The sequence below is a fragment of the Balaenoptera borealis genome (genome assembly GCF_965194805.1).
Source record: "Balaenoptera borealis genome assembly, chromosome: X".
Taxonomy (NCBI): domain Eukaryota; kingdom Metazoa; phylum Chordata; class Mammalia; order Artiodactyla; family Balaenopteridae; genus Balaenoptera; species Balaenoptera borealis.
In genome coordinates this window covers 43,065,910-43,168,722 of record NC_138881.1, presented here as the reverse complement: position 1 = coordinate 43,168,722, position 102,813 = coordinate 43,065,910, and the positions used below count along the sequence as shown (strand labels likewise).

The 102,813-nt window shown below is 50.6% G+C and overlaps 7 protein-coding genes and 1 long non-coding RNA gene across 23 annotated transcripts; 6 read left to right on the top strand and 2 right to left on the bottom strand.

The window, feature by feature from the left end:
- The first annotated feature begins 2,748 nt into the window (after positions 1-2,748).
- Positions 2,749-23,938, top strand: GRIPAP1 (GRIP1 associated protein 1). 7 transcript variants are annotated; one of them, XM_082376304.1, is made up of 27 exons: positions 2,749-2,834; positions 4,894-4,960; positions 5,102-5,163; positions 6,149-6,175; positions 7,066-7,173; positions 9,383-9,469; positions 9,765-9,915; positions 10,747-10,931; positions 11,128-11,178; positions 11,883-11,914; positions 12,018-12,065; positions 12,205-12,304; positions 13,611-13,688; positions 13,900-13,992; positions 14,726-14,860; positions 15,266-15,361; positions 15,592-15,804; positions 15,936-16,049; positions 16,845-16,922; positions 17,007-17,102; positions 17,232-17,288; positions 17,395-17,494; positions 19,725-19,855; positions 20,988-21,110; positions 21,268-21,361; positions 22,197-22,351; positions 23,391-23,938. In XM_082376304.1, the coding sequence occupies exons 1-27, from the start codon at positions 2,793-2,795 to the stop codon at positions 23,481-23,483; spliced, it is 2,616 nt and encodes an 871-aa protein (XP_082232430.1). In that variant the 5' UTR covers positions 2,749-2,792; the 3' UTR covers positions 23,484-23,938. The 7 variants fall into 7 exon arrangements, with proteins under 7 accessions (XP_082232430.1, XP_082232429.1, XP_082232428.1 ...); XM_082376303.1 differs by having other exon boundaries at positions 9,383-9,490; positions 11,131-11,178; XM_082376302.1 differs by having other exon boundaries at positions 9,383-9,490.
- A 1,635-nt stretch (positions 23,939-25,573) lies between these two features.
- KCND1 (potassium voltage-gated channel subfamily D member 1) lies at positions 25,574-33,623 on the top strand. The gene is made up of 7 exons (XM_082376320.1): positions 25,574-25,794; positions 27,145-28,390; positions 30,106-30,268; positions 30,371-30,454; positions 30,543-30,641; positions 30,913-31,163; positions 32,248-33,623. The coding sequence occupies exons 2-7, from the start codon at positions 27,270-27,272 to the stop codon at positions 32,474-32,476; spliced, it is 1,947 nt and encodes a 648-aa protein (XP_082232446.1). The 5' UTR covers positions 25,574-25,794; positions 27,145-27,269; the 3' UTR covers positions 32,477-33,623.
- A 2,607-nt stretch (positions 33,624-36,230) lies between these two features.
- Positions 36,231-65,089, top strand: OTUD5 (OTU deubiquitinase 5). 3 transcript variants are annotated; one of them, XM_082376319.1, is made up of 9 exons: positions 36,231-37,568; positions 47,765-47,855; positions 56,174-56,238; positions 56,326-56,482; positions 56,579-56,727; positions 60,321-60,524; positions 62,007-62,208; positions 62,297-62,410; positions 62,722-65,089. In XM_082376319.1, the coding sequence occupies exons 1-9, from the start codon at positions 36,969-36,971 to the stop codon at positions 62,844-62,846; spliced, it is 1,707 nt and encodes a 568-aa protein (XP_082232445.1). In that variant the 5' UTR covers positions 36,231-36,968; the 3' UTR covers positions 62,847-65,089. The 3 variants fall into 3 exon arrangements, with proteins under 3 accessions (XP_082232445.1, XP_082232443.1, XP_082232444.1); XM_082376317.1 differs by having other exon boundaries at positions 36,232-37,568; positions 47,762-47,855; XM_082376318.1 differs by having other exon boundaries at positions 36,234-37,568; positions 47,762-47,855; positions 62,725-65,089.
- Positions 65,090-66,863: 1,774 nt separating this feature from the next.
- Positions 66,864-72,127, top strand: PIM2 (Pim-2 proto-oncogene, serine/threonine kinase). Its single transcript, XM_082376349.1, has 6 exons — positions 66,864-67,060; positions 67,196-67,305; positions 68,010-68,060; positions 69,955-70,327; positions 70,765-70,941; positions 71,039-72,127. The coding sequence occupies exons 1-6, from the start codon at positions 67,000-67,002 to the stop codon at positions 71,200-71,202; spliced, it is 936 nt and encodes a 311-aa protein (XP_082232475.1). The 5' UTR covers positions 66,864-66,999; the 3' UTR covers positions 71,203-72,127.
- Positions 72,128-72,227: 100 nt separating this feature from the next.
- On the top strand, positions 72,228-81,646 carry SLC35A2 (solute carrier family 35 member A2). 5 transcript variants are annotated; one of them, XM_082376347.1, is made up of 5 exons: positions 72,228-73,960; positions 75,475-75,657; positions 78,208-78,359; positions 79,872-80,018; positions 81,345-81,646. In XM_082376347.1, exons 1-5 carry the CDS (start codon positions 73,870-73,872, stop codon positions 81,612-81,614), a joined length of 843 nt encoding a protein of 280 aa, XP_082232473.1. In that variant the 5' UTR covers positions 72,228-73,869; the 3' UTR covers positions 81,615-81,646. The 5 variants fall into 5 exon arrangements, with proteins under 5 accessions (XP_082232473.1, XP_082232470.1, XP_082232469.1 ...); XM_082376344.1 differs by having other exon boundaries at positions 79,282-80,018; XM_082376343.1 differs by lacking the exon at positions 81,345-81,646 and adding an exon at positions 81,118-81,193 and having other exon boundaries at positions 79,282-80,018.
- Positions 81,647-81,705: 59 nt separating this feature from the next.
- Positions 81,706-85,394, bottom strand: PQBP1 (polyglutamine binding protein 1). 3 transcript variants are annotated; one of them, XM_082376350.1, is made up of 7 exons: positions 85,247-85,394; positions 84,752-84,836; positions 83,116-83,227; positions 82,809-82,921; positions 82,343-82,627; positions 82,087-82,150; positions 81,706-81,920 (listed from the first exon to the last, which is right to left on the bottom strand). In XM_082376350.1, the coding sequence occupies exons 2-7, from the start codon at positions 84,816-84,818 to the stop codon at positions 81,764-81,766; spliced, it is 798 nt and encodes a 265-aa protein (XP_082232476.1). In that variant the 5' UTR covers positions 84,819-84,836; positions 85,247-85,394; the 3' UTR covers positions 81,706-81,763. The 3 variants fall into 3 exon arrangements, with proteins under 3 accessions (XP_082232476.1, XP_082232477.1, XP_082232478.1); XM_082376351.1 differs by having other exon boundaries at positions 85,253-85,376; XM_082376352.1 differs by lacking the exon at positions 85,247-85,394 and adding an exon at positions 85,023-85,042.
- Positions 85,395-85,441: 47 nt separating this feature from the next.
- TIMM17B (translocase of inner mitochondrial membrane 17B) lies at positions 85,442-89,323 on the top strand. Its single transcript, XM_082376360.1, has 6 exons — positions 85,442-85,610; positions 86,407-86,506; positions 87,552-87,615; positions 88,535-88,663; positions 88,750-88,860; positions 88,951-89,323. Exons 1-6 carry the CDS (start codon positions 85,585-85,587, stop codon positions 89,037-89,039), a joined length of 519 nt encoding a protein of 172 aa, XP_082232486.1. The 5' UTR covers positions 85,442-85,584; the 3' UTR covers positions 89,040-89,323.
- Positions 89,324-93,015: 3,692 nt separating this feature from the next.
- LOC309620257 lies at positions 93,016-95,994 on the bottom strand. 2 transcript variants are annotated; one of them, XR_014239490.1, is made up of 2 exons: positions 95,026-95,994; positions 93,016-94,995 (listed from the first exon to the last, which is right to left on the bottom strand). It is a non-coding gene; the product is annotated as an uncharacterized lncRNA (long non-coding RNA). The 2 variants fall into 2 exon arrangements; XR_014239491.1 differs by having other exon boundaries at positions 95,030-95,994.
- Between the last annotated feature and the right edge of the window lie 6,819 nt (positions 95,995-102,813).

Genomic DNA, 102,813 nt, shown 5'->3' with positions numbered 1-102,813 from the left:
GAATGGAATAGGGGCTTCAAAGGGGTTTCAGATTGGAGGGGGGCAATTCACAGGATGATAAGAAGAGCAGATGTTTGGTAGTCAAATGTTTGCCCTGCCATGTGGGTAAGTCTTTCAGATAAAAAGTTATCTCTGATATAGCTCTCTTTCTGGGCCAGACCCCTATCTAAATTCTTCTAAGCAGTTAAAAGAGAGGTAAAAGTTTTTCTTGAGTGTGCTGGGTCTTGATTGTTTTCAGCTTAAAATAAGCCACACGCCAAAGTGGAACATTTTGTAGACATTTCTCCAAAGAAGACATACAGATGGCCAACAGGTACATGAAAAGATGCTCAATATAGCTAATTATTAGAGAAATGCAAATCAAAGTGGCACGTTTTGGGGTGGCATTTCTGCCCCCCTTCATATGTGTTCATTTGTGTGAAAAGAAACAGAAAAGATAAACCAGAATTAAATAGATTAGTTACCTCAACAAGGGGGTGGAGGGGAGGGCAAAATAGGAATTCAAACGAAAACAAAGGAACCTAACAATATTTCAAATGAATCGTGCAGCCTCATGGGGGGGGGGGGCGGTGGGAAGAGGGAGAACTAACCCAAGTAATTTTTAAAAATTAATTAATTAATTAATTATATTTATTTTTGGCTGCGTTGGGTCTTCGTTGCTGCGCACGGGCTTTCTCTTGTTGCGGCGAGCAGGGCCTACTCTTCGTTGCGGTGCGCGGGCTTCTCATTGCAGTGGCTTCTCTTGTTGCGGAGCACGGGCTCTAGGCATGCGGGCTTCAGTAGCTGTGGCACTCAAGCTCAGTAGTTGTGGCTCTCGGGGTCTAGAGCTCAGGCTCAGTAGTTGTGGCGCACGGGCTTAGTTGCTCCATGGCATGTGGGATCTTCCCAGAGCAGGGGTCGAACCCATGTCCCCTGCATTGGCAGGCGGATTCTTAACCACTGCGACACCAGGGAAGTTCCCCAAGTAATTTCTGAACACAGTATTCTGACTACCATCAGATTAAAAACAAAAAGGAACTGCATCAAATATTGAAGCTACAATAGGCTTGTTAAACACAGTATTTTGACTACAGACTACCAGGAACCTGAAGACAAAAGAAGCTGTAAAAAAGTATTGACCTGTAGTTGGTAGATTTGTTTTTCACAGTCTTATGGGTTAGCAATTCTGGAGTTAATGTGTATTATATGATTACACAAATAAGTAAATTTATTGTGGATATTGGGAGCTAGGTTTCTTTCTTTTGGAGAAGGGATTTACAAACATGAAAAGTGAGGAAACTAGAATGAATCTTGTGCTGTTGTGTTGAAATGGAAGGTATTAGTAGTGTACTTATGTTTTTAAAGTATATATACCTATAGCAAAATATATAAATATAGATGTGTGTTTACATGGATTAGACTATATACATGTATTTTCTAGCTCTGTACACTGAGAGGGCCTAGAAACAATTACACCCTAGTAGAAATGAATACTTTCTCAACTGGGGCTGAAAAGGAATAATGTTGAGTCTGGAGCATCTTGTAATGCCAGAAAGGAAGTGCGTTAAGAAAAATGATGGGGGCATGTCAAAGGGACACAAAAGTCAACTTGAAGGAGCTCCCACTTGCCAAATCTGGGACAATTTGAGCATCAAAGGAAATAATGATAGTGATTGATTGAAATTTATTGAATAAAATAAGAACACGAGTCTGTACAGATATAAACACATAAATGGGGAAGAAGAGAAAGCTCTTCCTTACAGTAGAAGAGTAACTAACAAGTATCAAAGGAATGTTGGTGTTAGAAAATAATCGATGGATGCTGAAGCCAATGGTTCAAAATTTTTATATTTAGAGACAGAGAGAGAGAATGATAAAGCAAAGGTGGCAAAATGTGAACAATTGATGAATCTGGCAAAAGGGTACAGGGAATTTCCTTGTACCGTTCTTGTTTTTCTGTACGTTGAAAATGGCATCAAAATTAAGTTTCTCCCCCCTCCCCCCCCCCCCGAAAATAAAGAAAATAGGGCGTATCCTAGTACAGATATGTTGCTGTTAAACATGCTTTCTAGTTTTTTTCTTTCCCACATAAAAACTACTGTTTGGGTGGCAAGGTTTGCAGAGGTGGCCAGTAAGCACAAGAGAGGCTTATAATGCATTTTAATACTTATTTGAATGTTCCCGGTGTTTTGTCATCCTATTTTTGTTTTTTAAATGCAGCTTTCCCGTTTGAGTCACTGCCATTGTTTCCTCACAGGTATTTTACATTTATTGGTGGCTAGGCCCTTTACCTAACAACAGCATCATGTTAAGAAAATCAGCGTCAAATCTTTAAAAACAAAACAAAACAAAAAAACGCCAACGGCTTCACCAGAGGCGGAATTCCCTTTTGGGGTCACCCGGAGGAGGGCGGGAACAAGACGTGCGCAAAGCTTCCGCTTTCTTTTCTATGGTAAAGCCAACCATTCTCCTTAAAGGAGTACCACGGAAGCGTGATTTTCGGTCGGCAAACGCATGCCTAGAGACGAGTCCACCCATGACACAGGGATGCCATAGTGTCGCATCACAATGAGTAGTCTATGAGAGCTCAAAAGCCAGAACAAGTGACCTTGATTCTGGTAAAAATATTACATTGCGATTCACCTAACCTGTCAGTTTCCTTCTCCTCTCTCGTTTTCCAAAATGCTGAACTTCCGGAGTAGACTCCTCCCCTTCTATTCCTGCCCAGTGGTTTGGTCCGACCTTAATACTACTGACAGGAGGGACAAACTGCGTCTGCGCAGAAAGCTCTTGGGGGGGTGGGGGGGAGGAACATGGCGCAAGCTCTGTCTGAGGAGGAGTTTCAGCGGATGCAGGTGCCGCTCGCCGGGGAAAAGACCACCGGGCTAGGCGACGGGGGCGCGGGGAAGAGAAAGATCGTGCCACCGGCTTTGAGCAGGGGTTGGTTGGGATGGACCTTGAGCCTAAGGGGTTGGTCTGGAGAAGGGAAACTGAGGCTCCGAGTGGTGAGACTACTGGATTCCGAGATACTGTAGGGTTCTGAGGGGATGGATTCTGTTAGCCTTGTGGGCGGAAGAGAGAGTCCTAGCGTGGGCGATACCTTACGCAGACCTGGAGGGGACGAGACCTTTGGGCCCGTGTGGGGGACACCTTGGGTGGGCGACGGTAATGCTGGGCTTTGAGAGGAGGAGATCCTGAGAGGGCGAAACCATTTTGCCTGGAGAGGAAGGAAGCGGGCCTTGGGCTGTTTGCTTCATGGTGGGGGGAGCCCTGGAGAGGGCAATACCATTACCGGTGGGAGGTGGATGTTTTTATGGGAGATACCACTATGTCAGGGGACTGGGGAAAGACCCCACATGTCATTGTTCCTGGGAGGTGGAGCTCCTGTACGAGGGGTGGTAGCGGATCCCAAGAGAGGGCAGTACCATTGGATGATTACGGGTGATCCCATTAGACATGGGGTGAAGAAGGCCCTGAATGGGTAATACGATTAATCCTTGTTGGAGAGAGGACCTGAGGAGGTGAAAGAGTGATACCTTGGACCGCGTGGAGGGGAAATCACCGGTCTGTGGAGAGGTACCCTGACTGAGTACTGTGACCACTTGATTCTTTTTGGAGGCACTCTGAGATGGATGAAAGGCCAGAGTGAGCCCTTGTTGAGAGAATTCCTTACTGGGGAAGACCATTGGATTTTGTGTGGAGACTCTGAAAGGGGGAAACCCAGCGTAGGGTCCTGTGGGAGGACAGGAGGAACTCCGAGTGAGGGCAGGTAATCCATTCATCCTTGAATGAAGGAAACCAGTTGTTGCTATGTGAGGGACCCTGAGGGTGGAAGAGTGAGATAATTGGACCAAAAAAGGGGAAGGCCCCTGTAACTTGTGCAAAGTATTCCATGCGAGTAAGAGTAATCCAACTGGCCCACCCAAGGCCTTGTGGGGGAAAAACCCTGAAGGGCATAGCGTCATCCCATTGGATTATGACTGGGGAGATCTTGAGGGGTATAGGGGATCCTTGAATGAGGAAGATTGATTCTGTTGGTCATGAGTGAAGGGAAAACCATTGGGCTCTGATGGATAGGGACTCTAAGTGGGTGCCAGGGGTGTTCCAACTGGATCAGGACTGGGGGAGACAGATCACTGGGTCTGGGAGAGGACAGGGGCAGGCAAGATTCTATAGAGGCCAAGCCCTCTCACATTTAGCAGACCACCCAGGGATGGAGGCTGGTGCCATGGGAGAGAGGGAAAGGTCCTGGTGGGGTAAGGGATGGTGGTCTGGGAAGAATTGGCCTCAGCACCCTACAGGGCTGGTAGGTAGGGATATGCTGTTTGGAATGGCCCATACTTCACTTTCCCTCAGTTCTTGAAAGGGGTCTGGACATATTTTGAGAGCTTTGGGGGTGGGGACCCTGGGAAGCCCCCTTTTACTCAGTGAAATTGGTCATAATACCAGGCCCTCTTCCCTTGGGAAAGAGGGAGGAAGGCAATCCCCTGCCCCCTACTCTGGCCAAGAGGATAGACAACACCTCTGACAGAAGACAGAACAGTGCTTAGCGTGTGACGAGCCCAGTCCAGATGAAGAGGCAGACTTTATCCTTTGGGCATGGAACACACATGAGCAAGAGACTGACTGGGTCAGCACTCTGTCATGGCCTGAGGGCATAGTTGGATTGGAAGGGGAGAGGTGGAGGCAGCAGGGAGACAGGTGAGGCTGGCTATGTTTATATAAGTAGAACTAGAGAAGGTGGGACAGGCTGAGCGGCTGGACTCATTTGGGATGCAGCAGGCACGGGTCTTAGGAGTGACTAAAGAGGCGCATGGAGGGCAACAGGGTCTGTAGGGCTCAGAGGATTGGTTCTCTCATGAGGGTAGGGGGCACATTCCTGCCAAGTCATTTCCTTCCCTGCTTCCCCCTAAGGCTCAGCTCCTAGAACTCCGGACAAACAACTACCAGCTTTCAGATGAACTACGCAAGAATGGTGTTGGTGAGCCGAGAGGGTCTCATTAGATGGGGGTGGCTTTTGAGGACGGAGGCCAAGGGGAAAAAATCTCAGAGGCCTGGCAGGAGGACCTTTCAGCTCCTTACCACTGACTGAGGCTGAGACTCCCTGCTTTCCCCACACCAGAACTTACCAGTCTTCGACAGAAGGTCGCCTACCTGGATAAGGAGTTCAACAAAGCTCAGAAGGTACCTCCTTCCACCTACTCACCCACCCATGTGTTCCCTGTAGCCATCTGACTCATTCATCTGTCCAGTGAGCACCTACAGTGAACCAGACCTAATGTTACATGCTGTCACTAGTCATTCAAAAATTTCTCATGGAAGTCTCCTTTGATTGGTAATTTTATCTAGGTCTGCTTAATTTATTAATTAATTTTCATTTACTCTTAATTCATTTTTAATTTCAATTACTCATTCTCATTCACTGATTTCTAACTAAATAATGAAATCTCTCAGTAAATCTGCCTTGAATCTGCCTCCTGTCCTCCACTCATACTCCTGCCTTGTGCTCCTGCTCCCCACCCCTGTCCTGGTCCTGTTGCTAAAGTGAGACTAAACCTACCTCTCAAATCCTTTGAAGATGAGATGGCATATAACCTATCATGGCCCCTCAAGGCATTCAAGGCCCTCCTTTGTCTCTTTCTTCACTGCTCTGTCCTCATGCATAGTACAATGTTATACGCAGTATGTTCTCCATATATATTTGTTAGATGAAGGAATACAGAATGCAGAAAGTCTGGCAGTCAGAAAGCTAGGCTTCTCTTTGGTAGGGTGCTGATTTCCCAACCTGGCAATGCCCTCAGCTGCCCAGCAGGGGAACAGCAGTTTCCACGGTGCATGGGAGGGATCCACATAGATGTGTTTGGACAGATGGAACAGTGAAGCCATAATTTCTGAGCCTGGAGATCCAGCCTAGGAAGGGTTAAATACTAAGACCCATGAAAAGCCTGAAGAGCTTAGAGGAGAGGATGTAAGCCGGGTGCTCCTCACTCACCCACTCACTCACTCCATCATTCCTGTGGGCTACAAATTGTTGTGGTTAAAGACACCCCCATCCCTCACCCCCTGTTATCATTGTCCCCCCTTGACACTTGCCACAGTATCTCCATACCCTAGTGAGGGAGTCCATCTCTGGTCACCTTATCTCTCTTCTCACCTCCCTCACCTTTAGGCACTGAGCAAGAGCAAGAAAGCTCAGGTAAGGGGACCCCTGGCGGGTAACTGTGTCTGGGAGACTGTCTTAGAGGGGATATTTCTGTATGCCTGGATCTCCTGGTACTGGCCTTTCTTTCTCTGTGTGTGTGCTTGCATCTGTGACTACCTCCCTGCCATGTGTTTTTGTGTCTATCTTTGTTCTCCTGTTTTGTCTCTCACTCTGCACCTCTCTCTGTATGTCTTTCCTTCTCCCTTTCTTTCTCTGTGTCCTCCTCTCTGAGTCTCTGTCTCTGTCTTTCTGTTCCTCTCGGATTCTTGTTTCTCTCCCCAACCTTCTCTTTTTCTTTCCCCCACCTGTTCCTATCTCTGCCATCGTTTCTCTCTTTTCTTCTTTCCCTTTCTTTCTCTCTCTTGACTCCTTGTTTCTCTCTTCCCTGTTTCTCTCTCCCCGTTCCTCTCTCTCCTGTTCCTTTTTCTCTTCCTGATTCATTTCTTTCCCTGACCTCCTCTCTCTGTTCTTCGTCTGTTGATCTCTCTGTTCCTGTCTCTCTGTCGTCCTACCTTTTCTTTTTTTCTCTCTCCCCCATCCCATCCCTCTCTCCTTCCCTATCTAACCCCCTTTCCCCATCTTTCTCTGCTTCCTTTCTTCCCTATTTCTATATACCCCTCTCTTTCCTCCCACTGTCTCCCCTCATGCCTTTCTCCTTCCGCATCTTCCCTTCTCTCTACCCCATGTCTCTCTCTCCCTCCTTATCTCCTCTTTTATCCCTCCTATGTCTGTCTTTCCCCCTGTATCTCCTGATTTCACCCATCTCATTCTCTGTACCCTATGTTCTCCCCCCAATGTCATTTTCTCCCTCTCTCTGTTTCTTTGCCCTACTGCCCCATCCTTTCTACCCCTGTTGGAGACCTGGCCCACATCTGCCACTGCAGGAAGTCGAGGGGCTGCTGAGTGAAAATGAGATGCTGCAGGCAAAGCTGCACAGCCAGGAGGAGGACTTCCGTTTGCAGAACAGCACGCTTATGGCCGAGTTCAGCAAGGTGCTGGTGCCCTGGATAGTTGAGGGGGGTCCAAGGGGTAGGGGCCACCTGGGCTGAAGCCGGAGGGCAGCTGAGGGTGGTTGGACAGAGGCTGGCCCTGGGTCACTGTCCATGGTGCTGAAACAGGGCCTCGATCTCTGTTGGGGGGCAGTGATTTGACAGATGGGACCACCCACTGTGCTGGGATTAGAAGGCTGCAAGCCATGAGGTCAGCTGGTTCCTGACCAAGTCACTCCTTTCCTTCGAGCTTCAAGTCTCCTTGTGTATATTTTGGGGCTGATGCTATGGAGCCCCAGGTTGTTGGGAGGTCTTAGGTAAAATTCTTATGCTTAGTATGGGATGGAAAGATGTTCGAGCCGCTTCCCTTTTCTAAGTTTTTCATGTGTTTTAAGGGAAAAAGTCTCACAGCAACAAAAAAGGTATTTCCAAGGCTCTACCTGAGAATGTAGGGCTCAAAACCTTAAAAAAGAAAACAAACCAAAAACACAACCTTTGTGTAGGTACAATACCAGAGGCAATTTAGTAAGTAGTAGTTAAGAGCCAGAGGCCTAGATTAAACTCTTGGCTCTGCCTTTTACTAACTGTAACCTCGAGCAAGTCACTTAAGCTTCCTGTTTCTTGGTTCCCAAATATTTAAAATGGAAAAGATGATAATGACAGTACCTGCCTGGCAGGGCTTTTGTGAGGATTGAATGGGTTAATGTCTATAAACCATTTAGACCAGAGCCTTGCACACAGTATCAGCTATGTAGGTGTTAGCTACTGATAGTATCCTTTTATTAATTCATTTTCCCTCTAAAATATTTCTTGACTATTTAAAAGTTTTATATCCATCCTATGACCTTGCCCTGCCTCAGCCCTTACCACCTCTATTCCCACAGTCTCCTCGCTGGTCTCCTCACTTCTAGCTTCTTTTACCAGACCAAGCCATAACGGTTGTCCTGACCCGCAGGTCTTACCACATTGCTTCTTTAGACAACACCTCCCAGTGGGTCCTCGTCCCCGAAATTTCAGAACCCCTGGTGCTCACATAACAGCTGACCTCATCGCCTCACTTCTCACTGCTTCCTGCCTCTGGCCTCAGTGGTATCATGGTTCTTGCCGGGCGAGGCAGGGGCAGTTATTCCTCTATAAACCCAGCTTGTGTTTCTCAGCACCTGCCCTGGGCTAGGCACTGAGCCAGGTATAGAACCTCCTTTGCACTACCCCTCCTCCTCCTGGAAGCTAGAAATGCTCACAGGGAGACCTGAGTTCCAGGCCCGCCTCCACCACTTATTTGCCAAGATATTTCAGCTCAATTGTTCCTTCAACAAATAGTTATTGAGCCCCCACTCTGTGCTCTGTGTTCTGGAAATAGTCGTGAGCTGTACAAAATAGTCCTCCCTCTTGGGTAGCTTATGTTCTGGGGGTGGGATGGGGAAAAAGATGATAACATAGTAAACAAATAATAATAATAACACTGATAGCTGACAGTTACATAGTGTTTACTGTGTGCCAGGTCCTGTTTGATGTGCTTTACATTATTCACTCATTTAATTCTCACAGCAAACCGATGAGATATCATTACTATCCCTATTCAACAGATGGGGAAAACTGAGCCCCCTAGAGATGAAGTAATTTGTGCCAAGGTGAAATGGCAGAGTAGAAATTCACATCCAAGCAGTCTGGCTTCCGAATCTATGCTTGTGACCTATGTTACAAAATAAAATTTAATTGTGAATCACAATTCATGATCCAAACATTTTCAGAGATTTAAGAAACTAAGAGAACATATTAGGTAAATTTAATTGCGATTCATGCTAGGTAAGAAAGAAGCAAACAGAATGCTGTGCTAGAGAGTATTGGAATTTCTGTGTTGGGGGATACTACTTGAAAGGTAACATTTGAGCAGAGCGCTGAAGGATGCAAAAAAGTCAGTAATGTGAAGAACTGGATGAAAGGAATGGTGTTCTGGGTAGAAAATATCCCAGGCAATAAAATAAAAATTCTCTGTGGGCCTCAGTCTTCTCATCTGAAAATGGGGACAAAGGATCTTGTCAGGTCTGCTGTGTGAACTGTGTTTTCTCCAGGAGTTGAGCAGGGGGCTGGCTTAGTTTTATTTGTGTTGTACTCCTCTCCACGGGCTCTCCAAGGGCTAACGAGAGGGAGCCATGGGCAGTGCTAACCCTGGAAATGCTCTGAAAGCTGTCTGTGGTGCCTCGGCTCCCAGACGCAGACCCCTCCACAGAAGAAGGCTGGCAGTGGGACTATCCATGATGCTGACATCTTGGACCAGCAACTTCCAGAGGAGCCTGAGGTCTTGGATTGCGACTGTGAGGTTGAAAGCGGGCAAGCGGAAAATTGTTCTCAGTATTCTCCATTTTCCATGTCTCTGTCACTTAACAGGTGTTTGAGTTTGAGGTTGTTTAACATCTGTGCCTCAGTGTCCTTATCTGTGAAGTGGGGATAATGAGTAATGAGAGCCTCTACATCACAGGGGCGTTATGGGAATTAAATGAATTGTAAAGTACATGGGCCAAATGCTATGTATATTTCAGCAAATGTTGTTCTGATTCTTTGCTTTTCTGCTACCTCACTTGTCCCCTGCTCAGCTCTGTAGCCAGATGGAACAGCTGGAGCGGGAGAACCAGCAACTGAAGGATGGGGCTGCCAGGGCAGGGGCTGCCCAAGCCGGGAGCCTTGTGGATGGGGAGCTGCTGAGGCTGCAGGCAGAGAACACAGCCTTGCAGAAGAACGTGGCAGGTGCATGGAGACCCTCCTGGGGATGTGGGGACCTTGGGGATTGAGTAAGGTGTTGTCTTCCCTGGGGGAAGAAAAAGGCTTCAGAATCAGGCTTGGCCCTGCCATGAACCAGTGTATGATTTTGGACAAGCCATTTCACCTCTCTGAGCCAAAGCTTCATCATCTACGAAGTGCATGTAGTGATGTCCACCACCTGGAAAATTGTAGTAGAGATAAGAGGTGATATATTTCTGAGTTTAGTTCAGGACCTGGTACCTAGCAAATGTTACTGATAAGCAGATTGAACATCAGAAAGGAGGTGTTTGCTAAATGGAGGAAGTGAATGAAGGAGTGTTAGGAAGATTCTGAGCCCAAGTTGTCAGTGGGGTCTGGGATGAAAGGTGAAAGAAAGCTTGATAAAGTGTGGGAGTGAGTGTCCTGATGTGTGGACTTGTGGAGAGCAGCTGGGCTTGTGGGGTGGTGGGTGGTAGTTTGGTGATCAGGAAGGAGACTTCGTAGAATGTGGCTGGGGATTAGAGGTTATAGGAGGATTCAGTTGTGAATGGAGGATGGTGGGCATCACCTTGGAGGGCTGTGGGTGGGGCTTGGGGATAGGGGTGGGGCTTGAGAAATTATCTTGGGCTGATTTGATGGTAGACAGGATTTCCGTGGTTGGTGGGGCTTAAAAGATTTGTGAGAGGTGGGGGTGAACCTTTTTTTGTAGGCTTATGGCCACTGAGGCAGGGTTTCTGCTACCTAAGGGGTTGAAGGCCAGTTCTCCTTCTATTTGAGGTGTGTCAGGGGTCTTCTGAGACTACCTCATCCATCATATGTCTCTGTTCTACCCACCAGCCCTGCAGGAGCGCTACGGGAAAGAGGCTGGGAGGTCCCCAGCTGCCAGTGAGGATCAAGGGGATCCCCTGGGGGGCCCAGCTTCCCCTGTCCTGGCCCCCATGCCATTGGCAGAAGTGGAGCTGAAATGGGAGATGGAGAAGGAGGAAAAGAGACTGCTCTGGAAGCAACTGCAAGGCTTGGAGGTGAATCTGGGTCTGTTGGGGCTGGGGTGCCAGGAGGCAGGCAGATGCCCTAGCTCTGCCTGTGGTCCCATGGAGATAGATATCTGTGACATCACCATCTTGTGGGCTGATGGATTAGGAAGGCAGGAGGGCAGGGAAAGGCACAGGCCTTACCTCCCCCCTTGCTGATAACAACTCCCTCCCTCATCCTTCCCAGCAGACCTTGAAGCAGGCTGAAACATCCAGGCTGCAGGAAGAACTTGCTAAGGTGGGGCTGCCGAGCTTTCCCTGGACTTTGCCCCACCCACTCCCCACCTGCCATGCTTCCCCTGGTAGGGTAGAGGGGCAGAGTATCTCCTCAAAGCCTCAGTTTTGTCATCTGTGAAATGGAGAGACTCACATTTATGTCTCAGATTTGCTTTCAATATGAAATGGGCTAATATGGTCCTTCTATGTCTTGTGCATGGCAGGCCCCATCCCATCCTTTTGGGTCCTCCGATCTCTGCTTTTTCATTCATCTGTCCATCCATCCATCCGTCCATCCATCCAAGTGTTTATAGACAGCTGGCTCTTACCTTAGGAACTTGAGACCCAGTGGTGAGGCAGCCAATCATGATCCTGTTTTCCAGGCCTCCCAGCCTAGCTATTCTGTGACATGGCCATCGGTCGATAGGTCGGAGGCATAAATGTTGGGCTTTGGAGCCTGAGGAGCTGGGTAGAGGTCATGTTTTTGCTGCCGACCAGCTGCGCAACCAAATTATTTAACCCTTCTGAGACTCAGTTTCCCATTTGTAAAGCCAGTGGTGCTCACTTCTCAGGACTGTTTTGAGGATTCCACGAGGTAACAAAAGTAAATTCCAGTTTCTATAAAGGACTTAGTAGGAAGTGTCTGTAAACATGAAGTTAATTTTTGTCTTTATTAATATTATTCTCATTCTTATCACTTGTCTGTACCCTCCTCCCCCACCCCAGCTCGCCGAGAAACTGAAAAAGAAACAAGAAAGGTAAATTTCTTTCTTCCAGAGCTGGGGGGAAGGGGTTTGGGGGGACTAGGGAGGGGATTGACTTGTGGAACGGACCCATGTATGTCTGTCTTTCTGTGCCCAGTTTTTGCCGTCTGCAGACAGAAAAGGAGACGCTATTCAATGACAGCCGGTAACTACCAGGGTTGGGGATATTGGTGGACAATGGGGCAGTGCCCAGCAGGATTAACCGAAGATCACAGGGGCAGAGCTGGGAGACTGAGCCTCAGTCTGTGGTCAATGTGCCCCTCCCTCCCACCAATCACCCCCAGGAACAAGATTGAGGAGTTACAACAGCGAAAGGAAGCTGATCTCAAAGCCCAGTTGGCTCGAACTCAGAAGCTGCAGCAGGAACTCGAGGCTGCCAATCAGGTGAGGGGTTGGGTTCTGAGATCGCTGGGATAGGGACAGGGCTGGGAGTCCGGGGAGCTGTAAGATCTACGGAGGCTAGTTGGGGAGTCTGATATTTCCTGTGTTGGAAATATAGGGACTGGATGGGTCCTGGGCCCCCTAGGAGCTAGGAAAATGGGAATTAGGGAACCCCGAGAGCCCTAGGAGTTGGGCTAGGAATCTGCATGAATCAAAGATCTCAGCGGGGCTGAGGACTAGGGGCGTATGTGCCACACGTTTGGATGAATCTGAAACTCCAGGGGATTAGAGACAGGAATCTGGAGAAATCTGTGGTCACTGGTTTGGGACCAGGAGTTTGGAGTGAGTCTGAACTCCCTGGAGGTTGGGTAACTTTGAGACCTATGGGGGCTGGGTGGATATAAGACTTTCAAGGGTAAGACATTTGGGCCTGGAAGCTGAGTGCATTTGAGACCCTCAGAGCTTGGGGGCTGGTTTGGGTCTTAAGACACCTAGGAAGTTGGATCATGTGAGTTGGTGGTCCCTGGGGGCTGTGAATAAAAAACTGGTGAGTCTGAGACATCCAGCGACTGGAGCAAAAGTCTAGGTAGGTCTGAGGCTCCTAAGGGTTGGCGGCTGGGTGACTTTAAAGCCTCCAGCCTTCCCCTTAGAGTGAGTGAGTCTCAGGTCCCTTGGATTGGGGGATATGATGGCTTGTGGGTCTAACTAAAGCCCCTAGGAGCTGGGGACAGAAGTCTGGGTAAAGCTGGGTGTGAAGATCCCCAGAGACTGGGGACAGGAGCGGCAGGTGAGGTATCAGTCTGAGACCTCACCAGGAGCTGGAAACTACACAATTGTATCAGTTTGAAACCTATAGGATCTGGGGTGGTGAGTTTGGGTGGGTCTGAGACTCTTGGGAACTAGAGACATGGGGGTTGCCTGTGTCTAAAACCCCTGGGGGTTGGGGTCAGGAATCTGGGTGAAGCTGTAGTCCCTGGGGGTTGAGTGTGTCTGAGAATCCTGGGGCCTCTGAGCTGGAATCTGGGTGAGTGTGAGACCATCTTATGGATGGGGGCTGAGTGAATTTGAAATCCCCAGGAACCTAGGTGGTTTCTGAGGTGCTTAGAACTGGGATACAGGGGTGTGTGAGGCCCCTGGGGATAATGACCAAGAGTCTGGGTGAGCCTGAGATCTCTGATGGCTGGGTAGTCCAAGACCCTCAAGTACTGGCAGCATGCTGCCAGGTGGTCAAAGAGGGAGTCTGTGTGGTCATATGTACCCCAGGGGAGGCTGAGGTCTGGAATGGGCTCCCCTGACGTGGTCCCCACAGAGCTTGGCAGAGCTGAGAGATCAGCGGCAGGGGGAGCTCCTGGAGCATGCAGCAGCTCTGCGAGCCCTACAAGATCAGGTACATTGTACTGAGCGGGCTCAGGGAGGTGGGGGTGAGGGTGGGGGCAGCCTCAGTGGGTATTATACAGGCAGGCAAGACCCCAGGGTCCTGCTTCCCCTGGTCGTCGTTCTCGTGGGTGTGTGTATGTGTGTCCTTTCTTTCTTGGCTGCGGGTAGGTCCTGTCCTCCTGTTCTGGACCCACTCTCACTCGTTGTGGGGGTGGGGCCAGGTGTCCATCCAGAGTGCGGATGCGCAGGAACAAGTGGAAGGACTTTTGGCTGAGAACAATGCCTTGAGGACTAGCCTGGCTGCCCTGGAGCAGGTACAGGACACGTGGGAGCCTGCGCCGATCCCTCCCCAGCTCCCCAGCTCCCTCTGCTTTTGATCCACATTGGGGCAACTGTTGTCTGGACCTCATGCTGTTCTCCTGCCTCTGTTTCTGTTTCATTCTCAGCTTCTCCTTTCTGTTCGCTTCCACCCCTCTTCTCTCTGGTCATCCATCCCTGCTTTTTTTGCATTCTAGTTTCTCTCCAGTAAAGTGCAAGAAGTGTACTAATCTTAAGTGTACACTCGGTGAATTATCCCTGTCTGTATGTTTATCTGTCTCCATGTAGCCACCACCCAGATGAAGATATAGAGCATTTTCAGCACCCCAGAAGGTCCCTTTTACCCCTTCTCAATCAATACTTCCCCAGAAGTAACCACTCCTCTGACCTTTAGCAACATAGATTAGTTTTGCTTGCTCTTCAACTTCATGTAAATGGAATCAGACACCCAATCTATGTCTGGCTTCTTTCCTGAAGCGTTATATCTGTGAGGTTTATCCATATGTAGCACTGATCTATTCTACTTTCTCTGTGTACTATTTCATTGTATGAATATACCACACTTACCAATCCCCTGTTGATCTCTTTCTCTCACTGCTTTTCTCTTTGAAATACTCTCTCTCTACTCCTGGCTCTCCTTTCACCTCTCTCCCTGTCTCCCTGGAACACCCCGTGACTGGCCCCTGGGGCCCCTTTCACTCCACTTTCCATCACCACCACTCTCTCCAGATCCAAACAGCAAAGACCCAAGAACTGAATATGCTCCGGGAACAGACTGCTGGGCTGACAGCTGAGTTGCAGCAGCGGCAGACTGAGTATGAGGACCTCATGGGACAGAAAGATGACCTCAACTCCCAGCTCCAGGTGACACCTCTGGCTTTGACCTGTCTCCTCCTAGTTCCCTAGTCCTGGCTCAGTGGAGTTTCCCATGAGGTGCTGTGGGAAGACCATGGAGTCAGGTGGGCCTGGGTTCCAGTCTGACTCCCGAACTTATTAGCACCTGTGTGTCCTAGACCAAGTCATTTCACTTGAGACTGAGCCTCTTCAGTTAGTTAGGATAGCCATTCTGATTCCACAGTAAAAGCCGGAATAATAGCGGGAGAATGAATGCTGGGGAGCAGCTAGCAGCCTCTGCCATGTTTCTCATCTAGAAACAGAACATCACCCACTTTACCAGGGTTAAGGGAGATGTTCCACCAGAAATGTCCTGGGTGAGCAGCACCTCCTGGGGGCTCTTTATCAAACTCACCCTTTTTGTCCCCACATTAGGAGTCATTGCGAGCCAATAGTCGGCTGCTGGAACAACTTCAGGAACTCGGGCAGGAGAAGGAGCAATTGACCCAGGAACTACAGGAGGCTCGTAAGGTGGGCAGCACCACAGGGGGAGGCCCAGTCTGCAGGGGGACAGGTGATGTGGGCAAGCCCACGGGAATGGGAGGGGACAGAAAGTGACCAGTTCCATGAGGATGGGTGAGTGACTTAGCCCTTCAATCGGGATGGGGAGGAGGTGGACTTTGGCTTGTTCCTTGGGCCGTGTTTGGTGTTGGGGGAGGAGGTTGACTGACATCCTCCTGCCCTCCTCTCCTGGGTGCCAGAGTGCTGAGAAGCGGAAGGCCATGCTGGATGAGCTAGCCATGGAGACGCTGCAGGAGAAGTCCCAGCACAAGGAGGAGCTGGGAGCAGTCCGACTACGGCACGAGAAGGAGGTGCTGGGGGTGCGCGCCCGCTATGAGCGTGAGCTCCGTGAGCTACATGAAGACAAGAAGCGGCAGGAGGAGGAGCTGCGTGGGCAGATCCGCGAGGAGAAGGTGGGTGGGAAGATGATGACGCCTTTCTGCCTCTAAAACCTGGGGAGCGTAGCATTGCTGATGGGCCAGGGGATGGCGTGGGTGAGGCGCCCGCTCCTCCACCTGGCCCTTGCTGGTCTGCCCTCTTGCAGGCCCGAACGCGGGAGCTGGAGACTCTCCAGCAGACGGTGGAAGAACTTCAAGCTCAGGTACACTCCATGGATGGGGCCAAGGGCTGGTTTGAACGGCGCTTGAAGGAGGCTGAGGTGAGTTGGTGCAGAGGCTGGTTGGGGGGTACGCATGTCAAAGCAGGGGACTGGAAGTGGTCAGGCCCTGGAACTTTCTGAGGCTCTGGACTTGGGCATCCCCACAGCGCCCCCTGGCTCAACAGCAGCCCTCTGGAGGGGATCAGGCCATGGCCATCAATCAGTAGGGCAGAATGTCAGATGTGCAAATTTGAAAAGGCACTTCTTCCTTCTGAAATTGTACTTCTGTCGGAAAATTATTATAATATAATAATTCTAATTTTGATGCAACCAGAACTTTTACTACCATTTTCTGGAAAACTCATGGTAATACACAAGAGGCAGTGTCACGTAGCAGTGAAGAGCACACATGCTGGAGCCAGTTGTTTGCCTGGGTTTGAATCCTGTCTGGGCTGCTTTCTAGCCCAGACAGGACAAGTAAATAACTTGCCTTGGGCAAGTTACTTGCTTCTCTGTGGCCCGTTTTCGACATCCGTAAAAAAAGGGATAACAATAATACCGGCTGTCTAGGTGTTATGGGAGGGTTATATAAAGTGAGTTAATATATATAAAATCCCTACAACATTCCTGGTGTGCAGTAAGTGCTACGTTATGTTTTATTAAATAAAGTAAGATGTAAATGCAGATGTTGGTCTTCGATGTGAATGGCGCAGCCCTCGACGTGACACTCTGTTTCTTCTCTGCATACGCAGGGGCCCTGCTGCAATCCCTCACACCACTCACTGGGTGTGATGTCCTCTGGGGGGTGTGACGTCCTCTGGGGGGCCGTGGCCAGACCTGGGACTTGTCTTGTAGGAATCTCTGCAGCAGCAGCAGCAGGAACAAGAGGAAGCCCTCAAGCAGTGTCGGGAGCAGCACGCGGGCGAGCTGAAGGTGCCCATTGCATGATGGCATTCCTCTCTGGTGGGAGGACTGAGGTTTCCCAAGCTGCGGCCTGAGCTGCCCTCTGCTTTGCAGAGCAAGGAAGAGGAGCTGCAGGGTGTGCGGGATCAGCTCCAACAGGCCCAGGAGGAGCGGGACTGCCACCTGAAGACCATCAGCAACCTGAAGCAGGTCACCCACTGGTCCCTCCTGGTCCCTCGACACACCCCGGGCCTCAGCATGCGGTAATGGGGCAGGGAGGGAGCACACTGCATGCAGCCAGCCATTCTGGCACCCACCAGCTGTGCTTTAATCCCACAGGAGGTGAAGGACACGGTGGATGGGCAGCGAATCCTGGAGAAGAAGGGCAGTGCTGCGGTACGAGGGGGAGAGGTGTCCAAGCAAGGCCCACTCCTGCCCTGCAGCCACCCCCACCTGTGGACCCACCGGGCCTCAGCCCCTGTCTTTCCCCCGTTCTCCACAGCTCAAGGACCTCAAACGGCAGCTGCACCTGGAGCGGAAACGGGCGGATAAACTGCAGGAGCGGTTGCAGGACATCCTCACCAATAGCAAGAGCCGCTCAGGTGAGGGGCCCAGACGGCAGGGGAGGCTGAGGGGTGGGGAGGCAGAGCTTGGGTCTGAAGGCTGGGGCTGCTTCCTGTACTTCACTCTGCAGGGCTCTCCTGTGTCTTCACTTTGTCTTTTACCCTTTCTCTGCGTCTGTCCCACCTCTGTTTCTTTCTTTCTTTCTTTTTTTTAATATATTTATTTATTTATTTATTTTTGGCTGCATTGGGTCTTCGTTGCTGCGCGTGGGCTTTCTCTAGTTGTGGCGAGCAGCGGCTACTCTTTGTTGTGGTCCATGGGCTTCTCATTGCAGTGGCTTCTCTTGTTGCGGAGCATGGGCTCTAGGCACGTGGGCTTCAGTAGTTGTGGCACGTGGGCTCAGTAGTTGTGGCACACGGGCTTAGTTGCTCTGCGGCATGTGGAATCTTCCCGGACCAGGGCTTGAACCCGTGTCCCCTGCGTTGGCAGGCAGATTCCTTTTTTTTTTTTTTTACTTTTGGGTTTGTTTGTTTGTTTGTTTGTTTGTTTGTTTATTTATTTATTTATTTATTTATGGCTGTGTTGGGTCTTCGTTTCTGTGCGAGGGCTTTCTCTAGTTGCGGCAAGTGGGGGCCACTCTTCGTCGCGGTGCGCGGGCCTCTCATTATCGCGGCCTCTCGCTGCGGAGCACGGGCTCCAGACGCGCAGGCTCAGTAATTGTGGCTCACGGGCCTAGTTGCTCCACGGCATGTGGGATCTTCCCAGACCAGGGCTCGAACCCGTGTCCCCTGCATTGGCAGGCAGATTCTCAAGCACTGCGCCACCAGGGAAGCCCAGCAGGCAGATTCTTAACCACTGCGCCACCAGGGAAGTCCCTCCTTCTTCTGTCTCTCTCTGCATTATCTCTCTGTGTGTCTCTCTCTCCTTTTTGCTGTGTCTCTTCTCTGTTTCTGTCTCTCTCTGCCTCCTCATGTCATCTCTGTATCTGCCTTTCTCGCCCAGCTTTCTCTTTCTAGTTCTCTCCTTTTCTCCTCCTGCCTTTTTCTTCTCTCTGTTCCTTTATCTCTGTCTCTCTTCTCTCTCTCTCTCTCGTCTGTGTCTCTGTTTGTCTCCCCACTATCCCTCATACACTCCCACACCTCACCCAGAGTCTCTGTCTCTTGTATCCATCCTCTCATTCTATAAATACGGACTGAGCCTTCACGCTCACATCCAGGGTCCCTGGTAGGAGGTCCCCCCACCAAGTCTCAGTCCCTTAGGAGCTCCCTGTTGAGCTAGGGAGACAGACTTACAATCAGGCAACAACACTACCGTGTGATCATTATGCAGCTAAAATCCATGTTATTTTTGCCACTTAAGGCAGAAGACACAACAGAAAAATTTGAGTTGCCTTGGACTTTTTTTAGAAAGAAATGGCCTATAAATATGTTTAAATAAATAAGATGCAGTGATGGCTCTGGTGGATCTCCCATATCACAAGCGAGAGAAAACGTGCTCCCTGTCCCTCCACAGCCGTCCTGCTCTTGCTGGAGATCCTTGGCTTGTGGTGTCAGCCCCCATCCCTGACACCCAGAAGCAGCTGCAAGAACAGAGACACAAGCTTAGTGGCTGTGTTTCAAGTGACATGGCAAAAACAGGTGTATCTCTCACCAAATCAATGTCTCGCTGAGGCACTCAGTCTCCTGAAGTTACCTCTCTTTATAAGGGAGGACTTTTATTTCTGTTCTGTTACAGATTGGTGTACAGATCAACAAACAGATTCAAATTGTGTGCCGTACATTCTATCCGTCCATTAGGTGAAATTCAGATTTAGGTGCATGGCTACGAGTCTGCCGCCATCTTTTCTCTCTGCCTCTGCTCTGACTAGTGTCCTTAGCCAGGGTCTCTGTTTGCCTCTATCATCAGCTCTGGCTTGCTGTCTCTCTGGGGTCTTCTCTCTGCACATAGGGGTGCCCCTCTGCCCTCTCCAGCTGTCTTTACCCTGAGTCTGAGTGCATTCGCCACTTTATGCCCATGTGTGTCCACATCATCATCTTTCTCCCCATCTTCACCTTTGTTTCACTTCTGGTGTGTGTTTGCCTAGAGAGGCAGCTCCTTTTTCTATTTCTGCCTTTCCCTACCCTACTGTCTGCTTCCACTGTTACCCATGCCTGAGTGTCTCTTCGCCTCTCTCCATCTCTGTCAAATCTATTTCTGCCTCTTCTTGCCAGTCGGTACCCTGGGACCCTGGGGGATTGGGGCTCAGATTTCTCTTCCCTCTCTGCCCAGGGCTTGAGGAGCTGGTTCTATCAGAGATGAATTCACCAAGCCGGACCCAGACTGGGGACAGCAGTAGCATCTCCTCCTTCAGCTACCGCGAGATCTTGCGGGAGAAGGAGAGCTCGACCGTTCCAGCCAGGGTAAGGGGCAGGGAAGAGCCCACAGCCCCAGCTTCTACCCAAATTCTGCGCCCTCCTTTTTCCCTCCCCTGCAGCCATCTCCTACTCTGGGCCCAGCACACACATTTCCTTGTCAACTTTTCCTCAAGCTCACCAACTTGGATTCAGATTGCTAAATGGGGGATGGACAAATTATTCTCTCTGACCCTCTGTTTCATCATCTGTGGGCTAATTCCACCTTTCCTGGTGCTATAAAATATGTGGCTCATAGTAGGTGCATTATCCATGAGGGAGATCCTTTTTTCCAACTCATAATTATCACTTATTATTATTGTTGTCTGTGTCAGCTTCCGTGCCAGACACTTTTATTTGGAAATAACCTTCTTATCATTCTGTAAGTAGTATGTATACATTGTAGAAAAGTTTAAAAAACACAAGCAAAGATTTTTTTAAAAAATCCAAAGCAATCACATCTTCACCATCCAGAGATCACCACTATAAATCCTTAGTTCATACCCTTCTAGACCTCTCTCTCTCTTTTTTTTAAACCTAAATAAGATTATAAGTAACCTATTGATCTCTACCCTCCCAATTTGGTAAATTTTCATCTTTTTGAATACTTTGACCTTAGTCAGATTTCTCTAGTTGGTCCCAAAATGTGCTTTATTGCTGGTTTTATGAAAACCAGCATTCAATTTCAGAGCACATTTGCAGCATCTGGTTGCTTTATGTCCCTTAAGTCTCTTGAATATAGTGTGATCCCTTTTTTTCATGACATCAACCTGTAGAAGAGACCAGCCCAGTTGACCTGAAGAAAGTGTCCCACCTTTGGGATTTTCCTGCTGGCTTCCTAGTGGTATCATTCAGCTCGTTTCTCTCTCCCCTAGTTTTCCTGTCAGCTGGAAGTGAGAGCTCATTTGTTATAGGCTCTCCCTTCATGGTCTCAATAAGGCTATGGTGTGGTGGTTCCTGTCTCCCCCTTTAAAAGGCAAAGGGAGATCCAGAGTCTCTGAGGGTGCCGAGACTTGTCTGCAGTTTGTCTGCAGCCCCAGTTGCAAAGCCCACCCCGGCTTGGTTCTCCTTCTCAGCCCCTGATCCTATCTGGGGTGTTGGCACTGAGCCTGGGCTGGCCTCTCTCCCTTCTTCCCCGCAGTCCTTATCCAGCAGCCCTCAGGCCCAGCCCCCGCGGCCAGCAGAGCTGTCAGATGAGGAAGTGGCTGAGCTCTTTCAGCGCCTGGCAGAGACGCAGCAGGAGAAATGGATGCTGGAGGAGAAGGTGCTGTCTGCCTGCTCGTCCCCTCTTGGCCTGCCCTTGGAGAGGAGGCCGGGGTGGCAGGAGTGGGGGGTGGGGGTGGGGCGATATCTGGCCAGGCCCCTCCTCATGGGTGAACATGCGCAGTTGAGGGCCTGAGGTGGGCTGGGCCACCCTGCAGGTGAAGCACCTGGAGGTGAGCAGCGCGTCCATGGCAGAGGATCTCTGCCGGAAGAGCGCCATCATCGAGACCTATGTCATGGACAGCCGGATTGGTCAGTGCCCCCTCCCCAGCCCTCACCCCTCATCCAGCCCCTCACCTACCCCCTTCTTCCCCACTGTCCAGAGCTGCGGCTTCTCTCCTCTCCTTATGGAACTCACCAAATTTACTGCCGAGACCACAGGTGCCAGAGGGAAGAGCCAGGCAGGCCAGGATCTGTGTGTCTTCCTCTGTATTCCATCTCTTGTCTCGGCTCCTCCCTCCTGTCTGAGCCTCTGTCGTCTCTCCACTCTCCTTTCTCTAGTGTCTCTCTGTCATTCCCATTGTCCTTTCTCCTCCCTGTGTCTCTTCCTCTGCTTTCTCTCCCTTCTCTTCTTTCTGCCCCATCCCCCCTTCATCTTGTCTCACTGTTCCTACTGCCTGTCTAAATGGTTCCACCTCTGGAAATTTTCATTCTCTGGATGCATATCCCTTTTAGGGTCCTTCTCTCCGCTCTTCCTCCCCTCTCCTCCTTTCTCCTCTTCCTTCCTCCATCCCCCCATTTTTATTTCTTTTGTTCCCTTCTTTCAAATCTTCTCCTCTCCCTGTTTTTTCCTTATTAATCAGAATAATACCAGTTGACGCATGCTGAGAGCTGACTGTGTGCTCTGTGCTTTGCATACAGTCATATGTGTTTTTCCAGCTCCATGAGTTAGTTCCTAACCCCATTTCTCAGGGCCGCACAGCTAGTAAGTGAAGCCAGGTCTCACATGGCAAAGCCTCTGCTCCCTCCATTAGATGGCTTCTCCCCCCATTTTTCTCCCCCACTCTCTGTTTCCCTCTTTCCTGCTCTGTCTCTGTCTCTCCTTCGGCTCGACCAAGGGGGTGATTCTCAGCCTGGGCCCTTGCAGATGTGTCTGTGGCAGCAGGCCACACAGACCGTAGCGGGCTGGGCAGCGTCCTGAGAGACCTAGTGAAGCCAGGCGACGAGAACCTTCGGGAGATGAACAAGAAGTTACAGAACATGCTGGAGGAACAGCTCACCAAGAATATGCACTTGCACAAGGCAAGTGTAGCCTACCAGCCTACCCCTTTGTCTCTCCAGCCACATAGCCCCTGGGTCATCTGTCAGTCCCCTCTCCACACACCCCATTCACCAAGCACTCCTTCCCCCTCATCTGCCCATCCTCCAGTCAACCTACTCATTATCAGTTTAGTCTTTCACTCTTCCCTCTGTCCTTGCACCCACCCACTCATCCATTCATACACACATTCAGCCACTCTCCCATCAACCCACCTACTATTTGCCCATCTGCCCTGCTACCCGTCTAATCATCTGCCCATGCCTTTGCGCCCATCTCCTTTTTTTTTTTTTTTTTTAATATTTGGCTGCGCCAGGTCTTTGCGGCACGTGGGATCTTTAGTTGCAGTATGCAGGATCTAGTTCCCTGACCAGGGATCGAACCCGGGCCCCATGCATTGGGAGCGTGGAGTCTTAACCACTGGACCACCAGGGAAGTCCCCTGCACCCATTTCCTGATGTATCACTCTCTCTTACCTACTCATCAGTCACCCCTTGTCTTACCTTTAACCCACCCGCCCAGCGACCTGCTTGCCTACCTGTTGTCCTCCATCTGTCCTCTGAACAGTTCATTATTCCACCGATTTGCCTACCATGGATCTCCCATGCATCCACCCACGTGTCCACTCACCTATCCTGCCACCCAAGTATTTCCCCATCTCTGGGGGAAGTCAGAAAGGATGCAAGTCCGGCCCCTGCCTCTGAGAAGCAAGCTCACCATCTAGAGACAAGAAGGTGGCAGGGGTAGGGGTCATGTCCTCCAGCCTAACCACACAGGGCAGATGATCCACTCCCATGTCCATATCCCTAGCTCCAGGCACTCCTCACCCCCTCACACACACCACACACACCTTTTCCGAGCCCAGCCCACTGCTGGGAGCTCTGGGAGCTGCTCCAGATACCTTCCTGTCTCAGGCTAGACATAGCTGGGCATTGATGGGATGAGAAGGATGACACCCAGGCTTGCTGTGGGTGCCATCGCCTGCCACCTTCTCTGACTCCTGATGGCTCATTTGTTTCTTAGGACATGGAAGTTCTGTCCCAGGAGATTGTGCGGCTCAGCAAGGAGTGCGTGGGGTCCCCCGACCCAGACCTAGAACCGGGAGAAGCCAGCTAAAGACCTGCAGGCTGCACCCACTCCCTCCCTTCCCCACCCCCCATTCCCTTGGGCTGTGGTGGGAAAATGGGGGCCAGCGCCAAAATCAGATAGGTTGGGAGACTGGACATTAAAGGGGTTGGAGGCCTGATGGTTGGTGTTAGTGACCCTGTCTTAGGGCCGAGGCCCCTGGGGAGTGGGGAATCCTGAGGGGAGGGGCAGGGATTCTCCTCCTTCTTGGCCCTGGCTCCCAGGGGCCTTTGCCTTCATCTCTGCATGAGCTCTCCCTCCCAGAGACCAACTCTTTTTTTATTTTATTTTATTTTTTAATTTATGTCTGGAAGCCTGGCTACTCTGCATTTGGGATTGGGGATGCTGGGTGGGGCACGGTCCATGTTCAGCATTCTAGCAACATGTGTGTGTGTGTGTAAAAGCTGTGCAGCCAAAATACCATCTGGCCAGACTGGCCCACCCACTGACTGTCTGCTCTGATTCTTTCCAACCATGAGGGGTGTGCTGGGGGTGGGGAGGTTATACCATTGGAACGGGGAGGGTGGTCTCTGGCTGCAACTTTACTCTCGTCCCCCACCCTCACCCAGCCTGTCTCCAGTTACTGTTGACCAGCCTCTCAAACTGAATGGAGCAGAAATATCTGCAGATATGTATGTGGGTGGATGTGTGTGGGGTGTGGGTATGGATGAGTAGATAGATGGGAGGATGGATAAGTGGTTGGATGGACTGATGGATAAATAAGTAGAAGGTTGCATGGATTGATGATGGATAGGTTGGGAAATAAATGGATGGATAGGTGATTGGATGAATAAATGGACAAATGGATTGCTAGGTGGATAGGTAGAGGATGGATAGGTGGGGGTATAAATGGACAGATGAATGGCTAGGGGAATGTGTGGATGGATGAGTGGGCAGATAGATGGATGAGCTAATGGGAAGAGTAAAGAGTAGGTGAATAGATGATAGAACAATGGATAGATGGACAGATAGTTGGGTGGTGGGGGATCCATATGGGTAGGGGTAGATGGGGTGAATATACAAATGGATGAGTGAATAGGTAGGTGGATTAATGACTAAATGGACAGATGGGTGGGTAGAGGGAAGGACAGAGTAATTGGCTGTGTGAGGGGGAGAATGGATGGATAAGTGGGTGGTGGGTGGGAGGAGGGATGGACAAATGGACAAATCAGGAGTGTGATGAGCAATTGGGGGATTACATGGATGGATAAATCCATTGAAAGGCAAAAATTGGCCCTGCATTACTGCTCCCCCATTTCCACACACCTTTAACTGCTAAAGGTAAGGCATCCTCTGTGTGCCCTGCCCCTTTCACATCACTCCACTTACTGCTCCCAACGACACTATCAAGCTGGGCTAACTCTGCATCCGACAAAGAAAAAAACAATGCAAGTCACTTGCTCAAGGACATAAGTCAGTGGCACAGCTGGGGCTTGAACCCACCCGTGCCTGAGGCACTTGGTACCCAGTGCTCTTGCTACCCAGGAGCAGAGCCCTCTAGCGGAGGAGGCATGATTTGAGGCTCCTGGATGTGGACAGATGACGGAGACTGCACCTCAGAGTGGGGCCTGCCTGGGGGAGAACCTGCTGTGGAGGTGGGACCTGGCTTGTCCCCATCTGTACTCCCCTTACCCACCCCCGCCCCCTGACGTTTCACATCCGCAAACAGGACAGTGCTCCAGTCCCACGGCAGCAATCTTGGTTAGAGCAGAACTCTAACCCCTCTAGCACCACTGGGGAGCAGCTTTGGGGGCCTGGCCTCTAGAGAAACACCCCCCACCAGTTTTCCCGCACCCCCCCTTCTCCAGCCTAGGGGGCAGGGAGGGGACACAGCGCTGCATCATTCCCCGTGGCACTCCCCGCTCTGGGGCCATTAACAGACGCCTCCCCATCGATCGGATCTGCTAAGTGCTGCTGATTCAGACGGGTGGGGGTGGGGGCCCCTGGGGGCAGAGGGGGTAGGATCTGGGCAGGAAGAGGGGGGAGTCCAGGAAGGAGGTGGGGAGAATTGGCAAAGCTCCCTGCCACCCCCATTTTCCAGATGACGCGACTGAGGCCCAACCAGCTTTGTAGGAGGCGGAGTCTCCCCAGGGTCCCTCTCAGGCAGTCCTAGGGGAGGGGGCTCTGGGAGCCACGAGGCCCCTCCCTGCCTCTCTCTCCATCTCCCGGCAAGCTCAGAGGGGCGGGGAGAGAGAGCCAGAGGAGGTGGAGAACTTGGGCAGCTCTGCAGAGTGGGGCAGGAGCTCCGGTGTTTGGTACCCTCAGCCCCACCGCTGTTGCCGCTGCTGCAGCGGGGACACAGGTGAGGACGGCCCTATGGGGAGGGGGAGGGGGCCACCAACAGTGCTGTCCTTGTCCTTCCCTGGTCCAGCCCCCAGGCCCTAGCCCATCCTGGGACAGTCCCCACGCGTCCTACTGGACCTTGTCCTTCCAGAGCCTCCTTCCAGGGACCCAGCCCCCTCCTCCTGCCTGTGCTGCCTTCTCCTCTCCCAGGCCTGGCTGTGGCTGCTTCTCCTCTTCCTCCTCTCGTCCTGCTGCCGCTGCTGCTTCTGCCGCTGCCCAGCACATACCACCAGCCCCTCGGGGTGTGGTTTCCCCAGACCAGCCCCCAACGGTGGGACGCAGCCTGATCCCGGCCTTCCTGGGCTCCTGTAAGGCCCAGGAGCCCCCCCTCCCTGCAGACACACCCTTTCAACACCCCACCCTGCTCTCCAACCCATTTTGAGGGGGACCCCATCTTCCTCTTATCTTAGTCTTTTTTGATTCTCTGGCTGCTCTGGGGCTGTGCCCAACTTCCTTCCAGTTGAGTCCCAGCCCTGAGGGGTTCTCCAGGTCCCTTCCCTACCCCCTGAACTCTTGAGAGGGTGGACCAGGCTTTCTCAGCCCCCCTGGATACCCTTCTCTACCAGACACCTCTCAGCCTCTGAAAAATAACCTGGCCCCATATCTAACCCTTTAGATACCCCACCCCCTTCTCCAGCCCCGCTAGGGGGCCCCACCTCTCCTTCCTTCCCCAGAACTCCGGTAGAGTGTGGACACCCCACCCCCAGGCTATTCTTGGCAGCTCTAGGCACTCCCAAGACACCTCTCAGCCTCTTTACAAACTCCTGGCTCTGTAGCCACCCCTTAGATGCACCAACCCCTTTCCTAGATCGACAAAGGGGCTCCAACCCCCTTATCTTCTCCCCAGAAGTCTTGAGAGTTTGGACAACCCTCCTCACCTCTCTCAGTTCCTTCAGAATCCCCCTCCAGACACTCTCAGCCTCTTGCAAACACCTCTGGTTCCACTTCTACCCCCTCCGGATGCCCCGATCCCCTCTCCAACCCCACTAAGCAGTTCCAGTCCCTTCTTCCTTCCCTCAGAACTCTTGAGAGTGTGGACAACTTCCCAGTGTTTCTTGCTTCATCCTAGACACCCCCAGATACCTCTCAGGCAGTGCTGACCCCTCTGGAATCATCTCAGTCTCTCTAAACACTCCCTCAGATCCTTTTTGGCACCTCTAGACGCCCCTCTTCTGCTCCTCTCCATGTCCCCTAGCCCCTTCTCACTCCCTCAAGACATCGCCCTGGTCCCTCTAAGACCCTCTACATGTCCCCCAAGCCCTTGCCCATCTCTCTAGTTCCTCCTCCTGGTTCCTCTTGGCCTCTCTAGACACCCCCAGTTTCCTTGTGCGAGTGGCCCAGGGCCTCTCCAAGCCTCCACCATCCTGGAGACAGCCACATTCTCCTAAAGGCCACCCCCGCCCCCAAGTCTCCGTGGGCCTGGGGCGCGGCAGGATGGCAGCAGGCGTGGCCACATGGCTGCCTTTTGCACGGGCGGCCGCGGTGGGCTGGCTGCCCCTGGCCCAGCAGCCCCTGCCCCCTGCGCCGGGGGTGAAGGCATCTCGAGGGGATGAGGTTCTGGTGGTGAACGTGAGCGGACGGCGCTTTGAGACCTGGAAGAACACGCTGGACCGCTACCCAGACACTCTGCTGGGCAGTTCTGAAAAGGAATTCTTCTATGACGCCGACTCAGGCGAGTACTTCTTTGATCGCGACCCAGACATGTTCCGGCACGTGCTCAACTTCTACCGCACGGGCCGACTGCACTGCCCACGGCAGGAGTGCATCCAGGCCTTTGACGAAGAGCTGGCCTTCTATGGCCTGGTGCCTGAGCTCGTGGGCGACTGCTGCCTCGAAGAGTACCGGGACCGCAAGAAGGAGAACGCTGAGCGCCTGGCGGAGGACGAGGAGGCCGAGCAGGCCGGGGACGGCCCATCCCTGCCGGCTGGCAGCTCCCTGCGGCAGCGGCTCTGGCGGGCCTTCGAGAACCCACACACGAGCACCGCGGCCCTCGTTTTCTACTACGTTACCGGCTTTTTCATCGCCGTGTCGGTCATCGCCAACGTGGTTGAGACCATTCCGTGCCGCGGCCCTGCACGGCGGCCCCCGAGGGAGCAGCCCTGCGGCGAGCGCTTCCCGCTGGCCTTTTTCTGCATGGACACGGCCTGTGTACTCATATTCACAGGTGAATACCTTCTGCGGCTGTTCGCGGCCCCTAGCCGTTGCCGCTTCCTGCGGAGTGTAATGAGCCTCATCGACGTGGTGGCCATCCTGCCCTACTACATCGGGCTCCTTGTGCCCAAGAATGAGGATGTCTCGGGCGCCTTTGTCACCCTGCGGGTGTTCCGGGTATTCCGTATCTTCAAGTTCTCCAGGCACTCACAGGGCTTGCGGATTCTGGGCTACACACTCAAGAGCTGTGCCTCTGAGCTGGGCTTTCTCCTCTTTTCCCTTACCATGGCCATCATCATCTTCGCCACTGTTATGTTTTATGCCGAGAAGGGCACAAACAAGACCAACTTTACTAGCATCCCCGCGGCCTTCTGGTATACCATTGTCACCATGACCACACTTGGGTGAGTGCAGACCCTGTGTAGGGAGCTGCCCGATCAGTCAATTACACTCACCTTTTCTGTAAAATTAAAAAGGTTAGATAAATGATCTCTCTCTCTCTATTTGAACTTCAATTTGGTCATCTGTAAAAAGTGAGGGAGTTGGATTAATCTCCAAGTCCCTCCCAGCTCTGACAATGCCTTAATTTTCAGGTCAGGAGACTTGGGTTCAACGATGGTCTTAGCTGCACTCTTTCTGTTGACCTTGTTTTCTCTGGGCTAGTTTTCCCCTCTGCAAAATGAGAAATGATGATCCCTTCAACATCCAGAGGGGATTCAGTGACATCATGGTTATGAAAGTTATCTGAATGTTTCTGGTACAGGATAAATAGATATTCGCTTTCTATCACCCCTTTTTCCATCTTGAGGACCCATGTCTCTCAACCCTTTAGATTCATCTGCTGTGTGGGGCACTACCTCTGTGGCTCGGTGATTCCTTGATGTTTCCCCAGAACAAGATATTTTCAGCATCATTTTTTTTTTTTTTACTGCCAGTCCTTGAGAGGAAATGGGATAAATGCATCAAATGAAATCACCAAACTCATGTTGTTCTTAAAGACATTGTCTAGGGCAGATACTGTGGTCCTTTTCTAAATTCCTATCACTGGGATTAGGTATGCAGTTGCTGCTCAGTATCTGTTGAACGGATACATTGGGATTACTCAGTACCTCAGTAGTAGAACAGAAAAATTGATTTAAGTTTTCTAAGAAGTAGAAATTAACTCTGGTTGGAGTTTCAGGATTGTATTGACAAATACTGAGCACTGAGAACAGGTTGGAACTGGGTATTTTGATGTCTTTTTATCCTATTCAGTCCTCACAACAACCCTGGGAGGATGTCTCATAGTTGAGGACACAGTCAGAGATGACACATCACAGAGCCAGAAATGGCCAAGTTGGAGAGACTTTCAAATGAGTCAAAGTAAAGAAATAAGGAAGAGGCATCCTGGGGGAGGGGGTTGGGGGCAAAGGCCTAGAGGCTGAAGACTGCAGAGGCTGCGTTTCTGTGGAGGGGATCTGATTGGTCCTGTGGTTAGAACAAGAGTATGCTGTGTGATTTTGAGCAAATCAGTTATGGAACCTTGCTGAGCTTCACTCCCCCCACCCCCAACCAAACAAGTTGGTAAGATTGGCTCTGCTCCATCTCCATGGGAGGGGGAGTGGTATGGAGAAAGGGAGGGAGGAGTTTCAAGGCTCCCCCCCTATTTTTTAATATGAGGACAGTTTCAAGGCTTCCCCTGGGGGAATAAGACGGGGTGCTACCTAGAGAAGGTAAGACAGACACAAGCAAAACCAACAGAGCACTGCTCCCAGGACTCAGAGCCCCTTAGCTGGCTTGTGGTGGTGGGACTCTCTCTCCGGGAGGCTATATTTACTGCCTGTGACTTCCTCCTTCCCCCCTATGCTTGGTATTAATAGATTTCCAGCTGACTCAGATGCCCGGTGCACGGCTTGGATGGGGGCAGCAGACAGTAGGGGCTGAGGGCCCATTCCTCATTTGACCCCCACTGGTGGCCAGAGAGGTCATTCCCCAATTTTTGCAGAGCAAGAAACTGAGACCAGAGAGTTTGAGTGCCTGGCCAGGGTTGCAGAGTGAGTCAAGTTGGATGGGATGCAGTGGGGGACTGAGGGGTGGGTGGGTATTTTTCTTGACCTTGGCTTACCTCCCCCGGCCCCAGCTACGGAGACATGGTGCCCAGCACCATTGCTGGCAAGATTTTCGGATCCATCTGCTCACTCAGTGGCGTCTTGGTCATTGCTCTGCCTGTGCCAGTCATTGTGTCCAACTTTAGCCGCATCTACCACCAGAACCAGCGTGCTGACAAGCGCCGAGCACAGCAGGTAACTGCACCTTCCATCTGAGTACCTCCTATTCCCCACACCCCAAGCCGGTCTACTCTTATGTTTGCCCACCTGACCTTCTATCTCCTCCTCTCTCTGCAGAAGGTGCGCTTGGCAAGGATCCGGTTGGCAAAGAGTGGTACCACCAACGCCTTCCTGCAGTACAAGCAGAACGGGGGTCTTGAGGTGGCTAGGGGCCTGGATTGGGGTGGGAGGTGAGCAGTGATGGGAGGAGGAAGGTGCTGACCTCATCCCTCTGCTCTATCCGCTCCAGGACAGCAGCAGTGGGGAAGAACAGGCGCTGTGTGTCAGGAACCGTTCTGCCTTTGAGCAGCAACATCACCACTTGCTGCATTGTCTAGAGAAGACAACGGTGAGGCCTAATGAGAGGTGGTGTGGCAGAATGAAGGGGGTCCCTTTGCCACCAAGCCAGCTCCCTCCTGGGATGGGAGGCTCACTACTAATTGTGGAAATCACACAGGGCTTCCTGGAAGAGGCCCCAGTAGAGCTGAGCCTTGAAGGGTGGGCAAGGGAAGGGAAGAGAGAGCGACTTACAGAAAGGAAGGAATGGCCTAAGCAAAGGCCTGGGGGTGAGGTCAGCTTCCTTGTGGTGCCCTGTGACCATGCCTCCCTTCTGCCCACAGTGCCATGAGTTCACGGATGAGCTAACCTTCAGTGAGGCCCTGGGTGCTGTCTCGCTGGGTGGCCGCACCAGCCGCAGCACCTCCGTGTCCTCCCAGCCAGTGGGGCCTGGCAGCCTGCTATCCTCTTGCTGCCCCCGCAGAGCCAAGCGCCGTGCCATCCGCCTTGCCAACTCCACTGCCTCGGTCAGCCGTGGCAGCATGCAGGAGCTGGACACGCTGGCAGGGCTGCGGAGGAGCCCTGCCCCTCAGAGGTAAGCACGCTGACCTGCTGTGCAACCCCTCTCCCGGGGAAGCTCAGAGCTTGGACCAAGGGGTCTGAGATTTCATGACTCCAGGCCTCCTAGCAAGTCAAGCTCAAACCCAAACTCCTCCATGCTGGAAGCTTGGGCTTATCTTGTCTGGAACTCCTCATTTTTCATTTGTACTTTCAATAAACATTTATTGAGCATCTACTGTATGCTAGGCACAATTTGGGGCATTTTGGAATTCACTTTAGTTTAGGAGTTTAGTTCAATTTTGGCAGTGAATAGAACAGACAGAAATCCTGAGCTTATGGAACTTCTATTCTAGTGAGATGAGACAGTTAAAAAACAAATACACAGATGATGCAGTGTGTTAAGTGCCAAGGAGAAAAAATAAATCAGGGATGGGGGATAGAGAGTGTAGAACAGGGTGTGATGCAGTTTTAACAGTGTGGTCAGGGAAGGTCTTGCTGAGGTGACATCTGAGCTGAGATCTGACGGAGGAGAGGGAATGAGCCATGTGGATACCTAGAGGGAGAGCTTTCCAGGCAGAGCAAACAGCCTGTGCAAAGGCCCTGAGGCAGGAATGGGTCTGCATGTTAGAGACACAGCCAGGAAGCTTCTGTGAGTAGAGTGGAGTGAGTGAGAGGGAGAGTGGTAGGAGGTAAAATCAGAAAGGAACAGGGACCAGATTGTGTAGATCTTACAGTAGACTGTTGTGAGGACTCTGGCACTGCGAGGAGTAACCACAATAGATAACACTTTTATGTGTGTGCTCATTATGTTGCAGACACTACTCTGAGCACTTTGTATCATTTATTATCTTATTTAATCTCCACAACATCTCTGTGAGGTAGAAAACATTGTTATTCCCATGCTACAGATGAGAGAACAGAGGTTTAGCGTGGTTGAAGTGGGATCAGGACTATTTGACTCCAGAGCCCTCACTCTGCACCACCATAATTGAGGGTGCAGGGGAAGCATTTAGCACAGTGCCAGGGACCCAGTAGGCACTCAATAAATGTCATGATTGTCGTGGCAAGTATTAAGATGACTTTTTAAGAACCTTCCATCTTCCCACCCTTATCCACAGCCGCTCAAGCCTCAATGCCAAGCCCCATGACAGCCTTGACTTGAACTGCGACAGCCGGGACTTCGTGGCTGCCATCATCAGTATCCCCACCCCTCCTGCCAACACCCCAGATGAGAGCCAACCTTCCTCCCCTGGCGGTGGTGGCAGTGGGGCCAGCAGCACCCTCAGGAACTCCAGCCTGGGTACCCCTTGCCTCCTTCCCGAGACTGTCAAGATCTCTTCCCTCTGAGGGACGGGCCTGCCCATCCAGAGCGCTCTCCCAATTCTTGGAGGCTCCCTTCCAAAGCCATATTTTGGGGATGCAGAGAAGGGCAGCCTGGAGACCCCTTCTGCCCCCCACTGAGAACTATGCAATGGAGTTCCATGGAATGGCCCACCTGGTGGGGAAATAGCCAGGGAAAGGGAAACTTCCCCTACCCCAGACAGTTTTCCTTGTGGGAGCTGAAGCACTGGACTTCCTCAGGCCCCCAGCCTCCTTGCCCCAGCACACTGGGACTGGCCCCTCTACCCAAGCGGGCCTCCTGCATGCTCCTCCCCTCAGGAGTTCTGGCCCAAGAAGAAGAGGTGAAACTTCCTCTTCTCTCTGGCTGAGCTGTGGACGTTTGGGGGTTCAGAGAAGAGAACCCTCACTTCTGATCTGGCCTCTAGAAGAAGTCCCCACCCTCCACCGGGCCCAACAACTCTCAAATTCCAAAGCTTGGAATGCAACCACAGGCTTCATGGGCTGTGGCCTCAGCAGTGACCTTGGTTCAGGGGTCAGGCTGCCTTTCCCAACACACACAGATAGCACAAACACCACCCCCCTTCCCTGGCTGCTGGAAACGGGTCCCCGCAACCCCGTCCTCCACTGGGCCCCCAGCAAACTCTAGCAATAGCAGCTGCTGCCGTGACATTATGCAAAGCCTCTGCCCAGTTTGCTGCAGTATTTACATCTGCCCTAATCATAGGGGCCACCTCTAACTACTCCTCCTTCTCTCTTCTCTGGCTTGCTTCCTTCCTGGGTTGGGCTGGAGTCTGGACTGGCTGAGATAAAAGCCTGGCAGCTGGCAAGAGCTGGGCTGTGTTTGGAGATCATGGGCTGATTCCATGTTCTTGGGCAGGAGTCCAGAAGTGGCAGGGGCTGAAGCCTGGGTTGTTCCTGAGCTCTGGGAGTTGTAGGAGGTAGGAGGAACTTCTTGATCTCCTCCTCCTCCCCGACAATGCCTGTTCACATATCCCTCTCTCTTCTCCCTCTTCGGTCACCTTCCAGAACTCTCTGTCTGCTCTCAGGCTGAAATCTGGTATCATCTCAGGTTCCCTGTCCCCAGCACTGTCCCTGTGGAGCTGGTGGCTGACAAAGATGTAGTTTCCATCAGTCAATAAAACCTGAGAGGAGAGATGAGGATGAGCACCTCCTGGCTCTGTGGGTTTGGGGCTGGGTTGGGCTGGAGGGGTTGAAAATACTCCAATTTCAATTCCTTTTAACTAGTAGAAGGGCTGTTATGGGAAAAGGTATGGGAGGTCGATGGTTGCTGGTGTGTTGTGGAAGATGGGGATCTAGGAGAAATGAAAGAGGGTGCTCGAAGAGGTGAATCTGCAGCCAGTGAGGTAGGCTAGGAGGTCCTGAGACGTGCCCCATGGACATAATCTGCTCTAGCCCCCTCACTCACAGATGGGGAAACTGAGACCCAAAGCAGCACACACTTGGTTAGAGGAGACTTGAACCCAGGCTTCCTGACAGCAAACGGCTCTGAACTGAACCCTGATGAAAAGCATCTCTCAGTTTGGCGAATTCCCCTTCCTTGTGGATGTCCCCTACCTGTATTCTCTCTTCTGGACTACTGGATATACTAGACTAGTGTAACTGAGCTCTGTGGAGCACAGAGAAGACAGACCTTGGATTCAGGTTGACCTGGATTCCAGTCCCTGGGTAAGAGAATCACTTATCTTCTCTTGCCTCAATTTGCTAATCTGTGAAATAATCATTCATTCATTCACCAAATATTTATTAACTGCATATCATGTGCTAGCCCTAGGGGTACAAAAATGGGCAAAGTAGACATCATCTCTGACCTACAGAGGTGAGCATGGAAGGCAATTAAGCAATTATAATATAGTGTAGTAGAACCAAGATTAGTGGATTACAGAAGCATATAGATGGCAAGAGAACCTAACCTGGCCGAACAATGAGTCAAAGTTAGCCAGGCAAAAGACAAAAGAGTGAAAATGTTTTAGGCAGAGGGAACAGCATGTGCAATGACCTGGAGGTTAGAGCGCCAGCTCAGGGCCTTGGGAAACTGAAGTGGTTCCGCACAGCTGATGAGGAGAGTGTGAGACTGTGATGAGGGTGAGGATGTAGAGGTAGGCCAAATCACAAAAGGCCTTTGAAGCTATGATACACATGTGGACTTCATCCTAAGGATGATGGATGGGGACCTCTGAAGGCTTATAAACAGGAAAGTCATCACGAGTTTTGTGTTTCAGAAGGATTATTCTGGCTGTGGGGAGTGGGTTATAGAGAACCAGTCCTGGAGGGAGGAAGAACAGTGAGGAGGCTTTTGCAGTTGCCGAGTTGGCAGGTGACAGTGGCTTAGACGGGATCGTGGCAGTAAGAGTTGGAAAGTCAAGAGATTTCAGAGATAGGATTGGCAAGATTTAGGATTGACAGGTACGTGGGAGTTGAGGAAGAGGGAGCAGTCAGGGTTGACTCCCAGGTTTCTGCCTTGGGCAAAGGCTGTAGGGGGTGCCATTCATTCACTGTCAAAGGGAACATCAAAGCTGTTGAGCACACAGTGACAGGCACATAGTAAGTACTTGGTGAAGGTTAACTACAATTATTATCATAAGTTCAGTTTTAGGTGTGTAGTGCTGGACAAATATTGAGTAGGGAGTGGGATACATGTATCAAGTAAGATGGTCCTGAGAAGATTCAATGTGATAATGTGCACAGGCATTTGGCACAGTGTCCTAAACACAATAAGCCCAGTAAACGTGAGTCTTCTCCTCCCATTAAGTCTCATGAGCAGAAAACACCACCATAGTCTGTTTATTACTAACACCCTACAGGGAAGAACTTCAGCTAGGGTTGGCATCTGAAGGGAGAAGGTTAGGTGGCACTCAGAAGAGCTTTCTGATGGCCTGTATATGGCTTGGCTTCTAAGACTGGCAGGGAGCCCTCACCTCTCACAACAACTTCTTGGTTCATGAGCTCATCTCAACTCCATAACTACTCCCTGAGGTAGGCTGGGCAGGCATTATCCCGTTTTACACATGGGTAACCTCAAATTTGAGACACAGTGACCTCCTCAAGGTCATACAGTTGGTAATGGTCCACCGTGCCTGGGACTGAGGTCTTCCTGACTCCAAAGCCTGGGATTCTTTCCACTGCACTGCAGTGCAGACTAATTTACTGAGCACTTACTAGATGCCAGGCACAGCACCAGACCCTTTGCAAGCATTAACCTCTGATCCTTAAATTGGGATTATCATTGCCATTTTACAGAGAAGTAGAAATTGAGGATGGGGTGGCTGTTAAATGACTTGCCAGAGATCACTCAGGAGGGGCACAGGTAGGATTAGCTTATAGCTCTCCATCCGTTCAGTAGCAGAAATTTTACCAACCTTATTGCGAGACGCTGGTTGCTGACAGAGCTGGTTTATAAACTTTGCTCGATTCAGGTAAACACAGTTGGGGGGAGTTGTTGGGGGGGGGAAAGGCTGTGCCGCGCCTGCGCGCTAGCCACAGGGGCGGGGAGGTCAACGCGAGGGCAATAGTGCGCCGGTGCCAGAGTGGGCGTGTCTGCTTCCCAAACACCCACTGTCCCAATGGTGCACGTCTGTCCCAAGGTTGGCCCGTTCGACTTGAGTGGTGGCGTGTCTTAACCAATCACCGCAGAACCCGGCCTGTTGCCAGGGTGAAGCCGTGCCCGCCTCTCTACTGGATGCGGATTTCTGGTGGGTGGAAACGGAAGTGACGCTTCAGGGGCTAGCTAAGCTCTGGGAGTGTTGATATTTTCCAGTCAGTCCGGCTGACTGGGGCCAAGTTGGAAGCCCGGAAGGGAGGCGATTTAAAAACTGTCGTGCGCGGGGCAGGCCACGCTGTCCTGTTGCAGTGCCCTCGCCTGCGAGTCAGAGCTTCGGGGAGACAACAGCACAACGGGACCGAGAGGAAAGGCAAGGAACAAGGGTGCCGACTTTGACTGAAATCTGAGACAGAGGGCAGGGGAGGGCGATCGTTCGCTTCTGATTGGCTCGTGGGCATCATCGAGGACCCACGCAACCGCTTCGATTGGTTGGTGCCCTCAATTATTGTGGCGGCGGCGAAGATTTTGCCCACGTACTTCCGAGCGAGAGGCGGGGCTGTGCCCCGGCGCGCCTGCGCAACGCCCCGGGCCCCACCCGGTAGTTCAAGAACCTGCGAGGGGGCGGGGCGAAGAGGTGCTTGTTTTGGTTCTGTTTCCTTTGAAGCCGAAGGCCGGAACGAGCGTAGCAATAAACTTGCTGGACTTGGAAAGAAGGCTACGACAAGCTCGCCGCGGTGCCTTCATCTTGGACTTCACATCCAGGTTCACCGGCCGCGTGACCCGCGCGCCGCCGACGGTTCGAGAACCAGTGCCTCGATCTCTTTATCCGGGTCCCGGCGATCCCGTCGTGCTTCGCGCACCACTGTAGCCCCCCTTATCCGGGTCCTCTCCCGGCGTGCCCCGCGCCGAGTTTGGTGGGGGGTACTCGGCGGTGCCGCCATGACTATTCTCCCCAAAAAGAAACCGCCGCCTCCCGACGCCGACCCCACCAACGAGCCGCCGCCGCCCGGGCCGCTGCCCCCGGCGCCTCGCCGCGGCGGGGGTGTAGGCGTGGGCGGCGGCGGCACGGGTGTGGGCGGCGGCGATCGCGACCGTGACTCGGGCGTCGTTGGCGCCCGTCCTCGAGCCTCGCCACCGCCTCAGGGCCCGCTCCCGGGGCCACCGGGTGCCCTCCATCGCTGGGCGCTGGCCGTGCCGCCTGGCGCCGTGGCAGGCCCCCGGCCACAGCAGGCCTCTCCTCCTCCTTGCGGGGGCCCCGGCGGTCCCGGCGGCGGTCCCGGTGACGCGTTGGGTGCCACGGCAACGGGCGTGGGCGTGGGCGCGGCGGGCGTGGTGGTGGGCGTGGGCAGTGCCGTGGGCGTGGGCGGCTGCTGCTCTGGGCCGGGTCACAGCAAGCGGCGGCGTCAAGCCCCTGGGGTTGGCGCGGTTGGCGGGGCAAGTCCTGAGCGTGAGGAAGTCGGCGCAGGTTACAACAGTGAGGATGAGTATGAAGCGGCTGCAGCGCGCATCGAGGCCATGGACCCCGCCACCGTCGAGCAGGTATGGGGGGGGAGTGACGGGTGACTGGGTGTGGTGGACGGGATGCCCAGACTGGGTAGGGACCCAAGGAAGGCTATTTGAGATCGCTCCAAGGGGCCTTTGTCTTCTCTCTGAGCCTGGCACTCTTTTCTCTGGTAGTGGGGGTGTGAGAGATCCTCTTTCCCCCGCCAAGGACTTGGGGTTAGAGGCCCCAGATAAGATGGAGGACTTAAAAGCGGGGTCTGTGGTGTCTTCTAGCGCCCGTAGTTGTCATTCTGGGCCCAGGGACCTCATCGTGTGGGGCCAATAGGTAGGGACTCCCCAGGAGAGACAGGCAAGATGGAATGCCTCCTGAGAGGGGAGTCTCATGACTCTCCAAAGGACCTTGGTCTGTGTTCAGTGACTTGAGATTTCTTTTTCTCTGGGATAAGAGTCTAAGACTTCTTCTCCAGGGAATACAAGTAAGGTGGAGATCTCAGAGATATGAGTGTCCCCAAGATACCAAAACCGTTTCAGGGGTCTGAGACGCTCTATATAGGACAACCCCCTTCTTTTTCTCAGGGGGATACAGCACAGGACCATGCAGCAGTGGGGTCTGAGACTCCCTCTTCTGGAAGTCAAGGGCCTGACACACACACATACATACCCCCCTAAGATCCCCTTCCCTATGGGAACAAGGATCAAAACCAACACCCTGGGACCAGAAAGTCTCCTAGGGTACATGAGATTCATCCCCTTCTAAGTGACAAGGGTCTGTGCTTTTTCTAAGAGATCTGAAACCTCTTTGGAGGCAAGAGTCTGAATTTCTCTCTAGGAGCTTAAGCTTTTTTTAAGGTCTAGACACTCCCGCCCCCCAGCACCAGGCCTGAACCTTTCTTCAAGAAAATGGGACTCACTGTTTCGGATACTGGAACCTAGGATTCCCCCTGCTTATGGACTGGGGCTTTCAGAGACTGGATCTGAAGCCTCTTCAGGAAACTGATACCCCTCCACAGAGGTCTTTAGGGGACTTTTCTCCTCAGGGAGTGGTCTGAGTATTCTCTTTGGCCATCTGAGACTCACTGTGCCAAGGACTCTTGAGCTTTCCCTCAAGGACAAGAGATGCATACATACCTCAGTGACCAGTGTGTCTCTAGAGGTGAGGTCCAAGCTTCCCCCTCAAGCAACTTAAGGTACTTCTCAGGAACAGGAGGTCTCCCCTGCAGATTTGAGCCCTGAGACCCTTCCCGTGGGGCATGGGTAGAGTCCCTGGGGAACAGGGTTCCGCATCTCCCCTCATGAGTTTGAACTTTCTCTCAGCATACGTGTACCCCAGTCTTAGAGGCCTTTTGGGGGCATAAGATTTCATGCCTTGGGGACTTGAGCCTAAGCCCCCCTTCCACTTTGAACTAAGTCCTGCGGGCTGCTCATTGCTCTTGGGGACATGGGTAAGGTGGGATTCTGGGGGAAAGAGTCTGAGCCTCCTCGCAGGGGCCTGAGCTTCCCCTCTGGGACAAGAGATCCTTCACCTTAGGGAGGGGCTTGAGCTCCCCCCTTGGGTATGAGCCTCCTCCTCCCCTCCCTTCCCCCCCAACCAGGCAATCCTTTCTCACCAGGGAGAGGGATGGGAAGTCCTCCCCAATGTGGCCTGAGGCCTCCCCCATTGGACAGAAGGACCTGGATGCTTTTCACAGTCATAAGAACTCCCTACCTGAGCCTGCTCAGGCTAGGAAGTTCTCCTTACTTTCTGTGAGAAAGTTGTCAGGTACTGGGGATGTGAGGACTGAGGCCTACCCTCAAGAACTAGGAGATGTGTTGAGTCTCTCCCTGACCCAGCTATGCTTCTAATTTCCTGGATCAGGGAAATATTCTGAGCTTTCTGAATTGGTTTCAATAAGCTTTTTTCTTCCCAGAGACAGGGAAGGGGTTTGGGACATCCCCACTGCAGGAAATTCTCCACCCACATTCCTCTCCCTCTTGGTTCAGGTAAATCTTTTTGTACTTCATGGGGGCCAGGGCCTGGTTTTGAGCCCCCGTCCTTGTTCCCTTTCCATGCATTACTACTTCTCCAGGCAGGATAAATCATCTGCCAGGGTGAGGACCAGGAGTTGTTTCTTCTCCCTGGTTGCAGTAAAGTGTGCCTTTCCTTCTCCACAGAAATGAGGAGTCCCAGGAACAGAGAGAAAGTCATGTGCTGCCATGGTGACTAGAAAGACACCTCCTTACATCCCCTTTGCATCTCCTGGGCTAGGGGTCCCTCCCTTGTAATTGTTCCCATAAGAACATGGAAGTAAAGCTCTGTGGTTGCATGATACTTTCCCTTCCCAATGACGGAGGAGAGGCTTCCTGTCCTCCCACTTCTTGGGACAAAGGGAGGAAGAAGATGCTTCTTTTTGCTTCACCTGGTTGAACTTGGGGATGAAAAGAGGGGAGATTCTTCCTGCTGCCCTAGGCTTGGTCCTGAACCGTCACTGGGGGCATTTGTAACCCAGAGGCCAGTTAGATCCTTGGGAAAGAGGGGAGTTGTTGAGAGGGAGCCCAGATGGTGAATCCGGTCCTTGTGACTACTCAGACTTCTTGTCTGTCCTGATGCTGTTACTGTATCTACTGCTTTTAGGAGCCCTTTTGACACCCTGGGGGTCCCAGTGCTAGGAAGGTGGTGTCGTCAGGGGTTTCCTTTCCCAGGTATGGCTGCCTTGCCGAGAGTCTCCCCTATGAAAAGAATGGCTTGAGAGCATCCTGAGCTTGAGGACCCCACAGGGCATTTTGTGAAGGGGGCCCGTGTGCTGAAGTGGTGGGAGAAGGTGGACCTGGCACTGAAGCCAGGATGCCTGGGTTCCCACCCTGGCTCTGATGAGGCTTTTCTGGATGAACCAGAATAGTTCTGCCTGTGCTCTCTGGGCCACAGTTTTCTCTTTGGTCAGGTAAGGAGCTGGTTAGGTATTGTTTAGCTTTGGGATTTTAGGGAGCTCACACCAAAGCCCTTTGGGCCTGGAGGTGACAGGGAACGGTAGGTGTCTTTCGAGGCAGAACTGGGTTCCTCTCCTGTCTCCCCTGCCCCTGTGTTCCCTCTCAACCATGCAAGCTTGGTGGTCAGGACAAGTGGCCTGGTCAGTGTGAGGCTCAGGGTTGGCAGACAGTGATTTTTGTGGCCAGCTCTGCTGTGGTGAATAAACTCGGGGGTTGCCTGTTGGGAGACCTCTTGGATGGTTTGGAGGTAGGGTTGTGTGTAGAAAAAGTTTAAGCTTTGGAGCTGGCAGGCCTGAGTTCAAATCCCAGGATCTCCTGCTTAGCTGCCAAAAGTCCACCCATGCCCAAGGTTACTGAGTGTCTGAATACCTGACCTGGCCCACCTTGGACCTTGGCTGATTCTTCTCTTGAAGTTTCCCCAGGATCATCTGGGTTCTTCCTAGGAGCCTTTGCAACAACTGATCTTTGTTGGCAAAGACCCTTCATTTGGCTTCTAGGAACCTGCTGATTCCTCTGGTGAGGAGGCATAGTGGTATAGCAGGAAGTGGTCTCTGCCTGGGTGGTCTGGGTGGTCTGGGTTTGAGTCCTGTATCTTCTGGCAGTTCCTTTTTCTGGGCCTCAGTTTCTCCATCCATAAAATGGGTAGTGGTGAGGAGGGAGGTTGTACTCATTGCTCTGAAGCTAGTTGTAATCTCTTTAATTCTCTGCTCCCTACTCCCCCCATCCATTGTGAAAGTTTTGAGTGGGGCCCCTTAGCTTTTGGGAGTATGCTATGAAGTTTCAAGCAGTTACCAGCTTCCCTCTCCCCAGCCAGTGCTGTAGGCCTTTGTGTGTGTGTTTTTTGTTTTCTTTTGTTGTTGTTGTTTTTACTTTTTGGCTTCACCGCTCGGGATATGGGATCTTAGTTCCCTGACCAGGGGTTGAACCTGCACCCCCTGCAGTGTAAGCGTGGAGTCTTAACCACTGGACCGCCAGGGAAGTCCCTGTGTGTGTGTTTTTTTTTTTTAATTTTATTTATTTATTTATTTATTTTTGGCTGCGTTGGGTCTTTGTTGCTGCGTGCGGGCTTTCTCTAGTTGCAGTGAGCGGGAGTACTCTTCGTTGCGGTGCACGGGCTTCTCATTGCAGTGGCTTCTCTTGTTGCGGAGCACGGGCTCTAGGCATGCAGGCTTCAGTAGTTGTGGCACGCAGGCTCAGTAGTTGTGGCTCGCGGGCTCTAGAGCGCAGGCTCAGTAGTTGTGGCGCGTGGGCTTAGTTGCTCCGCGGCATGTGGGATCTTCCCGGACCAGGGCTCGAACCTGTGTCCCCTGCGTTGGCAGGCAGATTCTTAACCACTGCGCCACCAGGGAAGCCCCCTGTGTGTGTGTTTTTAACAGCTTTCTTGAGATATAATTCACACATCATGCAGTTCACCAGTTCAAAGTGTACAATTCAGTGACTTTTAGTGTATTCACAGAGTTGTAAATCCATCACCACAATCAGTCAATTTTAGAACATTTTTTTCACCTCAGAAAGAAACCCTGCATCATCATCATCCCCCATCCCCTCATCCCCTCTTGGCCTCTGACAACCACTAATCTACTTTTTTTTTTTTTAAGGAATTCCTTTATTTTTTATTTTATTTATTTATTTATTTATTTATTTTTGGCTGTGTTGGGTCTTCGTTTCTGTGCAAGGGCTTTCTCTAGTTGTGGCAAGCGGGGGCCACCCTTCATCGCGGTGCGCAGGCCTCTCACTATCGCGGCCTCTCCTGTTGCGGAGCACAAGCTCCAGATGCGCAGGCTCAGTAGTTGTGGCTCACGGGCCTAGTTGCTCCGTGGCATGTGAGATCTTCCCAGACCAGGGCTCGAACCCGTGTCCCCTGCATTAGCAGGCAGATTCTCAACCACTGCACCACCAGGGAAGCCCTAATCTACTTTTTGTCTTGATTGATTTGTCTTTTCTGGATATTTCATATAAATGAAATCATACAACATGCAGTCCTTTGTGACTTCGTTCTTTCACTTAGCATAATGTTTTCAAGCTTCATCCATGTTGTAGCATGCATCAGGACTTTTCTTTTTGTTGCAGAATAATAGAATCTTCGTTTTTTATTCTTTCTTTTTGTTGCAGAATAATAGAATCTTCGTTTTTTAATCCCCCCCCACCCCCCACCCCAGTGGCCTGGCAGTAGGTTTGGAGCCTTTTGCTCTTTTCCGATTCCTCTGCCCTGGAGAGCTTGTGTTAGTCCTTAGCAGTGTGTCTGTCTGTTTCTCATTGGATGGGTTGCCTATGTTTAGCCCGTGGAGCAGAGCCAGTGTTCCTGGGTATTTTGGGGGAGAGAGGGGTGGTCTTGGCACCAGGCTTGCTGGGACAGAGCTGTGTAGCCCAGAATACTAAAAGCCTCTTGGCCGTGGGTTCTGGGAAGACATCTGTCCATGAGCTGCCACTGCTGCTGCCATCTCCCCCTGCCTCCTCCCCGTTTCAGTGGCAACTCATTCATCAATAGACAGAGTCAGCAGCTTCCCAGGCTGGGAGGGGGGATTCCAGGCCCCTGCAGCCTTAATTCTAACCCTTTCCCTGGGGGGATGCAAACAGGGTGGATCCTGTGGGATGTGAGCATTGCCACGTTGCCTCACAGCTCACACAAGGGAGTGCTACAAGGAGGTTGTATTTGTTTCCTGTGGTTGCTGTGACAAATTACCACAAACTGGGTGGTTTAAAACAACAGAAATTTATTCTCTCACAGCTCTGGAGGCCAGAAGTCCGAAATCAGTTTCACTGGGCCCAAATCAAGGTGTTGGCAGGGCCACACTCACTCCACAGGCTCTATGGGAGAATCCAGTCCTCTTCCAGCTTCTGGTGGCTGCTCCCATTCCTTGGTTTTTGACCACATCACTCTGATCTCTGCCTGCTTCTCCTCTGTGTATGGGTGGTCTCCTCTTCTGTCCGTATTAGGTCTTCCTCTGCTGTTCTAAGGACACTCGTGATTGCATTTAGGTCCTACCCTGATACTCCAAGATAATCTCCCCATCGCAAGATTCTTAACCACATTTGCAAAGATCCTCTTCCTGTAACATTTACAGGTTCCAGGGATTAGGGCCTGATGTCTTTGGGTGGTCATTATTCAGCCTACTACAGGGGTGTTCTTGTTTCCCTTCCAGGGCAAGGAAGGGAGCTCATTAAGTGCTCTCATACTGGGCGAAGTCCTATAATATTTGAGTCTTCCCAGTATCCCTATTATTGGGAGGCTTGTTATCCCATTTCACAGATTGGAAAACTGTGGCTCAGAGCAGTTCATCACATGGCTAATAATTAGTGGAGTTGGATTGAAACCTAAGTCAGTTGGGTCCCACAGCCTGCTTCAACTTCTGTTGTGCCTTTGGACCAGTAGGTTGCAGTCTTGCACCTTGGATCCCCTGATGTCAGAGAGCTTTGCCCAGCCCCTTTGTGGAGGCTCAGAGATGTGGAGGGAGTCACCCACAGGTTCAGCAGTGGGCTTGGAAGATTCAGGGTCTGGACTTTTTGTATTTTTATTTTATTTTATTTATTTATTTTTTATTTAATGTTTTGACTGTGCTGCATGGCATGTGGGATCTTACTTCCCCAACCAGGGATCGAACCCTGCAGTGGAAGCACAGAATCTTAATCACTGGACCGCCAGGGAAGTCCCAGGGTCTGGATTTGACTTTCTTAGGCCTGGACATTGATGTAGCTTATGGCTGGGCCAGCTCCCACCTTTCACTCCCGCCATCCCTTCCTTCCTGGGCCATTTTCCTAAACGACTCTCAAGTTGGCGCCTTCCTTGGAGGCTCCTGTCCAGCTGGGGAGAGGAAAAGACTGTGCTCTGAGCTCTTGGGACTCTAAGCTCTTTTTGGAGCCCAGGACCATGACCTCCCTGTTTTCTCCCCGCAGAGGGAGAGAGAGAAGGGGTTTCAGCCAGAGCCTGCTTTAAAGGCTGCTGGTGCCAAAGGCAGTGGGTGGCTAGTGGTCTGGCCTCCAGATCCAGGCCCAGATGCCAGTCTGGCTGCCCCAGTACCGAAGCCTTGCTTGTGCAAGGGGAATGCTCAGGCGTTCTTAATCTTTAAGGACAAATCAGGATTTTCCCAAATGGGCTGCCAGGTACATCTCCATGCTGTGACTCATGAGGCTTCTCTTGTTGCGTTTACACTAGGCTTTGCTGGTGCCCAAACCCCAGTTCCTTTCTGCCTTTGTAAAATGAAGATAATGCTTCCTGCCACCTGAGCTGTGGTAAGGACAGTTAAATGAGGTCACCTTTTGCATCTGGCACCTGGCATGGGCAGGCATTCGGCTAATATGAATTCATCTTTTTTCTTGGCCCTGCCCTGCTTACTTGCCTAGTCCTATCCAGGACTTTAGCTCTGCTGAACTCATTGCTGGGCCTCTGGCATCCCTGGAGTGACAGAAGTGATCTCTTATCCAATTAACAAGCGTTTCTGGAGGTCTTGGTGTTTTACTCCTTTACTCAGGTGGCACCTCCTCTCAAGTGCCAGCCTTAATGACTGGCCAGGTCCCTTCCTCTGTTTCACAGCACCCCTGTGTTCACCTCTTTCAAAGCCCTTGCTCACACTTCAGTGTGGACATTGCCTGTTTCCCCACCCCTCTAGCAGTTTATGAATTTATCGAGGTTGAGACCAAATTTGATTCATTTTTCTGTCCTCATTGCCAGCCCAGGGTCTGACTTAGTAGCTGCCTGGTGAACCTTTGTTGGATGAATAAGTAGGAGCCACTCTCGTCCTCTTTGATCCCCTGTCCCCTCTCGATCTCTTTTCCCCCCATACTTGAGGGCAGGAGGTTGCTGTGTGCCCTGCTTTTTTAGAACTACTTCTGTCCAGTCTGGGGTTGTAGTCATAGTTGCAGCTTCCCTGCTGAAGACTCCTGGCTAGGGCAGGCGCCATGGTGCTGGGAGATGGCTGACCCTGCAGGTCAGGGATAGGGGAACTGGCTGGAGTAGGCCAGTCCAGTGTGACAGCCTCAGGGCAGGAGGGACACCTGGACTGCTGGAATGTTGTACACAAACAAGAGTTTGTGCTGTGGAAGCCCATTAAGAGCTTCCAGGTGCCTTTGTCATCTCTGGAAAGCCAGCCACACCTTCCTGGTGTGTGGGCCCTGATGGTGGGGCTACTGGCTGTTCCCTTGTCACCCTCTCTTCATCCCCTGCTGTGTAGCCACTCACCTGGGACTTTCTGAGGGCCTCTCAGTTGTACGTCATCTCTGTCTGTGCTAGTCTTGCCCCTTCTTTTGTTACTGATGACCACCTCACCAGTGCATGGTTTGTTGTTTAGAAAGCCTTTTCAAGTCCTGAAGCTCCTCTGAACCTCTTGACAGCTGTCGGGCAGATCACATATCCCCCGTTTGATAGGCTGAGGCTTGGAGAGTTCAGGTAGCTTACCTGAACTCATGCAACAAGTGAGTGACAGAGCTGGGGTTGGAACCCAGAGCTTTTTAGCCTCTAAACCTTGTGCTTCCTACTTTGCCAAGAATTTCTCTCACCTGAGCTGGCTAAAAATGGCCTGCAGAGAGGTGACCTTCTCTGTCTGATTGGCATTAGCCCAGATCCTGTAAATCCCTAGGCTGGGTCGTGTCCCCAAGGAGCAGCCTTGGGATTTCTGGTCCCTAGGCCTGATGCGGGCTCAGGCTGGCTTCTTCTGGTGGCCAGCAGATGGCGCGAGGAGGCTGGGAAAGATCTCCTGCTTCTGGTTTGTTTTGTTTTGAGATGGAAAACATGTTTTAAGTGACACTTGGACATTATTTTTTAATAGATTTATTTTTTAGAGCAGTTTTAGGTTCACAGCAAAATTGAGCAGGGGGTACAGGGAGTTCCCATACACCCCTTGCCCCCCCACACATTCAGGGCCTCCCCCATAATCAGTGTCCCCCACCAAAGTGGTACATTTGTTACAATCATTGGACCTACATGGACACATCATAATCACCCAAAGCCCATAGTTTACATTAGGGTTTGCTCTTAGTGTTGTACACTCTATGGGTTTGGATAAATGTATAATGATGTAACCACCGTTACAGTATGTAGCATAGTTTCACTGCCCTAAACATCCTATATGTTCCGCCTGTTCATCTCTCCTTTATTTATTTATTTATTCATTCATTCATTCATTCATTCATTCATTCGTATTTGGCCACGCCAGGCGGCATGCGGGATCTTAGTTCCCTGACCAGGGATTGAACCCATGCCCCCTGCAGTGGAAGCGTGGAATCTCAACTGCTGGATCACCAGGGAAGTCCCTCTCCATTATTTTTTTTAAAAACATCTGAAAATACACACTTGCACAGATTCACTTAACCCCACACCTTTAGGGCCAGCTGTACTTTGGAATTCAGAAAAATTTCAGAACTTAGGAAAGTCACCTGGTATGTGTACTGTGTATTATGTAACACCTCCCGTGGGGTCTATAGCTGCACCTCATAGTCAAACACCTGAATGTTTCTGCATAGAAATGTTTGAATATTCGCCTCTAAGTGGAATAAATGGGTTCTTGTCAACTCAGGTCAGATTGTGATGCTAAATGAGTTAGATAAAGACTTGGTTTTAAAAGCTTTTAGAAGTTTGGAATTTTGGGTAAGGTGTTGTATACCTCTTATAAAGGAGGTGGTGAAGTAAAATCACCTGTAATACCAACATTTAGGGATAATATTTTGTTGTGTAAAGTCTTCCCAACTTTGTGTGCATGTGTGTTTGTATACATATGCATATATATATGTTAAATGTGTTCTATCACAAGTGAGGTCATACTTTGCATATGTTTTGCCTTATACAGTATATCTTGGAATTCCCTAGCTGTATGTGGAGCTCAGGAACTGGACTCCCGCCAGTCACTCCCTCCTAAACATCTCCCCTACCCTAAGTGACTAGAGGGTCCCCAGGTGAAACTCCTTGAGGTAGAGCCAGGTTCTCCCCCCAGGCACTTGCTGGGTCTGGGCCTCTGGCTGCCTAGGGGAAGGCCCAGCACTGGATTCCCAGCGTGGTCAGCAGTGGTCAGAATACAGATGGGGCTTCTGCTCTCAGGACAGCTGAGACCCCTCTGGGAGCAAGTCTTCCGCTCACACAGTGACTGATTCCCTGAAAGAAAGGGTCTCCTCCTGCTTCACATGCACATGCACAGAGTTGTCAAGCAGGGCAGAGAACTGGACCCTGCCCATTGTCCTCTCAGCCAATCATCTGGGCCCCTTGCGAGCTCAGGGGCAGGGCCCTGGGGCGAGGGTACAGGCCTTTCCTGTTGCTGACCCCCACCTCTTCCCTCCAGCAGGAGCACTGGTTTGAAAAGGCCCTGCGAGACAAGAAGGGCTTCATCATCAAGCAGATGAAGGAGGACGGCGCCTGTCTCTTCCGGGCTGTAGGTGAGTCTCTGCCTCAGCCTTCACGGGCCTAGGGCTGCCCCTGAGCTGTGTCCCAGTTGTCAGGAGTAACCTGTGTGACAGGGTTGGGGGCAGAGTTAGCTGGTCTTTTAGGGACTCCAGGCCCCAGCCTCAAGTTAGTATCTGGCCTCTAGCCCTCAGTCATGAGGCAGTATGGTGGTATGAGAGTAATAACAGCAATAATAGTGATAAAGAAAATAACATTACTTAGGGACAGATTGCTCTGTCAGACACTACAGGAAACCCTTTTAATTCTCCTCCAAGCTAGGTAAGTGTAGGACTATTGCTTCCAGTTGTTAGATGAGAAAAGTATCTCAGAAATAGGGAATGACTTACCTAGGGTCAGAGAGTACATAGAACAGTCGGGAGTCGGAGTCTGGGGTAGGTTAGTCTGAGGCCTCTTAACTGCAGCACACAGCTGTCACCCTGGAATCATAGAACTTTTTTTAAACTTACACGAAAGAAGAATAGTGAACCCTCATGTACCCATCATTCATCTTCAAAATAATCGTTAACATATTGCCAGCCTTGTTTCATCACTACCCCACCCACTCTTTTTTACTCTTCTGAAACGAGTATTTTTAAAGCAAAACCCCATCATGGATCATCTCATTCGTAAATATTTCTGTATGTTTCTCTGACAGATAAGGGCCCTCTTTTTCTCTTTCAGCATAACAAAAATGCCATTATCATACGTAACAAAATAATTCCTTAATACCATCTACTATCCAGTCTGAGCTAGATCTTTGAAGCTTCTCTGGCTCTGAATCTCTGACTCAACGAGCAATTGTGAGGTCCTGTGCTGGTGTCCAAGGGAAGCTGGGAGTGTGATCTGATCCTCCCTTTGGAGCTCTGATATCTCCCAAGGAAAAGTGCCCTCCAATAGGGGCTTTGAGCTGGGAGTCAGAAGCCCTTTCTTCTAGCTCTCCCCCTGACTCATAACTTCCATTTTCCCATCTGTGAATGGTGTTGATTCTGAAGGGCTCATTGAATCCCTTCTGGGTCTGCTATTCTCTTAATCTGTGCAGACCCTTCATGTCTGTTGGTGGGCTGGACTGACTCAGGCTCCACTTCTGACTCTACCCCTGATTGGTGGTGTGCCCCTGGGCAAGCACCTCTTTTTTTCCCTGAGCCTGTTTTCTGTATCTCAGGTACCTGTGTACCATGAGGCTAAAAGATGTCGTGTTATAATGGTTAAATGAGATTGCTTTAGTAAATCCCTTTAGTGCCTGACTTGGTAGACTCTCATGGAACAATAGCATTGATAAAGCTTGAATGCTATTATTAGTGGTGCCTCAGAGCCACAAATGTTTGAGTGGGTGAAAGAAAGTTAGGTGGGGTGAGTGGTTGCCTCCCTATTCTACCAAGCAGAAGAGGTTCAGGCAATGGAATCTGCTGGGCTGGGAAAACTCCAACCTTCCTATCCCTGTGGCTCAAGTCCATGTTTTCCCTGGGATGTTTCCTAGAGAAAGAGCTAGGTTTGGGGGCATCTTGGACCAAAGGAAGGCAAAGAAAGAAGAGGTGGGGGCCCATTAGGTGTTAGGCCTGTGCCGAGACCTTAGGTTGAATGTGGGGTAAGCAAGGCTGCTGGTGGAGTGAGGGTCAGAGAATGCAGCTGGGCATCTGGGTTTTGGGTGGTCTTTGAGGCAGACCTTGGGCCTGGTGAGGACCTGGCTTGGCAGTAACCCATGTCAAGAACAAAATTTAAGTGTGTGTCCATCTAGCTGTTCCCCCCAAACACCTTCTGACCCTTCCCCCTCATTGGGGCCTTCCAGTAAGGGGCCTAAGCTTACAGGAAGAGCTGACCATGACAGGTTGAAGGCCTTTCCCTATCAGCACTATGGCTACACATTTCCTCTGACTGGGCTGCCCTTGGGTTTTCTTCGTAAAACCTCAGAAGCCCCACGGCCTCTCCCTGAGAAGTACATGACCCCCGGGCCTCTAGGCCTGACCTGGAGGTTTCCCTGGGGCAGAGTGCACAGGACATGTGCCTGGGAAGGGGACTTTATCTTCAAGCTTTCTGCTGCTGCCCCTCTGCTTCCAGCCTAGCTTGGGACAGGGACAGGTGGTAGTTACCCTAGACTCTGGTGAGAAGGGCTACAGGCCGCCACATATTGAATAGTAGAAGGACCACGTAACTGAGGGCTGGAGTTGGAGGGGGGACCAAAATAGAGACCACTCTGTCGTTCCTTGACCCCGACTGATTGCTAGGCATTCCTCAGGGTGCTTCAGGTTCACCTGCAAAATTGCGATCGTTATCCCATGAGACAGGTGAGAAGATTGAGGCTCAGGAAAGGGAAGTGACATGCTCAGGGTCATTAGTGGCAGAACTGCATGGGAACCGAGAGGTGTCCAAAGGACACATTCTTTCTATGACCTTAGGGAAGCCCTAGCTTCTTAGCTTAGCTGTCAACTGGCTGGGTGACCTTGGCTTTTTTCCTTGACCTCTCTGGGTCTTACTTCTTCCAACTAGGATCCTGTGGTCCTCTACTCTTAGGAATCCTGAGGCAGGTGGGTTTCTACCCTCTGTTTTACCTCTGAGGTCTGGGTGTCCCCAGTGTGAACCAATATCCACTGCTTGTGCCCAGTTCTCTTTTCCACCACCACCTGTTGGGAACTGGTGAGCATTGGCACAGGCTTGGGTGGAGTGGAATTGGCAGCCTGGGTCCCAGAGGTATCCTGTGGTCCACCCTGCCCCTGCTGTGCTCAGATAACCTCCTCCTGGAAACGTGAGTCTGCATCTCTCTTCCCTCCCTCTCTCTGTATGGCTTTGACTCAGCAAAAACCTCTGGCCCTGGCCCTGGTCTTGGCCTTGGCCTCGGCCTCTATGGGCAGAGTGGCAGCCACATGTGCGTGTGTCTGCGTGGGCCATGGGGATATAGCTGGGACTGTGCATGTTACAGTGATGGGGCCCAGAAACATTAGCGAGGCCCACTGCTCTGGACCTTTTGGCCTTGGAACATGGACTATCAGCATTGGAGGAATGGATCTTAGATCAATTTTGACTCTTCTATAAAAGGGAAATAGGCCTTAAGAGATAGTCAGGGCCTTATTTTCTAGGTCACACAGCCAGTATCAGAACATTGGTGTTTGAGGTTGAACCAAGCCAAGAGGAGAAGAATCCCATGGGCCACCATGTACACCAGCTTCTGTTGACCTCTCTCTGCCCTGCCTCCTTCAGTGTTCCCATCTTTGCAATGGGCATTTTATTTATCTATCTATCTGTCTATTTATTTATGGCTGCGTCGGGTCTTAGTTGCAGCGCACGGGATCTTTCGTTGCGGCGCGCAGGCTCTCTAGTTGTGGCATGCAGGCTGCCCTGCGGCATGTGGGATCTTAGTTCCCCGACCAGGGATCGAACCCACATCCCTTGCATTGGAAGGCGGATTCTTAACCACTGGACCACCAGGGAAGTCCTGCAGTGGGCATTCTTGAGTAGAGGAGCAGGCATCTCAGAGACCAGGCTATTGAGAGGGCTGAGTTCTGCTGTCTCCCCCGCTGAGGGTGTGCCAGTTGGGGTAGCTGGGGCCACAGGCCAGGTATGCACCACAGCTGCTTGACAGGCAGGTGAGGCCTTTTTTTGGGTTCATCTCCTCAGTGGGGCCAGGGTTCCCACTGGGCCAGGAGAGAAGCAGGGAATAAAGCAGGTCCTGTTTCCCCCTACTGCTTTGTACACACATTTGTGTGGTTTGTTTTTAGATTTCCCTGCACACACCAAGCTTCCTTTTCTGTCCTCAGTGGAGCTCGCTGTGGCTCTTCCAGCAGGCAGGTAGGCAGGCAGGCAGGCAGCAGCCTGGTAGGGAGGTAATCCCCAGGTGCCTCTAAAACAAATTGTAGGGCCTTGTACTTAAACTCTTTATTTATTTTTAAAAAATTTTTGTTACTATTTTTTTTGCCTGCACCATGCAGTATGTGGGATCTTAGTTCCCCGACCAGGGATTGAACCCATACCCCCTGCAGTGGCAGCATGGAGTCTTACCATTGGACCTCCAAGGAAGTTCTCCTTAAGCTCTTTAGAGAGTCCAGGCTCTCCTGTCTTGCTCTTCCACATAATTCCTCAACAAATAGTGACTACATTTTGGGGGACCTTCCCCCAGGCAGCAGGGGAGGGAGGTTGAGACAAGTCTGTTAGAGCCATTGGCTATTCCCCCCTCCCATCAGGCCCCCTGGCAAAGGTTAGGAAGGAGGTGTGGAGGGGTCCTCAGTTTGTACAGCCTCGTATCTTGTCCAGCCTTCAGTCTTTCCTGGTTGGTGGCAAGGGCATCTACTTGTTGGATGCGATAGTTCTCTGCAGTTGTGAGGCTTGTTGTGTGGGTATTTGGCCTCAGGGAACATCTTTGGCAGGATCTGCTGGCTGTGTGCATGCACATATGCATTTCTATGCTGGTGTCTCTGTATGCTCAGAGAAAGGACAGAAGTAAGGTGTGGGGGGGGGGGAAGTTCATGCTGACCTCTGTGGCCCTAGTGAGGGGTACAGCCCCTGATATCTGTAATCTCTGCCCACTCTAAGGCCTTTCCTGCGTTCCAGCTGATTCCTGCTTGTGCTGGTGGGGAAACTGAGGCAGTCAGGATCAGACCTGGCCTAGGGAGTCAGGTGGCTAAGGTGATAGCTGGATTGGGAGTGGTGGTAATGTCACCTGGGGCATCAGTGCTTGAAGTTACCAGTTACTCCTTGAAAGCCTGGCCTCTCCTTCAACCTCCCAAATGTGTGACCTTGGGCCAACTATGCCACATTTCTGTACCTCAGTATCTGTCCTGTGTAAAGTAGGGTTTTTTGGGGTAAGAATGGAATGAGTTAGAATGTGAAAAGGCCTTGGTGGAACCAACTGTAGTATTGTACTGAGGATTTCTGAGCCCTATTTAGGTTGGGGACAGAGGTGAGGTAGTGGGGACCCCCTTCCAGCTGGACTCTGGGAGGGGAGAGCAGGTGCAGATTGCCCACAAGTGCAGTGTCAGCAAGAGGAGGAGTTTCGGTTTCTATCAAAACAAGTGCTGTGAATTCCCCTACCTCTGCAGGACCATTGGGCCCTTTCCCTCCACCTTGGACCCCACAGGGAAATCCAACTCAGCCCCTGGTTCCATGTGCCACCTTCTCGGGAGGAGGCGGGCTTTCTGCAGGACAGAGGTAGGGCTGGCAAAATCAGACAAGCGTCTCCTGAGTGAGGATTTCTGTGTTCTTAGCCCTGCACTGGGTGTTTTTCCTGCCTTATGTCATTCAAAAGATCCTTCTACTCTCCCTCATTGTCAAGGTACTGTTGCTCTGTTTCCTTGGTTCAGAGATGCACATTTTCTTCCACGTTGATGATCCCCAAACTAGGGTACATCTTATAACCAGTGAGGTGGGTTCCCCCCCTCCCAAAAGCTGTGATTAAATACACGTACCGTAGAGAAGGTGATATTTTACATTTTATAGATAAGTAGAGAAGGTCATACTTTGCCCATACGTAAGGAACCCATTTTGTGAGGCCTATTTGGTTGCTAAAGAAGATTTGAACTACAGGCACAGAATGTAGGCTTGTGGACCTCTGGATTCAGCAAAGGTAGAGAACCAGTTCTGCCTTCATGAGAAGGGACAACCTAGACTTCGAGTTTGGGGCTTTCCTCTGGCTGATGAAGTGCAACAGAAATGAGGAAGGGCTTAATAAGTGGTTCCGGTGACATTCTAGCTGACTTGTGGGCGGCTAGCTATCTGAAGGAGTCATCGTCCTCCTTATGACAAACGGAGCCCTGTCTCTTGAACACCTAGTATGCTTTAGGTGTTCGCAAGACCATCCCCTGTAGTCTTAACAACGCCCCATGAGAGGAAGAGGAGTTACTCTCCCCCACTTTATGGATAAGGACATTGCAGCCCAGAGTGGTTAAAGGCCTTTTCCAGTGCCACATAGCTAGGAGGCAGAAGAGCCTTTCTGTCAGGCAAAGGAGTCAGTGACAGGGCAATGGGGGGACCCTCGTGGGAAGGTTCTCCCCCAGCTCCCTTCCCTGTCCACAGCCTCCCCTCTTTCCCGCAACGTCTTGCATCTGGCATCTAGGTCGGGTAGATCTACCTCCCAGGCCTGGAAACGCCTGTTGACCCTTCCCTAGGAACATCTCAGCCACCTCCCTGAGCCTGACAGACCAACCCCTATTTTTTAACCCCTTCATTCCTATCTCAGTTCCTGTTTACTGCAGCTGCTGACAGCACTGCCTCTTTGGCACCCCAAGTTTATTCTACAGAAATAGCTCCACGGGCAGCTCCGGCAGCCACAGTGGGTTCTGTGGTCCTGGCTTCTAAGAAAGGCAGCGGCAGGGGGCCCCCAGCCTGTGCACAGGGCATGTGACTTGCTGGAAGTGCCGCTGGGGGGTGGGGCGGGGGAGAGTGTGGCCGCAGAACCCACATCCTTGTTTACATCGGTGAAGGGGCTACCCCTTCCCGCCTTCACAGCCCCCACTCCCCATCCCTCTCAGGTCTCTGCACCTCCAGGAGGACGTGAGACAGGCATGGGTCCCGTTTTCTATCTCAGAGTGGCCTTTTTCTCCGTATCTCACATAACCCTCCAGGGAAGGAAGGGGAGGGCAGCGAAGGCGTTCTTCTGGCGATTCTTCACAGAGGTAGACTGGCTGTCATGGAAGAACTCTGCAGTGTTCCCTGCGGGACCTGCCCCTGCCCCTGCCCCAGTGCCCCAGGGAGATCCCGTCAGAGCAACGGTCCTCCGGGGAGACAAAGGGAAATTCCCTCTTCGTCTTAGCCAGTGGACATAAGGCGTGCCTCATCGTCAAGCCCACTTTAATTTCTCAGGGAGAAGGCTCCCCGGCTCCCCCAGCCTTCCCATCCACTCAGCAAACTGTTGCCAACTTCTTGCACTGCATCAGGCTCTGAGCTGGGGGTGGACTTGGATGTGAACTGCCCTCTGCCCTCAGTGGGAACCCAGTGTGATCAGGCAGATGAAGTCTGTACGCACCTTTTTTTTTTTTTTTTTTTTTTAAATTTTATTTATTTATTTATTGGCTGTGTTGGGTCTTTGTCTCTGTGAGAGGGCTTTCTCTAGTTGTGGCAAGCGGGGGCCACTCTTCATCGCGATGCGCGGGCCTCTCACTATCGCGGCCTCTCTTGTTGCGGAGCACAGGCTCCAGACGCGCAGGCTCAGTAATTGTGGCTCACGGGCCCAGTTGCTCCGCGGCATGTGGGATCTTCCCAGACCAGGGCTCGAACCCGTGTCCCCTGCATTGGCAGGCAGATTCTCAACCACTGCGCCACCAGGGAAGCCCTGTACGCACCTTTGATAAATCTGGTGATAGAGGTGCTCTGGAGGGTGGGGACCTGTTTTAAGAATACATTGCTGTTTGACAAGTAGGCAGACAAGGAGGATGGAAATGATGTCTTAAAAAGGGAACAGCATGTGTGAACATCCTTAAGTGAGGCAGAGGGAGCCTAGTTCTTATTGTGACCAAAACCCTATAATGCCTGGACCATTTGGGCCACAGGCTGCCTTTTCTGAATTAAGCTTAAGTTAGGTGCATATGTGTCTTATCTCTCTTATAGACTACATGCTTCTTGCAGATAGGGGCAGGATTTTACGCACCTCTATCACCTTCACAGTACTGCACGTTCAGGCCCCACTACAGGAAAGGGGGCTCTGAGTGACTGCTCTGTCCCAAACCCAGTGCTAGTCACTTCACACCTATTATCTCATTAATCCCACGAGAGGCCTGCCGGGAAGTCATCCAGCTCCATCCCATTTTACACGTGAGGCATATGAAGGTCAGAACACTTGGGTCATTTGCCTCTGGTCATTTTGCTCACTAGTACCTAGCAGAATTGGGCTTAGAGCCCAGTTGTTTTTCTTTTCCTTTCCTTTCCTTTTTTTTTTTTTTTTAACCTTATAAAGGCCATACTGACTCCTGAGAGTCAGGAAACTGAATTCTAGAATTGAATCTGTCACAGACTTGACTTCTATGTGACCTTGGTCAAGCCACAAACTCCCCGAGCCTCCGTTTCCTCATGTGAAAAGTGAAGGGGGTGTATGTGGAATTGATGGTACTTAAGGCCACTTAGGGATTTAAAATGTTTGTTGACAAAGTCATCTGCCCAAGAGGCCTGTGGTTGTGTCCCTCTTACCTGTACTCTTGTTCTTAAAGACTGTCCCTGCCTGCCTCTTTTTTCATGACCCTATTCCAGCCCGCAAGGCCAAGAACTCTCCATGCCTTAGGGTAGGAAAGGGCATTTCCCTGGCCCCCAGCCCTCCACCTGCAAGGATGTTCTGTGACTCAGAACTCTTCTTTGGTGGCAGCTCTGACCCCAGCCTCTCCTTCTGTCCCCACAGCTGACCAGGTGTATGGAGACCAGGACATGCATGAGGTTGTGCGAAAGCACTGCATGGACTATCTGGTGAGACCTTGCAGAGACCTTGGGGCGGGGGCAGAGTGGGAGGATCTCTTCTCCACATAGAGCTTGCTCCTCTGATCTGTTCTGCAGATGAAGAATGCCGACTACTTCTCTAACTATGTCACAGAGGACTTTACCACCTACATCAACCGGAAGCGGAAAAACAACTGCCATGGCAACCACATTGAGATGCAGGCCATGGCAGAGATGTACAACCGGCCCGTGGAGGTGTACCAATACAGCACAGGTACTTCTGTGGTGTTGGTGAGCGACTGATCACGCCTGGTCCGAGCCTGCCCCACCCAGCCCTTTGTGGATGCTCCCTCCTTCTCTTTCTCTGCAGAACCCATCAACACATTCCACGGGATCCATCAAAATGAGGATGAACCCATCCGTGTCAGCTACCATCGGAATATCCACTACAATTCAGTGGTGAATCCTAACAAGGCCACCATTGGCGTGGGACTGGGCCTGCCATCATTCAAACCGGGGGTAAGCAGGTCCCCGTGCCCAGAATGGATGCTGGATATAGAGACCAGAAATCTCTGTTGGAGTTTCAGTTTTGCCCCTAGCCCACAAAAATATCCTGTCCCCTCTCTGAGTCGCCCGTAAGGTCTCACCTCTACCCAAGGTGATCTCTCAGGGCTCATTCTGTGGTCTTGGTTTGCCTGTCTGAGCTGGCTTACCCATCTTTTGTGCCTGTTAAGGGTTGGCATTTTGGGATATGGAGTCACACTTGGGAACTGTGAGCCAGGGCTTGGTCTGGGTGTCTTGGCACCCACATGGATCCTCCTCCGAACCTCAGCAGGTACAGACAGCTATGGTCACAGAGACTTGGAGTGTAGGCCTGGCCCCACCACTTACTGGCTTGGGACCTAAGGCAGATTGTACAAGTAATTTGACTGGCAGCTTGGCCGATACAGAAAGTGCCTAACACTGGGCCTGGTGCCTAGTAGGTGCTCAGAAGGTGGCAGTACATTTTCTCAGCACACACTGACAGATTCTGATTCTCTGTCTCATAAACAGTTGTCTGCTGGGGATTTTGGTATCTTCTATTCAGGTTTCACTTCCTACAAATAAAAAGTGCTCCTGCCTCATTTTAGGAAACACACCCTAACAGCAGCACACCCTCTAACATAAAGGTTTTTTGGTTTTGTTTTTTAAATTTTTAATCTCAGAACAGTTTTAGATTTATGTAATTATTGTGATTATAGAATTCCCATATACCCCCTATGATTAACGTATTAGCATAGTGTATTTGTCACACTTAATGAACCAATATTGATATATTAACTAAAGACCATATTTCTGTGACAGTTTCTCTGAATTTCCTTGTTTTTGATCTGTTTACAGACTCTATAGTTTTGCCTTTTCTAGAATGTCATATAATTGGAATCATACAGTATGTAGTTTTTTCAATGGCTTCTTTCAAGTAACACTGTACACTTAAGATTCATCCGTGACTTTCTGTGGTTTGATCACGTGTATCTTTTCTTTTTCCTTTTGTTAAAAATGTGAGTGCCCTAAGTTTTTTTTTTAGTAGACTTGCTTAGAATAGTTTTAGATTTACAGAAAAATTGAGAAGATAGTACAGAGTTCCCATATACCCTCCTCCCCCTTGCGCACATTTTTGCTATTATTCACATATCAGATGACTGTGATACATTTGTTACAATATATGAACCAATATTCACACATCATTATTAACTAAAGTCGTAATATCTCCTTAGGCTCCCTTGTCTGTGATGGTTTCTCACACTTTCATGTTTTTGGTGACCTTGACAGTTTTGAGGAGTACTGGTCAGCTATATTGTAGGATGTTTCTCTTTTGGAATTTGTCTGATGTTTTTCTCATGATTAGACTGGGGCTGTGGGTTTCAGGGAGGAGGATCACAGTGGTAAAGTGCCGTTCTCATCACATCATATCAACAGTGTATACTGTGAACGTGATTTATAACTGTTGATGTCGACCTTGATCATCTGGCAGAAGTAATGTTTATCAAGTTTTCTCCACTGTGAAAATTACTCTTCCCCCACACCACCCCCTTTTCCATGCTGTACTGTTTGGAAGGAAGTCATTTACAGCCCACACTTAAGAAGTGGGGTTAGGGAATTTCCTGGCAGTCCATTGGTTAGGACTCTGTGCTTTAACTGCCGAGGGCCCGGCTTCAATCCCTCGTTGGGGAACTAAGATCCCACAAGCCGCACAGCACAGCCCAAAAAAAAAGGGGGGGGGATTATACTCCATCCCCTTGAGAGCAGAGTATCTACATAAATTATTTGGAATTCTTCTGCAAGGGAGATTTGTCTCTTATCCTCCATTGCTAATTTATTCAGTCATTTATATCATTGTGGACTGATGGGTATATCTTTAATACTTTTACATTTTGGGTTATAATCCAATACTATTTTTATTTTGATGCTCAAATTGTTCCAATTTTGGCTATTGGGAGCTCTTTTTGTTGGTTCCTGCGTCTCTGACATAACCCCATCATTGTGGTGGTGTGTTTTGGGAGCGGGGGGTGTTTCTTGGTTTGTTCGTTTTTGTTTTATTTATTTATTTATTTAAAATTTATTTATTTTTGGCTGTGTTGGGTCTTCGTTGCTGTGCGTGGGCTTTCTCTAGTTGTGGCGAGCGGGGGCTCCTCTTCGTTGCAGTGCACGGGCTTCTCATTGCAGTGGCTTCTCTTGTTGTGGAGCACGGGCTCTAGGTACACGGGCTTCAGTAGTTGTGGCACGCGAGCTCAGTAGTTGTGGCTCACAGGCTCAGTAGTTGTGGCGCACGGGCTTAGTTGCTCAGCGGCATGTGGGATCTTCCCAGACCAGGGCTTGAACCCGTGTCCCCTGCATTGGCAGGCGATTCTTAACCACTGCGCCACCAGGGAAGTCCCTGTTTTATTTTGTTTTGAATACTTACTTTCTGGCACTACAAGGTGCTCCAGGCTCACCTTGTATATTTCCTGCCCCATTCCTAGAACCAGCCATTTCTCCAAGGAGTCCTAGTTCCTTTTATTGGAGAATGTTATTAGAAACCAGCATCTGGGTGCTGAGTTTGCTCCTTGCTATTGGGGTATCCTTGTTTCTAGGCCCTTTCAGCTGACAAAGCAAGGAAGTGTATGTGTATATACTAACCTGTGTGTATACACATATCTAGAAATATTTCTACATGTAACCAACTGTATCTACATGAAGCTGTAGTTCTTACTGATATCTTTAACTGATGGGTACCTTGTCATTTTTAATTTGCAGTTCCTAATGACAAATGGTGTTGAGCATCTTTTCACGTGCTTATTTGCCATCTGTATATCTTCTTCGTAGTTGTGTGTTTAGATTTTTTTGCCCATTTTTTAATTGGCTTATTCTAACAGAGTTTTACCTTCTTTTTGGACTGTTATCCATGGGTAAAAAATTACATTTTACATCATTACTTAGCGCACGCACACATTGGTGTGTGGTGTGTATATGTGCATTAAAATAAGTTTCACTGAACGATACTTCACATTTATTCCCTGGGATATGCACTGATACTTTTCATTATTCCGTTTTTAAAGATCTGTTATGTCTCACAGCCTGACAAAGAACACTCTCACACAGTGTTCCACAACTCACAGCACCCCACACCATGCTGACACTGTTGTCTTGTCCAGTTAAATGCCCCAGTACTCCCTCTACCCTGTGTACACAGAGCTCGCTTCTCGGGTGATCTTTTCTCCTTGTCCCATCTGGGCATAGGTGAGGGGGGCCTCAACAATGGAGTCGTCACTGGGTAAGGCTTCTTTAGATTCTAGCCCTGGCTGGAGAGCACCCGACTGCCCCAGACTTAGTACTTCAGTTGAGGTGTCTTAGGGTTGGGAGCAGAGCTTCTGAGTATAGGAGTTTGGAATGACATGTCCCACAACCCAAGCCTGCCTTCCCCCAGTCCCTGGTGAATAGGCAGCCTGCCCAGGGGGTTGCTTAGTAAGAGTACCTGCCTTTGTGCCTCCTCTCTTCTGGGCCTGTGGGCCCACCTCCCTGAGCCAGTTCTGGCTCTTGGCCAGAGTTCAGAGTGTCAGCCCACATCACTGTTCCTCCCCCACTCCTTGCAGTTTGCAGAGCAGTCCCTGATGAAGAATGCCATAAAAACATCGGAGGAGTCGTGGATTGAACAGCAGATGCTGGAAGACAAGAAGCGGGCCACAGACTGGGAGGCCACAAATGAGGCCATTGAGGAGCAGGTGGCTCGGGAGTCCTACCTGCAGTGGCTGAGGGATCAGGAGAAACAGGCTCGCCAAGTCCGTGGCCCCAGCCAGGTGGGTCCTGGGGTCTGTCACTATCCTGGCTAAGAACCTGTTAATTCCCACATTCTGCCCACAAACAGGCAGAAAAAAACTAAGCAATTTTGGCATCTGGGAGAGAAGGAAGCTCCCAGCCCCGTCTGTACCTCATCTTGGCCTTAGTCTTGGCATTGTGCCTTAGAACTCTCAACGCCTGTGCAGAACTAGCTCTTTTAAGGAGTGAGGGAGGGCAGCCACTGGTGGTGACATGCAGGGTTCATGGATAGTTTCAGAGGGACAGGCTTTTGCTGATGTTCTTGTGTGGCAGGCTCTGTGCTGAGGATGTAAAATCAGGTCTGGCCCGCTCCACCCTCAGTGATTCTGTCTGTTAAGGGAAACACATGCATCAGTGGGACCCTTGACCCTGGCTGGGAGACCAGTGAAGGTGAGGGCTCTGGTCAGTCTCCACACAGAAAGGTTGAACTTCTAGGGCAGGGAGTGGGGCATGACAGTGGAGCCAGGCATCTGAGGAATCACAAGGAGTTTAGAGTGATTAATAGACATTGGCAAGAGCTGAGTAATTCGTTGAAGAAATATTTATTGCAGGTCTATGCCAGGCACTGTTCTCAGTGTATAGGGGTACATTGGTGAGCCGGGCAGTCCCAGATCCCTGTCCTTGTGGTACTTACATTTATGCAGAGTGGAACAAAATAAACATAATGAATAAATTAATTGAGAGGTGGTGTGGATGAAAGATGTAGAGCAGGATAAAGGGGATGAGTAGGACTGAGTGGGGCTGGGAGTTCACAGTATTAAATAACATGGTCGGGGTTGGCCTCAGAGCAGGTGAGATTTGAGCAAAAGCTTGCAGAGGTGAGGGGATTAAGTGCCTATGCCAGGGAAGGCAGAGGGCCAGCTAGAGCAAAGGCCCTGAAGTAAGTGCACACCTGGTGTGATTCAGAAGCAGCCTGGAGGCCATTGTAGCAGAACAGAATGTAGTAGTAGATGGAGTCAGAAGGCGGTGGGGCCAGATCGGAAGGGGCTTGTGGGCTGTGGTGAGAACTTTGGCTTTTTTTCTGAACGAGGCAGAAGCCATGAGAGGGTTGTGAGCAGAGAAGGAGTGGGATCTGACTTAGGATTTAACAGGATCCTCCTGACTGCTGAGTGTAGAACGGAGTCTAGGGGGCAAGGGTGACCAACAAGGAGAAGGCTACTATAGCAGTTCTGGTGACTGACGACAGTGCTGGCAAGGGAGGGGGTGAGAAGGGGATAGATTCTGGATCTATTTTGAAGGTGGAGGTAACAGGTTTCCTGTCAGATTGGCTATAAGGGTGTGAGAGGGGCTTTAAAAGAGCTTACCTTCATCCTGTGGTCCATTGTGTGACCAGGAATGGTGGTGGCCTATGTAGAAGCTATATCATAGCCAGGATCCTGGGAGGGAGCGAGCCCTTTGGGGATGGGGCAGAGGAGGGTTGCGACTGGTATTGGTCCTTACCTCCTCCTCCTTCCTCACTGCAGCCCCGGAAAGCCAGCGCCACGTGCAGCTCTGCCACAGCAGCAGCCTCCAGTGGTCTGGAGGAGTGGACCAGCCGGTCCCCAAGGCAGCGGAGTTCAGCCTCGTCACCCGAGCACCCTGAGCTGCATGCCGAGCTGGGCATCAAGCCCCCTTCCCCAGGCACTGTCTTAGCTCTTGCCAAACCTCCTTCACCCTGTGCACCAGGTCAGTGACTTGCTGATAGGGAGCATGCAGGGGTCAGGAGGTCCTGCCTAGGTCCTGAGCCCTGCCTCTGACTGTCCATCTGCCCCAGGTACAAGCAGCCAGTTCTCAACAGGGGCCGACCGGGCTACTTCTCCCCTCGTGTCCCTCTACCCTGCTCTGGAATGCCGGGCCCTCATTCAGCAGATGTCCCCCTCTGCCTTTGGTAAGCCTCCTCTGTCTAGGGTCCAGGGGCCAGCTGGGAGTTGGGGAGAGATGGAAGAACCAGCTAGTCCTGCAAAGGGGGCTTCTTGGGCCTCTGGCCATCTCCCCAGGAAAAGAGAATTTTTCAGGTCCAAGGGTCTGTCCCAGAGGCAGATCTGAGTGGAGTTTTGTAGGCCCAGAGGAGTCTTCTCCTTAGAGAAAAGAATGATGGGGGCCTGAATGGGATCTCTCCAGAGCCAGGGATCAGCAAAGGGCAAGGAGAAGGCAGGCTTTAAAGTGCTCTGTCATCCTTTTTCCCTTCCTCTTGCCCAGCAGGCCTGAACGACTGGGATGATGATGAGATCCTAGCGTCGGTGCTGGCAGTGTCCCAACAGGAATACCTAGACAGTATGAAGAAAAACAAAGTGCACAGAGACCCACCCCCAGACAAGAGTTGATGGAGACCCAGAGACTGGAGACCATCTCCCAACCCCCACACTCCTGCCCTCTGGTGCCACCCCACCTTCTTTGGCTTTCTTCCCTCTTGCCTTCTTCCTTCTTCCCTCTCTCCCCTACTTTCACTCCTCCCCACTTCCCTCTGGCTAGCCCACCCCTGCGCGCCCTCTCATCGCTGCCACCACCATCATCACCTGTCTCTTCGCCAGCCGACGTGCCCTGTTGCCCCCTGCACAGCACCATCCCTGCATTCCACAGGGGACTCGGGCAAGGGTGCTGAAGGTAGGCGAGAGGCACACAGAGACAAACCAACTGGCAGCCAGGCAGCCCCTGAGGAGAGACATTCAGACAGAGGAAAGTCTCCCTGTCCCCGATTCCTTCCAAGATCAGAAACTTGTCACCCCACCACAAATGATGCCGGGGAGGTGGGAGGAAGAAGTGGGAAAATCCCCTTCCCAGTACCCCAAGAATGTCTGAGCCTTCAATGTCGAACTTTTTCTTTATTAAAATGTACTTTTATCTTATAAAATCAACCAATCAAAAAGTGATGTAGACAACAGCACTGGCTCTATGAAAGTGGCATCTCTCTGGTTTCGGGGCAGGCAGGCCACGGGGCACGAAGATGTGATTGATGTCCCTGGCCTCCAGCTCTGTGGAGGTGGGCAGGGTCTAGTGTGAGCCAGGGTTGGGTGGGAGGGCAGGGGGGGCAGGTGTCAAGGGGGCTTTGGACAATGAGACTCTGACCTTGCTGCATTCCTTATGCTTCCACCACCACCACCAGTCTTTTTGGAATCTTGGGGTGGGGGGCACCTTTGAGGATCATGGCCGCCGCCCAGGATTTGAGTGTGGGGGGTGGGAGCAGCCTTGGCAGATGGGGCACCCATGCCCTGCAGGTGTCAGCAAGATCCGCCATCTGTAATGTCCTTGGCACAATAAAACCAAATGTCAGTTTCCCCTGAGCGCCTCTGTTCTGTGTGGGACAGGGGGTGGGTGAGCCTCTCATCAGAGGCGGTGATGGCCCAGACCTTGGCTTGACCTCTAAGGGCTGTATGCTCTCCATTGGGGTCTTTGTGGGGGCCCAGAGTTTGTTCGTATTTGATTCACTGGTTACTAAACCAGCTTTTGGACCTGTTACCACCAAGAAAGCTCTGTCTTTGCCCATCGCCCTTGCCTCAGTATTGGCACAGGATGTAGCCTGCCCACTCTATTTCCTGGGGTGTGATGGGAGCAGAGAACTGTGAGCTTAAAGGCAGGGACTGAACTTCCAACTTCTCTGCCTGCCTCTCGCCCCAATATGTTTGCTCTTTCCTTGTGATTGTTTGATTAGGAAATGCTTTGGTCAGCCACAACGGTTGCTTCATAGCAACATGAGTTTAGTGGAAGTGACCAGAGGGGACCCCCCCACACTTGGTTTTAGAAACCGAGGAATAGCTAAACCTTTTTTTGTTCATATTCCCCAGTTCTCTTGACACTTCTGTCCTTGCCCTTCCTAGACTAGGTAAAGCCAAGGCAGAGAAGGATGGCTGGCCCTCAGGTTTTGTCAGTTGTCTTTGATGTCCCTCAATAATGGGGCCCTTGTGGAAGGATGTGTGTCCAGTTCTGCAGGTGAGGGTGTGGCTGTCTGCAGGGTGTCTCTGTGGAATCCACTGGTTAAGCACATGTGTTGGAGAGTTGGTTTGAAACCTCGGCTTTTTCTAACTATGTGGCCTTGGTCAAATCACAGGCTCTCTGAGTTTCAAGTGTCCCATGTGTAGGACAGGGGTGATTAATGTCTACTACCTCATGCTCTCTCTGGTTGTGAGCATTGAGAGAGGAGTGTATATGGTCAACATAATGTATGACGGCGCAGTGCCTGCCACATTCTGAGAGCTCAAATGTTAGCAGGTATTATTTATTATCCTAATGTTGAAGTTTCTGCACCATTTGGCCCCTGCCTACTTCATCTTGCCGCTCTGTCCAGTTTTCCTTGGCCTCTGCCTGGAATTTGCCCTTCCTCTGTCCCAAGCCTCCAACCTTGTCTTTCAAGATGGGTAGAGGGTCTCCTGAGAAGTCCTGTGTGACCCCGTCCACATTCTCACCTCTATCTACAAATATGTCTTTATTCCTTTCCCAGTAACTGTACTATCAACTTCCTGGGCAAGGGCTATGATGCCTGACTTATCTGTGTATCTCTTAATATCTGCACCCCCTCTAGGGCCTTGCAGGCTTACAGTAGACCCCTAATAAATGTTGGATGAATAAGGGAGAGTACATGTGTGTATTTGCTTTATGGGTGTTTGTGTGTGTGTGTGTGTGAGACTGTGGTGAGTCCAAGTCTCTATGTGCATCTCACAGTGTCTTTCTCTAGTTGTGTGTGTGACAAGGGCTTGTTTCCAGGTGTGTCAGATGGTGACTGAGTGTGGGACTCTATCTCTGACAGTTTGTGTCTGTTTCTGAGACAAGTGCATGTCTGTGTGGGTCTGTCTGTGACAGTGCCTCTGTGGTTTCTTTCTGATAGAGTGGATGTCCGTTTGTATTCCTGTGACAGATTCTGGGTAGCTATTTCTGGACAGTTTCAGTGACAACACTACATGTCTGCTGGTGTGTGTGTGTGTGTGTGTCTGTGACTGGGTCAATCCATGTCTGTTTTTGTGACACTGCCTATCTGTGGCTCTATCACATAAGTGTATGTCTGCCTTTGGAGCAGTGCATGTGTGTCTTGAGCATCTGTGTGTCTTCCTGTGACAGACTCTGGGTCTCATTTCTGGGACAGTACAAGTCTTTCTGTGACACTGCATGTCTGATGGTGCCAGTATCTTTGTGACAAGTTCTGGCGGTATGTCTGACAGGACATTTCTGTGTCCTTGTCACATGGCAGTGTAGGTCTGTGTGAATCTATCTGGAGTGCCTTTCTGTAACAGTGCATCTCTGGTGTCATTCTGGGACATAATTTTCTGGCAGCATGCCTGCCTGACAGTAGATTTCAGCCTGTGTGTGACAGTACAGATGTACATGTGTGTCTAGGACAAGTTCATGTGAATGTGTCTGGCCGTATGTGTTTGTGTATTTCTCACATGGTGCTTCTGTGTGTGTGTCTTTGGAGTGCATGTCTGTCTGCTTGCAGCATGAGGCCTATTTTTCCCAAATTTGTGACTGAGGGTATTTTACCACCTCCCCGAGCCCTCGTAGCCCCTGTCTCTCTCATCCAGAAGCACACCCCAAGCCACCACCACTCTGGCTTGCTCCCACCCCCAAGAACCCCCCCCCCCGCCATTCCAGATTCTAGACCTGCTGACTGGGTTCATGGCTGGGTCTAGCCAGGTCTGTCTACGTTAAGGGTTCCACAAACACCCCACAGGCCGTGGCCTCCGGGCGTGGGAACTGTGCCTTGGACCAGCGCTTCCCCTGAGGTGCTTGTCAGGGAGGTTAGCCCTCCCTGACGGCTGAACAGGTTCTTCCAGGATCCCCGGCTTCAGTTTTCGGGCGGAGGCCGCCGGGCGCCTAGAGGGCTCTGGTCCTGGTTTGAGGAGCACCCTTCCGGAGACAGGGTCCTGGATAACCACAGGCCAGGATTCTTAGAACCCTTAGAAGGCCTGGCGTTATCTCCGCGCTAATCTCGAGGCAGCGGCGGCCAACCAACTTCCTGGGAAAGGAGGCGGTGCAGTTTTTTTTTAAGTTTATATATACACATACAGACACATATATAAAAACAACTCCGCGCAACAACCAAAACAAACGCGCTTGCTGCAAAAGGGATTCCCAAAACCAGTTTCCTCTTCGCACGCGCCCCCTCATTTGCATGCAGACCCCGCCCCCGCGGAAGATCCGGGCATGTATTTGCATAAGGGGGTACTTGAAACGTTGAGGGTGGCATGCATATAAGAGCTGGCTCCGATTGGCTGGGGTACAGCAGGTGCTGCGTCCGGATTGATCAAAGCCAAGTGGGCGGGGCCGTCGCCCGGGGCGACTCTCTCGGGAGGCTCGTGCCCTGTCTCAGTAGCGTCGGGGCTGGCGCGCGCGGCTAATCTTAACGTTGCGCTGTTTGCCGGCTCTTCTGGGCCACCAGTTTCCTTACCTTCCACCCTGGCGCCCCCCAGTCCTGGTTCCCCGGCCTCGCTGCCCCGGGCGTCCACGCCTTGCGGGCTCAGCGGGCTCAATCTGCGCAGCTCCTCCTCCATGTTGACTAAGCCTCTGCAGGGGCTCCCGGTGGCCCCCATGACCCCCACGCCGCCGCCAGGTGAGAGAGGCTCCCCTACCGCGCTACCAGGCCGGGCGGGCTGAAGTGGTTGAGGGCGGCGCGGGGGGAGGGGGAGAGGGTCGCGGCCGGCCTCAGCACGCCGCCACCCTGACTTCCTCGCCTCCGCCTGCGTAGGAGGCAAGGATCGGGAAGCGTTCGAGGCCGAGTACCGACTCGGCCCCCTCCTGGGTAAGGGGGGTTTTGGCACCGTCTTCGCAGGACATCGCGTCACAGACCGACTCCAGGTACCCACCACGAGGGTCTTGGGAGGGCCAGGTGTGTGTGTGGCGGCGGCGGGAGCCCTGGGGCTGGGATGCTAATTGAGCAGGGAATGAGCCTACAGTGTGCGAGTGGTAGGGTCATGAGGGCCGGGATCCGGGTTGCTGAGGGTGTCTGAGTGCGCGCGCGTGCGTGTGTGTGTGTGTGTGTGGCGGTCCAGGTGGGTATGTGGGGGAAGGGGGGGTTTCAGGGCAAGGATTCTGGAAGTCCAGGGAGTGAGACTGGGGAGTGGGGGGTCGTGAGGACTCTAGACCTTGCGATCCAGGAGAGGTGGTATATATGTGGGAAGGTGGGGACCTAGAGTTGAGATTTTTGGGATTTTGGAGGCAGGTGTCCAGGGTGGAGCCGTGAGGACCAGGACCCCCCCCTACAGGGTTGGGGTGTCCTGGGGCTGGATGGGAAGATCGAGGGCTTGGGGTGTTAGGAAATTCAGAACTCGTCACGTGGAGTGAGGGGTCCTGAAGCCTTGAGAAGGAAGAGCCCAGGGCCAAAGATGGTGGGAGAGATGTACTTGGTTTTGGAGACTTGGAGGGCAGGGGAGAAGCTCCAGCTCATTTGGGGTTGTGGTGTGGAGTGGTTGGTTGGGACCAGAAAGACTAGGGTGAGGGTCCAGACTGGGAGAGGTCTGAGGGTCATCTGCTGGTCCCCTCACCTCAGCCCGCTTCTTCAGGTGGCCATCAAAGTGATCCCCCGGAATCGCGTGCTGGGCTGGTCCCCCTGGGTGAGTATCCTTGGAGTCCTTTTTGACCTGGCGACGCCATCTCTGATGATGGATTTCGCCTTTCTATGGTTTGTATGACTCCTTGGGCCCTGTAACGGTGAGAAGAACACTCCTACCAGCCCATGTTTACTCCCCTGTGGTGATATCCACACCTCCATACAGTTCTGACTCACCCCAGTTCCCCTAGAGCCCTGGATTCTCCCCTCCCACCCTCCTTTCTCGCCTCCAAACATTGCCTCAGGGGCTGCCCGCAGGGCATGCTGGTGAGGAAAGAGGGGCAGAGGTCATTGGTTGCCATGGTGACGGTGGCTGCTTCTCTTCTGCCGTTAGAGCGCTAACGGACAACAGGGCGGGTCTGGGCAAGTTGTAGGGGCGGGAGCGCCCCCTGGCGGGCTCTGGGGAAACTGCGCCTGAGCAGGCTGTGGGTCCCAGAGGGAGAAGGTGCGCCTGCGCAGTAGCGGAATTTTCATCACCGTGAGAAAACCTGTCTGCGGCTGTGCAAGTCAGCGCACTGGCCGGCAGAGGGCCCCAGCTCAGGCAGGAAGGCTGCTTCTGGCAATCCGTGTGCCCGCGCAGGGCTTCGAGAGTGGGGCGGGTTTTGTGACCAGTAACATGTGTGCCTTTTATTGAGCACCGACTGTATGCCTCAGACTTTGCTTCATCATAAAAGCTTGCTGTGTTCCAAGTTCCACTAAGTACTTTCATTCAACACGGTTCTAGATGCTTGGTGACAGTGACAAAATATCACATAATGACACTATTGAGTTCTCACTTTGTGCCAGTTCCTTTGCAGTTAATCACTTTTAGCTATTTAACAACTGTATATTAGCACCTAGAACGTGCCAGGTACAATTCTAGGCACTTGGCAAAATACTACATTTATTGAGAGCTCTTTTTGTGCTAGTCCTTTTCTACTAATTGCTTTCACCTATTTAACAACTATGTATTGAGCTCTGCTCTGTTACCAAGCGTTGTTCTAGTGTTTGAGCTATGGCAGTGAACAAAGCAGACAAACCATCACACAATAATAGTATTTATTGAGTGCTAACTGTGTCAGATTCTATGCTATAAAGTGCTTTTATCTATTTAACAAACATTTATCAAGCAACACTGTGTGTAAGGTACTATTCTAGTCTCTTTACAGATGTCAGTGGACAAAACAGATAAATTACTACATAATAGTGTTTATCAGTTGCTTCTGTTGAAGGCCTTTTGTTAAGAACCACCTTCATTTATTCCTCAAACATTTCCTGAGGGAATTCCCTGGTGGTCCAGTGGTTGAGATTCGGCACTTTCGCTGCTGTGGCCCAGGTTCAGTCCCTGGTTGGGGAAATAGGATCCTGCAAGCGGCACAGCCAAAAAACAAAAAACAAAAAAAATGAACTGAGCTCCTATTACATGCCAGACGTGCAAAGGCTTTGGCTTTTTTTAAATTAATTTTTATTGGAATATAGTTGATTCACAATGTTGTGTTAGTTTCTGCTGTACAGCAAAGTGAATCAGTTATAAATATACATATATACACTTTTACTTTTTTTAGATTCTTTCCCAATATAGGTCATTACAGAGTATTGGGTAGAGTTCCATGTGCTATACAGTAGGTCCTTATTAGTTATCTATTTTATATATAGTAGTGTTAACATGTCAATCCCAATCTCCCAATTTATCCCTCCCCACCCCATAGCCTTAAGCTTGAATCACCTTCCCAATGGCTATGTGAGTTTAAGCCCTTAAGATGAGAGAACTGAGGCCCAGGGAAGGAAGTGGGTTGCTCAAGGCCACACAGTCAGGAGGCTGAGGAGCTATGATTTAAGTTCAGGCGAGAAGTCAGCCTCAAAGCTGCTAGCCTGACGTCTGTATTCTCTTTTCTCTCCCTGCTTCCCCCCCACCCCAGTCAGACTCAGTCACATGCCCACTGGAAGTGGCGCTGCTATGGAAGGTGGGTGCAGGTGGTGGACACCCTGGTGTGATCCGCCTGCTTGACTGGTTCGAGACACCAGAGGGCTTCATGCTGGTCCTTGAGCGGCCTCTGCCTGCCCAGGATCTCTTTGACTACATCACAGAGCAGGGCCCGTTGGGTGAAGGCCGAAGCCGCTGTCTCTTTGCCCAGGTAGTGGCAGCTGTTCGGCACTGCCATGCCCGTGGAGTTGTCCATCGTGACATCAAGGATGAGAACATCCTGATGGACCTCCGCCGGGGCTGTGCCAAACTCATTGATTTTGGTTCTGGCGCCCTGCTTCATGATGAACCCTACACTGACTTTGATGGTAAGGCTTCCCTAAATCTCTGTGGGGGGAGTTTTCACCTTTTATCTTTTTGGCCTCTTGACATTTGATCTCCAGTGCTGGGGTATCCTATAACCCTTGATCTATAGTACACCTTTATAAGGTTCTTGAATTTTAATATTAGGGGCTTTCAAGCCTTGCCCTCTAATAAGTCCATCTTCTGACAGTGCCCTGATCTTGTTCTGGGCTCTTATTCTGATGAGGGGATCCTGCTATTATCCTGAGTCTTCTTTTTCTGGTAAGGAGGTCCTACTGTACCTTTTAAGTGCTTTTATTCCATTGAGCTTCTATTCTGGTGAGGGGACCCTGCTCATACAGTGAATTCTCTTAATTCTAGTGAAGCAACCATACTTCCTGGGCGGGGTGGGATGGGAGAAGGGCATTATCAGAGAATGGTCTAACCTGTGGCTTGTGTGCAGGGACAAGGGTGTACAGCCCCCCAGAGTGGATCTCTCGTCACCAGTACCACGCACTCCCAGCCACTGTCTGGTCACTGGGTATCCTCCTCTATGACATGGTATGTGGGGACATTCCCTTTGAGAGAGACCAGGAGATTCTGGAGGCTGAGCTCCACTTCCCTGCCCACGTCTCCCCAGGTGAGGCCCCACCCGCCCTAGCCCACCAAACTTCATCCCTCCTAGGGATTGGTGCCCCCAACTCACTGCTAATCTCCTGTGTGCTTCTGATCTGCAGACTGTTGTGCCCTAATCCGCCGGTGCCTGGCCCCCAAACCCTCTGCCCGACCCACACTGGAGGAGATCCTGCTGGACCCCTGGATGCAGACACCAGCCGAGGATGCATCCCTCAACACTCCCAAAGGGAGTTCCACCCCTTTGGCCTGGTCCCTACTGCCCTAGTCCTGGCCAGGGCCCCCATTAGTTGGAATAGCCATCCCATGGCCACACCACAGGGATAGATGGACATCTGTTGATCTGGTTTTACAGGTCATTAAAAATCCAGTGTTACTAGGGTCAGAGATTGGGGATCAGGGGTCAGAAGACATAAGCCAAGTTTACCTAGTCCCCATCCCAATCCTGCTAAGGAGCCTTCCTCCCAGAACGTACGCTCTCTTATTCTGGAGGGGGTCCTTCTTTGCTTCTTGTTTTGCTAAGGGTGTTTATTTGGTTGAAATTACTTACATTCTGAGCCTGCAGGGCTCTTATTCTGATGAGCAGTAACCCCTACACTGGCACCTCCTGCTACCACCACACAAACTTAGTTTAAATGCTCTGACTTGGGCAAGGGTGCTTTCCTTCCAAATACCCCAGCGGCTCTTATTTTAGCAAAGGGATCCTTTCCCCTAGCCTAGGGTCCCATATTCAGTCAAGCTGCTTGCCTACCTCAGCCCAGGGTTCTTTATTCTGGGGGAGGTAAGCCCTATTGTTGTCCCAGGGCTTTTGTGTGTGTGTGTGAGGGGACCCTACTCTGTTATCCCAAGTGCTCTTATTCTGGTGAGGAGAAACCCCACTTTCATGATTTGGGAGGGGATGGGAGATGGACACTACTAGAGTCCACTAGAATGGGGGGGATGGTTTTTGGGGGGATGGGGTGGGGGAAATAAGTCTTGTTGTTTGTTCTCCTAGAGCCCCACCCTCCACCTTTTTTGGATTCTTGCTGCCTCCTTCTGAGCCAGGGTTGTCCAGTTGCTGAAATGTAAATACTTATGTATTGGGGAAGGAGAGCTCCAACTGTATCTTCCTCTTCCTTCTCCCCCGCCTGGATTATTTAAAAAGCCATGTGTGGAAACCCACTATTTAATAAACGTAATAGAATCAGAAGCGACTGGCCATTTGTAGATGTGGTGAGGCATTCGTGGAGCATCTACTGAATGCTGAGCCAAGAGGGAGATGGATTGGACCTCTCTGTCCACGGGAAGCCTCAGTCTTGTGGTGCCATCCTGAAGATCTTTTATGGGTTCATTTAAGGTGAAAGAAAAACTTGATTTTCCCCTCAGCTCTTATGTAGCACCCCGTATGTGCAGAAAGGCTGCTTTGGAGATACCGTAGACATTGAAGATGTCTGGGACACACTCCCAAATCAAAGATGGCCAGCTCAGAGGCAGAAAAAACTCCTTTCCCCCAACCCCAGGGGAGGAAATACCTTCCCCATGGGAGAAGAAAAGCCCTTTCTGGGGCTTGGTGAGGGCAGGGTGGGGGTTGAGCGTTGACAGGAATCTTCCTAGCCCTTCCTTGTTTTCTAATAACGTCCAAGGTGGAGTCACCTGTTTCGCCCCTACCTTTTCACCTCTTCCTTGTCTTCTTACCTGTTCATCCCGCTCACTTCAACTTCCTCAACTCTTGACTTACCTGCCCTGCCCTAGTCTATCATAGTTTCACTTGTCCCGACCTCAGCTGTACCTTCTCTTGCCCTGCTTTCAACAGCTAACCTAGGGAATTTCCTGGCGGTCCAGTGGTTAGGACTAGGCGGTTTCACTGCGGTGGCCCGGGTTCAGTCCCTGGTCGGGGAGCCAAGATCATGCAAGCCAGGCAGCGTGGCAAAAAACAAAAACAAAAAACTAACCTGTAAACCTCTCACCTGCTGGCTTACCTACCCCCTTCTCACTTTTCCATTCATTTTTTTTTAAACTAGCCAAGGTATTTTTTTAAAATTTATTTTTATTTATTTATTTTTGGCTGTGTTGGGTCTTCGCCTCTGTGCGAGGGCTCTCTCCAGCCGCGGCAAGCGGGGGCCACTCTTCATCGCGGTGCGCGGGCCTCTCACTATCGTGGCCTCTCCCGCTGCGGAGCACAGGCTCCAGACGCGCAGGCTCAGTAGTTGTGGCTCACGGGCCCAGTTGCTCCGCGGCATGTGGGATCCTCCCAGACCAGGGCTCGAACCCGCGTCCCCCGCACCAGCAGGCGGACTCTCAACCACTGCGCCACCAGGGAAGCCCCATCACTTTTCCATTCTTAATGGTGACTCACTTGTCCTCCCTTCTCAGTCTAAACTCTCCTGTGCCATTTCATTAGTATATCCTCAACTGCCCTGCCTTTATCTGCTCGCTTACCTGCCTGACCCTCACCTGCCCTGCTCCCTCAAAGTCTCACTTCCCTCCCAGATGCCCGCTGTCTCTCCAGGGGGCGGGGGTTGGCCTCGCCGACAGAAGGGAAAAGAACTTCAGTCCAACCCGGAAGGACCCAGGAGTTTTGATGCAGAAAGGGCGGTGCCATCAGAAGGTGGCAATTAGGAGACGGACAGCGGAACCAAAGAGACGAGGAGACAGGATGGGCGGGCGATATGGAAAGCGAGATCAAAGGGCGGGTTTAGTAACGGGAGTGGGCTAAAGAGGCTCTGTGAAGACGGCGGGAGACTGAGCCGGCTGCGTGCCCGGTCTCCGGATCCTGACGGAATCTGGAAATCCTGAGGCCGCTCTTAAAGTAGCGTTCAGGAGCGAACGAGGAGAGCCACTGCTCTGAGCAGCTTCTCGCTCGCCCCATCCCCACCCCCCGGGGTCCCGGAAGCGGAAGTAACGGACACGGAAGTGGCCTACTGTTGCCGAGGGGACGGGCCAGGCAGATGCCAACATGGCAGCGGTGGGGTCCGGCGGTTCCCCCGCGTCGGCCGGGCCAGGGGCGGTCTCCGCAGGGGCGTTGGAGCCTGGGACCGCGACTGCGGGTGAGACAGGCTGTGGCTGAGCAGTCGGCGGCGGGCCGGGGGGCGGGATCGCTGGGGGGTCAGAAAGGTTCCTCACTGAGGCGAGAGGGAGCATCCCGTACGGACCAACCTATGTGTGGCAGTGGCGGGTGGGAGGAGGACGTGTGTTTTGGGGGCGGGGAAGAGACCATTCTGAGGGTGATGGGGAGGTCCCTTCTGCAAATGGGGAGTAGAGACCATTCTGAGTTGGAGGCGGGTATTTCCTTTTGGGGAGGCTAAGACCACTAAGACCATTCTGAGTGTGCGTGGGGGTCCGTCCTTATACAAGGGAGAGACCATTCTGAGAGCGGGAGAGTTCTTCCTTATAGAAGGGAGGGGCTGTTCTGAGGGTAGTGGTTTCTTCCTTGTAAAGGGACAGGGGTATTGTGAGTTAGGGTGGGGCGGGTTCTTCCTTATGTGACTTAGAATATTTTGAGGATAGGGATGTCCATTATATGGGGAGAAGACCGTTCTGGGGGCCCCTTCCTGATGGAGATAGTTCATTGTATGTTGCAGTGGGAGGGGCCTTCCTTATATGGCGGAGAAAGGACGTTCTGAGGGCGCCAGGCCATTCCTTATAACGGGGAGAGTTCATTGTGAGTGTGAGCAGGACAAGGGATAATTCCTTGGCTGGAGGTGGGGGTATGCGGTGGTGGGAGGATGATTGGTGTATAGGGAAATATTTCCTTATATCGTTAAGGGACCCAGACCATTCTTAGTGGAGTAACCATTTACTACATGGGGTTCAATCCTTTGGACAGTGAGGGAATCATTTCTTATATTTGTTAGACCATTCTGGGGTTAGGGAGGAATCAGTCATCATAGGCGGGAGGGGTTGGAGAGACCATTCTGAGTGTAAGGGAATGGAATAATTTAGATGAGAGAAAGTTCCTTAGGGGATGGACATGCCTTATACAGTGGTCTCATTCCTTGTATTAGGGTATCATTTTTCACATGAGACAACCCTTCACTAAATAGAACCATCATTTCATATAAATCTTTGGTTGTTCATCCATAAAATGGGAACACTGATAGTTCCTTCAGAGGTCAGAGCCATGTAGGGGTCTGTTGAGGTGATCCATATAAATCCCTTATCCCAGTGATAGGCACACAGTAAGCACTCAATAAATGTCGAGGATGCAGTTGGTATTCTGTCCAGGGCAGGGTTGCTTCTCACTCAGGGGAGGGAGAGAGAGGGCTGAGGTGGGTGTCCAGGACCTGCCCCACCCATTTCCTGACACCTCAGCAAGGATTCCAGGTATGGGCTGGACAGGGAGAGGCCCACTTCTCCCTTTCTGGCTCTTCCTGCCTGTGGCTGAGGCAGTGGAAGCTGGCAGGGATCAGACTCACGTTGGGTCAGGATAGGCAGGCAGAAGGAGGAAGTAGCGGTGGCTAGGAGGATCCTGGTCGAGAAGGGAGAGGGGAGGGTGGTAGTGTGGTTATGCCACAGCAGCTTTTGACCCCTTCTTCCCCCTTACTCCTTCCATTCCCCACAGCTCACCGGCGCCTCAAATACATATCCCTAGCTGTGCTGGTGGTCCAGAATGCCTCCCTCATCCTCAGCATCCGCTATGCCCGCACATTGCCTGGGGACCGCTTCTTTGCCACCACTGCTGTGGTCATGGCTGAAGTGCTCAAAGGTCTCACTTGCCTGCTGCTGCTCTTCGCACAGAAGAGGGGTATGAGCCAGGGAGGGGGGCTGCAGGGAGGGGGGCTGCATTGGAGTCGGTGGGTGGCAGTGTGTGTATGTGAGCGTGTGTGTGTGTGTGTCTGTGTGTCTGTGTACATACCCACACCCACGTGGAGGGTTTGGTTGGTTGTCTATGAAAATGCCTGGGGACTGTGTAAGTGCGGCTTGGCCGCCTTGTACCTCCAGCTATGAGTAGCTGCATCCACATGTTTATACCCCTAACTCCCCAGGAGCTGGCCAGTAAACACTGAAGGAGTGAGACAGTCTGTGCCCATAAGGTAGCAGGTGACCCTTACATGATGATTTATTGATTTCTCTCTAACTTTTCATTATGGAGAATTTCAAACACAAAATCAGAGAAAATAATAAAATGGTAAAATATCCATGTCCCATCACCGAGATTCAACAATGATCAACTCATGGCCACTCTGCCATTAAACAGCATCAGTGATTATCCACTCACTACCAATCTATGCGTCTGTTTACCTACTCCTGCACCTTGTTATATTGAAGTATGTCCCACATGGAGTATGATTTTGAAGTAAATTACCTCTTATTATCTTGAGTAAATATTTCGGTACATTTAAAATAATGACTTCAATCAGTCATGACTGCTAGAAATCATACATCAAAAAATTAACAATAATTTTTTAAGTTAATAAAATAATCAAATATCCAGTCAGTGTTCAAATTCGTAATGATTTCTCAAATGTCATAAAAGTTTTAAAAATTCTGTTTGAATCAGGTTTATATAAAGTCAGTGCTTTGTAATTGGTTGGTGTCTTCTAGGTCGGCTAGCCTCTAGGTTCCCCTCCAACTGTTTTTTTTTTTTCTCTCTGCAGTTAATTTCTCGAAGACATAAGGTTGTTTGTCTTGTAGACTTTGGGTAGCCTGGATTTTACTGAGTGCCTCCCAGTGGTCTCATTTAACATGTTCTTCTGTCCTCTATATTTCCTATAAGTTGAATTTATTTACTAATTTAAACACCTCCCCCAAAGGCCTTCTTCTTTAAAATGTTGCCCAGTCATTTCTCTATAAAGGCCTCGCATGCGGCTCTGCCCTAGGTATTTACAGTGAAGAAAACATTCTCACCCACTCATTAGCTCCAGGGCTCTGGGAGGCAGCAGTTTAGGAACTCATCTGCTCTGTTCTAGATTGATTCTGAGACGGTTCGAGTGAACACTGTGTGGCAGGCCGTGTTCTGGCTGTGGAGGTGGACATGTTAGCGATGCAGACGTGCATCTTGCCCTCAGGGGGCTGATATTTTAGATGGGGAGAAACAAATAGCTACAGGTTAATCACAGCTTTCATCTCTTATCTACAATTTCAGCAACCCCCCCGTTTTATTTTTTTAGTTTTCTCATTTGTTGTGAATGTGTCCACGAGTCACTGCAGAAATATGAATGTGCTTGATTACGGTGTGCAGCCCCATATACGTGATGTGTGTTATGTGAAATATATAGCATATATGCCGTGTTACCTTTCTAACACCTGGACATTTTTGAACACCCAAACCCCTGGGTCCAGGGAATTTGGGTAAAGGGTTAGAGATTGATAATTACTTCTGGGATTAATGCCATGAAGGGCAAGGGCAGGGTTTTGTGAATGAGCATCAGCAGGAGTTCCTGCAGTAACCTTGTGCAGTGGTTGTGGGGTTTTCCCTGAGGAGGGACACTCAGATGAGTCTTAAAAGATGAACTGCAAAAAAGTGGGGTGAGATTTGCAAAGGTCTTATTATATAGGAAAGTATTCTCATGTATTGATTGGAGCAGGTCCCAGCCAGACTTTCTGCTTTAGAGTCAAGCCTGCATTCTTCCATGTGACAGGGGCAAATGCTTGGTGTGTGTGGGGCTGACAGAAGGAGGCGGCCAAGTGGAAGATGGCCCCTGCCCTCAGGCAGCTCTCAGGCTAGGAAGGAACTAGGATAAGTCTAAAAGTTGAGTCTAAGGGACTTCCCTGGCAGTCCAGTAGTTAAGACTTCGCCTTCCAATGCAGGGGGTGTGGGTTCGTTCGATCCCTGGTCAGGGAGCTAAGATCCCACATGCCTCGCGGCCAAAACACCAAAACGTAAAACAGAAGCAATATTGTAACAAATTCAATAAAGACTTTAAAAATGGTCCACATCAAAAAAATCTTTAAAAAAAAATAAAATAAAAAAATAAAAGCTGAGTCTAAAACTTTCCCTCTGCTTGGTAAACAGCCTTCCACCCACACTCCTAGAGCTTCTACTTCACAAGCTCCTAGTTAGTGCTGATTATTTCATTGCACAAACTGTACTGAGTGCTTGCCCTGGGGCTTTGTGCCAGAGAGGTGGGCTCTAAGATGAGTGAAATGTGGTCTGTGATTCTCAGACTGAGTATCCGAAAGGCTTGCTGGAGACATGGTTGTACAGTAGAGAAACCGAGAGCGCAGACCTCATTCTAGCCCTCAGGGAGTCGAAGTGTGGTGGGGAGACACAGGACCAGGCGCAGTCCTGTCCTTTAGAGGATCCCCATCTTTGGAAGTCAGTGCTAAACAGGGATCTCCTCCCTCCACCTAGGTAACGTGAAGCACCTGGTTCTTTTCCTCCACGAGGCTGTCCTGGTGCAGTATGTGGACACACTCAAGCTCGCAGTGCCCTCTCTCATCTACACCTTGCAGAATAACCTCCAGTATGTTGCCATCTCCAACCTGCCAGCTGCCACTTTCCAGGTGAGCCCCAAGCCCAGGAACTGGCTGGGGTGGGGGATATAGGATGTTGGGGAGGGAGGGCTGCAGAGAGCAGGGGCTGTGTTTCCTCCAGAATGTCCTTGGATCTTCCTCAACCTCGGCTTCCTCATCTGTGAGAACTGGGAATGGAAATGGTAATAGTAGCTACTCACTGAGATTATTAAAAGAAGTAATATCTGGGAAGAGCCCTTGGTTGGTGATGGATAAGCTTTAGGCTATTTACAGGCAACCTTTAAGATGGTTAAAGAGCCTGGATTCTGGGGCCAGGCTGCCTGGGTTCAAATCCCAGCTCTGCTACTTTCCAGCTGTGTGATATTGGGCAAGTCACGTAACCTCTCCATCTCATCTTTAAATTGGACATTACAATAACACACTTCATATGTGAGGATTAAATGAATGCATGTGAAGTGCTTAGACCCACACCTAGCACACAGTAAGCTCTATGTAAATGTTTACTGACGTCATTTCATGGCTGATTCATTTGTATCAACACATCCTTATCAAGACCTCCCTCATCAGGATGTTTACCATTCATTCATTACCTGCTGTGTGAGGTGCTTCACATACATCAGTTGTATTTACAGATGGTATGTCAGGGCTCAGACAGGGCAAGTGCTTTGTCCCTCATCACACAGCTAGGACATGGGGTTGGGATGTGGACTTGGGTGTGGCCCAGGACATCCTTGCACAGCCATCCTCCTGTGTACTTTCTGGGAGGCACCTCAGAGCTATTTAGCCGCATCTCAGTCAGCGGCCAGTGGCTGGATATTTTTGCTGTTTTTATGGTTATCTACCCCACCCTGTCCCTCCATTGTGCCTGGGGGCCCACAGTGGGTGCCGTCCCCCACATGTACATGTTGGGGGTCGGGAGCAGCCCTCAGTGTCTTCCACATACCACTCGCAGGTGACGTACCAGCTGAAGATCCTGACCACGGCACTGTTCTCCGTGCTTATGCTGAACCGCAGCCTTTCCCGGCTGCAGTGGGCCTCCCTGCTGCTCCTCTTCACCGGAGTCGCCATTGTCCAGGCACAGCAAGCCGGCGGTGGGGGCCCGCGGCCACTGGATCAGAACCCTGGGGCGGGCCTAGCAGCTGTCGTGGCGTCCTGTCTGTCCTCGGGCTTTGCAGGTGTCTACTTCGAGAAGATCCTCAAGGGCAGCTCAGGCTCCGTGTGGCTGCGCAACCTGCAGCTGGGCCTCTTCGGCACAGCCCTGGGCCTGGTGGGGCTCTGGTGGGCCGAGGGCACTGCTGTAGCCCACCGCGGCTTCTTTTTCGGGTACACGCCTGCTGTCTGGGGCGTGGTGCTCAACCAGGCCTTCGGCGGGCTACTGGTGGCTGTTGTCGTCAAGTATGCCGACAATATCCTCAAGGGCTTTGCCACCTCCTTGTCCATTGTGCTGTCCACTGTTGCCTCCATCCGCCTCTTTGGCTTCCACGTGGACCCTTTGTTTGCCCTTGGCGCAGGGCTGGTCATCGGTGCCGTCTACCTCTACAGCCTGCCCCGAGGTGCAGCCAAAGCCATAGCTTCCGCCTCTGCCTCCACCTCTGGGCCCTGCACTCGTCAACAGCCTCCAGGGCAGCCGCCACCATCGCAGCTGTCTTCCCACCGTGGAGACGTCAGCACGGAGCCCTTTCTGCCAAAGTCAGTGCTGGTGAAGTGAGGGCTGGCGGTGGCGGTGGGGGGAGACAGGGAGGGACACTGGTTGGAGGGTGTTGGGCATCTGCAGGACCCAAGTTGCCACTGGGGCCTGGCTCCCCTGGGGTTGGGTCTTTTCTTCCAGGTTGTCGAGACTTCCGGAAGCTTGTGGGACTAGGGCAGGGCATCACGTGAACCCTTCCTTGTAGCCAGGGGTTTTTAGGGCTGCCTCCTCTGTCTCAGTCTAACCCCTTCGGGGACCAGGTTGGGGGTGTTGTCATTCAAGGCTTTTTTTGTCTGCCTCCCTCAGCCAGAGGCGTCCTGTCTCTCATGCCTGGGAGAGTCCCTCCCAGCAATCCCTCCACCTTTGTAGGGACAAATTGGACAAAAATCCTACAGCTCTTTAGTAATGACTGATGCCTACGTGTGGGTTTCCGATTCTGATAGCTTGAGGCCTTCTCTCCTCCCTGACAACCACACTGGATCGTATTAGTAGCTCTTTTTGTGGCCTTGGGGCAGCTTCCCTAACACAGGGACTTGAAAATGGGCCTCTTGTGAGCACCCAGGGAGAGAGGAAGGGGGGCGACAGCTGAGATTTTTGCATCAGCCCATTCAGGGGGAGGGTGCAGTAGGGGCCATTTGTTTGTGATTTGGGGGTTTGTGGTGTAATCAGATGAATGATCCAGGGTGTGGGAAAAATGGAGAAGGGAGGTCCTTGAAGTGGCCTAATCTCATGGAATCTAAGACACCGTCAGTTGCTGGATGCAGGGTTATTTTCTAAGATATCCTGAGAGGAAAAATAAAGCTGCCAGCCACACTCGTGATACCCAACTGGCTGTACGAGGCACCCTTACTTCATGGGGAGGGGTGTCTTTAAATTGCTGAAATGTGGAACCTGCCCCCTGCACTCCCCAAAGACCCCTTAACTGTCTCCCACCAGGGTGTGTGTGTGTGTGTGTGTGTGTGTGTGTGTGTGTGTGTGTGTGTGTGTGTGTGTGTGTGTGTGTGTGTGTGTGATGCCTGGGCTGTCTTTGCTATATGTACATAGGGCCGTTGGATCTTTATTTTTGATTAATTTGTTCTGATTTTTTGGTTTGTTTTTAAGGAACTGTAATGAACAAATGTCAGGATACCCAATGCCAAATAAAGATATTGTATTTATTTAGTCCACGTGTAGCTTTCTGACCCAGGGGACCCGCTCTCTCCACGTGGGCTCTGTTACTAACCCTGGGGACTACCAGCCTCACTAGTCATCCTCGCTTGCTCAGGACGTCCACCTGCCAGCCCACCCCAGCTTTCTGTGTTTTTCTTTCCTCCCCGTTCCCACCACAGGTTGCTCACCAAGGTGAAGGGTTCCTAGCCGCTGGGATTGAAGACGCTGGCCTGGCCTCGCTCTCCCTTCTTGCCCTGGTCCAGCCAGGACCAAATGCTCTGATCAGTATTTGGGGGGGGGTAGACACCGAACCCCCTGTCCCCACACCCCCTCTCCCACACAGGGCTGACATGACTAAACTCTGGCCCAGACAGGACCCAACCACCTCAGCCTCCAGCCCCTGCCACCCCCATGTCCCTACTACCCCTACAGTATTATTTCTTAGGTGAGTTTTTGTAAATAAAACGTGTTTTGCATCTTGCTGGCTTGGGTTGGGAAGTCTCAAAAGTGTGAGAGAAGGAAGCACTCAGGTCTCATGGGCATGATCCACCGAAAAGCTTTTATTAAAAGCCCCAGAGTGGGTGGGGGTGGGGAAGGTTCAGTCCTGCTGCTTGGTTCGGGAGGCCTCGGCATTGGCCCGGAGCACAGCCCCCGGGGATGGGTAAGGGCGCTGCTGGAAGAGGGGCCCGGCTGCTGTCGTGTCTGCACCCGTCTTGGCCTCATTCCGCTTGGGGAGTCCTGTTGACCACGTGCCTCTGGGGGTGACAAGGGGTGGGAGTGGGAATGTATAATATGTGTACTGTGGCAGGCACCTCCCACCCACAACTGACAAAGGGGGAAAGGAGACAGGAAGAAAGGAACGGTCAGCGGTGCAGTGAGTCAAGAGGAAAAAGGAAGGGCTCTTGAGGGGTGGTCAATTACCGGGGTGCATCTGAGTACGAGCTGGGGTCCATGGGGTCTAATTCTTCATCCTTCCGACTTGCCACTGCGGAAGTAGGTGGCAGAGTGGGGTCTTCGACGGGGGCACAAGGAGTCCCGGATCACCGAGCTCTCCCATCCCGGGAAGAAATGGAGCCCGAGGCTGCCAGGCCCCAGGCTCAGGCACTCGCGTGAAGCCAAGCGAGGGCTTCCTTACACTGTGCACCCCTGGTGCCCCCCTTGCCTCACCCCAGCTTACCCTTCTTGCTCTTGGGGTAGGGAGCCAGCTCCTCCCGGCGATGGTGGCGCCGTTCTTTGCCCTCTTCCCGGTCCACCTTGTCATACCCGCGGTCCCGGTCCCGATCCCTGTCCCGCTCTCGCTCTCTGTCCACCTTGTCATAACCACGCTCCCGGTCTCTGTCAGACTTCTCATGGCTCCGTTCTGACTTCTCATGGCTGCGTTCTGACTTCTCGTGACCTCGGTCCGATTTCTCGTGGCCCCGGTCCGATTTCTCATGGCTCCGGTCCAACTTCTCCTCAGTATCTGGGGACACGAAAGCCTTGTGACCTTCCTGCTCCCACCTCAGGACCCAGCAGCCTCTGCCTTCAACAGCCTCCTTTGCCTGGGGCTGGGCCTGCCTGGTCTTACCTGCCTCGGTCTTTTACCTGACCCCTCTCGGAAAACTGCTAGAACACTCGAGGCACCCTTGTATCTGCCAACTCACCTGCATTACTGCTCCTGAGCTTCTTGGCAGATTTGGAAACAACGGAGTTGGGATCATGTGGGGACAGCCAGGACACGAGGTCTGTGTCCGCATTCCAGTAGTAAGGGAGCCCGCTGCAGGGCAGTGGGAGGGAGGGAGGGAAGGAATGTCAGCACGGATATCCTCTCCTTGTAGCCACAACTCTTGTCTCCCCAATCTCTGCCTGTACCTGCCCCATGCCAGGACCCTACAGGGAGGGCCCCCAGATCTCTTCCCTTGTGGCCCCCATTTACCCCCAGCCCGCCCCCCCCCACATCCCCAGACTCACCAGGAAGGGTCAAACACCTTGTACCAGCTTGGCGGCAGGCCCTCCAACCGGGTAGCCTCATAGTCCACAGGGTCATCATCATAGTCCTCGGCAATGATCTCTTCCTCCGGTTCTGGCAGGACAAGGAGGGAAGGAGGACAGCAGTAAGGACCAGAGGGATCCCCATCCTGCAGTCAGGGCCTGGGGAGACACACTCACATTCACGTGGACCACGTGTGTGTGCCAGGTCTCAAGTGCCCTAAAAAATATTGCTCACATTCCAAATCCAAGTATCTGAGTATCAGGATTTACCAAAACATTTACCCAAATCTGTTCTGTTTCTGGGTTCAGATATGACATACTGTTACCTGAACTTATCTGGTTTCAGACTTTAGACAGGGATTCATTAAAAAACATGTATCCATATTTATTCAGTTCCTGAGTTCAGATAGTATGTGACACCATACTATCCAAATCTATTTGGATAAAATTAGTTTCAACAAGGGGTTTATCTAAAAATATGTCCAAATCTGTTCAGCTCCCAAGCTTGGCAAATACGAGGTTTCTGACTCCGGTATATTGAGTAGCAAGTTTGGATAGCACGGGATTTATCCAAACGCTTCTCTGAATCTATTCAGTTCCCGAGGCCTACAACTGTTGTCAGTTACTATCAACAGAATAAAAAAGGTGTATGAGTACCTGGACCTCCGTAGGTCTATCACAGATTTCACCTATGGATATAGCTAACAATGAAATGTATATGTCAGCAACAGCAGAGTGCCTGTCACACAATAGGCCCAAAATAGATGTCAGCTATAATCATCAGTATTGTTAGTAAGATATATACAATCAGCACAGGGCCTGGTACCAACAGCCTTAAAGTAAATATCATATCAATGATCATTATCAGTATTATTAACCAAAGATCTATGCTTGGCACACAACAGGCTTGTAATAGATGTCACTTATCAATAAAGTGAAAATAAGATGAGTTTTCCAGTACCTGGAACACCTTAGCCCAAACTAGATGCCAGCTTTTACTATTATTTAAAATAAGGTAGAAATACTAGCAACAGCAGCACAGTAGGCCTAAATGATAGATCCTATCATTATTTTATATACTGTTCATCATAATGTGTATGACAGACACTTAAGAAGACCCAAAATACATGTCAGCTATTGATACGTTGAACAATAAGGTATATATCACCAGCACAGTGCCTGGGTCCACAGTAGGTCTAAAATAATGTTATCTACTAGTATGGTAAAGAACAAAGTATTAGCATCCTGCCACTGTGCTTGGCCCACAGGAGGCTGCGGTAGATTTCAGCTTCTGTCAACTGTTACTATCCTTACTATTAGATACTTTGTAACCACTTCCAGGGACTGATGGGTGGATTAAACTTGGGATATAGAAGACCCAAAAATACACGTCAGCTGTCAGTATTATTATGGATGAAATGTCTATTTCCCGTCCCCACCCGCCTCCTCATACGGTAGGAATGGGTGTCAGGAATACGCATTGTTAACAGTGAAATGCCTGCCACCCCACTGCTTGGTGCGAAGTAGGTCCACGCTAGGTATCAAGTGGCAGTATCAACAACAAAGTGCCTGTCAAGCCTGGCACATGGTAGGCCTATCTGCTCTTAGCTCTCACCGGGCTCCAGATGTTTGAGAATGCCTCTCTTGGCCAAGCGGGTCTGCAGCGCAACGGGCAGCGGCATAGCGGATAGCAGACAGACCTAGGGAAGAACAGACAGACCAAAAAACAGCTCAGATGAGGACTGAATCTGGATCTTGTAACCAAGCGCCTCCCCCCAGCAAGTACTCATCTGGACCCCCACCTACCCACCTACACTAGGAGCTGGGCGACAGACCCTACTCTAAAAGGTGGAAGGGATAAATGGCAATATCACCAAAACTCTCACCAACCCTCCTCTCCCGGGCCGGGTGCTCCAGGACCGGGTTCCTCTCCCAGGCCCAGGCTCCGCCCATTGCCAGAGGGGCCAAACGCGGCTGCCCCTCGTCCCAGAAATGGGCTCACCCAACTTCCCCCGAACACTACCGGGTGGAAGGAACCAAAGCGCTGGGATGGGGGAGCAGAGTGCAACACCTCCTCCAGCTCCAAAAAATGCGCCCACCCCGACATTACCAATACCGTCACGCGGGTAGTGGAAAGCTGATAGACTGGCCGTCTCTCTCTCTCTCGTCGCTTCTATGACTGCCAGGACTACACGATTCTCTTCTCCCAATGCCCAGAACGAGGTCCTCTCTCTCCGAGCCTGGAGGAAACTGGGCTACGCTGAGACTGCGGCGAACAGATGACACAAACCGAGCTGGCCAATGAGAGTGCGCCTTCGTCTGACTTCTGGCGAAACGACCCAATCGTTGCCCTGAAGTAGGCAGAAAGCTCGGGCGCCTGTGTGTGTTACCGGTGGGGGTGTGGCCCGGCCGGGGTTTAGCCAGACTGCGCGGCCGGACGCCGGCGCCATGGAGGAGTACGCTCGGGAGCCTTGGTACGGCGAGGGGCGCAGGCCTCGGGACTGTTGCTAGGGCGCCACGGCCAGCGGTGGGAGGCGGGCGGGGGAGGCACCGGCCACACAGCGCCACGTGCCAGACTCGGGAGACTCTTAGACGTTTGTTGTCTCCTTCTGCTCCCCTCCACTTGCTTCCTCCTACTCGGGCTCCGTTAAGAGGGGCCACAACTGTGTGCCTAAAGGAGAAGATGCGGTGCAAGGACGAACCACTCCACGTTTCCCTTGCCTTCGTACCTCCCAGTCTCTCTTTGTTAACGAAAAGACACGCTGGTCGAATCCATTCCAGCCGAGGGGGTGGTGCGGTGTTGAGCGGTGCTGGATCATCCCCACGGTCTGCGCTTGGTTTTTCCCAGTTGTGCGGGTTATAAAAAAAAAAAAAAAAAGAGAGAGAGAGGGCGTGGCTTGGTTGGACGTGCTCACTGTGGGAAAAGGGGGTGCGAGCCCGTTCTGCTTTAGTAACAGTGCTAGCTTAACACTTCTGTAGCGCTTATTTAAACTTGCCAACTCTTTGCTTGTTATCAATTCATTTAATAATTGGTAGTAGTAAAGCGGTTGATTCCTTGGTTGGCTGCGAAGGGGAGGGGCGGACAGGGCGAAGACTAATATTTTCCCCCCTTCGCACTATTTCTTGCTTAAATGAGGGGGAAAATAATCTATTATCTGAAATTCTGCTTCCCATTTGGATGACTTAAGTTTCTCCCAGTTGGAAAGAGTCCTCGTGACATGGCAAGAGGGAGGGCTGACATTAACCCCATCCTCCCCTTCCCGCTTGCAGCCCATGGCGAATTGTGGATGATTGCGGTGGTGCCTTCACTATGGGTGTTATCGGCGGTGGAGTCTTCCAGGCCATTAAGGGCTTCCGCAATGCCCCTGTCGTGAGTCCTGGCCTTCCCTGGGTGGTGCGGGGGTCCTGCCCTGTCCACATGGGATACTGTTTTGAAAACTGCTTGGAGCTGCCAGTCACATGCACTTATTCATTCTGGTGCCTGCTCACCTAGTATATGCCAGGCCTGGCTCCAGGATCTGGAAGTTTGGAGGAACTGCAAACATGACCTCTGCCCCTCACCCCCCCACCCAACTGGAGCTCCTCTGTGGAAATGCTGTGATGTCAAAAGGGTCATCACCAAAACCTAAATGTGTGTGTGCAAAGCCAGTCAGATTTTACCTAGAGGCAGATTCTGGGTTGGAAGCCTGGATAGAGGGAAGTGACAGGAGTTTAATTGGCAGGAGGAGGACAGCCTTAAAGCTGAGAAAATACTTTTAATTTAACGTAATCGATTCCCTCTCTCTCTCTATCTCTGAGAACCCCCCCTCCCCTTCCTGGGAGACCTCATCAAATGTCATGACTTTAAATGCCATGCATTTGTCAAGGTCTCTGCAATTTCTCTGTCTAGCCCTGTCCCTCCCCTCATCTCCTGGAGCTCTCTTTCCTGGATCTTTGTCCAGGTTTCTCCCTCTCATCCTCAGGGTCTCAGCATAAATGCCCCCCTCCTTAAAGAGGTCTTTCCTGACCCTTCAGCCACTGTTACAGCTCTTTATCCTATTTCCTCTAGGGTTCTTATTGCTGTCTGAAGCTATCTTATCTGTACCCTTATTTAGGATCTGTCTCCCCCACTATAATGTGAGCTCTGAGAGGGTAGGGGCCAGGTCTACCTTGTTTACTGCTGTATCCCTGCATACAGCATGGTGCCTGGCACATAGATGCTAAGTAATGAATGAATGAATGATTTCTCATCCCAGCTCTGAGAGCACCTATATTGGGGTGCTCCCCAGCCCCCTAGTTCTTGGCCACTTCCCCACATCTCTACCTCTGATACCCCTACAGGTTTCCTGCCCCCATCCCTCTCTTAAAAGCTAGAAACCTTGTCTGCCAGTGGCCTCAACCGGGCTCTGATTCCCTTCCTCCCCACTTTCCTCCAGGGAATTCGGCACCGAATGAGAGGCAGTGTCAACGCTGTGAGGATCCGAGCCCCTCAGATTGGAGGTGAGAGGTTTGGGGAGACAGATGTGATAACAGAGTTGAGGCGGTTGCTCCTCTGAGTCTAGACTGCAAGTTGGGGGTCCAGATTCTAGTCTCAACTCTGCCTGGGACTTCCTGGGGGAGTGACGTTTCCCAACAATTTCATATGGGTGAGTTCTGGAGTTTAAATCCAGGCCCTGGCTCTTCCCTGATGTGTGACCTTGGGCTAGTGGCTTAACCTCTCTGAACCTCATCTGCAACATGGGGATGACAAAACAGTAAGTTTTGTAATTTATGTAACTTAGGTAGTACTTACTAAGTGCTGGTTGCTCTGTTAAGCGCTTTGGTAGTATTAACTAATATAAATTTTCAGAAGTCAAGTAACATGCAGTGCGTAGATCAGGTCCTGGCACACAGTTAGACTTGAGTAAACATTTTAACTATTGTATCGTTAACTGGCTTTGCTAACCCCTTTCCTTCTCCCTGAAACCAAGGTCAGAATTCCAATTCTGTGTGGTAGTTACGAAGATCAAAGTTGCTCTGTTAAAAGCCATATAGAAGGGAGTTCCCTGGTGGCCTGGTGGTTAGGATTCCGGGCTTTCATTGCCGTCACCCGGGTTCAATCCCTGGTCAGAGAACTGAGAGGAATGAGTGCATGGCAGGGCCAAGAAAAAAGCCACATAGAAGCAGATAAATCTGCCCGTAAACACTTGTCAGCCCCCCATGAAGGTGAAGGGAGTGCGATGGCAATTACAGACAGATTGAAGGAGCTACCACAGAGACAGATGGGGGCTGTCCCCTAGGAGTTTGCCATCTGCCCTTGCCTCTGGGTTTTTCTCCCCGTTCTTTGCCAGAGCGTTCAGGCCTTGGGAGTCCCTGGACCCTGAGCCGTATATTCTGGGGATTCCCCACAAACACTAATTAGGCCGTGATCCCCCAACAGGTAGCTTCGCAGTGTGGGGGGGCCTGTTCTCCACCATCGACTGCGGTCTGGTGCGGCTGCGGGGCAAGGAAGATCCCTGGAACTCCATCACCAGCGGAGCATTGACCGGGGCTGTGCTGGCTGCCCGCAGTGAGTGCCCCATCCCCAGGCCCCAGCCCCTTCCACCCTGTTCTGCCTGCTCTCACCTCTCTCCCCGTGCCTCCTCATTCCTCCAGGTGGCCCATTGGCCATGGTGGGCTCGGCAATGATGGGAGGCATTCTGTTGGCCCTCATCGAGGGTGTTGGCATCCTCCTCACTCGCTACACCGCCCAGCAGTTCCGCAATGGTGAGTTCCTGGTGAAGCTGGCCAGGGAGAGGTGGGAAATGCTCTGCCTTGCCTCCTCCGCTCATCTTTATCCAATTCTCCCCACTCCAGCACCCCCATTCCTGGAGGACCCCAGCCAGCTGCCCCCTAAGGAGGGTACCCCGGCCCCAGGCTACCCCAGCTATCAGCAGTACCACTGAGGAAGTGACCGCCTGTCATCGCCACCGTGGGAGCTCCTCCTCGGTTCCCCCCGCGATGATCTACCTCGAAGGGAGGGCTGGCTCCCAGTTGGCCCTGGGACCTTCCAGAGAGGGCCTCTACTCTGTTCCCTTATCCCAGGTTGGGGGTGGGGTACCCCAGCTGCCCTGATGGATGGGTCCCTTCTCTCTCAGGCACCGCAGCCCCCACTCATATGTAACAAGCTCTCACCCCAATCCCTTTGCATGGCGCCCTGATCAGTATTTAAAGCCAGTTTTGAAATGCCTATGTATGTACTCCTTGAGCCACCCATTGGAGCTGCTCACTAGGACAAGGGGTAGAGCCCTCTTCAGGGACTTGGGAGCCCTAGGATTTGGAGTCCCACAGAGAGTGGGCTCTAGTAAAGGTTTGTGGGATGAATGTGTAGGAGGGGGAATGAATCAAGATGTGAATAGTGCATGAATAAGGGGGCCAAGTGTTGACTCACAAGCAGACAGAAGAGGAACAGGCTTGGGAAAGAAATGAGTGAGCACAGGATTGCTGGGGTGGAGGGGGTGGTTCCACATGGGGCACCTCTGACCCCTCTCCCCCATGTCCCCATTGCAAAGACTGGGAAATCTGACCTCACAGTGAACTCTGTCTTTCTGGATACCAGTCACCCCGTTTGTGAAGATAATTCCCCCTCCATGTGGCCTCACCAGGGACCTGGGGTGGAAGTAGGGGTCGGGGAGACCCAGCTTCCTTGAAGAAGGTACCCTTAATCTTCTCTTCTGCACTACAGAGAGATTTCTGCTCTGCGATGCTCAGTGTTGTCAGTATTTAAGGGTACCGGATGAGTTTTCGTTTTGGGGGTGGAGTGGGGGTTATGGGAAAGAGATTTTCTCGGATGGACATCGGCTCCAAACACTGTCTCTTGCATGCAAACACCTACATGTGTGGGGCAGACGCCTCCACTGGGGTGCAGATGGCCTCATGGGAGACACACCAACTGTCCCTTTTATGCAAGCCATTGCGAAGAGGTGGAAATGCCCTCTCTCTTATACAAACTCGCTCCCTGGGGGTGCAGATGCTGAGTTCTCAGGCCTCCCAAGGCCCCAACGAGGTCCTAGTGGTCCTCGGAGGTAGTAGAACTGCAACACTGCTTGATGGACTCAGTGGCAGGCGCGGGTAGCAGGCCCCGTGCACACAGCTCTCTCAGTGCCGCAGCAGGGCCCTGGCCTCGAACTTGCCGATTCCATGGCCACGCCAGCAGCAGCAACACACCTGCCTGGGTAGGACCGGGATGCCAGTCAGACCCTGGGTATCCCAGGCTGCAACCCTTGTATTTCCAGGCCACTTCCTTTGGTCCCGCCCATTCGGTACACCTAGGCCGCACCCTTCCTCACCTCCAGGCCCCATCCCCGCTGTGTTTCCAGATCCCACCCTGCTCCTGTCAAACACAGGCCCGCTAGCTCTTCTGAGCCTTTTCCTTCCTTGAGCCCTCAGGTTCCGCCCGCCTCAGGCTGCTGTGATGTCCACAGACCCTTATGTCTCCAGGCCCCGCCCCCAGGTCCACCCCCTCCCTATCTTTCAGCCGTGCCCTCTAAGCCTCCTGCAGGCCCTGTCTTTATATATCGACTTGGACTCTTCCGAGGCCCTGTCCCTACTGTGTCTCCCTGGCCCCTTCCAAATGGGTTCCGCCCCGACAGGCCCCCGAGATCTGCAGGTTTCTTGCCCTCAGCAGCCTCTACACCCTACCTCTTCCCGCCTTCAGACCCCGCCCTGTCCTGCTCCTTAAGGTCCCGCCCCTTGGGGAACCTCAAACGCCCGGGCGCCCCGCCCTCCTCCCGCCTTTGGGAGCCCGCTCGTGGTCTCCCGGTCTGGAAAGCTGTTGGAGCCGTGGGGCCGTGGAACGGTTCATGGTGAAGTTCAGGGCCTTGTGCTCTGGCTCCTGGGGCTGCTGGCTGGGCCGGGCGGGACCAGTACTGGGTTTAGTAGCGGAGGACTGGGCTTCGGCTGAGAGTTGCAGAGCGGCATCGAGTGGTGGTGGGGCTTCGTGGGAGCCTAGCTGCCGCGGCGTCACCCGGCTCCTAGGTGGGGCTGGGGCGTCCGGTGTCGTGCAGGTCTCCGGAGTTGGGGGGAGCTGGGGCCAGGGCGAGTCCTCAGGCCCCGCCCCCTGACCTGACCGCGGGCCTGCTGCTCTTCCCAAAAGAAGGGAATGCGGGGTCAGACCCCGGATGGTTTCTACCGGGGGTGGGGGGGATTGCAGAGACCCAGAAAAGGCAGGAGACGGAGAAGGCAAGAGTGAGACAAACAGATGGCGAGAGAAATAGGAATAGAGGGACATAGAGACACTAATGGACACGTAGAAAGACAGAGATAGAGGCTGAGAGACATACAAGAAATAAAGGAAAAGAGACAGAGACGAGGAGGAAGGGCAGAGACAGTAAGAGGAGCAACAAGAAACTGTTTGAGGGTCAGTAATGCAGGTGGGAAGACCCTCAGCGTCAAGTGGAGGCCAAGGCGGGAGAGAAGGCGAGGTGGCGGTGCAGAGTTCTGAGCTGGTTTGAGGGGCTGAACCGACAAGGGTTGTCAGGCCAGGCCTCCTCAGGCTGCCTGCCCACTTACCCTCTAGCTCAGGGGCCTCAGAGAGTCAGAGACATGCCCAAACTGCATTCTCTCTCTCTCTCTCTCTCTCTCTCTCTCTCTCTCTCTCTCTCTCTCTCTCTCTCTCTCTCTCTCTCTCTCTCTCTTTTCCAACTTAATCCCATCTGTTTCTAATAAGGATTTCAGTGGCTCTCCCTCAGTTTCTTCCTTCCTGTCTCCCTCCCCGCCTGAGCCCCAACTCTGCCTCTATGTCTTGATCTGTCTCTCAGCTCTTCTTCCTCATTTCTCTGCTTTGATTTCTCTGGCTGGTGGCTCTCACCCTCCCTGAGTCCTGGGGTTTGCCATCCACCTGTCTGCATGCGGTGGGGAAGGGAAGATATTTGGTGGATGAGGAGGGGTAGAGAGGTGGACAGAATCAGAGAAGAGCAACAGGTTCCAGCCCTGACAGTGGAGTGGGGAAATCCCTTTGTCCACTTCCTCAGGCAGAGACCCTGAGAGGCTGGGGAGAGAGACAAGGGGAAATCAAAGACAGACAGACAGACAGAAAAGATAGGGAGAGAGACAGATAGCCAGTTTACAGAGACATCAAAGGAGAAATGGAGATGCAGAGAAAGAGATACCAAGAGAAAAAGCAGTACACATAAAAAAAAAGACAGGGAAAAGGGGGAATGAAAGTGAGGAGATAGAGACAGATATTGGGAGAGACAGAGATAGCAAAGAAAAAAAGAGAAACTGAGGGGCAGAGAAAGAAAAAGAGAAGTGGGAGAGAGAGAGAAAGTAAGACAGAAGAGTTGGGTGCATACCTTACTCTAAGTCTGGGAGTTGCCGGTCTGAGTGTTCTCATTTCCTCTGTTCTCTTAGTGGCAGTTGGAGAACGGGACCTGGCTGGGCAGGACAGCCTTGATAGCTCCACCCCTACCATCCCAGGTCCTCCAGGGGGGTGGGAGGGCTGCCTTCCCCAGGGATACACCTTTAGAGATCTACGCTCTGATGTTGGGACCTGGCAACCATCTCAAGGAGCTCATTTAGGGCCAACCTCTGGAACTGACCGATCGGGGCCATCTCCAGGGGATCTGCAGTGTCATCAGATTACCTGCAAGCCTGTAGAAGAGGAAGGATATGCCAGTGATCGCTTCGGAGGTGACAGAGGAACCTTCCTTTCCTTACGCTCATTATACATATGAGGAAACTGAAAGCACGAAAAGGTAAAGCAGCTTGCCCATGGTTATACTGCCTGAAAGTGGCAAAGCTGGGATTTATAGTCTTATTTACGGTGTATAGAGTTTCAGAGGTCACTTGCAACATAATTTCTGGGACAACACATTATCCATCCTAATTATGGGTGTTACTTGAAGGTTTTCATGGATGGTGTGAACTATTTTTTTTAATAAATTTATTTATTTTTATTTATTTATTTTTGGCTGTGTTGGGTCTTCGTTGCTGTGTGCAGGCTTTCTCTATTTGCGGCGAGCGGGGTCTACTTTTTGTTGCAGTGCGTGGGCTTCTCATTGCGGTGGCTTCTCTTGTTGCGGAGCACGGGCTCTAGGTGCACAGGCTTCAGTAGTTGTGGCACACAGGCTTCGGTAGTTGTGGCTCGCAGGCTCTGGAGTGCAGGCTCAGCAGTTGTGGCGCACGGGCTTAGTTGCTCCTCGACATGTGAGATCTTCCCGGACCAGGGCTCGAACCCGTGTCCCCTGCATTGGAAGGCGAATTCTTAACCATTGCACCACCAAGGAAGTCCTCTAGAGTGGGTTTCTTGAGTGGAGTTAAACAGTAGCAGCAAAACAGGCTAGAGTGTGTCTGAAGAGAACAAACTGCCCCAACTGTTAGCTCCCATTCCTGATGGGCTGGGTCTTGCTGATAGGGCTGTAATGACTTCAGCAGAAGCATTACAATCTGAGGCCAACAGCCAATTTTTACAAGATCAAGGTCTGGGATTATTTTTTTAAGGGAAATGTGAGAGGACCTATAGAAAGAAAGCTACCTTCTGAGGTATTTAAAAGAAGAGCTATTACATTTTTGCCAGTTTCGGGTAGGCGTGTGAGTCTGCATGAGAGAGAGAGAGAGAGATCCAGCAATCAAATTCATAGTAGCTGTAGTCTGAGAAAACACACAAGCTAGTTTCGTTTTTTCCGTAAGTGACAGAGGGAATCCATAGCAGGTCAAAAGTAACAGGGTGAGAGATATTTTACTTGGTTACTAGAAGGTGTCAAGGTACAGTAATAGTCAAGATTAATAGTGAAGTAAAAAGAAAAAAAAGGTGCTGAAGAATCAGAAAATTAATCTTGTTCTGTCACCTTGAGCAGAAGCCGTCCAAGTCTGCAGTCATCAGCTTCTGGAGAATTCCTAAGAATCCTCAGTTTGAAGCCTATTAATAAGGTCTTTTCCACTGAGGCTCAAGGGCAGTTTTCCCTTTGATCATGCAGACTTTTTTGGAAATGCAGCTTGAACCTATTATGTAACCATCTGGAGGCATCACACGAGTCTCTAGTAGTATGAAGTCACATTGGCCTGTAAGAGAGTAGAATCTAGGATTTGAGGTTCAATTACAAAACACTTAGGGTAGTCTGTTATTAACTCAGAAGTAGCTAACTATAGGTGGTCCCCAGAGGGGTTAGAGCTTATTGCCATCAAGGCTAATGGCAATACTTTAGTCCCTGGAAGTTTGAGGGTTAGGGTTAGAAGTTTGTTGATTTTACTTTCCAAATTCCATTAGGTCTCTCTACTTTTTCTGAAGATTATAGGTGATAATGGCTGTAGAGTTTCTGAGGAAGTTAAAACTTTACAGAGTTTTTAAATAACAGAGTTCTTTAAATAAGTGCAATGCCTGTCCCTGCTACTGGAGAGGTAAGTTGAGTCGGGAATACGAAGGCAAGCAGTTTCCCTACCTTTACGGTGATAACTCTCTGGCCAGTAGGAAAAACTCAGTTCACCTGGAAAATAAACCACAGCCAGAACTTGCTCATAGCCCTTTGGAGGTGTTCAAAAGGGCCTCGAGCTATTGGTTTCTATCCACACCCTACCTTTTCAGTCTTTGTCATGATTGTTATGAGGTGTGACATGCAAGGGAACCGTCTCAACAAGACCCTTAAAGTTACCCCATCAATGTTGGTTCAGTGTCAAGGCCAATTTATCACTGCTATTGTGGCTATTATCATGAAGCATTTTTGTTAACCTCCACTCTTCTGATGATGATCTCAAGTGTCAATTGGAGAAAAAACACACAACATAAGAGCTGTGAGTTGAGTTTTATTCAGTGTTTCCGAGAACTGGGAACTGTTTCAAAGAGGTAGGGGAGGAACTAGTAAATGTATAATTTTTTTGGCTGGGAAATACATGTAGTCAAGCATGCATCTTGGTAAAAGATTACTGCTAATCACACACACACACACACACACACACACACACACACACACACACACACACACACACACACACACACACACACCATATCTCAGTTAAGGATTTTAGTGCTTATCTATATATGGGAAGATGCAAGAATCTGGGGTCATTGAAATTCTTCTTTAGATATGCATCTTAACTATCTAGGGGCCCATATATCCAAAACATAGAATGTTTTCCCCTGAATTCCTTTCAGGGTATACTTGTAGGTGAGTGATTGCAACGGCTAATGACTTGATCCCTGTAGAATTGGAATGGTAGGCAACATTCTTTGTTTACACAAGTAATGGAAAGCTATATAGAAATTCCTTCATTTGTTGTCCGTTTTGATAAGGGTTTTGTAGTGGCTTCAGATGAATATGAGATTATCACTGTAAAAGGCTAGTTACATTTCCCTATGAAAGGAGAAGGGAAGAATTTTGGCTGCAGGAAAATTCGATTTGACATAAACATACTCAAAAGAGAGTTATTACAGCTGATTTAAACAATAATTCAGGCCCTTGACAGTTTTATCAAGGCATAGCACTTCTTAATCCCCAAATACAGAAATGAAGAGGAGGGTGTCTCCTATGTTAAACAAAATGATCTCTCTCCTTGAGACAGATAAAACAGGCAAGCTCGGGACTCCCCTGGCGGTCCAGCGGTTAAGACTCCGCGCTCCCAATGCAGGGGGCCGGGGTTCCATCCCTGGTCAGGGAACTAGATCCCACATGCCGCAACTAAAGATCCTGCAGGCCTCAACAAAGATCCTGAGTACCGCAACTAAGACCTGGTGCAGCCAAATAAATAAATAAATATTTAAAAAAAAATAAAACAAGCAAGCTCTTCATGTGGTTTTTCTGCCCTTTTTGTTCTAAGGAATCTCTCAAATGGACAATCTTGTTCATGGCAAAAGTTTCTTAAAGTGGTTATTTCAATTCCAAAATTTCCCTGGTGAAAATTGCCACTTAGAGAGGTAATGTGTTGACATTACAGTGAGAAAACATGAAGGAAGCAAGTGCTTGGCCTGCAAGGGGCACAGTTTTAGACTGAGAAGTTCTCCCGAGGACTGCAGTGTTCCAGAAGGGTGGTGCTTGTGTGACTTGGTGTCTCCAGATTTTGGCCAAAGGCCAATCATCACTGATATTGGGCCAGGAATAAAAACCCTCCTGATTCTGGGCAGATGAAACTAAACAAAGCAATTTTCAGGGACACAAAGACAAGACTGAGGAAAGTTCACGTAAGGTTTTCTTTTTCCAATTTTTTTTTTTTTTTTTAGTGGTGAAGTATACATAACGTTAAATTTACCTCAACCATTTTTAAGTGCACAGTTCGGTGGTATTAAATACATTCATAATGTTGTTCAGCTATCACCACCCTCTATCTTCCTAACTCTTTCCATCTTGTGAAACTGAAATTCTGTACTCCTTAAACAATAACTCCCCATTCTCTCCTCCCCCCAGCTCCTGGCACCCACCATTCTACTTTCTGTCTCTATGAATTTGACTACTTCGTGTAAGTGGAATCATACGGTATTTGTCTTTTTGTGACTGGCTTATTGCACTTTGCATAACAACCACAAGGTTCATCCATGTTGTAGCATGTGTCAGAATTTCCTTCCTTTTTAAAGCTGACTAATATTCTATCTTATGTATATACCACATTTTGCTTATCTATTCATCCACCATTGGATGCTTGGGTTGCTTCCACGTTTTAGCTATTGTGAATAATGCTGCTATGAACAGAGGTATACAAATAGCTCTTCAAGACCCTGCTTCCACATGATGTGATCCAGAGCAGGTTTGTCCAAAGGACGCTGGTCTGAGAAGACTTTTTGACTTCTTCAGCCCCCAGGGCCAGCTGGAGAATAGAGTATCACAGATATGCTCATTCTCTCCCTATAGACTTTGCCACTTGTTGCAAAATAACACTCATGTATGTAACTAAATATAGCACTCATACTATACAAGTGGACAGACCATAGGAGCAGTGGTAGAAAGGTAGGAAACAACTTTACCAAATAACAAAGCATATCTGATCAGGTAACCAAAGTCCCAGGGAACCTTTTTCCTAGGAAAACAAAGAAATCCAAGGCAGAAAGGTCTATATTCAATTCACTGTGTACTTACTCCCAGACACTGGCAAGGAGGTGTAACTCAATTAGCTGAAGGCACGAGGGGTTACAGATGTGTGCACTACTGCGTTTAAAAAAAAAAAGTTATTGGATTTGAGATCGTGTTAGGTGGTTTTATAGTTTTCAGTGTATGAATCTTGCACTTATTTTTCAGTGTTTTATTCTTTTTTTAAAATTTTTATTTATTTATTTTTGGCTGTGTTGGGTCTTCGTTGCTGCACGCAGGCTTTCTCTAGTTGCGGCAAGAGGGGGCTACTTTTCATTGCAGTGCGCGGGCTTCTCATTGCGGTGGCTTCTCTCGTTGTGGAGCACAGGCTCTAGAGCACAGGCTCAGTAGTTGTGGCGCACGGGCTTAGTTGCTCCGTGGCATGTGGGATCTTCCCGGACCAGGGATCAAACCCGTGTCCCCTGCATTGACAGGCAGATTCTCAACCACCACGCCACCAGGGAAGCCCATTTTTATTCTTTCTTATGCTATTGTATTGTTGTTGTGTTTTGGCCACACCACGTGGCGTGTGGCATCTTAGTTCCCCGACCACGGATGGAACCCATGCCCCCTGCAGTGGAAGCGCGGAGCCTTAACCACTGGACCACCAGGGAAGTCCTGGAATTGTTTTCTTTTTTTAAAATATTTATTTATTTATTTATTTATTTTTAATTTTTTTGGCTGTGTTGGGTCTTTGTTTCTGTGCGAGGGCTTTCTCTAGTTGTGGCGAGCGGGGGCCACTCTTCATCGTGGTGTGCGGGCCCCTCACTATCGCGGCCTCTACTGTTGCAGAGCACAGGCTCCAGACGCGCAGGCTCAGTAGTTGTGGCTCACGGGCCTAGTTGCTCCGCGGCATGTGGGATCTTCCCAGACCAGGGCTCGAACCCCAGTCCCCTGCATTGGCAGGCAGATTCTCAACCACTGCGCCGCCAGGGAAGCCCTGGAATTGTTTTCTTAATTTCATTTTTGGATTGTTCATTGCCAGTGTATGGAAATACAATTGAATTTTGTAATATTGACCTTGTATCCTGAAACCTTGCTGGTCTCATTTATTAGGTCTAATGGTTTTCTTGTGGATTCTTTAAGATTATCCATGTACAAGATCATGTCATTTGCAAACAGAAATGATTTCACTTCCGCCTTTCCAATATGAATGCCTTTTATCTCCCTTTCTTGCCTAATTGCCCTGGCTAGCACCTTCAGCACAATGTTAAATAGAAGTGGTAGAGCGAACATCTTTGTCTTAATCCTGATCCTTGGGGGAAAAGCTTTCAGTCTTTCACCATTAAGTATGACGTTAGGTTCTTTGGAGCATTCTCTGCTGGGTCTTGGGGTGTGTGGATGGATTGGCTGTCTGATGGGATTGGTAACCCCTTTTCCATCCAGGATGAGTGGCTCCAACCACCTTCAGGAAAGGGGTTCTAGTTATCTTTCCTTTTCTTCTTTCTTTTTTAAAGAAACTATTTAATTTTTAAAATATTTTTGGTTGATTTTTGCACCATGAAGTTTCAGCTTCTCAACCTTTTCCCCTGCCCAGGGCTGCGGACCCAGACTGGCCTGGCAAGGATGTGCGCTCCGCAACAAAAGAAGCCATTGCAATAAGAAGCCTGTGCACCACAACGAAGAGTAGCCCCCGCTCGCCACAACTAGAGAAAGCCCACGCCCAGCAATGAAAACCCAACGCAGCCAAAATATATAAATAAATAAATTTATTAAAAAAAATTTTTTTTTACTTGTAGTAAAATACACATAACATAAATCTACTCCTTTATTTTTAAAGGATATCTTTTCTGGATGTAGAATTTGTGGTTGACAGTTATTCCAGGGATTGGACCTGGGGCCTTGGCAGTGAAAGCACAGAGTCCTAACCACTGGATCACCAGGGAATTCCCTCTTTAAGCACTTTGAATATGTCACCTCCCTGCCTCCTGGTCTCTGGGGTTTCTGTTGAGAAGTCAGATGTTAATCTTCTTGTGATACCCTTGTACATGATGAGTCATTTTTCTCATGTTGCTTTCAAGATGTTCTCTGTCCTTAGCTTTCAACAATTTGACTACTATGCATATAGATATGGATCTCCTTTAGTTTATCCTACTTGGTTTTTGTTGAGCTCTTAGATGTATAGATTCCTGTTTTTCACCAAATTGGGAAGTTTCTTGTCATTGTTTCTGATTTTTTTCTTTCAGTTCATGCTTTTGCAATTCTTTCAGAGATGGTTTGTACATAATAATCAAAATTGTAGATATCCTAAAAGATCCTTATTTTGCCCTCATACTTGAATACTAGGTTGACTGAGTAAAGAGTTTTAGCTTAAAAATTGCCTCTCATAGCTTTTAAGATATTGCACCATTTTGTTAGAGTACTGTGCTGACCGAGAAAGCTCCGATACTCCTGTAATATTTTATGTGGTCTATTTCACATCTTTTGAAGCTTCTTCTTTACCTTTGGAGTTCTAAATTTCCCCAGGATCAATCAATCAATTAATTAATCAAATACAACATGCATACTTTATGTTGGACATAGTGACAGGGGGATGCAGCCATGAACATTACAGATGGCATCCCCGCTATTTATTTATTTATTTATTTATTTATTTATTTGTAGCTGAGCTGCATGGCTTTTGGGATCTTATTTCCCTAACCAGGGGTTGAACCCGGGCCACAGCAGTGAGAGTGCCAAATCCTAACCACTGGACGGCCAAGGAATTTCCTCTGCTCTTATTTATAGAACTTTCATTCTAATGGGGGAAGGAGGTAGACAACCCACAAATACATGAATACAGGTTGCAATAAATGCAATAAAGGGAATGAACAGGGTGTAATGTTAGAGAGTAATGTCTGGAGGACAAGGCTGATATTTATGCAAGGTGCTCAAGGGAGCAGCTGATTCTAAATAAGTAAGTATAGCATTTGCAAATGCACTGAGGAAAAGAGGATGCATGTTGAATTTTCAACATCAATATTTCATAGCCCTTAACTTCCCTTTTCCATTGTCTAGCTCTTGGTCTTTTTGGATCCTCATACTTGAAAGACTTTTTCAAAATTATTTTTCGAATTACTAATTCTGTTTTCAGTTATGGCCATTCTATTTATTCAGCCCTGTGTCTGCTGATTGCTCTTTTCATAGCAGCCTCTTTTTTTCTTTTTAAAGACTATACTTTTGGGAATTCCCTGGTGGTCCAGTGGTTGGGACTTGGCTCTTTCACTGCCAGGGCCCAGGTTCAAACCCTGATCGGGAAATTAAAATCCCGCAAGCCCTGTGGTGCAGCAAAGGAAAAAAAAGACTATAGTTTTTAATTTTTTTAAATATTTATTTATTTATTTGGCTGTGCCAGGTCTTAGTTGTGGCACGGATCTTGGTTGCTGTGTGCGGGATCTTCCTTGCAGCATGCAGACTCTTAGTTGCGGCGTGTGGATCTAGTTCCCTGACCAGAGATTGAACCTAGGCCCCCTACATTGGGAGCGCAGAGTCTTAGCCACTGGACCACCAGGGAAGTCCCAAGACTATACTTTTTTTTTTTGGCTGCGTTGGGTCTTCGTTGCTGCGTGTGGGCTTTTCTGTAGTTGCGGCGAGCGGGGGCTACTCTTTGTTACAGTGCGCGGGCTTCTCATTGCAGTGGCTTCTCTTGTTGCGGAGCACGGGCTCTAGGCACGCGGGCTTCAGTAGTTGTGGTACGCAGGCTCAGTAGTTGTGGCTTGCGGGCTGTAGAGCGCAGGCTCAGCTGTGGTGCAAGGGCTTAGTTGCTCCACAGGATGTGGGATCTTCCTGGACCAGGGCTCGAACCCGTGTCCCCTGCATTGGCAGGAGGATTCTTAACCACTGTGCCACCAGAGAAGTCCAAGACTATACTTTTTTAGAGCAGCTTTAGGTTCGCAGAAAAATTGAGAGAAAGATACGAAGATTTTCCAACGCCCCTTGCCCCCACACATGGCCCATTCTTATTTTGCGAGTGTAGTATCATCAGTATTTAAGAAGTTTCCATACTCCTTTGATTACTTTTGTTTCCTCTCATTTTTTTCCTGTTCCATTTGTTCTTAGTCCTTACGTTTTGTCTTATTGGTTATTCTTAAATTAGTTAACTCAATGCTTTATACATACTTATTGAACTCTTACTATATTCCAGGTGTGGGGATGCAATGGTGAAGAGATTGAAGACCTGTCCCCGTGAAACTTACACTGTAGTTGGGGAGACAGTATATAAGCATTATAGAGGTAATATGATGAAGGGAAGTTTTAAGTGGTACAGTGTAAAATAAAGCAGACTCTAGAGACAGGAAACTTGAGGTAGAAATATCAAGGAAGGCCTCTCTGAAGGGGCGATATCTAAACAGACCAGGATGAAATGAGGGAACAAGGCACATGCAAAGAGAACAGCAAATAGCAAAGAGCCTGAAGTTGTGAGCACACTCAGCATGTATGAAGAGCAGAAAGGAGACCAGTGCAGGTGCAGAGAGAGTGAGGGGGACAGTGGTAGGATGGGAGGTCAGAGAGGTAACAAGGACTAGATCTCACAGAGCCTTGTGGACCATAGGCTTTATGTGGGACCATGGACTTTTGCTTTTATTCTGATGGGAGCCAGGAGGGAATTCTGAGTACATAAGAGAAATTACTTGAGTTAGAGTAGGATACCTCTGGCTGCTATGAGGAAAAGAAACTGTAAGCAGGCAAGGAAAGAAGCACGGAGACTAGTGAGGGAGCTACTGCAAGGGTCCAAATGACTGATGACAGTGCTGGCAGTGGAGGGGATGAGAAGGGGTTGGATTATGGATCTATTTTGAAGGTGGAGCCAAAAGGACTTCCTCAGAGACTAGATGTGGGGGTGAGAAAAAGAGAGGCATCAAGGATGCTTTATGGTTTTTAAAAGAATGAAATAATGCCATTTGCAGCGACATGGATGCGCCTAGAGATTATCATACTAAGTGAAGTAAGTCAAAGACAAATATCATATGATATCACTTATATGTGGAATCTAATTTAAAAATGATACAAATGAACGTTTTACAAAACAGAAACCGACTCACAGATCTCAAAATCAAACTTATGGTTACCAAAGGGGAAACATGGGGGGAGGTGATAAATTAGGAGATTGGGATTAACATATACACATTACTATATATAAAATATATATATACTGATTCACTTTGCTGTACACTTGAAACTAACACAACACTGTAAATCAACTATACTCCAATAAAAGTGTAAAAAAAAAGGATGCTTTATGGTTTTTGACCTGAGAAGCTGGGTGAATGATGGACCATTTACAGAGATGAGGGAGACTGAGAGAGGAATAGAGTTTTGTTTGTTTTGTTTTTGTCTTTGTCGTGGAAGGGCAGGCCTTGGAGGCAGTAACTCAGTAGTTCGATTTTGGGAAAGTTAGCAGTGAGATGCCTATGAAACACCAAAGTGGAAATGTTGAGGAGGCAGTTGGATTTTGAATCTGGAGAGGCCCAGGCTAGAGATGTGAATTTGGGAGTTACAGTGAATACAGGCTATTTAAAGGAATTAGAGGGACTTCCCTGGTGGCGCAGTGGGTAAGACTCCATGCTTCCAATGCAGGGGCCCTGGGTTTGATCCCTGGTCAGGGAACTACATCCTGCATGCATGCTGCAACCTATTTACCCGGCACAGCCTAAATGAATAAATACATATTTTTTTAAAATAAAGGAATTAGAATGACAGAGCTCTGGAG

Bases quoted from the DNA above. Each gene is read 5' to 3' on its own strand.
- PQBP1 (XM_082376350.1), bottom strand. From the start codon at position 84,818: ATGCCGCTGCCCGTTGCGCTGCAGACCCGCTTGGCCAAGAGAGGCATT. The intron at 82,922-83,115 runs GTGAGTCTGGGG...ACTGCCCTGCAG, and splicing joins AAGGTGTTTGACCCTTCCTG to CGGGCTCCCTTACTACTGGA. The intron at 82,628-82,808 runs GTGAGTTGGCAG...TCGTGTCCCCAG, and splicing joins GCTCAGGAGCAGTAATGCAG to ATACTGAGGAGAAGTTGGAC.
- OTUD5 (XM_082376317.1), top strand. From the start codon at position 36,969: ATGACTATTCTCCCCAAAAAGAAACCGCCGCCTCCCGACGCCGACCCC. The intron at 56,483-56,578 runs GTACTTCTGTGG...CTTTCTCTGCAG, and splicing joins GGTGTACCAATACAGCACAG to AACCCATCAACACATTCCAC. The intron at 62,209-62,296 runs GTCAGTGACTTG...CATCTGCCCCAG, and splicing joins TCCTTCACCCTGTGCACCAG to GTACAAGCAGCCAGTTCTCA.
- KCND1 (XM_082376320.1), top strand. From the start codon at position 27,270: ATGGCAGCAGGCGTGGCCACATGGCTGCCTTTTGCACGGGCGGCCGCG. The intron at 30,269-30,370 runs GTAACTGCACCT...CTCTCTCTGCAG, and splicing joins ACAAGCGCCGAGCACAGCAG to AAGGTGCGCTTGGCAAGGAT. The intron at 30,642-30,912 runs GTGAGGCCTAAT...TTCTGCCCACAG, and splicing joins ATTGTCTAGAGAAGACAACG to TGCCATGAGTTCACGGATGA.
- SLC35A2 (XM_082376343.1), top strand. From the start codon at position 73,870: ATGGCAGCGGTGGGGTCCGGCGGTTCCCCCGCGTCGGCCGGGCCAGGG. The intron at 78,360-79,281 runs GTGAGCCCCAAG...TACCACTCGCAG, and splicing joins TGCCAGCTGCCACTTTCCAG to GTGACGTACCAGCTGAAGAT. The intron at 80,019-81,117 runs GTCAGTGCTGGT...TTTGTTTTTAAG, and splicing joins ACGGAGCCCTTTCTGCCAAA to GAACTGTAATGAACAAATGT.
- TIMM17B (XM_082376360.1), top strand. From the start codon at position 85,585: ATGGAGGAGTACGCTCGGGAGCCTTG. The intron at 86,507-87,551 runs GTGAGTCCTGGC...ACTTTCCTCCAG, and splicing joins GCTTCCGCAATGCCCCTGTC to GGAATTCGGCACCGAATGAG. The intron at 88,861-88,950 runs GTGAGTTCCTGG...TCCCCACTCCAG, and splicing joins CGCCCAGCAGTTCCGCAATG to CACCCCCATTCCTGGAGGAC.
- PIM2 (XM_082376349.1), top strand. From the start codon at position 67,000: ATGTTGACTAAGCCTCTGCAGGGGCTCCCGGTGGCCCCCATGACCCCC. The intron at 67,306-68,009 runs GTACCCACCACG...CCGCTTCTTCAG, and splicing joins GCGTCACAGACCGACTCCAG to GTGGCCATCAAAGTGATCCC. The intron at 68,061-69,954 runs GTGAGTATCCTT...CCCCCACCCCAG, and splicing joins TGCTGGGCTGGTCCCCCTGG to TCAGACTCAGTCACATGCCC.
- GRIPAP1 (XM_082376302.1), top strand. From the start codon at position 2,793: ATGGCGCAAGCTCTGTCTGAGGAGGAGTTTCAGCGGATGCAG. The intron at 9,491-9,764 runs GTTGAAAGCGGG...TCCCCTGCTCAG, and splicing joins TCTTGGATTGCGACTGTGAG to CTCTGTAGCCAGATGGAACA. The intron at 11,915-12,017 runs GTAAATTTCTTT...TTCTGTGCCCAG, and splicing joins CTGAAAAAGAAACAAGAAAG to TTTTTGCCGTCTGCAGACAG.